The sequence below is a fragment of the Mixophyes fleayi genome, chromosome 8, assembly GCF_038048845.1.
Source record: "Mixophyes fleayi isolate aMixFle1 chromosome 8, aMixFle1.hap1, whole genome shotgun sequence".
Taxonomy (NCBI): domain Eukaryota; kingdom Metazoa; phylum Chordata; class Amphibia; order Anura; family Limnodynastidae; genus Mixophyes; species Mixophyes fleayi.
Window position 1 is genome coordinate 38719584 of NC_134409.1, and position 144179 is coordinate 38863762.

At 39.3% G+C, this 144179-nt stretch overlaps 1 protein-coding gene across 3 annotated transcripts; it reads left to right on the top strand.

The window, feature by feature from the left end:
• The first annotated feature begins 303 nt into the window (after positions 1-303).
• Positions 304-56508, top strand: ZNF644 (zinc finger protein 644). Of its 3 annotated transcripts, none has more exons than XM_075182397.1 (7): positions 314-435; positions 13850-13898; positions 45566-48521; positions 50416-50994; positions 52925-53047; positions 53913-54015; positions 55289-56508. In XM_075182397.1, the coding sequence occupies exons 3-7, from the start codon at positions 45593-45595 to the stop codon at positions 55479-55481; spliced, it is 3927 nt and encodes a 1308-aa protein (XP_075038498.1). In that variant the 5' UTR covers positions 314-435; positions 13850-13898; positions 45566-45592; the 3' UTR covers positions 55482-56508. The 3 variants fall into 3 exon arrangements, with proteins under 3 accessions (XP_075038497.1, XP_075038498.1, XP_075038499.1); XM_075182398.1 differs by having other exon boundaries at positions 46922-48521; XM_075182396.1 differs by lacking the exon at positions 13850-13898 and having other exon boundaries at positions 304-435.
• The last annotated feature ends 87671 nt before the right edge of the window (positions 56509-144179 follow it).

A 144179-nucleotide genomic window follows, 5' to 3' on the forward strand; every position in this document is an offset into this window, starting at 1 on the left:
GCAACTTTGGGAATACTCATTCACAATGTTAGAATATTCAGACTGCTTGCATGTAAACTAGCTGATAAACTTCAATGTGTCCTGTTTTTAAGCTTCTTCTCTGGGATTAATTCATGCCTGAAAAGCAGTTCACACGTGAACAAGCCTGACAGGGAAAACAACTGTTCCATCTAAATGCAGTAGAAGCATTGCACTCTCTTGTGCTAGAACACTGCTCTACCTGGTTCCCCATTACTTTCAGCAGTCACACAGGAACATTGGCAGCAGCAGCCTCCTCCCCTGTGTACCATGTGACCACGGCGGTCACATGACCTGATGATGTCAGAAGGCCCTTTCGATGAAGGGGATCTAGCCATTACCGTAGAAATACCAGGCGGACGGGAAGCCAGGCGGCCGCCATTGCTAGGCATTTGGGGGACGACTGGGGGAAAAGAAGTGAGTGTTGCATGAGGATGTTTTTGTATTGTAGAGGGTTCGCGTGTTATGTCATGACAACACCGGCAGACATGGCCTCAGGTAACCTTTTCTTCCAGCCAGTGCGGCCTAGTCTGGCCTCCAGTGGCCATGTCGGCACAGAATGGTGGATGGAGACTGGAGGGTTTACATACTTTAAATAAGTATTGGGTGTCAGTAGAGTGGTTACCACCATTAAACACATGTGCTGAAAGTAGATTTAAGCCAAGGCTTGGGGACATCAACACTTTAGGCTAATATGTCATCCACAGCACCTCATTATGCAGACATTTGTGGTCTTGTCATCATTATCCAGATGTGTGTATGCAGTTATTTTGCCTTATGTATATTTCCTTTGTGTAGGTGTAAGCCCAGACTTACAGCTATGCCATCTCCACTTGTGTGATGTGTCAGTTGGTGAATGCTTGGTAACTATTTGTTGTGGGTGCTTTTGAGCATTGTGGTTCCTGTTCTGCATATCTTGCTTTAGAGTTTTAAAGGGTTCTTCCTTTTTGTCTGGTATTTTGAAATAGTTTCTGTAATGGAACCATAACCTGTGGTTGCACCTATAGTTAATTAAAATAGATGTAGTCCTAAAGCAAATTAGGGTAAGACACTAAAGAAGATGCTTTTTCTATTCTGACACTAACCACTATTTACACATGTATATCCCATTTATACTCTATAATCAATCTTACTACAATATGTACAATTTGTATAGCCAATTTTTGATTGTACTATATGGTGGTTTACAACTGCAATACTTTACACTAACATTTTCATTTTAGCTTTTAAGATATTTTTTCTTATTACCCAATTAATTATACTCTTCCATTATGCATCTACATTTTTATTTATACATTCCACATCTGCTGCACTGCGTTGCCAGTTCGTACACTGCCCTCCATAACCTCAAGAATTAATTCAAGCTAGTTGCTCTCACAATGGTATATGCTTTTTCTTGCCCTCTTGTCTGCCTCTTATCTGTATGCGCTATCCTCTCTGATAATTACCTCTCGCCTGTAAGGCTTCTCCCCACTTACGGAACTTCCACACCGCCTGACCAGACTTTCCCCAACTTTCAAACTTGTAAGTGCTCTCTCAAAACCCACCTCTTCACTGTAGTCTATCCTATACCAACTTGATACTACTGCCTCTGACTGTTGTACCAGCCACAATCCCATCTCCAATCTGAGACCTACTAGCTCATATTGTCTCAGCATTGCCCTCTCCCCTCTAGACTGTAAGCTCTCATGTGCAAGGCCTTGTTCGTTAACCTCTTATGTTCTGTTTCTGTTTTTATTTGTGGCTTTTATGAGTAAAACTTCTGTCTGGCACTGTGGAGTTTTGTGTTGCTTTACAAATTAACAATCTTGATTTCACTGATAGACATGGCATAGTTATAAAGCCTCTATGCATCCTTAAACATTGGTTAGAAACATATGTTGGAATGGCCCATTTGTACATTCAAGTTTTAATAAGGATATTTAGTAAAATGACCATATGAAAAACAGGCAAAAAATGTAGTTGGTAAGGCTGTTCTGACGTGGGCATTGAAAACTGTTTTTATGGTACAGGAAAACTACAGTTTTTCTCTAAAGAGATTATAAAATATAGACGCTCTAGCGGAACAATAATCAAGTTTACTTGAAAAACCTGTATGGGTTTGTGTTTTGGCGCATAAAACATACATAAGTGAACACTGGTGCCACATATACCAACTTTCTCATTAAGACTCCTATCGTTCACAATTGTAGATGTTGCGTTTACTCATTACGTGTTTAAAGTGTATGTGATGTATAAAATAAAATGTTAAGAACAGATATGCTTTGTGTAAATCTGTCATCTGTTACTAACCAAGTTAGAACTTGCAGTGTGTTTTTTTTTTTTTTAATAAACATAGCTATAACTGAGGCATTCTCTTTTCTTTCCTCTCTTAAATACTGTCAAAATCCGGACAGGGCAGAAGGTGCTTTAGTAATAGTTTACATTTTATTGAAAAACCATTGGCATCTAAACTCCTGTTTCATTGCATGTCTATTGTATTGTTTTGTTGTTGGTATAAATGTCCAGTTGTGTTAGGATAAATACACATGGTGATTTTGGTTGACAAACCAAATTTCACTGTGTGTTGCTAGGTATATAGTTACTGTTCAGATTGGAAAATCTGCAATAAAGAGTTAATCTGACAATTTTTCTGCGTGGGCACCTATGTGCTCCCATCATTGAAATCTGCTTTTGACATTTGAGCCAGATAAACTGCATCAATGTATGTCTGGGAACCTTTAGGGCAGTGATGGGCAAACTACGCCCGCGGGCCAGATCCGGCCCACTTAGAGGTTCTATCCGGCCCGCCAATATTTTGAAAAATTTCATTAAAATATGCATAAAATTATTAGGGCCGACCCTGTGTGTCAGAACCTTCATTTTTATGCCTTCCCAGCTATTTCCTTCATTACACTTCATCCTCCTTCCTAAAAGGACAGTTCGTATGTCAATCACTCAAACACCTGCTCGTCCCCTAATGGCTGAAAGTCATGTGAGAAGAGATGGGCTGGGCCATATATTAAGGCGGATTTCGATTGGCTGCTGTGTTGTCAGTTAGTGGCTCACCAGAAAGACGGATCTGCAACAACCTACTGAAATAAGTGCTGTGTCTGTACGATCTCTGCACTTATAGAGGTAACACTGCTATATAACACCCTCCCGTCCCATTCAAAAAAAATTGTATTATATATTTCGATATTTGATTTTTTTAATAAATTATATTGGCCCTCCTAAAGTTTTTCTTTTCTATTTGGCCCGCCCCTGAAAAAGTTTGCCCATAACTGCTTTAGGGGGAGATTCAATATGGCGCGCGGTGTCTCCAGAACATCTGTAAAACACTTGGCGCAGATGTTGTGGCTAGAATGTCCACTAATTTTTCCTCTCACCCCATAGAGGTGTGAAGAAATGAGTGGTGATTCCTACCATAATTGCCGGCAATATGCGCTGCACAATGTTCGCGTACCACATCACCGGCAATGGAATTTCCCCCTTAAAGTTGCAGTTTGTGTCTTAGAGGTCATCAAAACAGGTTGTACCGCCTTATACCTGGTAAATTCAGTGACTCAAGTGTAGCTAATTCAGTGGATAGGTCAAGCTGTATTACTAAATGGGACCTGATTAGGTATATGTTTGACATTGGTACAATGCTCCGTGTTCACTGAAAGGTAATGTGGATTGTCCTCACAATCTTGATAAATAAGTGACTGAGGACAGCAATTGTCTGTACAGATTTCAAATGCTGGATGGACCCTGGACTTGGCAGACTGCATTTGTGGTTGTCAAGTGCTTTAAGAGAGTACTGACATTGTCTTTACAGTGATCTATTGATTGTCGTCTTGGACTGTAAAGGCAGAGCAAGGCGTGCAACATACCACGGAGTGCTGTTAACACATTTCTTCATACTGAGAATTTAAAGCGTTTTAGTGTTTTATATGTCCACAGCAGTTCCCTCCAAATAGTTAAATTAAGATGGAAGCATCTATTATTTCCATGTGTTTTGTAAGGAGAAAAGTAATAAACACTACAGTAAAGGCTATGGTGACAGTCGGGAAAAGTGGAAAGTGTAGTAGACATACTTTATATTGTGTGTGTAAATTTAGGTCCCCTTTAAGAATCCAGTGGGTAATGTCTTGAATCTGAAGACTGCCATGATAAAGGGCTTTCTCAAGCCTATTCTCCTGAATAGGTGTGGCTTATTTGCACATTGTCCCTAGGAGTAGATTAACTCCCTCCTTTATTCTTTCTCTGTACAGGTTTTTTGTAGTGCTTCCTCTGCTGATTAGAAAATCCTGTTCTGTACTGATGAGCCCTAACAAAGATATAATTTTATAGGTGCAATTTCTGGATCAACACAAGCCTGTGTCATGCTTTAAATCACAGGGACTGTCATGTTTCCCAGTAGTCTTTTCTCTTAAATGGAAGTGGCTTATTTTCAGACCTTCCACAGAGGGACATGCCTCCACCTCTTCTCTGATGCCAATAGAGAAGGGGTGCCAATTTTGGCATGGTACGCCACATATTGTGTAGACACCCTCTGCTCATCACTCTGGAACCTAGATCACCTCCCTAAGACAGGACTCACTTTCTGTCGATAGCATTTAATGCTAAAACACTGCATCTCCATCGCCTTTGCAAGAGTGGGGTGCATTAAAATTAAATAGTAGAAGTTACAATTGTTACAATGAGTAAATAAAAATGCCCCCAAAAATAAATAACAAATAAAGTAATGATTACAAAAAACAAAACAAAAATCAAACACTGTCCTTTCAGTCTGCTGTCTTCCATGATTCATATTATATATTATCACATCTCACTCTCTAAAAGCAGGACTGGAAGTACTAATTAAAGAGTTTTATTTTTTTTTAGTTGTCGCCATACTAGCTGCCTCCAAGCAGATATACTATCGGTTGGCAAATTTCACCTCTTAAACAATGAAGCCCGTCGTTTAACCTTTGAGACCTGGACTAAGCAACTTATCATTTAACATATAAATGCTGGCCTATTTTGACGCAAACCTAGACATTCTTTGAAATCTTATATTTTATGGGTTTCAATTTGACACCTAGGGTTTGTCTGAGAAATTGACCTGCAACACTGCTTTCCCGTTTTATTTTTTGTGTAGCTTCATAAGATATGTGTTGGTAGCATCAGTATTGTGTTAAGATTATAATTTAGCTTTTTCTGCGATGGCTCTTTCTTGTATTAATATTTCATTTGTAAGCACTATTGGGTTTGGAGGCTGTCCCAGGCATCCATGTTGAAGCCGCTGTACAAATGTGATACCAGTTTACTCAAGGGGGTCCTTATTAAAATGTGTGGTAATTTTAACCACTTGATTTAATTTTACTATGAATCATATGAAAGTGTTTTGTTTTTTTCTTTTAACTCCCTTTGTTTATGCCATAATCACAATGATTCAAATAAGATGGCAATGTAAAGCTGGAACTGTCCTGAAAAATATATTTACCCTCTTTGTTTACAAAGGAGTACATTCACATGAATCAGTGTTTAAACTGGTGTATCAAAATTGCCTGGTACTTTTAATTTGGAGGTTTTTTTTCCAAACGTCTGTCACAGAAAGTGTTATACACCCACCAAATAAAGAGTTGGGTTTGGTTTGAGTAAATAAGAAATTTCCCATTTGCTGTCTATTCAATATCTCCTTCTACCTGTTCATATGCCTTCTGGGTCGTACAGCTAGCAGCGCTATCAGATGGCATATTCTGATAGCTGCTCTGAGTATCCTGGCAGCGGATTGAGTTACTGCTAGAACGGGGAGAAAGTCAGAGTTCAGCACAGCGGGTAAGTATATACCCACTGGCAATATTTTTTTTTTTTTTTTTTCCAAAATGCGTTTTTAATGCATGCAAGTCCAAAACTATCTATTGTAGCCATACCCATTTATGTTTTTCAGAATCCTACTGTTTTTTTCACGTTTACCATGGGTAACAAATATGAAATGCCAAAATTGTTTTTTAGTAGCGTAAAAAAAATGAATGTCAATTGCCAGTGGGCATACCTCCTGGAGGTTAGACCTAAAAAGTAAAATGAAGATAAATCAATAGCATGTTTTTGTTTTTTCACACCCTTACTGGTCTGGCATAGCAGATTTGTTGTTTTTTTAAACATAATTTTTCATTAAGGGGTTAAAAAGACTTCCACTCAAATGTCTTAATAACACAATATCCTCCCTAGCATAAAGGTAGGGTTTCAGTGCCTGGGGCTGCTGCAGTTCCCATTGTACTTACTCTTGCCATGGCCAAAAAAAAAGCTCTGTTTTCAGTGGATCAACATCCTGGAGAAGTTTAAATGCAGCGATCAGTGTAAGTGTATTGGTCGCTGACTGGTCTGACTGGCATGCCATCCAGTCGGCATTCTCGATGCACCTGTATTGCGCGCTGTACTCAAAGTTCGCAGGGGGTAAAACCCTGCAGCTCTTGTACATAACTGCAGAATGACTATTCATAGGATTACTGTTTGCAAATTTTGTTTGAGGTCAAATGAAGACATTTGCAATTAATAATCTGAGATAAGGCTAATACTTCATAGTCTACAGTTATGGCATTAAAAATATACACACTAAAGTTCTTTTGTAACATTGCTTAATTAGTTAATATTTTTGTTTGTTTGCTCTGGAAATTAACTGCACTGTGCCTTTTAGCATTAAAGTGTTTCTAGTATAATATGCAGCCCTCTGGTTTCCTATTCTAAATATATATACAAGATTGGAGCTAGTTTTAATTCTTTGGCTGTTTCATGGTTAAAGAGGTATGTTATCACTGTTTTGGTGTGCTAATGATTTTTGCATGGAAATATATTTAACTCTGTCTTGATGGATTTTGGGAAAATGAATATGTAGATTTATTCCAAAGCGGTCTTGGCTGCCTTTTGTGCCTTGACTCTCACCAGTTGTTCTATACCAAATATGGTTGGTCTGTGATCCTTTATATCAACAACCTTAGGATCCCTTGGATTTTAAGTGCACAGTTGACTTTTTTTTTTTTTTTTAAATTTACTTATGAACTATACATAGTATAACATGAAGCACAGTATAACACATGAATTGTTAGTTAGGGTCTGATTTATAGTTGAATGTAAATATTTCCTCTTTGCTATAAACAAAGAGGTGTCTGCATGCTTGCGTTTCCACGTCTGTATTTTGAGTTGCACGTACCTTAACATAAGTATAACCTTAAATCTAGAAGCAACAATAGTAAACTCCAAAAACGTTCACCTGGTTTATGTGGATGCAAAATTTCTCGTAGCTAATGTGTCACAAGATCCACGTAATGCCAAATTAGACTTCTCTCAAAGGGCCTGCTTAACTACCCCTGACTGTACTGCACCTGCAAGTTCATGCCCCTGATCCGCCACTCCCAAGTGCAAGAATGAATGCAAGTTGTAGTCCATTGGATTTGCTTCAAGACACATTGTTACGCTGCACAGATACAATTGTGTAGATATCTGCATCACACCCTTAGCATTTTGTTTCTTCATCTTTTGTCTTGCCTTTTTTTAAGCTAAAGCTTGCAATGAGGCTATTTGGATGTTTAAACTAAAACTCTGAATTATGCTTTACTTCCTTGCCCCATTTTTCAAGTGCTGAAGGCCTCATATCCAGTGGCTTCATTTGTGTGCTTTGTACAAGTAAAGTGCTTAAAAATGAAAACCATTGTTTCCAATAACTCCATACATACTTGCAATGTTATACATATTTGGGAGCTGTACTGTTTTTCAATCGAATGGCGCTCAGTGAAGAGCACGAATGTCAAACGTGCCAATTCACTGCCATTTGAGCTTGTGTTGTAAATGCAAATCACATGCCAGTGGCCCGACTCAAGGATTTGGATCTTAAAACAGCATTTTGCGCAGCCGTGTGTTTTGTTCTAATGTGTACTGACAACTTGGTTCATTCACTACACCATATAGCATTTTATGCCAACTGGACAACTCGTACAAATGCAATTCCGTGAAAGTCCATGAATCCTTTATGCTGCAAGCTCCCTAATTCTCCTTCTGGTCTGTGTTGTATGTGCTCTTTCACGAAAGCCAGTGTATGCGTTTACTGCTTTGCATATGTATACGTTTGCACTGTGTCGAGACACATAATTTGAATTCCTTTGTGATAGCCTATGGTTAAATTTAATTTAAATGTTCAAATTACAAACTAATGAATTGCCTAAGAGGTAATTCCTAGATAGTCCAGGTTTTGCTTTGGTTTTTTAGATTACAGAGGTTTTCATGGAATGACATTAATATCTGTAAAAATATAGCTAAAATGAAATGCTGTTAATGTGCTGTACAATTTGCAAAGGATTTTGCCACCATTAGGTAAAAAGTGAGATTGCAACAAAATGTCAAACGTGGCACAGATTTATCTGAGTGCTGTAAAAAGAAAATGGCTCCCAAACAGCAAGGGAAATACAGCTACAAGATCACTGGGTAAAGCTATGCTTTTATTGGTTTTTTTTTTTAAGGTGATTTTGTTCATATATGTTGCAGTATTGCAACAAAAAAACGTCACTGAACACAGATTTTTGTAATAGACAATGCCATGTGCCAGAATATGCTTTAACAGGGTAAACCTGTCTGTGTGTATTTCTATCGCATAACAAGGTGGCAACTAATATTATGGTAACGAGGTGAACAGGCAGTTTTTGATATTTGTCATTTTGCAGGAAGCAAATATTGTTTTTCCCATATACACTTTAATTTGGAAAAGATGCTTTTCAAAGGACTTGAAAGAGTTAATCGCTTAAATATTTGTATTTTATTTGCAGATTGGGAACAAGATTAAGTCTATAATTAGCTTTGTGCCCCATATTTGAACCTGACAGTTTTATTTTAATTTAAAGTAGTTGTCCACTTCTGGACATAAGCCCTCTTCCTAGTAAGGTAACCCCTCCAGTGTAGTAGTTTAGTGGTGGTCCTCGCCTACTGCTTTCTGAAATTAACTATTTGTCCTGAGATGACAGCAGGGACAAAGTCTGAGCCTCATCCTAGCTAGAACAAGTTCTGTCCAAAGCACCTGGCAACCTTCTCCTCTCCCTACTGCAGGGGACTGACTCCCTTTCATTTGTTGTTTACAAAGAATGTGTATTACTAGAGAGGAAAGGTTCTAAAAGTTCTAGAATGCTTTCTAAGGTTTCTGGACAGATTTAGAAAGGCAATTTTCCCCTAATAGCCCAGTGTTCTAGAATACGCTACATGGCAGCGGTAAATCCTGGGAACCAGATCTAATGGCTCCATCTGCTGCACTGAAGAGCAGTTTGTCGTGGACATGATTTCAGGTGAAATTCGTTATGATATGAATAAATGCATGTTATACTTGCATTTAGTGCAGGGCTATCCTTATTCACCCTGTACAGGACTCTGTACAACAGAACCCTCAGGGGTGCTATATGTAAATTTCTTCCCTTTGGTCCATTTTTTGGCAATCTCACAGCCCGAGTTGAAAACCTGGGCTGTGTGATGCTGCAGATTGGGTGCCTCAGCGGGAAGGGATCAATCGGAGACTTTTAGAAATCATTCTGCACTATGGCATATTTACCGTAAACTTACATTGGCAGACTGCAAACAATGTAGCTAGAAACTTGGTTATATGCAATGTTCTTACACCTGGCCAGATGGGGAGAGGTACTGTATATATTTTGTGTGTTTTGTAATAGCTATAGGTGCGTAGTGCGTAGCCCTACATTTATCTGCAGTAAATATAGACTTAAATTGCTGCAGCATTTTACCTTTGTCTGTTTCTGTAGAAAGTTACTATATTTCTCTAATAATCTTACATAGCTGATTGGTGTAATTGTCAAAAAAAACTTTACATTCTAGGCCGCCTTCAAAATAATTAATAAACAGATTAAATAGGACAAGGTCCAGGATTAATCTGTTGTACGGTGCTAGTAAAATTATCTAACCCTAGGTACACACTATACAAAATTTCTCCCGATGCAATATACTTAATGATTTTACCAATGAATAAAGGAAAAGTCCCAGTCAGCATGCCAATTCATGTTTACAAACTATACATGTTTTACATAATTTACCTTCAGATCTGTGCTTTTCATCTCTCATAACCATCGGCTGAAAAGATTGTGACTATGCGCACTCCATAGAGGTCTATGGATACTGCCAGTCTGGAGTGCATACATACTGCAGAATTGGAATGACATCGTTCCATCGTTGAACAAGATTTTTAGTTTGTATGGTTTCATTTGATTTTTAAAACAATGTGCTTTGGAACGATAACGCATTGTGTACACTGCAGCGATGAATGGTTATCGGACTAACCAATCCTTTATCGTTTGATTGACCTGGAAATTGGTTGAAAACCCTGTAGAGTGTACCCAGCTTTTGACTGAAAAACTTCCAGTGTGTTTCTAGGCCATAATCAGGCCAATCAGTCGATATACAACCATTTGGTCAGATATCGTGGTAGTGTGTATACTTGCACAACTAACAGCCGTACCGATTGTCGTTTCATTTGCTTGGTTGGCATGTTTGATAATCTCATTCCAATCCCCACGCGATCCTGCAGTGTGTATGCACTCATGTTCACGATCTCCATAGAGTTTACAGAGTCATGATCTTTTCAGTCGATGCCAGCAATGAACATGTCCTGGTGACTAAATGTAGAGAGTACTGTAGGTGGATTAATTTGTTCGTTTGTTTTGAAACTGAATATTTTGTTTCAGAGTCGCAGAAGATAACGAAATTTGTTAGGACATGTGAATAGATATAAGTATATATAGTGTGACAGGAATGAATGAATGAATATTGTGCTGTCATTCTCTAGGTGGCTTTAGGACCAGATGAAGAGCACAGATCTGAATGTAAATAGATAGTGTGTATGCATGAATCGCCTAACCTGTCAGACCGTCGTCGTAGGTCCGTTCGTTGTAGATAATTAGTCCGAAATTCTCCAGTGTGTACCTAGCCTATACTTGTTGTGTATAACAGGTCAGATACAGAAAACTGTGAGTAATGGGCTTATGGCATTCAGTCTTCTCGGCTATAAACACAGTTTAGTTCAGAGCAAGAAAGGTATGACTGTGGCTGTATAGTAGCCAGTACTTGGCTAACAGTGCTGTGAGGCATTATATATATATATATATATATATATATAGATATAGATATAGATATAGATATATATAGATATATATATATATATATATATAACAAAATACAATAGATAGTACAGCGCGTAACTCTGGGCAGACAAATAAGTACAAATTAAAAGTCCCTTTAGATAAACGATAGTCCTATGTTCAGGCGGCTGCCAAATCCCCACAAGGCCAGATGGTGTACTGGATAAAATCTAAAACAAAATAAGCGGGAGGGGGCGCCACATAGTATAATACTGTATGTAACAATACAGGCTGATGTGCCAAGTAGTAGAAATAAAGATCACCACGTGGGTACAGACACACAGGTTGAAGTGAATCAATAGAATAGGTGCACTCTGGAGTACCAGCACCAAGCAAATATAATATGCGTACCAGATATAAAATCTTTAAGGCTTATCTGTTAGTATCCTGTATCATCAAGAGCTCAGGTTTTCCTTCAAGTCAGTGTTGCCTCACACAGCGATGGAGGTACAGAGCTGGCACTTCATATGTTCTCAGTAGTAACCAGCAACTCCTCATGCTTATATAACCCAACAAGGCCAAATCAAATACAATATAATATAAATTGTAAAGCACTACGGAATCTGCTGACGCTATATAAATAAATATTGATGAGATATGTCTCACGTGTCGGGTGAAAGGAAGAGCGTGTCCAATATGCTTACTCCAATTGGAGAAATATCCCCTGTTGATAGCTACCACATCAGTTGATAGTTTAATATGCTGGAGAACAGTGTGTGCTTTATAGCATAGCCACTCAGACTGGTAAAAGTTTACCATATACGAAAATGAATTGCACTTCCAGAGTATTGGTGGACATGAACATATTTAAAAAAAAAAAAAATTAAAATGTGGGTAACCCAATTCGAGTGTACTCTAGCTACCCTACTTGATGGATCTTCTTCTTACAGGAAATGAGATGCAGCTTAACATTTGTATAGTATAAATCCACACAGGAAATTACATTAATGTTTGTGCTAATATAAATATAAATATATATATATATATTTTAGATTGGCTTTACACTGCAATATTAAGCAGGCTGCAGTGTTGGTCCGTCACCTGCACCCTCATAGTGGAGAGAAGGGACTGTCACAGCTGGGAGCTCTTGCAGTGGCCCTCAGGCTTAGGCCAGTAAACTTGTGGCCCAAGGGTTGTATCTTGTGCCTATATGTGTTATACAAGGTACCCCCTAGGGCTAGATTTACTAAGCAGCGGGTTTGAAAAAGTGGGGATGTTGCCTATAGCAACCAATCAGATTCTAGCTGTCATTTTGTAGAAGGTACTAAATTAATGAAAGCTAGAATCTGATTGGTTGCTATAGGCAACATCCCCACTTTTTCAAACCCGCAGCTTAGTAAATCTAGCCCCCTAATGTTTGTTAAATTGTTTTTATTACCCATATCCTATTATGTTTGTAAATTTATACAAAACCACTCTTTACTGCATTTAGATTATCTGAATTACTTTTTTTGTGTTTACGTTTATTGGTAAATAGTGATAAAAGTTGTTAGTTATATTTAACTGACTGAAGTACCCCTTGGCCATCATGAATCTTTGCCCTAGGTTCATGTACCCAAGTTTTTCTCATATGGAAATTTATTTGGCTCTAAAAGTGGGTGTGGCCTACATAAAAATGGCAAACAATGTATGTAGAAACTCTGTTGGGCAATGTTTAATTTGCTACCCAGTATTAAAACTGAAAGCTGGTGTGTATAAATCAGCCTGTCTCAATCAAGAACTGCGTTCCTATTTTGAGATAGGTTTTTAGTTGCATTTTAATACTGTAGGGCACACTAGAGATAAAAGAAACAAGTGAAAAGAAAGTGTATATGTGGAAGTTAATTGGCTGTCTCCCCACCTGCTATAATGAGATTTATTGAAGTAGTTGATGGGAGATTTAGTTAACTTAAATGTTTAAAAAAACAGTGGTATTTTCTTAGGTTTGACTTTCAATAATAAACTTATTTTTCTAGAATATAAGCGCATTAAAGATGGGCAGCAGAGCAAGGGTACCTTTAAAATGACCACATATTTCAAACTTTTTGTTCTAAGTTATTCACATCATCTTACAATTAGGCTGTTTTGATGAGATTGTGGATGAAAGGAAATTCTTGTTACAAACGCACACAATACAAGTTTATTGTGACAGTAATTTTCAATTCATGCGCAATGTAGAGTAGTTGGAGCCATTGGATCTTAAGAACACAATTACAATGCACACACTTCAAACTGTTTAGGTGTAGAATTTTCAGCAAGAATTAATAAATTATCTTGGCTATTTGCATTTGTTATATTTCATTGTATTTTTTTCCCCCTTTAGTAAATAAGATCAGCCTGTGATGCACATGTGACAACTTTAAACTAAACCATGATCACCCTAATCTTTTTCTGCAGAAAACTTTCAGTCCGCAAACGCTTTTGTACATTTATTTATGGTCACCACACAACAATATATAGGTTTTTAGTGCCTTGTTTTTCTAACTACTTAACTTTTTTAAATGCACATCTGTAATTCACCTACTTAACCATCAATGCTTCTAGCATAATACAGAATATTGTTTACAGAAAGGAAAAATAAACTGTGCACTTAATTTTACAAATGCTATATACTTGACAAGATTCCTGCTGTAGTGATTGGCAGTGTTTAGTTATGATTACATTTCTAAAAGCACGTTTATTCTATATAAGTATGTTTTAATGTAACTATTAATCTATTTTAGATTCTGGAAAGATCTCTGATTTTACTGGACTCTAGAAGAACACACAATTGTAAGTAAAAACTTGTATGGCATCACCTACACAAATAATGTTTGAAAATCCTTTCAGTGTATCTTTTAAGCATCTTCAGTATTTATCATTTTTTTTATTTTTTCCCCCCTTATTTCTACCCTGTAATAATCAGGGATGCAAGATAAATGTTCAACTCAACAATTGTGGTGCACTGGGGTAAAATGTTAAAAATTGGCAAAGTATGAAGAAATGTGCTCTGACGAGCGCTGTTGATTTACAATCATACTGCAAACTACGTTACAATATCCACAGTAGAATCAAAGTTAATCATTCAAAATGGCAAAATACTGAAACCATCAATAAATAAAATTCTAATATGTAAAGAATAATAAAAACTATGTGAAATGCTCGTTAGTGAATTTATATATTGAGCCCATTTTGTGACCCTTGCTGTAATAGCCAACAGGGCCATTCCACATCAAATCAACACAATTTTAGAAAAAAATCTACCTTACATTCTCTAATGTCAATTAAATTTGGTATAATTGCTACCATGGGTGTAAAGAAAACCCCCAAATCTTAAGCTGATATGTGCACTGATTTTGAAGTTATATCCCTTTTTAAAGCTGCGATATTTTTTTTTTTTCATTCCAATAGCATTTGTAGCTTATCTTATTGCACTAGAGGGTTGGGCAAGGTCTCATTTTAAAACACTTTTTTATGGACTTTCATATGAGTGTGTATATATATATATATAACACAACAGTATGTTTCGAATAAAAATGTAAAATATTCAAAATCAAAATTTTGATTTTCTCAAAAAGCCATATTTTTACATTTTTGAAAAACATCTAAAAAATTATTTATAATAAATTCCGAAACTTTTATTTTGGGATCATCTGCTATAAGAGCTTTCAGTTTTGAGTGATTCATAAAAATTGTATTAAGATCCTTCTGAGAAAATCGACAAAACAATAGTTTTCCACTTCATTAGAGGAACGAATGTTCTTCAAGTTTGTTTTGGGGGCAAGATTTTACAGACAGCGCCTGCTCCCACTTCTGCACAGGCGTGTAAACTTAAGTGGAAAGACACTGTACGTGGAAAGACACTTCTATTGTATTGAATAGTTCTGCCTTTTACAGATACTAGTTAGGTTTGGGAGGGCTTTAATTAGTGAAGAAAAGCCCCTTGGTCACTAATTTAAGCCCACCCAAACCATACCTGACCCTGGACCATTTGTGTCACATTTGAAAAACCGGAGTGTTTATTTACCGTGGAGTATCATATCGGGAGAATGTGTGCTGGGAGCAGGGAGGAACAGCAGCTTGGAGAAGGGGTGCTGGGAGGGAGAGACGCAGCAGACTAGGAGCTACACTGTACTCCCAAGAAGAAGTCTCAGACACCCGGCCAGGCAGAGAAGATAAGGCACAGCCCATGAGGCTGCTGCTGATCTCCACAGGTCAGAGGAGCATGTGATGGACTCCTCCAATTAGAGCTCAGCACATGCTCCTCTCACCCCTCAGCAGAGTCTCATGGGAATTATTTCCCCGACTCCCCGGTAGCCCAGACCAAGCCTGCTGTGGTGTTTAGAGAAGTAAAGAAGAATAAAGTTGGAGGAAAGTGACAGATACCTTATTGTTTCAACCCATTTAAAAAGGCTGCTCATGCTTCTAATAGGAAGGGGTTGAGAATGTTTCTGAATGGGTGACTAAATTATTTTCTGACATGCCAAAAGTTGCAAAATTTTGTGCCAGCTGCAGAAAACAACTTGGGACACTTTGAAAAGATCAAGAGGGTCATTGTTCAGTTCCTCAAGATAACGTGATATCCGCTCTCTTGCTGACATCAGAGGTTATGTAATTTGCTGTCTATGACAGCAAATGATGGCTCACGTTTATTCTGGAGAAAGATGGAAAACATCAATGAAGTGAAAGTGACATTCCTCCATCCTGCTGGTCCATCACCATCTTTATCATACCCAAGGAAGCCGGATGTTTTATGGATTACTCTGGTAGATGTTCTGTGTAAGGTGAATCCCGTTAACTCCAACATGTCTAATGTACACCCTTTCTGAAAAGGAAATGCTAAAAATAAATGAAGCCTTTCAAGTAGCACCATCCATCCAGAGCAGCAGCCCCAAATGGTAATGATCAGTAGTAAGTGTTCTTAAAATATGTGAAAGTCATAAGATGTTTTAAATATTTCAGTATTAACATAATGTCATTGCACATAATATACATTAAACACATTGTTTAAGGAGATTAATGAACAGGCCTAGATAGTTCTCATTTTCATTATTTTAACTAGCAGTACAAAGTGATAGCTCTTGTAGCAGATGATCCCATTATGATCCTGACATAAAACTTTGGGTATCAACAACAGTGTGATTAAGTTTTGAGATGTTTTCAGAAAATGTAAAAACATGGCTTTTTTTTTAAAAAAAAACAAAAAAAACTAAATTTTGACATTTTACTTTGTTTACAAAAAAATAAAAATACTGCTGTGTTATATCATATGAAAGAACAGAAAAATGGGTTTAAAACAAGACCTTGGCCAATTCTCTAGCTCAATCGGGATCTACAAATACGATTTAAAAAAATGTTGAAAGCAAATATTTTGTTAAGCGCAAATTTAAAGGCATGTAAATTCAAAACCAGTGTACATTTCGGCCTAAGATTTGGGTGTTTTCTTAACACCCACGACCGCATTTATTATCCCAAATTTCATTGCAAACTGAAACTGTCAATTTGAAACCCTGTGTTGATTTGATGTGGAATGACCCAACAGCATTTAACAGCAAACCAATTTCCATCTTGTGGTATTATCGGAATATGTTGAAATTGCTGAGCAGATCAGTTAAGTGCTTACTCTGAGTTAAAACACACCAATATGTTTAAACACAATGAAAATAAAGAAAGTAATATGATTTGAATTAGATTCATATACCTTTCTGCAATACCAAGCTAATAGCAATTTGCCCTGCTCAGGCAAAAAAATATGCAGGTAGAATTATAAAAATAATAATTACACTTACCGTATATACTCGAGTATAGGTCGACCCGAATATAAGCCGAGGCACCTAATTTTACCAGAAAAAAATGGGAAAACTTATTGACTCGAGTATAAGCCTAGGTTGGGAAATGCAGCAGCTACTGGTAAAATTTTTTTGCCTACTTTTCCTAGCTCACATAGATGGCAGAGGCAAGATGAGAGACAATGAGATCGGTTGGGCTTCACAAAGTGACATGAGCATACCGGGTTTATGCTTAACTCTTTTACTGCCCAGAGGCAGCCTCATCTATCAGCCTGATGAAATCACCTAGGAAAAAATCTTGATAAAATCAACTGTGCTTTTTTGTGAAACACACTCAGCACTGATAGGATTACAAAGGTTTAAATTAAGTACCAAATAATCACAACCTTATCACAGGGTGAATTTATAGTCACCAGTCCCGGATTGCTGTCTACTGATGCAGTCCTTGGGTCCTTCACTTCTCTGCCAGCGTTGGTATATCCCAGTTAAGTCACAATACATTACCATATGTCACCTAACAGCACTTGGGGCATAGCGATTATTACGTATTGTAAAATCATGATTTCACATATTTTGGATAATATTTAGAAATTACGGATCACTGATTCCTTACCTAACTACTGCTAGCAGTGATATGAAAAGATAAAGAGTACAATTTGCAATTCCGTTTTTAAGTATTTGCATTTCTCTCAGAACAAAATGGACAACCCCTATAGTTTAATACATTTTAGAGAAAAGCAAAACTGTTGCATCAATGTGTTGTAATAATATAAACATAGTCCTGGGAAAATATCTTGACAGAAGTTCAGACATTTTTGGAATAATAGACATGCCAACAGCATGATGCTACCTATCACAGATGATGCCAAAGAGAGCGCATCAAACGTACATAGGACAACATAGCATAATAAGTTAAACCTCTATGGTGTATATTTCTGCTGCCTTCTTGTACATGAGAGTTACTTACTTTACTTACCTTGTAGATGTGAGGATCTGCAATCGGCACACAAGGCACACAAACGTAGTAGATTCAGTTTTTTACTTACCCCCGCAGTGGAACGCATGCTGACAGGAAGTTCGGCTTTTGCATTCTAAATACACAACTTCCTGTCAGTGGAACGCACATGCGTTCCACTGCGGAAGTTAACAGCTCAGGAACAGGAGACCAGGTAACTTCACCCGTGTATAAGCCGAGAGGCCCTTTTCAGCATACAAAAATGTGCTGAAAAACTCGGCTTATACACGAGTATATACGGTATATACTTGCACAGCATGAAATAAAATGCACCATGTACTTTAAAGCATAAAATTCTAATCACTGCCTACACTATACTATGCATTATAATTGTTTTTTTATTTATTAAATGTCAAATCTGTAATGGAATTTGAAAACACCCTGTTGAAGACCAAAAGACTGTAAAAATAGTGACAATGATTACAAACGGTATTCGACATGTGGTCGCGATTGCTGGGGATTATATCGTTGTGCGTTGTCGAATCTAAGAACCACATGAAAACTGTGCCAAACTGAAAGGAGAACTCTCTTGATCAGGCCCTCTTCTATGACATCATTGCCTGGTATGCTTACTAGGCATGTGTTTCATGTCCAACTCAGATGCTTCATCATGGTTGAGACTTCAGGGATCATAAAAGCATTTTATTGGCAGCCAGAACAATGAAAACAATTTAAATTAAACATTTTAAACCCATAACACATGGTAGTTTGATTCTTTGTTTAAACCGAAGGGGTTAAGTCTTTCATATGTAGATCCATTTTTTTTTCTATTTGCAGGAGTCTTGTATTTACCTTTGCAATTCCCCATATAAACCTGCTGCATACTACTGAAGTGTATGCAGTTGGGGCTGTCATGATGACCCACAAGAGCATGATTAGCTATTGGACTCAAAATGTTTCTACAACTAAGAGCATCTTACATGTGCCAAACTCTGGCGATTTGAATTAATGTTTTAGTTTTGCCTACATATATCTTGCCACAATTGTAGAGAATCAAACTAAATCTAATGTGCCAAAATTAAAAAAATCTTTGTTCTTCTATATTTTAAAGCTCCTGATGGAAGGCTTGGGCAAGGAATAGCTAGACGCTAAATTATTTTTAAATTGGGAACATGTCACTAACAAAGAGGGGTGTAGAGCCAATAAACTGAACTGAATCAAGTGTCCGTATGAATCCAGTCTTTCCCAATGCATCTCTCTAAATGCTTATGGATGGACAATGATTGTTATTGAACAAAAGATCTTTTCTATCGGTGTTACTTTGGAAGAAAAACAGATTTCCGAAAACAAACACATGGCACAGCTATGGGGGGGGGGGTGCTTCTGCCCCCTCTTATGCAAAACTTTACTGGTGGGAGACTCAAATTAAATTTTGCATATTTGCACAATATGTACACAGATATCTTATCCAAATGAAAATTGGTCAAAGAATGTGCACATACTGTATGTATATATGCATCAGTGTCTAGCAGTTTATTAAGTACCAATCATTCTTTGTCCATTCCTATTGGTGGGTGTTTCAATTTTGGTCATTGTAAAGCCTGTAAATATATACATAAGACCAGTATCTTTTCAGACACTGATGATAAACTAACCCAATAGTGCCACCATTAACCGTCTTGATCTTATATATTTTATTACTTCTCTGTGACATGTGAATTCCGTTACCAGATTTTGGAACATGTAGGAAATGTTCCTAATACTAGAAACCTCATAATACCTATTAAAGCTCTTGTGGCTCATCATGACGGCTCAGACTGTCTACACCTCGGTAGTGTGCAGCGTGTTTCTATAGGGAATTGCAGGGGTAATTTGTCTACCAGACTCCTGCAAATAGAAACACAAGATGAAAGACTTAACCCCTTAGGTTTAAACAAAGAATTGCAGTACCATGTGTTCTTTATAGGTTTAACGTTTTTAATTGAATTTATTTTCATTGTTCTGGCTGCCTATAAAATGCTTTGTTTGTTTCCTTATGTCCTAACGTTGGCAAAGCACCTGAACTGGACATGAAACGTATGTCTGGTATGCATCACACATGGGGGTCCGTTCAAATGAGTTCTTCCTTCAGTTTGATGCTATTTGTCATGTGACTTAGTAACACTCAAATATCAGTATACTCTCTGGCAATGCTGGTCACAACTCTAATACTGTATCTAGCCATTGTTCCCATTTTTTTAAAATAATTTTTTTTTTTTTTTAGGCCTTTTTAAATAGGGTATCTTCAATTTCCATTACACATTTGACGTTGTTTTCATCTATATATTCTATCGATTTATAAGGTATATAGTATAGGCAGTGACTAGAGTGGTTGTTGAATTAAACAATACAGAGTACTTTATTTCTTGGTGTGTAAAAATATTATTTGTTTCTCTTTGTTTGCTTGTAGTCATATTTTTTTATTTTTTTTTATTTTATTCTGTCCATGTTTCTTTCCCAACAGTGCTGTAGTGACTAGTCTAGTATTGAAGGTAAGGTAAATGAAAGCAGATTCAAATCATATTGACACCAGCACTTTTTCACATAGTATTTAAACATGTCTGTGTGCATTAGCTCGGAGTACAAAACTGAAGTGATCATTACATCTCTCTTCAAATTAATACTATAACATGGAAATTAGTTTGAGGTTACTGTTTACATATTATAGCAATGGTCAAGACATTTATGTTTATTTCACTAATAAAGTATTAACATCATTGTTTTGCGTCCTTTCGTGTTTGGATGGGAATGTAATGTGTGTCAGCTACTTTAGCCGTATGCGTTTGACAGGTTGGGTACGATTTACCTATGACGAGTATTCAGACATGGAGAACCCCTCCAAAAGAACTCTGAAATTATGAAAAAAAGACTTTAAAATAAACAGACACCTTCAACCCGACGCTGGACATCTCCGATGAAAACACTATGTGGACAGCAGCCGATTCCGATTCAACAAGTGTTTGGCAGTGCAGGCTGACGTCATCACAATGTCTGTTTATTAATAATTTTGTTTTTGTTTTGATGGGATTGTGCATGTCAGAATAGTGGTAAACTATTACCACCGATTTGACAAACTTCAAAATGAACACTTCTCCTTTGGACCTTTCACGTATCACATGAGTACAGAGTGTTGTGTGTGTGTGAGAGAGAGATATATGTTTGTGTGTGTATCTATATCATTAGGTAGCAGCATTCCCCTTTGGATTTTTAACAAATCCTAATTGTCAATACAGGGTGTGTACTACTTAAAAATTAGTGGTTTGTAATTTTTATGACGTTTTTGCTTTTACACTTTATCCCTGTTTGACACTGCCTGGTCGAAACTAGGGGTGTGCACCGGCCACTTTTAGTGTTTTGGGTTCTGGGTTCTGATTAGCTTGAGGTTTTGGGTTCTGATTTATTTTTAAAAAAGCATAAAAAGTGCTAAAATCCAGTTTTTGGTTTTTTTTCCACTCCTACGCTATTATTAGCCTCAATAACATTCAATAACAATCATTTCCACTAACTTCCAGTCTATTCAGAACACCTCACACCTCACAATATTGTTTTTAGTCCAAAACGTTGCACCAAGGTGTAGCTGGATGTCTAAGCTAAGCGACACAAGTGGGCGGCACAAACACGTGGCCCATCGTAGGTGGCTGTGTAGGCTTGAATGGCCTTTTTCTGCTTCTCCATCCTCTGCAGCATATAGAGGGTGGAGTTCAAGCGTGTCACTACCTCTTGTTTTTGTTGATGGCAGGGCAGGTTCATGCTTTTTTGATGTAGTAGGAACAGTGAACGTAATTTAATTACTTTAATATCTGATACTAAGCTTTCTGGACTGCGTAGTGGAGTGGCCCCGGTACCCAATTTGGTACCGGGGCCACAATACCTCCTTCAAATTGTCTGAATTCCACTGCACAGATGGCGGACACCGGATGCACGTCTAACACCAACATAGCTGTTAAGACCGCAGTTATCTGCTTTTCTATTGGATGACTACTGTCGTACTTCGTGCTCATGGCAAACGACTGTTGGACGGTCACATAATGCCAAAAAAAGAGTTGCAAAATGGAACTGTCCTTGGGGCCTTCCCACAAACAACTGTGGCTGAAATGATTGGTTTGTTTGGGCCTCCACACCAAAAAAAACAATTCATCTCTCCCTGTACAAACTAAACAGGCTCTACTGAGGCAAGATGTCGTCCTCATCCTCATCGTCTGATTCCTCTCCCCCTTCAGTGTGTACTTCCTCATCCTCACACATTATCAATTCGTCCCCGCTGGACTCCACAACCACAGGTCCTTCTGTAGTATCTGTAGGCCAGTGCTGTACTTCATTGAGGAATTGATTATTCATTTTTATGAACATCATTTTTTCAACGTTCTGCGGAAGCAACCTCCTTCGCCGCTCACTGACCAGGTTCCCCGCTGCACTAAAAACTCTTTCCGAGTACACACTGGAGGGGGGACAACTCAGGTAAAATAGAGCCAGTTTGTACAGGGGCTTCCAAACTGCCTTTTTTTCCTGCCAGTAACAATATGGACTGTCTGACATGTCTATTTGGATGGTGTCAGCAAAGTAATCATCCACCATTTTTTCAATTGTGACAGCATCCAATGCAGCGACAGTAGACATGTCTGCAATGGTTGGCAGGTCCTTCAGTCCGGACCAGATGTTCTCCGCATCCCTGCCAGCGGGTCTTTTAGGAAAACTGAGCTTTTTCCTCGCAGCCACAGGTGTGGAAGAAAATGCAGGTGGAGCTGTTGGCATGTCACGGTCCTCTTCAGAGGACAATCTCCTGACCAGCAGGTCTTTGTTTCCGGCGGACACAAGTCTACAGCGGTGCAGAGACACAACATACGCTTTAAACCGAGGATCCAGCACGGTGGCCAGAATGTATTCCTCTGACTTTAAAAGAGTGACCACCCTCGGATCCTGGCAAAGCGTACGAAGGGCTTCATCTACAAGAGCTACATGCTTTGTTGAATTGCAATGCTTTAACAGCTCCTCCCTCACTTTCTCCAGCTGCTTCTGCAACAGCCTGATCAGGGGAATCGCCTGACTCAAGCTGGCAGTGTCGGAACTGACTTCTTGTGTGGCAAGTTCAAACGGCTGGAGAACCTTGCACAACACGGAAATCAGTCTCCACTGCTCTTGACTCAGGCGCATCCCCACTCCTTTGCTTATGTCGTAGGTGGCTGTGTAGGCTTGAATGGCCTTTGGCTGCTCCTCCATCCTCTGCAGCATATAGAGGGTGGAGTTCCAGCGCGTCACAACCTCTTGTTTGAGGTGATGGCAGGGCAGGTTCAGACTTTTTTGATGTTGCTCGAGTCTGCGGTAGGCACTGGCAGAATGCCGAAAGTGTCCACTCGGCAAGGACAGAGCACTGGACACAAGGACAGAGCACCACTACCCTACACACCCTCCCTCTTCCCTGATGTCAATACATTTTTGCACTAGGAAACCTTTTTGTTATTCATCTTTATCTCCTAAATGTCTGTGTCCCAACTTTTGTAGAGGGCAGAATAATAAAAACTTGTAGCTAATCAGATCATTAAATTATTCACAGCAGCGCAGATTATTTCAGGTGCATGCATTGATCTGCCCTACAGGATGTGACAGGGAATGATATTAAGAGGGGATTGTAGGCAAGCAGAAGGCTACAGCGCTAGATAGTGAAAGGTACATGGTCCTCCAACAGCACTGAGTTGTAACATAAGGTTAAAAAATAAATGTAACAAATCTGTCTGAAACATACAAATATAAAATCTATTTAATAAAATTCAGTGCATTTGGCCAATAACACTATCTTATCACACAGCTATATTATGTAGAATATGTAATATAATATACGTCTACAAACTGATCAAATAATGCAAACAAAATTGGCAAATAATATTCATTACTGGAAACGCCAAGAATCCAATTTACACAACATTCTAATATAAATAGAGCAACTTGTCCTTCAAAGAAGAGATGTTCACTGACTCCCGTGTTTTTGGTTTTGGATCTGGATTTTTTTTTTTTTTTTTTTTCCTAGAAAGATAGCTAAAATATGCTAAAATCACACATTTTTTTTTGTTTTCCTACATTATTATTAACCTCAGTAACACTAATTTCCAGTCATTTGTAGTCAATTTTGTCCACCTCTCAGGTCACAATATTATTTTCATCCACTTTCGGACAAAGACTGCAGTGAGCTAGCTGGATGCTAAGCCACAGATCAGCAGCACAAACACACAGCAGTTCATAGCACATCTAGGAAACATTGCCGCAGTGGCAGAAAAGTTAAGTGGTGCAAGATGGGATTGTCCTTGGGGCCCTCCCACTCACCCTTATGTAAAATATTGAAAAGGACATGTACAGTTTAATAAAGCAAGCACTCCATTGTCAAGGAGTGGTACTTTTGTGGCTGAAGTGCTTTGTTTGTTTGGGCCCCACAAAACAAGCTACCAACAGCTTAGCTGCCTTAAGCCCAACAGTGCTACCAATGAACTCTATTATTAAACCATGTCTGCTCTTGCTGCATCTTTAATCTCCCCTCTGAATACCTCCCCTTCATCCCTGAAAAACTTTCAAACTTATATAGACGCAGGAATGGATATTACAGCTGGCATTACATCTGCTTCACACAGACTGTGACACGGAACAAGTGGGCAGCATGAAATCCGTCCTGTTGGAATACGCTGCATTGAACAGAGATTTAAACTAATATATTGATGCTGTTGAAGAGACTGTACTTAAATTAAAACTTGACCCACCAGATGAGATCCTGGATTTAAGGGAGCTTGTACACGAGAGATACTCTGCACTTCAGAAGAATAATACAGAGGAGGCCCTGAGGCAGGATGATAAATATAGATGGTGGGGTTAGTTCAGCGCTCCCTATACGAGATGTTGGTGTAGCAGCCACTAGGGACGGGAATTGGGGACTGGATGGAAGGGTGGGGGGCAGGGATGAAGTAACGGGTAAAGGGTAGCTCAACCCTGTTGATCAATGCCAAAAAATATATAATCCCTGGGCGCTTGTGAGATAATGTTGCTGACAGAGTGAACATAAGTAATAATCATTTATTAAATACAAAAATGGTGAGTTGCAACTCAAATGCCATTACAGTAAACAATGTGGAAATATACATCCATATTAGATGACAAGGTATTAACATACCGCAGCTAAGCTGTAGCCCTCCAAGGGTAAGTCCGTTTACCACCCTTTTATCTGGTTGTTGCCCGTGGGATCCACCTGCCCAAGCGTCATTCAGGACTAAATCCCACATCCAGCACTTGTACTAGGACTGGCATTGATTAGCCATACAAGACTGTTATTTGGTTGTAATTTGGTTATTTCCTATGGGACTTTCTATTTTGTGGACAATTTCCCAATACTGGCATCTACAAGGATCACAGTTTATTGACCAACTGTTGGTCCGGACTGCTACCATACAAGCGGCATCATTGTGTTAACACTGTGGTTTTTCATTGCACATAATTTGCATTTGTGGTCATTACACCTTTACTCTTATCTGCTTATGTATGTTAATACCTTGTCATCTAATATGGATGTATATTTCCACATTGTTTACTGTAATGGCATTTGAGTTGCAAATCACCATTTTTGTATTTAATAAATGATTATTACTTATGTTCACTCTGTCAGCAACATTATCTCACAAGCGCCCAGGGATTATATATTTTTTGGCATAAATTTTTAGGATGATAAATGTCTTGTTTAAAGAACAGCTAAGAGACCTAAGAAAACAAATGGGTGTGTCACCGGCCCATGCAAATGAAGACGAGAAGTCGCCGTCACCCAGTGCACTTCTATAACACAGTTGAAGATGGTAAACCCAGTGAAAAACAAAGTATGTGGTCACATGTATGAGAGAGAAGCAATTGAAAGGATGATTGAAAACCAACTTCAGCACTTATTGCACATGTAGGTAACATTGGCACACAGTGGTAGCTGAAAGGAGAAGTATTGCATGATAGAATTGTCCTTGAGTACATTCCCATCCACCCTTATAATGGATCTTAAAAAGGACATTCAACTTTAACAAACCAAGCACTTCATTGACAAGGAGGGCCACTTTAGTGCTTGGTTTGTTTGGGCCCCCCACAAAACAAGCCAACAAATGGGCTTATGGTAGCTAAGGTAACAGTGCTGTCAATGAACTCTACAGTGCCAAGATGATGTCTTCATCTTCAGCCTCACCCTCACCCTCATCAGTGTGTATATCATCCTCACACAATACTAATTAATCCCTGCTTAAATCCACCATTACAGAAGTCTCTGTACTGTGATCTAAATGCCAGTAAAGGCCTTCCTCATGGAATTTGTAGTTCATTTTGATGGACATCATCTTTTCCTCACTTTTAGGAAGTAACCTCCTACGCCAATCATCAAGGTTCTCGGCTGTGCTGAACCCCCCCCCCCCCCCCCCCCAGTATGTAAAGAGACTGTCTGACATGTCTATTTCTAGGCTGTCATTAAAATAATCCTCCACCTATCTTTAAATGTTGATAGTAGGAACAGTTGGCGTTACGGCAGAGGTGCCTCGATTTTTGGCCAATTCTTTTGGAAAAGACCAGAAGTCAAAATGTTCTGCTGCATCATCCTTCGATCTCTTAGGAAAGCTTCGTTTTTTTTCCTAGCAGCAGTAGCCTGAGAAACTGAAGAAAGGGACGCCATCGTGCCAGGTACCACTTCAACTTGCTCACCAGGAGCTCATTGCATCTCTTGTGATCTGGGGCAATTGGAAATAGAGAATATATAGCTCTTAAACCTAGGGTCAAGCATAGTCGTCAAAATGTAGTTATCCGATTTCCAGAAATTGAGCACTCTTCGATCCTTGCAAAGCGATTAAAGTACTTCATCTACAAGTTCGACATACTTGGCGTAATTTCTTTGTTGCATCTCCTCCAATTTTTCAAGGTGCTTTTCCAAAAGTCTAATTAAGGGAATCGCTTTACTCAAGCTAGCAGTGTCTGAACTCGCTTCACAGGTGACTACTATGAATCATTTCAGCACCTGGCACAACACTGAAAGTATTCTCCACTGCACTAAAATACATTTCCCCTCCTTTCCCCATATATTGTGGCTTAAGCGTGGATGACTTTTTGCTGTTCCTCCATCCTCGCAAGCATATAAAGTGTGGAATTCACCCTTGCTTCAGTTGGTGGCAGGGCAAAATAAATTGTTCTTGCAGCTGCTGCAATTTTCTACATGCTGTTGCAGAATGCAGAAAATGTCCCGTAATTTTTCGGGCCACAAACAGCATCTCCTGCACATCCCTGTCATTTTTCAAAAGGCTCTGTACCACCAAGTAATTGTGTGAACAAAACAGGGAATGTGATGTAATTCACACAGCTGTAATGCTGTCAATATTGGTGGCATTATCATAAATGACACATTCTCAGGAGAGTCCAAACAGGATAAGCCATGTTGCAATGACATCCCTCAGTTTTTCAAACAGGTTGTCATTGGTTTGTCTCTTCTCTTTCTTTATAACTTTATTTATGACCTTTCTTATGGTCTTTCTTTATGACCCAGATCTCAAGAGATGCAATGAGCTTCTGGTCAGAAAGTTGACAGCTCTACATGACACAACGACATCCCCTCCTTCAGTTTCTCAGGTAACATCTGCTAGGTAACTTGGCTTTCTCAAGAGACTCAGTGGGGATGCAGATGAGTCAGTAAAACATTTGGTCTGGTGTAAAAGAATTGGCCAAAAATCAGTTCTGTCGTAAAAAGAACTACACATTTCACAATGAAAGCCATTACCGGCAATTACATCAAAGTACAGAGACTTCTGTAATGGTGGATGAATTAGTATTGTGTGAGGATGATGTACACACTGATGAGGATGATGACAGTGTAGATTGCAGGTGCTGGGATCTAGCTGAGAGAAGAGAGCTAACTGATGCTGGTATGCTTGTTAATATTTTGGGTGGAATGTCATGCTGGCAATTTTATGTTTTTCTACAATAAACTTTCACCTTTTATTAGAGGATTTTTGTTTTTTTTTTGTTTTTCTTTCTTAAAAATTTAAAATAAAGCTGTGCCTTTTTTAGTTTCATTGGCTTAAAACCACTATGCATTTGAACATAGGCTTTAGCATATGACCTAGAGGGATTAGTATCATCATGACTAAGACTGGAGAGTTACAGGGACACTGCCATCTTTCCTACTTCTGGGTGAGCTATATATCTGTAGATTGTTACTGGAGACATTGAAGAACACTGCCACCCTTCCTTTTTCTGTTTTAGCTATGACACTGCCCAACTGCACTGGAGACTGCCAACAACCCTGCTACCCCTTCTGTGTCTCTGAAATGGCGCTGGATCTTCGTGGAGGGCAGTATTTATAGAATCCAAAACTCGTGAGATCCAACGCTGTCGTTTTCACTTCTGAGAGCGTGTGAAAGTACCGAGCTGGCTCTGCTCGGTACTCGGATCGGTAAAGTTTGGATGGACTCGATTCTTTGAGAACTGAGCCCAAGCATCTACTTCAAAGTGATATAATAGGGGTAATCAATCTCGCTTTTCTAGCGTTCCAACAGATGTCTCGGCTTTAGCGAGTAACTATATACACATCCTCACAGGGTAAGCCAGCCCCCTGAGGTCTGTTATTTTTAGTTTCGGGATATGATATATGGATTTACATGCAATGCAAAGCTAACAATATTTACACTACTGTTATGTGCTAAAACTTGATGCTTGCATTATTTGAGGTGCAGCCACGCCAGACAGCGGCCCCCTGCTGGGTATGCAGGCTAAACAGGTTTTTGTCACTGCACATAAAGCCTTAGCATTTCCTGCTATTGGCAAACAGACTTCCTCTAGCAAAGTTACAAACCCAAACAATGACACATCCATATAAAACACATCCCATTGTAACACGATAAGTGCATTTCAAATTATATATTGGTGCCTGCAGCTCTGATTGAAATGGATTTCTACAATAAATTATTTCTACATGATCCAGCCACAAATAAGTTATTTATAAGTGATCCAGTCACACTCCTCCCCCTCTTGTTCATGCGGGTAACCAGTGTGCCATGTACCCACGATTTGGCTCCTGGTCCGCAGTTTCTTAGGGTTACCTGGGGTGACCTGGGGGATCCGGCTCCTTCTGCCGAGACAGTCCATCCGCATTGCTGTGAGTCTTTCCTTGCTTGTAAATTATGTCAGTCATAAATTTGAAGGGCAAGGCTACAGTGCAACCATCTGCCATTTTCCCCTGAGGTGTGTTGTAGCCACTTTAAAGGATTATGATCAGTCACCACAGTAAAATGTCATCCATACAAAGAAGGTTGTGGTTCTTTCACTGCCCACACAATGGCTAAACATTCCTTCTCAATTGTGGCATACCCCACCTCCTGGTTTAGCAGTTTTCTGCTCAAATAGGCCACAGAGTGCTCCTGCCCATCTAGCCCCACCTGGCTAAGTACTGCTCCCACTCCATGCTGTGACGCGTCAGTTTGCACAATAAAGTCCTTATAATTGGACGCCAACAGTACTGGAGTATGAACCAGGGATTCATTTAACGACTGAAATACCAGCTCGCAAGCGGGTGTCCAGTCAACTACTTTGGGGAGTTTTTTCTTTGCGAGATCTGTCAGGGGCTTTGCTGCAGTACCAAAGTCTTTGACGAAACGTCTGTAGTACGCCCAGGGTTCCTAATGAGGCCAGTACTTGTCTTTGGGTCATGGCCTGGGGCCAGTCTTGGATTGTCTCTACCTTAGCTGGTTCTTGCTTAACCCTACCTTCCCCCACACTATGACCCATTTGACACTTGTCTGCTCTGATGGGCAGATCTGCCCACTGAATTTTTTCCAACACTTGCCCTACATGTTTCTGATGATCCTCCCAGGATTTACTGAAAATGGGAATGTCATCCAAGTAAGCCTGAGCAAAGCCCTTACACCCTTCCAGCAGTTGGAAGGTGGCTTGCGCATTCTTCATGTAAAAGGATATCTAGCGTGATTATGGGGGTTTTAATCTCCTTAATAATTAGACAAATGTATGGGTGACCATTTAATACCGTTAAATCTGCAAACAACTCCTCGCAAAGGTACTTCTGATTTAACCTGAGAAATATAATTCTTATTTTCTCTTAAATCCACAGGATAAATATTCATATAATAGCTTATGCTCATATCCAAGAAAAACTACGCACAAAATAAAGTTTCCTTTAAAACGTGTTGTTGTATTAACATTCTAATTGTGAAACTTATGTATATATTATAAAACAGTAATCAGAGTAACAAAATTTTACACAAGGTATAGATTTTGGTGCAATACATTACATTTATAGCCTGTTATATAAATATATAAGTCATTGTGTCTGTGTCTGTGTATGTGTGAGTCAAGCTTTACCTATTCCAGGTGTATGTGTGAGGAGGCGAGGAGAGAGAGACATACACTCAAGCATACCTTTTTAACCTTCCAAATATTCTCACATATTCTACCACATTTATCCCTCTATCATTTCATTTCACTTATCTCAACAGCCATTATTCACTATCCACAGTCCCTTCACATGTACGTTTGTAGGTGGCAGCCATTTTGCATGCATGGAGCTTCTATATCCATTTTCTCTATTGTCTGAACTCGGCATGCTGTAAACACATGGTATTTCACCTTGCTGCCATATGAACTACATCAACATTTCCAGCAATAAACCACATTATTTCAGAGATTCAGGGCTAGATTTAATAAGCTGCGGGTTTGAAAAAGTGGGGATGTTGCCTATAGCAACCAATCAGATTCTAGCTGTCATTTTGTAGAAAGCACTAAATAAATGAAAGCTAGAATCTGATTGGTTGCTATAGGCAACATCCCCACTTTTTCAAACCCGCAGCTTAGTAAATCTAGCCCTCAGAGTTAAACTACCCTTTAAACCAACAGTATAACGGAACGTTATATTAAACAATTTGACCGCTTCCTGACCAGTCCAATCACTTGCTATACATCTAAATCCTAATTTCGGCCACATTTTTTTTTCAACCGCAGCATAGCAGACTTTCCAATATCATCTACACTGTTCCATCACTTTTCCTATAAAATACTTTTCCAACACCACCATTCTATCGAACATGCAAACTATGCACAACCATTTCCATATATTTACTATACATTTACACTAACCTACATTAAACAAACTATTACCATGCACTTCTATTACACAACATTTGCAATTTTCATTAGCCTTTTCTAAGAACTGAAATAGCTCACAATATTTAAAATGCCCGACTTGCTTTTTGTTAGAAGTTACAAGCATGTGTTTCACATGTGCTTGTAATGGCCTAATTGACTACCAATGAACAGGGTCCAATTCTTGAAACCTCTAGTAATATGATTGTAAGTCCACCACAAATATCTATTTTACACAAGACATCTATTCCAAATGGCCTTTGCTAACTCCATCTGAACTCAGACAATTCCTTTTAAATAACCTAACAAAACTCCATTACAACATTAATCAGCCATCTTCCATTCAAAAACACATTAAACTATGTTTCCAGATTCACTCGCCTTTCATTCAAAACTCCATTATAACATTTATCCTGCTAGCCAAGTTCTAATATAAATGGCCTCTCCAGGCCCCTTATACAAACTGCCTTTCTATTCCAGCAATTTGGCCATGTGTGTCCTCCCAGGTAGAAAAACAGCCAGCAAACTCCTGTGGGCGGAGTTTACCTTTCCACAGGAAACAGATCAAAGCCTTTCACACGTTAATTTGACCAACTGCTCAAACCTTGTTTCTCGGGTATTCAAGTTCCATAGTAACAGGTGGGGGAAGGGATTGTATGTGCTGTCAGTGTACTCTTTCAACTAGAGCTGAATTCTCATATATATTAAAAAATGAGATATAAAATAATTATTTTTATACCCCATCACTTCATCCCAAATGGCATGCACTTAAACTCGAACAGTTGGGATGTGGTGATGGGGAGTGGTGAATGCCGACTGTTCCTGAGCCTCGGGTGTCAGCGGTACCTGCCAATACCCCTTGCTCAAATCAAAGGTGGAAATATACTTTGCTCCAGCTAACTAGTCTAACAGAGCGTCAATTTGTGGCAGGGGATAGGCATCAGACACAGTCACCTCATTCAACCAGTGATAGTCTACGCAAAACCGCATCGTCTTGTCCTTCTTGGGAATCAATACAACAGAGGATGCCCACGGACTATGCGAAGGCTGGATCAGCCCTAGCTCAAGCATCTCTTCTACCCCCTTGTATATTCCTTGGCCTCTAGTGAAATCCAATAAGTGGGTTGCCTAACTGGCCTATGCTCACCAGTGTCCACATGGTGGTGATGGTCACCAAGGAAGTCCGACCAGGCTTCCTACTGAACTGAGTCGCAAAGGGCCACGGCACTGCCTCAAGCTGCTCCCTTTTCTGGGCACTCAACTGCTCATCCCAGCCCACTTCATATCGATGATGACGACGGCTGTGGAAAGCGACTGCAACCACGAGGAATGAAGAATCCGGAGCGACTTACTAATGTCACTTACATCTGCAACGCAGTTAACGCTGCTGTTAAGGAGGTAATGTAAGTATGCGGGCATGGACCATCTACAACGCTTTCTAAAGTCGTTTATCCATGAGCACATACTTACATTACCCCCTTAACAGCAGTAGATAACTGCGTCGCGGATGTAAGTGACGTCAGTAAGTCACTCTGGATTCTTCATTCCTCGTGATTGGTAGCAGTTGTCATCGATCCTTGTCCGAAAGGAGCCCTTCGGAGTCATTCTGTTGGGGTAGGTTTTTTCAGGATTAGTCAGTGTCCTTTTATAACGTATCCCACCCATTGAGGTGTTGATCAGTCAAGTTGCCACTTTTCCTTCAAGGTATGCTCAGAGAAGTTCCGCTGAGAGGCATGCCTTAAGGAGAAATATTCAATTGTCACTTGATTTCATTTAATAAACATTTATTAGTGTATGTCTACACTAAATCTCTAGTTGTGATGTACACCTGCTTAGGTGTGGGGTGTTGTATTCCTCAAAAGAAACAATATATACGTGAATGGCACCCAGTGCTTAAGAATCACCCACAGTAGATGTGAATTAAGGGTTGATAGGGAGAATTGATAATGTCGTTTTTTCTTTTTGTTTGGAAATCTGGTCATATGCAATGTGTCTTAACACCTTTTACCCCACTTGCAAGTGTTGGATTATGGGGGTTGTCAGCAGTTAGTAAAGAACGAATAGTGTTGACTAGTGCTATGTAACCAATGTGAAGGCTACTCTGAGCCATACATTAAGTACTGTACCCACTGTCAATGATCGCTATTGATCTTTTCCGTGCGTGCAAGGACTTTTATATAGTGTACATTCTAGCAGTGTCATGCACTTGAAGAAAATTCAGTATTTAATGAGTTATTGCAAAAATCCTATGCCTGACCCAGACTTGTGCCTAATATATTATATTGTGTTCTTTCCATTATCATTAATATCACTACCTGCAAAAGAAAACTCAGTTAAAACTAGAGAATGAATAAAGTTGCGTTAAAACATCATTATTTTTCTTATGAAATTGTGCATCTGTTTGATGTCACATGATTACCATTCCATTTTAAACAAAACAAAAAAAAAAACCGAGTTGCATCCAAGATGGCTGCCATACCTTCCATAAGCTTTAAAAAGTTTCCCACACACCCAGATCATATATGTAGGCAGTGGATTAATTTTTCTTTACTCATTTCTGTTTTAAAAGGGTGTTTCCACAATTATGGACCAACCTGTGTGTGTGTGTGTGTGTCTGTCTATATACACACTATATGGACAAAAGTATTTGAACGCTTCCACTTTTTAATATCACTTACAGTTGACTGTGGAATATCCAGCAGGGATGAAATTTCACGAACAGTCTTATTGCAGAGGTGGCATCCTATCACAGTACCACGCTTGAAGTCCCTGAGCTCTTCAGAACGGCCCATTTTGTTTGCAAATGGAGACTGCATGTCTAGGTGCTTGATTTTATACACATCTGGCAACAGGTCTGATTTGAAACACCTCAATTCAATAATTAACAGGTGTGGCCAAATACTTTTGTCCATATAGTGTGTGTGTATCTATATATCTCTATTTTAGGACACGCGTTTTAAACTGGAACTGTTATCAGCGGAACATTTTGTTTTTATAAAGAAAGTTTAAGCTATAATTCGCCCATTCAGTTAATTGCACTATAGTATGCCAAACGGCTTACCTGGCAACGCTGTTGCTCGACTTCTGGACCTCATGTCCAGTTTCCCATTTGTGTTTAAAATGTGCTGATGGAGATGGAACCTATCAGTTCTTCATACCCACATCTGCATGTGGTTAAGAGTTGTGATAACATGCTTACTCGCTTGAAGTGAACACAAGGATGTTAGTGTCGTGTTCTCCATTGACGCTCCAGTCGAGAACCGACTGATACCCGTCTGAATGAAGTGCTGGTTACGCACCCTATGTCAAGACAATATTTGGCAACCAGCCTTAATCTTTATTTTTGGGTTGCTGATTGATGATTTATCTGTAGAAACATGGTATTCAAACCATCAGACATTTGCGCTATAGTGACCTCCAGTGGTCTACACATGTAGGTGTTCAGCTTTGTCACTTTTCTTTTATGTGAAAATATAATTGTTTCAGTTACTAACAAAATTAAATCTGTTCTCCAGACCCCCACCCTCAAATCAAAGCACCATTTGCACATTTCTTTAACTTTAAAGAAATAGTTTGTTTTAGTCATATGAAATAGAATTCATAAGACAGTGTTTACCAATTTTGTTTATTGGAGTCTATGACATTGTATTACTAATATGGTCAGAATAGCTTTCAATCTTTTACAATCTGTAAATTTTTCCCATTCTGGACACTATGGGGAAGTCAAACCCGACTACTATGTCTGTTTTATGAGACAAAAAAATAAATTTGCTAAATACCCACCCCCATCTCTTAGTGTAATAAAAAAAAGGACCATTTGTGCTGGATTCCACATATGTGCAGGTATATGCACATGAATAGTACTTGGTAAAATTGCTAAAACAGCATACAGGAATAAGGTGTTTCACTTAGTACTACTACTGAGGTCTTAAACCTATTTTCTGAAACTAAACGCACTAGAGAATACAAATCTAGTTACCATAAAACGTAGGATCCTAATGGAATTTATTTGCTTACTGTTATGGATTGTTTACTATAAAAGTATACGAAGTTACACAAGGCATCACTGGTATTTTATAGTAGTAAAGAGCTGTATATAATGGTACACAATATAAAGCAAATGATAGTAACACAGAACGGTATAAAGCAAAGAACAGCATGAGTTGGCTTCACATGAACATGGCCCTATTTGTATAGCACCTACAAATTACAAAGGTTAATAAAGCACTTTACAGTGAATATTTAATCATTCACATCCCGTTACTTCATTCAGAAGCCAATTGACCTACCAGCATGTTTTTGAACTGTAGGAGGGAACCAGAGGAAACCCACGTAAACTGCCCCCAGATATGACCCTGGTCAGAATCGAATACATGACCCCATTGCTGTGAGGCAGCAGTGCTAACCATTGTGCAATATAATGGCTCTCTGCCTAGTGCAGGCCTAATCTTGGGTTAGTGTGTGCTTGGGATACTCTTTTTGGTCTCGCATTAGTTGCAGGTACAATTAAAATAGCTTGATGTCTACAACTGGGGGTAGTGAAGTAGCACTGAAACCAAAAGGGCCTTTGGGATAAGCTGGCCTAGTGCTGAATCTCTGCTAAACTATATGCATCCTAGGAGTGAGTCCTCAATCAAATTGCTACATGGATGAAATGCTAAGCAAAGGGTTGATGATCAAAAGTGTTTTCCATTTTTAGCAATAATATACTTTTCTGTGCTTGAATATAAAGGTATAGCACATGCAGAAGGGAATTGCAAATAATTGCAACAAGCTACTTGTTACTCCTATTTTTTAAATTTTCTCTTAGCTCTAAACATAGCAACTATAAACATATGTTTTCAGTGATTTGCATGTCCAGTTCATTAATATCAATGTAGCACCATTGTACATGTATCTGAACAGTTTCTTATTTGTATTTGTGTGCACAAGCTTTGTATAGTTGGCAATAAAAAATTGTCGCTTGTTTCTGCTCTGATAAATGGTTTATAGTTCTACTTTTATATTGCCCACATGGTGGCAGTATAGTCCATGTCTTGTGAAAGGTCTATTCTATTGCTGGCCAAGTGTTGACATTGAAGAGGGCCACATTTATGTTAAAAAAGCGGCGCTATTTGTTGATCTATTTAAAAAACAAAACAAAACATGTTTATAGAGATTGTGAGGGATAACCCCGGTCTAGTAAAGAAATCTGAAACTGATGAATATATTTTGTTGTAAATACATGTTGTGTCACAGATTATGAAGTTGTGCCTCTTGTCGGCTCATTTTGTTTGGAATGATGAACACGGAGGAAAAGTCAACATGACTTTTCACGAAGATAACCTTGTTGTATAAACACATAGCAGCCTTGTAACTTTATAGTAGCGTTCTGAAAAAAAATAACTTATGTACATGTAATAATGTTGTTTGCAGTGTTTACCTAATTACAGAAAATGTCTCTTAATGAGCATTAACCTGAAAACATGGCTGTCGGAGCACAGTGGTTAAAGCGGAATAAATTTGAGATCCATCAGCAGCTCTTCTAGGAGCCAGTAGATGAAACATCCTCTCTATTATTCCTTTCATATGTCCTGACACATCGGGTTGCTGATGTGGGTCTTTTTCCATGGAGATCTTTTGAGCTCTCCTCAGCCTTTACTTGTAATGGGTATACAGCTAACATAAGCTTGTGAGATCAATATGTATTGCCAGCACTATCCCACATACTCTTTTGCAGTGGGGGCCTTTCACACTTCAGTTTATAATGTTCAACATCAGTTTTTCCTATAAAAATAACTTTCTCACATTACTTACAATCTACTCATTAAAAATGTAATATACATTTTAAAATAAGCTAACTATAGTAAAATAACACAGCAGTTTTAACTCTCATGTAGAATTGATTATTCTATTTGGAAAGCATATGGTAAATTAATTTACCATGTTGGTATTATAAATAGAAATAAACTTATGCACTAATATAGGATACATTTCTGTGTGTTTTATTCATTTGGGCATGAATAACACTAAACCCATGGTCTAATAATAAATGAGTCTGGGGGGGGGGGTAATATTACATAAACAAAAACTAAACAAGGTACCATGTTGGAACTCTTAAGTGATTTAAAAACACTTGATTCTGTGGCGTGCACTTATTTGTCAAATAATCTTGAATTGTGCAAGCTTTTGCCTGGAGTTTGAGGAAAAGCCTGTGCTCAAATGGATGGTTAAATGAATGGAATGGATGCTTAGAGGTGTTGTATCCTCCACCTCACCCCTTATTAGGAGCACTCAATACCTGCTGCAACTATGGAAATTATGTTACTGACAGGCAAGTCATTTAAATGTACAACTACATCTAAAGAGGACCTCTCAAGCTTTGCAATGAAATGTTATGCTGGTGCAAGTTGTAAAAAGTGTTCACATGTACTTTAATGTTTTTTGGGTCTTCTTGGCTATGGCCGCTCTCAATCTGTAAAAGCTGGCTGGACATTGGTTAAGTATTCCTCCCCACCCAGTTCTTCCATGCCTCCTTTGTGGTCAGGCAGGCTGTCAAAAGCAAGACCTGCTGCACTTTTGCTAGTTGTTATGATGCTGCTAGATGAGAGCAGAGCTATCACGGGCATGATTGTAGATACCACATGTTGCATTTCTCATGCATCTCTTATTTGTACTTATTTCTCCAGTGATTCCAACACTGGAATGAGTGTGCAGTGTCTATAGTGCTTCCAACCTGCTTGGAAACTCTTTAACTTTTTCATAGCACATCATGACACAGTCTAGCACTTATAATGTCCTATTAAATACAGCATAGTGCATTGTATTAGTTAAGCAGGTGCTGAAAGGAAACACGGGTCTACTGGTCTATCCCATGGTTTCTATTCCTAGCAGTGTGCTAGGTATGCATACTGATATTACTACTTCCCTAACCTAGTAGTGATTAAAATAAATGTCCGTTATGCAGGGAGGAGCAGCAAATATATTTTATTTTAATACTGGATAAAATGTAAAGAATGTTCTTGCTTTCCTGTCTCCATTTTATTTTTTGTGGCTCATTGTTCCTAGTTGAACCCTACCCGGACCCCTAGTAGGTGTGCCGTTTCTCTGTTATAAAGCGCATTCTAGATTAACAGGGCACACCCGAGTGGCTTTAAAGAGGAAGTTACAATGGCCTTCTGATGTAGGTACACTAATTTTAATAAACATTGAATACTATTTTAAATGTAAGAGGTGTGTGACCAGCTATTTAAGTTTGTTCACAAATGGATAAAAATGAAATCAAATTGTAATATTGAGCCATAATCCTAATTGTAAGCATTTGTCAGCTTGATTTGTGGGCTCCAATTCCAGTGTCATTTGCTGTTGTTGCCAAATTCATAGTGCTAATAGTCAAATAACCCACTTTAGGGTTATTTCTGCAGTGAACTATAGCGTCATTGTTCCAGCGCGTGTGTGTGTGTGTTATCTAGTTTTGTTTTTGTGCCCTGACTCTCCCTCCCTACCACACTCCATTATATAACTGCGTGTGGTAGGGCAGTGATAAAAAATCCCACACACATTCTACATATTCTCAATATCTGTGTCATTAAATTCTTGTCCATGCAAAAATCTGGCTGAAGTGACTTGTGTTTGCATTATCAAACTGCATATACAGATGCATAAACAAACTTCCTTAGACATCCCCTTGTGCTCCATGGTGGAGCATGTAAACAACAAAGTAAAGCTAGAACAGAAAAGATAGAAGTTTATTATCTAGATCCATCCGTATATATACCTTGATCTCTAATTTATAACTCTTGTAAAAGGAACCCTGAAAGCAGCAGTTCAGTTTGAGCAGCTTGCTTTATCCAATCTACCACACCCATAATTCTCCAACCCTGTACATTAACATGCCCATATAAACAAACCCTGTCTGGGAGAAAATATGTAAATCCCTCCACACAGACCCTCATAATGACGAACCAGAGAGTTTCTTTTTCAGTTCCTTGGTGTGCAAGGTATTGGGGTAGAACATCCATTAAGCCTGAAGTTGGAGCAGTTTGATGGCCAGGTCCCACCCTGTGTTAAGTGACACATTATCGATTGTAATGGACCTCGGAGGGTAGCAGGTCAGCTGAAAATAGAAATGTGTTACATGGTGTGTGGATTTTGGACTTGAAATTTAGTACAATAGTCGGTATGCAGAAGTAAATTGAGGTGACCTGCATGTAGCGCTTTAGTTGTACAGGTCGTATTACAGTGGTACAAAGCATCAGACTGCTGAACAGTCTTTCAGTATAATGGAGAGGACCAGATGGGGGATTCAAACTTGCTGTGTAGTGAATGCACTCATAAAGGAATACAAGTGTTTGTTGGTTCTGCTTATGAGTTCAAAATAACAGTTCGGTCTATCTGAACCCCCCCTCCCCCATCTCCAAAAATCTATATGTTTCTGTGCTCTGTTAACTGCAGAAGTTGGGTTTGTGGGAAGTGTGACTAAATTCATATTGTATAAATGTGTGATTTGGTAATTATTGAAGTGTATACTAAACGGATGTCTCTGCATTGATAAATGTAACTTTAAAATTGAGCAGTAATAAGCAAAAACTTGTTAGCAGCTTTAATGAGTGTTGAATCACAGCTAGAGGAAACCGCTGGTTATTTGCAGCTGCAAAAATGTATTCATTTGGTAATGTGATTTAAATAAAATAAAGTATGCTAATGTTTCAGTTCCAGTGTAAATGTTCTTTTTTTGAAAACTTTTAAGGGTATAAAACACACATGTAAAATGTTTTGTAATCCTATTGCTTACTTTGTAATACATTATGTTCAAGATTTTCATTCAGCCGTTTTGCTTATTAATATAGAACACCAGGCAGTAATCTTCAGATTTACTAAAATATAGCATGTTGTGTTTGAGGTTGTTGTTTGGCCGTTTGCATAGAGTAGTGCAAGAAGCTCTTCACCTTACTCTGTTCATACCTGACTTCAGGGTTGTGATTCGTTGGGGGATGTAGACTGAGCATATGCAGCAAAGGCAATACAGTGGATCTAAAAAGTCTACACACCCTTCTTGGAATTGCAGGTGTTTGTGATGTAAAGCCTGAAATCAAGATAAATAATGTCATACCTTTGGTGTGACCTCTAAACCTACAAAATTGAAGTGAAAATAAACCTAAAAGACCCTTGTTAAAGAAGTGTGCACACCCCTAAACTAATAATCTTGTGGAAGCACCTTCTGCTTTTAGTATAGCAGTGGGTCTTTTATGAAGTCTGTCAACATTGCATACCTTAACTTTGCAATTTTATCCTACTCTTCTCAGCAGAAAAACCAAAAGTGAAACCATTTGCGAGGGGGTTCTCTTGTTCGCAGCTCTCTTTAGGTTAGTCCACAGATTTTCCATGGGATTGAGGTCTGTTCTGACTGGGCCATTTCCAGGCTGTGATCTTTCTTTTTTGAAGCCAGTCCTTGGTTGCCTTGTATGTGTGCTTTAGATCATTATCAAAAACCCTGCAATTTCAAAAAAGTTGTGTACACTTTTTATATCCAAACAATTCGCCCTAGAATAGTACTTTGTTGCATTTAAACCCTAAGAAAAAAATCCACATAGGTAGGCAACCTTTAAAACCTAGGGAATCCAGGCCAGGTAAATGTGTTGCATAAGCTGTCATCATCTATTTATATAGCGCCACTGATTCTGCAGTGCTATACAGAGACCTCATTCACATCAGTCCCTGCCCCATTGGAGCTTACAGTTTAAATTCCCTAACATAGACAGACAGAGCGAGAGACACTGGTCAATTTTGATAGCAGCCAATTAACCTACTAGTATGTTTTTGATGTTTGGGAGGAAACCGGAGCACGCAGAGGAAACTCGCATAAACTCAGAGAGAACATGCAAACTCCAGACAGATAAGGCCATGGTTGGTAATCAAACTCATGACCCCAGCGCTGTGAGGCAAAGTGCTAACCACTTAGCCACCGTGATGCCTTAATATAAGTTACTTGCATACCACACTGTATACTACGTCATTATATTAAATATTGTGCCAGAAAATGCTCCTCGTACCCCTCCCAGTTCTGCCACTGTCTGAACAATCCCCTGGTGCTTTGCCCTTAAGTATATTGGTTGAGTGAGCTGGTCCTCCAACTGGCAAAATTTAATACCAGTGGCGCTGGCATAGGTAAATACACGATTAACAGCTGCGGTTTCTGGCGCTTGTCCCTGGTTTTTCTGCTGGTCCAAAGAATGGGGGGGAACTGTGTATATTTAAAAAATAAATAATCAATTTAACTGGAATTCTCCATTTTAGTGTTTGTTATATTAGTGGTGAAAAAGTTATTCCTTTGTTGTGAAAATAATTACTTGATAAGAAAATCTTTATTCAATATGATAAACGTTTTGCATAATGTACAAAGAACTGATGGTGGACAGCATATGTTGGCTGACAGGTTACATTGAAGCTGAATTTGAGTGACCTGATCTGCATCCTTTAAGGAATTATAGAATAATTATGTTAATCAGCAATTATCACCTCATTTCTTCAGTAGTAACCTCACGGTTTAGTGTACAGGAGTGTTATAGCAAGTGCTGATAGTTTGCAATAATACTGATGTTGAAAATTTTGTGGCTAAGAATAGCTTGAGGCCTTTCAGTGATCTGTCATTTATTTATTTCATAGAAAGGTTTGACCTTTTGTTGCCTTCTTTCAAAATACTTAGTGTTTCAGCTTATGCTGTATGTTGAACAGCCATACAAAGTTATATTGGTTGTGACCAGCAATTTTTTTGTTTCAATTTTTGGTTTTGTCAGTGATCCTTTGGTAATGGAAAGTATGAATGAAATCCGTCAACAAGCAAAGACTTTGTGCAGAGAATGTTGATAGACTAGAGTACAATGTAGTCCAGACTGGTCAAATCCCACAGGCCATGAATTGTATATTTTCCATACCAATCAAGGTATATACCCCTTCCACTAAAGGTCATGCTTTATGTGACCGACAACTGTATTATGATATCCAGTTCCTTTCTTATTGAGGCGCTTCACTATTAGTGTATCTAATTGTCGTTACTGTCTTATGGCAGGGGAAACAATTTAAAACTCTGAAGAAATTCATGTAGGAAGATGTGTCCCACTGTTACAGGACACTTATGAATTCCCAATTTAAAAGCTATTTGCATTGGGGATTTAAAAGCCAGGGACGTCTGGTAAATGTGACATTGGTGTGATTTCCTCTACAATATTCCCTGGAGCTTAAAATGTTTCCCCTCTGTTTCCATCCAGCACCAGCCTTTTGACACACTCCATAGAAGCAATGGATGATTTTAGTTAGTCATGTGAAAATGAAAGTACGGCCTCTTTCATATCTGCGTTTTTACATGTGAGAGCATAATTAACAATCATCTAGTCCTCGTCAAGTCTTAAAATTTGATTAATCTAAGCTAATAACCAATAATAGATTTGGCATGATTTAGGATGAGCATAACTACTCCTAGGCTAGATTTAAACTTTAAACTTTATTACATTAGCTCTTCCGTACAATATTTGATTTTGTGAAGTTCTGAAAAACATTGTATATAAGCTGTGGTCAGGTGTGGTTTTAGCCCCAATGTGAACCTAACCTACAGGGAGGGGGTGGCGGGCAGGAACTTTATGCTGCTTTAACCAGCAAAAACAGTTGTACATTGACATTGCTGTGAGATATTGAAAATGTGTGTGCTAGTAGTTTAAATGTTACATTGGATGACTGGCCACAGTTATACCAGACTAGAAGAGAAGTGCATGTCATGAACTAAAAAGATTTAAAAGGTTTGCCTACTTGTGGACACTTCCCCACCCTCTTCTGTACCAGAGGCCTCCCTTCCTCAAATATCCAGAGCCCAATCAAACTTAAACTAAAGCTCTTCATGCCATACACTTTACTGCCCACTTAACATTCCATTGAGTCAAATTGTCATGCAGATGAGCAGGCTGAGAATGTACTGCTTATTTACTAAAAAATTTATATTTTCTTTTTTTTTTCCTGGTTGTTTATGAATAGAACAGTGTAAACTGACAAAAACCAATCACAAATGTCTTAGATTGTTTATCTAAAATCTTAGTGCATTTAAAGCTTTCTTCTACATGTACAACACTGTTGTTTTCATTGTCTATATAATATATGGTTTTCATTTGCTGATGCAAGTTTAATAGAAGTGTATTTTCAAAGAACCTGATATTCCTGTAGCTTGTCACCCTGCTGTTCAGGGGCACCAGTAAACTTGTTTTAAATGGGAAGCGTCTGTTCTTTCTTGAAACCTCTAACACTATAACAGATGGATGGAGCATGTAAGGTTTTACCTCTGAGGTGGTAAGTGAAGCCACTCATTAACACTGAATTTACCACTTCGTTAGCAACATTACTTCCTGTTGAGAAACGCTAATATATCATCTAAAATGGAGTGAGCATATATTTACCTCTGGTTCATAATAAGTTGCAACATAGACTTTATAGTTTCCACTTTACAGACTTTCCTTTCATGCAGTTTTTCTCTCCATCCTTTTGTACAAAGACATAAAATGAGTTTAAAGTTAGGAGAGTTTCTGCTCGTTCTTGAACACTATTCTACTTGTGGTCCATTTCTAGCTTGTGCCAGTCCTAATGGGTGCTTCTTTAGCACTATTTTGGAGTGATAAAATTGAGTAAAACTTTTTTCATTTTTCTGTCACTGAAAAGATGGCTCCGATAGACTGCAGGGAGTCCTGATGTCTTCAAGAGAAGTCACACACCAGAAATGAATTCATTTGCGCAGTTAGCACATTTAATTAGGGCTGGATTGTAAATATATTTAGTGAATCACCCATGATTAAGTATTTTTAATAAGTAAAATCAAATGGCATATATTACTCCAGAAAGTGTTTAATTTTTATAGCACGCTTAAAAAGTAAAACATGTTTCTTGTGTATGGCTTCCTTCAGGGTATAAAAGGTTTTTGTTTATTGTTCATATGATGAGTGACGTGAAAATATTTTGCCCCCTAATGCCTGTATAATTTACTGGAATACAGTTTTTAACTTGCTTTTCAGACCCGCAATTAAGACCTAAGCAGTCCCAGTTTCAAAATCGTTTTTTAGTTTTTTTTTGTTTTTTTTTTTTGAAGGGGGTTTGCTACTTTTACTTTACATTAGCCTATAAATAAATACAACAATATAAATTGTACAAAGAGCTGAGCAGTGCCATATGTACCCAGAAAAACTCCTGGATATCTAGTTGTGATGGGACCCTACTAAATATAGTGTGGTGAGGGTGCGGGGAAGGGTTAATATTTACTAGAAATTAAAGTAGGAAAAACACTTCCAACACATGCTGCATTATGTGCTGGGTAGGAGGGCGAATGTTTTCTTCCTTTAGTATAGAGTGGTCCGTAAGTATGGAAACCCCCTTTCAAAATGGAGAGTGAGGTCCCCCAGCACTGCCACACTCTATTCTCAGATTTCTGGACAGGAGGAGAAGCCGTACAACTTTGCTGGACCAGCGGCACCCTAGACCAGTGTTTCCCAAACCCAATCTCCAGGGACCCCTAACAGTGCAGGTTTTCCAGGTCACAAGTGAGACAATTAGTACCACCTGTGGATCTGTCAATCAATAATGACTACACCTGTGCTCCAGCAGAGATATGGAAAACATGCACTGTTAGGGGTAATTGAGGACTGGGTTTGGGAAACACTTCCCTAGACCACCAGGGCCAGTTATTCTTCATGTCTAAATGTGTTTTACATGTTAACATTAATATGTTCATTAATACAGAAAAAACATTTCCTTCAGCTTACGTGTGTGGGTGGGGGGTGTAAGGAGGACCCAGGTACAATATTGTTAGAGCAATACATTATATCAGAAGACTCTGATATGTGCAAAAGAAAGTAGCGGTAGCTCGCAAACTGTGATGCAAGATTATGCAGATTTCTATATGGCAGGATTATATAGGTATACATTAAGTAATGTCCCCTAATTAGATGTAACAAGTGCAGAATCGCTTAACAAAAAAAGTAGTAGGCCACAATGAATCTGCACGGCCGCACTCTGCAACATATTGTGTGGAAGAAAATAATGGTCACCATAAATTTTTAAGTTATCTAAAAGCACAAATATTTTGCTTTTATAAAACAATATTCTGGCTAGTTAACAATTGGTGTTGCAGTTTGCATTAAAGCAGAAGTACAAAATGCATATAAACGCTCTGAGTTTGCATGCGTTTCATATATTGCATACTGGCATGTTACGTGCTAGATGCATATGCGTGCATACAGAACGCCAGCAACGCAAACAGGTTTTTTTTTTTTGGTGTTTTTTCTTTTTGTGTTTTTTGGTTTTTTACATTTATTTCCGTAGCCAGCTGAGTTTTTTCCAGTGTGTGCATTACTACCTGAATGTTAGATTTGCTTTTACAAAAACAAATTGTTTACATTTTTGCATTGCAAAATACATTTTAGCACTACATCAATAGAATGCCTTGAGAAGCCTGTTTGAAATCACTGCACTATATTGTCTTGAATACTTAGATATTTGCGTGTGATTTAGCCTTTTTTTTTTCTTTCTAGAAATTGTTTAATGGGAAAAATAACAATATGGAGGAGTCCCAGATAAGTGCTGAAAGTCCTGATGTTCATGAACGCCTCAAAGAGGAAACCAATTTCAACTCTGTTGAGGAAAATGATGTAGTATTTAAGAAAATACAAGCAAGTCAATCATCTATTCAGAAAAGTAGTTCATTGACTGTGCCAGAACTATCAAGGGACAGCTCTGAAAAAGCCTTAAGCAAAGTCCAGGGTTCTCGCTTATCACATGATGGTGCTCCCACTGTCTCTAGTGAAAACTGTACCTTGCCTAAAGGATTTAATAATGGACCAGTTTCACACTCCTCAAATAAGACTTCCATCCTGAATGCAGACAGTATTTCATTAACCACAGACCAACCTATGGGGTCACAAACCAATTTGTGTTCAACTTTGAAGGTGGTTTATGATCTCCAGCAACCTGCAAAGAACACTGTACATATGTCAAGTCAGCAAGTTTTATTCTTGTTACCTGATGTAGCACATGCCAAGAAAGAAACCCATTCCATTCTTAAACCTCCTACCTCCTCTTCTGTTGGGTGTGAAACATCTAATGGGAATAGTTTCAGATTGGATAGCACTTTAGTAGGGTCAGTAGACGACGTGTGTAACGATAGGAAAATGTTACCTGGTAAAGAGGTATATGATGAGACACAAGGTTGCCCTGGTGCCAATGAATCTGTAGCTGGAAAACAAGTTAATTTGAGTACCGAGAGAGGCTTGGTAAATAATGACAAAACAGAAGAGCCTGAAAAGAATTGTGTTGTAAGGGTAGAAAAAAAGCGAAAGCGAAAAATGGATGGTAGTAAGATAACTCGTTGCTATTCAGAAGATGCTTATAATGATATAAATTATATTTCCAAGAAATCAAAGCTATTAAATATAGGTGTCATGGAACAGAGTGATGAAGAGCAAGTGATAGCTCCACACAAATATGAATTAATGAACATAAAATCTGAATCTTGTCTTGATGACTCGGAAGAACATCTTCCAAAAGAAGCTATAGAAGCTATCAATCATTATATCTATAGCCCAGTTTGTGACTACTCTGGGGAAACCTCACCCATTCATGTTGACTCATTCTTTCCCAGTGATGTCCAAAGTTGTGATTCTCAGTCTCCTCCAACATGCACTAGTGATCAAGAGCCATCTTTTTATCCCTGCACAAAATGCAATGTGAATTTTAGGGAGAAGAAACACCTTCATAGGCACATGATGTATCATTTGGATGGCAATAATCACTTTCGGCACCTTAATGTTCCAAGACCATATGCTTGTAGGGAATGTGGGCGAACATTTAGAGACCGTAACTCACTTCTTAAACATATGATTATTCACCAGGAACGACGACAGAAACTGATGGAGGAAATCCGGGAATTGAAAGAGCTCCAAGATGAAGGTAGAAGCGCTCGGTTGCAATGTCCGCAGTGTGTATTTGGAACCAACTGTCCAAAGACTTTTGTGCAGCATGCCAAAACCCACGAGAAAGACAAAAGATACTACTGTTGTGAAGAGTGCAACTTTATGGCCGTTACAGAAAATGAATTGGAGTGTCATAAGGGCATTGCTCATGGAGCAGTGGTAAAATGTTCTGTTTTGACTTCAGATCTCTCCCAGAGGAAATATCAGAAAAAATCCTTGAAAACTTCATTTTTCCTTTCATCTAAAAAACCTGCAACCTTTATTTGTAAGATGTGTCCGTTTACCACATCTACCCGTAATATTTTACGAAAACACATTGAATATGTACATCCATCATCTTCCATGAACCAGTTTAATGGTCCTCTTATACTTAAACAAGAACATTTCTCAGATAGTGAACTCCTAGATAGTGATACTGAGACTAAACCGTTTGTTAAACAACCCTCTTCTTTTCCAAAGAATTCTGTCTTAAAGCAGGATATGAAAAGACCATATAGCTCCATTGGTCAAAGCAACACATTTACAAAGTTGTACAGAAAACACAAAATACAAAAAGCTAGAAAAAGTGCTGCCCAATCTGTTGTATGTGGTCCTTCAATTTCACCAAATAAAGCTCTACTTTTCACTAGCAATGACCAAAAACACAGGTATTTTCAGATGAAGCAAAAGCATGCGAGGGTGAACCATGCCTACAGACACAGTCAAAAGTGGGATAGCTACAAATCTTTAAAGAAATCAAATGATGTATACCCACTGAGTTTAAAAAAGGAAGATGACAATTCTGGCAATTCTTTACATTTGCTTTCAAAATCACCAAACCTTCAAGAAGAATGCTTAATTATGGATCCTCATAACCGCCATCCGGGCAGACTTGTTGGTTTTAAAGATCGGGTAGCAGTCAAAAGGGTGCGTAAATCAGATCTTGAACAGTCGGTCACAGAAGAAGACATGGATAGTTACCCTGATTGCCTTAAAAAAATGACTTATGTCGTACTTAAGAAACTTGACTCATCTGAAAAAAAGGATGACTATGATGAATGGGAGAATAATGACCTTTGCGATTATAGCACAGAATCACCAGATGATACATATAACAGTCCAGTAAAAAAAGCGGTTTACCCAATGTTCAAAGACAAAATGAAAGATCAACATAGTGAAGACAAGAGCTTGCACTATAATAATGATGGCTTTTACTTTGAGTACTATGAAGACGGTGAGGAGGAGGATTATTTGCATGATATGTCTGGTGCTGATAATACAGAAAATGCAGACTCTGTGTTGCCGAGCCACAGTTCTATATTCCACTGGAGTGATTTGACTCTTGAAAAGAAGTCCTGTCCATACTGTCCTGCAACTTTTGAAACAGGAGTTGGGTTATCAAATCATGTTCGTGGACATTTACATCGAGCAGGCTTAACTTACGAAGCTCGCCACGTGGTATCTCCAGAACAAATAGCAACAAGCGATAAAATGCAGCACTTCAAGAGAAATGGAACACCAACCAAACGTGTAAGAAAAGGTATGTGATTCAAACACTTGTCTTTTTATTCATTTCTCTTTAATTGTGTGTTTACACACACCCTCGAAAATTCTATTGGGTTGCACATATGGGGTGATGAAGTAAAATATTGAGTATTGTGGTATGCATGTATAAATATGAGAGAAAATAGTCTCCTTATAATCTAAACAGACCCATAGCTAATACTAATTATAATAGCTATGCTTTGTCCCAATAGAGATCACTTGTTACCACTGCCACTTCTTTTATTTTTAATTGGACATACCACCAACACAAACAACTTTAACAGCCAGTACATTTAAAAACAATTAACATTTGATTGATGTATTTCCCTTCTCTATTCTGCAGCATATTGGCTTTCCGCTAAGGAACACCACGATTTGAGGTTAACAGGCGCTTGTGTCATAAAACTGCAACTAAAATTAAATCTGGCTACATGCCGCGCTATCACAGCCGAGATTAGGCAATTGGCCTGAAATTGCAGTGTTTTTCCCAAAGGATCACTATGGTAGATAATGTAACTATCAAAGTCGATAGGCTCATTATCGGGCATCACAGAAGATAACCTCTATTGGCATGTGTGCTTGGTCATCTTTTGACTGCACGAATAACCCAAACACAAACCTAGGGACGATTGGCTGGACCTCATTTGGTTTGGAAACTTGTGATTGTTACTCATCCCTGAGCGTCAAAGATCTGTACCATTTATGGCCACTGTTAGACTTCCGAGAGTATTGTGGTGTATCTTGGTGTGCAGAAATCTCAAACAGTCCCCCTGACCAGAATAAAGCACCAGCCTCCTAACGATAACCAAACTGAGCTGAGTAAAACAATTTGTAATTTTTCTCTAGGTTATTCATTATATTGGCTCTTGAGAAGGTGGACAATAAGGCAAGTGATCTATGGTGTGGGACAAAGCAACAATCTGGAATTCATTCTTCATTCAATAGTGAAATTTTCTTATGTTTTTATAAGTATTTTCAAATTACAATTTATACCAGTAGTTCTTAAAAAGTGTTCATTAATAAGCTGCATTTGAGTTGGGAACTCAGTACACACAATTATATAGTGTGTTTTCCCTGTTATACTCGCAAAATAAATGTTACACTGCAAACTACCATTTTACTATGTGTGGTTCTGTGTGAGGTTAGATTGGCCAGACCTGATCGAATATCTGTGGGAATGTAAGGACAACATAATATCAGTCAAGTGACATCTGCAGCTGTCCCTCAATCACTGTCCTTAAAAGGCCTACTCATTACAATGCAAGATCTAATTACTTGGCGTATACAAAATGAAAGAGGACATCAAATAAAGGCATTCGTATATATCATTCCTTAACATTTGGGGTGTTAGGGCTGAGATTTTTCTCCTATAACGAGTTTTTTTAGTTTTTCCCATTTATAGCTGGTAATTTCACTGCTCTGCCTATGCAGAGGTATAGCTCCCAATTTTGGTATATAATCCCTACACCATATATTTAGAGAGAATAGATTATGGTATGATAGACGTGTGAAACCCTACATGTCTGTATGAAAATAAGATCTGGGTAATGGATAGAAATAGCAATGTAGATGTGTTCACAGGGGAATCTGTTTCAGCACATTTGTGCCTAGTACTGAGATTGAACTTATTTTGAGTTCGTTCATTCAAATCCATTTTCAGATTTTGGATTTTGCAGTTTCACAATTACTAATTTTTATGTGGATTTTATATACTTCTGACAAACACATCAGAAGTTTACCTGTTTGCAGATTTGGTACAGTATCTGGGTAAACCCTAATATTTTATATGTTCAGTATCTCTTAAGAGGCTTCAAATTGATCAATGCTTAAGTTTAGATTTTGTTTCTTAATAGCTTTAGGAGCTAACCTTTCTTATTTTATGCCATTAGTTGTGGAGAAATCGGAGAGTCCTTCTGAGCACACCTGCACACTCTGTGGAGGCTGGTTTGACACAAAAATTGGGTTGTCAAATCATGTTCGAGGTCACCTAAAAAGACTTGGCAAAACAAAGTGGGATGCGCACAAATCGCCAATCTGTGTTCTGAATGAAATGCTGCAAAATGAAGAAAAATATGAGCAACTCCTGAAAGTTCTGAATAATAGGCGCACTGTTTCCAGGCCTTTCTCGGCACACAAAACTTCCAATAATAACTTTTCAAAAACCAATGCTGTACCTCCTGAAGCACACCGTAATGGCCTAAAAACTAATGCTATATCTGCGCAAATGTTGCAGGAAGGGGTGCACTTAAATGAATGTGAAGAGACAAGTGGACATGGTGATAAACCTCTTTCATTAATTGAACTTCTAAAAATGAGGAAATCAGGCGAAGAAAAGAACACAGAAACTTCTCAAAAGGTCAGTCAAACTGCAAGAAAGAGGTTCACACAGAAATGCCTTCATCCACTAAACGAAGACTGTTCATTGATGTGCAATTCCCAAAAAAACATGGACTTTGCTTTGCAGTCAGGTAAGACAATACTTTGTGTTTTGTTTGTGTTAATCCTGCATTTAAATGGAAACTAGCCTTTTTCTTTTAGTGTCTTCTCTAAAAACTTAGGCTCAATTGTGTATTTTTACATTACCCTCAAGAGTTTTCCAGAAAATGCATTCAAAATTGACTGTATACTAACACCCTTTACATGTAATGCATAGCCTTTTACCTGCATAATGGTTGTAAATGTGATTCAATCCATGCAATTAATTGTTGCCTACTTTACTGTTCCCCTACACTGGTAATATCATTTTTCTGGATATATCATTTATCTGCGAATTGCTGCTGGCCATCAGCATTTTGCAGATTAGGCAATGGCCAGGATTAGGAAGTGACCAGGACTTGTTGAAGCAAAATAATTAAACCGGTTGGGGTTGTGTGAGGGGACAACATTACACGTGTTGGACAGGTCGTTGGCCTTACAATCAGGGACCACATTCCCATTCCTAGCTGTTTTCAATGTTGTGGCTGCTCAGTTCCAGAAATGTTTTTAATCCCAAGTGTTCACTTGTAGACGTTTGGCAATTAAAGTAGCATTATTTCAGTACATTGTTGAGGGCTTTATCGCCATTTAAGGCATTGTTTGCATTTTTCAACCAAAATCCTTTTTCTTCCCAAAGATCTCGTATCGGACTTATTGACATTGTGAGAATCCTCTTACAGTACACTTCAGGGCTATGGTATGATGATATTTGAGTTTGACCAAAACTATAACAGAAACTAGACAAAGTAGTAGCATACATAACCCACTGAATTTGTTTATAGCCTATCATAAACATTACACCGTGTTAGGCACAAGTGGGGATTGGGTGTTTTCCTTTATTAGAAATCAGATTCAGAACAAAATAATTGAATATAGTCAAATTAAAGATCTTTTGTTATGAAACACATTGCTATGTTTTTACATCTAATTGTACTAAACTTATTAAATTATATATAGTCATAAAGGAAATTCTTTGCTTTCTATTTGATTCCCTGCCCAAGACTAGCAGATGAGTGCGGAGTCCCACCTATGAGGCTCCCACAGCTCTGCTGTGTGTTCTAGAACTCTCATTATTATGACCGGCACATGATGTAACATTGGTCATTATTAAGCGTCAGGGATCTGAAAGAGATTAAGTAAAAGGTGTCTTTACTGGTTAGGTTAGTGGTGAATTATTCCTGACTTTAAAGTCTGATGGCAAACCCTGTGAAGGCCCGAGGCCGTTCATCATATGCAGCTAAACGTAAATCCAAACGTCAAGGTAATGGCAAGCCCTGAAGTTGTGTTTCCAACATATGTTAGTGTTATGTTGTAGATATTGAAATGGTCATGTACAATTGTCTAGCTACCTGTATTGTTCTCAGATGTAATTGGTATACAGTGCTTGTACAAGATATAAACTTTTAATGCTAAGCCAGTTCCGTAGAGTAGCAATGCTTTCTTCTGTGGTAAGCAAAATCTGTAGTTTGTTGATCATTTGCTTAGCACAAAGATTTTTGCAAGAAACTTCAAATCATTAACTTTCATTATTGGTTGCGCATCCAGAGTAATGAACATAAAAGGCACTGAATAAAATGTTTTGTATAACAGCTGTTTGGTGGTGTGTTTTACCACCTTTTCTCCCAGCCTTCATCAGCAACCTTAATTTAGTACTGTGCCTTTTTACAGTCTTGTGGGTAAAACACTTTAATTACCACTTTGTTAACTAGACTTTTAATTCTTTTCATGAACATTGAAAGCTTGTATACTACTCACTGAAGAGATAGTATTGCTTAAGATATGCGAATATAAGGGGGTTGTAAAATCATACATTCAATGTAAAGGTCGCTTGTGAAAATACCTACATAGAATTCTATTTTGTGATCATGTGTTAATGTGTGTTTTTGGGAGAAACCTGGATTTTAGATTTCTTTTGTCTGTTAGGTATGTCTGCGAAGCTTAAGACCTGTGCGAATTGCAATACAACGTTTTCAAGTGCTGTTAGCCTGTCTAACCATATGCGAGCTTATTCGCGGAAGAAGAGTGCTGGACTTTTGACTGGAACAGGTATGCATTTTCATAGCAAGACATTTTATCATTTTTTTTTTTAACTAAGACGCAGCACTTAAATTGCATCTCTACACTCAGCCACCGTTAAAGCACAATTACTGTCTGGCAACACTATCCCATTACCAAACATACCAGCTGTACGCTATAAAAAAATAAATAAATAAAATACCAGCTGATTCACAGTGTACTTACAATTGTATCATGTGCAGTGATGTGCTGTGCTTGTCAGTTTGGAAAATGTACTTAAGAAGCCATGCTGGAAATACTTTTTTTTTATACATATGTAATATCATATCGCAATTGATTGCAAGATTAGGTTATATAACTTCCATGTGCTGCCATGTTTTGAAATCCTAAATGTTCTCAGTGGAAGATAATGCTTGCTGTGACCTTAGAACAGATACATGCATTTTCATGTTTTGATATATATACTAAATATATCCTCATATTAACAATAATTCCTTAATGGTTTCTGTCAATTTTGTTTTGCTTAGTATCATTTGCTTACTAGCCTTCATAGCTCATTCAGCCATTGAACTTTAGTTTTCCCTGCAAACCTCTGTTACTTTCATGTATAAAATGCCCATTTTAACACGTTACTTTGTTCTGTCTGCCACAATAATACTGTGTTCATCTACAGTACAATATATTGTGCAATAAATGCCCGGGGGTGGGATCAAATCTAGTGAATATCTAAAGGTATTTACAGCCCGTCTTCCTTTTATCATCTCTTACATTGAGTAATGTGTCACTTTGTACATTGTAACATATATGTGGACAGAGTTGACAATTTATAGACATTAGATTATTTTATTTACGGAGTTGGTATCTCCATTCTAATGCACGTAACTTTATGTACTAGTATTAGATTGCAAGCAAAAGAAATCAAGATCGAGGTCTGGAAGTAAGAAGAAGGTATTGCCGTTACCACACAGTGCTGATGAAGTTTACATTTTGAGATGCAGGTATAGTATAATATCCCAACGTGAAATCGGTTGTTCCTCCTGATAGAACTCATCAGCAGCATGATTGGTACTCGTGTTCCAAGTGAGTTGTAGGGGAGTAAAAGGAGTCACTCTAAGCACTCTCTTTAGGAAGTTAAAACTTTGCCTCTGTCACTACACTGCCATTGCACTCTCATGCTTCTGCTGTTACCTGCTAATGATAGCCCACAAAATATAAAGCGTTATGAAGGCATTTGTAATCTCATATGATGAATTTATCAGTTTTCTACTTTTGCAGAGCTCTAGTAGCACTTTGTCAGATGACTGATTGTATTGGAGTAATTGTAATCTCAAGTATCTGTTCACTGACAGCTGTCCATTTAGTAGTCAAGTTCATTATGCTTCTTAAATACACACAATTTTCTGAATGCAGAAAGTGGACATAAAATAGTTTGTTCAGAAAAGAAAATTCAAACAACCCAATAATTTGAGTGTAATTATTGATTTTGCAACTGAGTACCATTTCCAGGTGCGATGAGCATTGTGGGTCCCAGAATTGAATTCCTCCCTTTGAGTGCTGTATATTGCATTTTATTTTTTCCCACACACATTTTTAACTAGGTGCTGTATCCTGTTTTTCGTGTATTAAAAATAAAAAAAAAAATTAAAAAAAGTTTAATTTTAGCTTCAATATGTTGATGCCTAAAGTGACAATTTTCAATCTTTGGATGTTGCCTTTTTTTCTCTCCCTGATTCCTAATATATGTTTGTAATGTTTACAGTAGACTGTAATTTAGGCATACTGAAGCAGAGTCTTGGGCTTGGGCTGCATGTTGGCACAGTGGTTAGCATTGCTGCCTCGAGCGCTGGACTCATGTGTTTGAGTCCTACCATGAACCCTTACTTTGGGCAGTTTGTATGTTCTCCGTGTGTGTGTGTGTGTGTGTGTTTCCTCCCACATAATCCAAAACACATACTGGTAAGTTAATTGAATTTCAACAAAGATTAATCAGTGCGTGTGTGTTAGGGAATGTAGACTGTAAGCTCCAATGTGGCAGGGACAGATGTAAATGATCCCATAGAATAGCAGCTAAGCTTGCCCAGGATGGCTGTCTCGCCTTCTGCAACAATGTAAAGTACTTTTGAGTCCTGGAATCTAGATCTACAAGAATTTATGGTTCAGCCATAGTTGAGATAACGTTGTGAAGCTTGCAACTTAGTGTTAACGTTTTTGCACTTGAAGAACATGATTAAATTACATTATTATTACATTATTACATTATTATTCAAACAGGTTTTGTGGACTTGCCTTTCGTGGACCTCTGTCTGTACAAGAGGATTGGATAAAGCACTTGCAGCGTCACATTGTCAATGCAAATCTTCCACGGACTGGAGCAGGCATGGTGGAAGTGGAACCCCCACTAAAGAAGCCACCCTCAATCACTGAATCAAATTTCTCTTTTGTAATGGCAGAAGCGGCAACATAAGAGCAATTACCTTATTAAATAACATGGTTATATTGGATGTACATTGGGACTTTTTTTGTTCTTCTTTTTTTTTCCTATGACCACATTGCTACACTTGTTTATAATACAAAGGACAAAATAAATACTGATGTGCCGTAACTTTAAAATGAGCTCTTGCAGACACAGCTACCTTTACACTTTGCTTCCAACATGATCGAAGCATAACATGACCCTAGACTATATGCCTTTTCCAAATGTTAGACCATATTCTAAACATAATTCCCCTGTGATCATGAAAACCCACCCCCTATCAAAAATAAATGTGCTTATGCAAAGTATTTTATAGAAAATCAAGGAAAATTACCGAAACTCCTATTGGTTAATTTAGGGCATTAAGTATTACAGTAAACTGCAGAGTTTTAAAGACTGTTCCATTTAAATAGGGCAATCAGTACTATTCTGTACATATGATATGTATGTGCTTTTTGTTTGTTTTTTAAATTACAGACTCTTTTGTACTAAAAAGTGGAGGGTGGATTGTTTAACAGATATTTCTGAAAATTGTAAATAGTACTGGAAATTATTTGTTGTAAGGAAATATTCTTTTTTTCAGTTGCATTTCTCACTAACTGGTGCATCCATGCTACCTCCTACTTCGTCAACAAAGATGTATTTACCCAATGATTCTTTTTTGTAGCTTTTGAGCAAACATTTTTTTTCTTAAGTTTTTTTTTTTTTTTTGTTTATAGCAAAAATGTACCTGTTATATTCATTTATTTTTAATGTTCTTAGTCCTTTCTCCTTAGTATTTTATTAAAACCATTTCTGTACAAGTAGCTTTCTCATCACACTGTTTTTAAAATTCGGTTTAGCTCCACATTTGAGCATTTTAGAAAATGTTTAATATTTCAACATGAGAATGTTTGTTTACAATTGAAATTTTAGAACTCGTTTTGGATGTGATTGTGTATGAAAATTGTGTAACACTATGCTCATGCTAAGGGCCTACTTGCAGAAATATTGAAATAAATGTGTTGTGAGGATGGAATTTTGTCATTGAAATGCATTTGTAAATAAGAACTAACCCTCATTTTAAGCTGTGGTGTCCTATTCTAGCAGCTACTCAGTTTATTGGAAACTATATACACCGTGTAGAGGGTTTTCTTTCACTTTGTATATTCGATGTGTATTAAAGTACAAGTGTGGTATAATGCACAGAGAAAACTCCTATTCCTTTACATATTGATTTTAGCAGTATGCAAATTCCCTTGAATGCCAGCTACCATGAGGTAAGGTTATGTATCGTCCATATTACAGTAGAGAACACTGTCTAAATTTATGGAAACTACAGCCTGCTCTGTAACACTTTTACCAAGGAGTACCGTTTCCAGAAATACAGATGGAGTCAAGTTAAAAGAAGATGGCAGCTTTTGACAGACAGACCCTTGTTTTTGCTAATTGTACAAGTCTGATCTACATCAAGAATACATAAATCAAACAATTTAAGTTAATTTAAAAACAAACTGTATATTGTATTTTTGTATTATGGAAATTTTTAACTCACCTTTCCTATGGAGACTGATATAGCCTACTGCACAATGCTCCGTGTAAGATGTAACGTCCGGACACAGCTTTACATAATGTGTTGTAGCTGGGTCCCAAGAAAAAGGATGCTTGTAATTGCCTGATTCCTTCATCGTGGACATCGATAACAATCAAAAACCTAGTGATGACTGTTACTAAATCCTATTTAAATCTCCACCTTCACAGTAGAATCTTTAATTATTCCTCTGTTATTTGGGATAACAGTATTTTTAAACCACCTGAAACTTTGCAAACATCACTTGTCTGTTACCACACACATTTATAAATTTACTACTAAAATATATATAATGGGAACAATAAAAACTAATTACTGTATGATAGATCTGTAGATGGGTGTTGTTAAAATATGGAGGATCGCAAGTGTTGTAATCACATAAACACAAATTCATTATATTGTAACATACTACAAAGTATTTTATAATCCGTGTACCTAGTGTTGAAGAGAAGTTTTACCTTTATGATTAAAGGTGGACCAGCTTTTAGCTATAACGTTTTGTAACACCAAATGAAGAAATTAAATTATTATTTATGCAGGAACAAGTATAAACATTTTGTCTATTTTAATAGTCTTACAAATTATAAAGTGTTAAAAACAGAATAGATCTTTTAAAATAGAAACTCCATAATATCACTTTCCCTAATGTATCCATTAAACCAATAATACTCTTCTTTCCTGTTTTTGACTTCCACACAGTGATCATTCTTGCAAACACCCATAAAGATGTGTAGCCACATGATATTAAATTATATATTTTATGTACACTGATCAGCCACAACATTAAAACCACCTGCCTAATATTGTGTAGGTCCCCCTCACGTCACTTAAATAGCTCTGACCCGTCTGACCTCTGCAGGTGTCCTGTGTTATCTGGCACCTAGAAGTTAGCAGCAGATCTTGAAGTCCTGTAAGTTGCAAGGTGGGGCCTCCATCGCTCGGACTTCTTTTTCCAGCACATCCCACAGATGCTTTATTGGATTAAGATATGGGGAATTTTTAGGCAAGTCGACAACTTGAACATTTTGTCATGTTCCTGAAAGCATTCCTGAACAATTTTTGCAGTTTGACAGGGTGCATTATCCTGCTGAAAGTTTCTACTGTCATCAAGGGAATACTAAGGTGTGTATTAGGTCTGCAACAATGTTTAGGTATGTGTCAAAGTAATCGACATGAATGCCAGGACCCAAGGTTTCCCAGGAGAACATTGGCCAGATCATCACACTGTCTCTGCTAGCTTGCCTTTTTCCCCCCATAGTGCATCCTGGTGTCAACTATTTCACAGGTAAATGATGCACAAGCACCTGTCCATTCACATGATATACAAGAAAATAAGAATTATCAGACCAGGCCTCTTTCTTCCATGGTTCTATTCTGATGTTCATGTACCATTGTGGGTGCTTTCTGTGGTGGACAGGGGTCATATAGGCACTGGCTACACAGCCCCATATGCAGCAAACTGCAATGCAGTGTGTGTTCTGACAGCTTTCTATCATAGCCAGTATAAGCTTTTTCAGCAAATTGTTCTACTGTAGCTCTTCTGTGGGATTGGGCCAGATGGACTAGCCTTCACTTCCCACATGCATTAATGAGCATTGTCTGCCTATGACCCTGTCACCAGTTCATTGGTTGTCCTTCCTTGGACAACTTTTGGTAGGTACTAACCACTGCACACCGGGAACACCCCTTAAGACCTGCTGTTTCGGAGATGCTCTGACCCAATCGTCTAGCCATCACAATTTGGCCCTTGTCAAAGTCGCTCAGTTCCTTAAGCTTGTTCATTTATCCTGCTTTAAACACATCAACTTCAAGAACTGACTGTTCACTTGCTGCTTAATATATCCCACCCCTTGGCAGGTACCATTGTAACGGGAAAATTCAATGTTATTCGCTTCACTTGTCAGTGATTTTAATGTCTGATCAGTGTATATAAATAGTAAATAATTAAATCTAATGGTCACGATCTTAATTTAATTGATCATTCGTTCTGGGCTGACTTCTTAAAAAAAAAAAAAAATTGGCCAATTTTTACATTTGTAATCAACCTATAGTGTCTTACATTGTGTACTCTAACCATTCCCTATCTGTGATTATAAATCATTTTAGGGTGTGGGTGTCAATATCCTAAATATAAATTTCTCCTGAAATTTTGTTGATTGTGGCTTAAGAAATTAACTTTTTAGAGGTGGATTTGTGCATTATTATGACTATACATTTACTATTGTTGAGACCTTCTAGATATTGAGTCCTAAGACAATATATCCAAAAGTTCTACAACCAGTTGAAAGTGGTGATCAACCACCTCTTTGTGTTGTAAGAGTATACTCAATCCCAATGATTGATGGGGTCAGTATAGTGTTATTGAGTGAAAGGTTTAGGTACACTACAAGTGGATATTGGTTGAAATGTTTTCCAAATATTATATTCTAAGAAGCAAACTTCAAGGGTCATGTGGTTCTCCTCGCATATTCTAAATCACAAGTTCATTCTAAGGGGGGGGGGTGCAGTTGGCAGCAATGTTCTAAGGAATATTGCGGCTGCGTATCTATGTAGTGCAATCAAGAATTAGGAATATCCTGTGGGGGGGATCCGTGCAAGGTGTCTCGCACCTGCTCTGGAGACACCCCATGTGAATTTTTTTTTAGAATTGAATCTCCCTCCCCCTCTACAAAGGTATATTACATACATTGTCTAATCATTGATAAAGATTAAATCTTGTGGTACTACTTTGTTGTTTTGGCTATACATTTTTGTAGTCCTAATAGAAGAAAAATGCACAAGTTAAACAGGAGGCCGCATTTATTACCTGTAATTTTTCTTTTCAACCAAGAGTGTAAACAACCAAAAATGTTGTTTGTTTGCTTTGTAATGAGGAGCTGTTAGATTTAGTGGCAAATGATTATTGAAAGTTTTTCTTCACAGGTATTTATTTTTTGGGACTTCAAAACTTCCCTCTTTAATATTAAAGATTCCAGATAACCCTGAATTTTATTTTTTTTTATTTTGTTTTTCTGTTAGTATTTTTTCTGCTTAACCCTGTTTCTCAAATGCCTCCAAAAGATCTTTTAGGCTGATTTTTTTTAAATGTTATTTTCTCAGAACAATTCTTCCTTAGTTTACTCAACTCTCCATGAGGTATGTTTTTAATCCATGGCTGTAATGATTACTCTACAGCGGAGAAAACCACAGGAGTCAACCTCTTGCAAAATGTTTCCGTGACTCTGTCCATTTTCAATCTTAAGGGTGATATCCAAATAGAAAATCTAAGATTTGTGGATTTTGCATTTGAATTTTATTTTTTATTTTTTTTAAAGTGAGTAACTGTGTTCAAGAGTGTCACCATCCCAAATAAAAAAATGATCTGTATGATGGCCAAAGAACACCAGACTCACCCCAAACTTGGCTTCCAGGCATGCTGTTTATACAAACATTCCTGTGTAAAAATTGGTGAGGCTTAGGGCAAACCAAGTGCCCATGGCCATCCCAAGTGGTTGTAAGAAGTGTAATTAAAAATAAAGAATTATGTGACAAAATAAGAGTTCAGAATAAAAATATGCAGTCTTTGAGATACTTAATATTTTAATAAAGAATTTTCTACTGCTTGAATACCTTACTTATGAGTAATGTTGGTGAGATGAAAGAGTTTATTTCATGGGTACATTGTGACTCAATCCATCTGTGTTTTTGTTTTTCCAGTGAAGTAATTTTTCTGTATAATTCCTTACTAATATCTAAGGTAACCAGGAAGCAGAAATTGTTTTAATGATCTGATTTACAACTATTGTGTACTACTCTGAATTTTTTTTTTTCGTCCGGTCATCCTTACTTCGAAGAATATTTTAAATAAACCTTTGCTTAGAAGGGCCAACCGTTTAAGAAGGCCGTCATTTTAATGCACTGAACTGCTCCTCTATGGACAATGTCTAGTTTTTTATTTTTTGTTTTTTAAATATTGAACTTTCTGAAAATATTTGGGGGAGAGGAGGAACAGAAAACAAAAAGTGATGGGGCATAAGAAAGTGGGAGCTGTAGAGTGCGATTAATGGTCATCATAACACAATAGTATAGTAGCTATCCTTTTAAGAACAGTCAAATATTATAGTGTGCAGCCTATTACAATGTCAGAAAACATTCTAAAATTGTGTTCTGCTAAGAAAAGATCAAGGACATGTGGAGGAATGCTGTGGGTGACTCAAGTGACCTGGCTTCCAGGCCAATGCTCGCCAATATATAGACCATAAGTTAGTGGAAGGGGAGCCATATCATATTCCAAGAGAGGGTGACTAGATGGTTGAGAATTTGAGACTTTAGAGCAGGGGTAGGCAACCTGCGGCTCTCCAGGTGTTGTGAAACTACAAGTCCCAGCATGCTTTGCCAGTAGATAACCAGCAGATAGGTGGCAAGGCATGCTGGGATTTGTAGTTTCACAACACCTGGAGAGCCGCAGGTTGCCTACCCCTGCTTTAGAGTGTTAGAGAGAGCGTAGGGTATGTATGTGTGTGTATATATATATATATATATATATATATATATATATATATATCTCTATCTATCTATCACACACACATATTTATTTATGGCTAACACTGCTTCTCACCCCTTTATGTGTGTGTTAAAATCCAAGCAGTATAGAGCTGTAACACAACAGATAACTGAATGCATTTGAATTATCTATATGTTACTATCTATATATTAAAAGCTAACTCTGCTCCTCACCTTTTTAATACACCTCCGCACATCATCCTCACATCATCCCCACGCACATCTAGACCACACATCTACGTACATCACCTCTACATATTTGGTAAAATGTTTGCAAATTACTCTTGTGTACTTGACTATTTCTATTGACTAGATTTTCCTCATTTCTTTGGCTTCTTTTGTTTGGTTTATTTACATTTTTTGTTTGCCAATTACCATTTATAACCAGCTTTGCTATTCCAAATTGACCTGATTTTCTATCCATTTCTTTGGACCAACATGATGTTACTCTTGTTTTTTTTCTGTCATTTTGATGGGCTTTTAACTTGTTTAAAGATAATACATAATGTATATATTCTATAAGAGTTTCAGCGGGCTTGAAGAGTGGAGGGGCAGGTTTATTTCACAGGAGGCTATTTGACATGTGACAGCGTTTAGTTGTGGTATGTTGGTCTTTGTAAGTACTTTGGTGTGTCAGAAATAGATCTTGGCAGCAAGGAATATGAAAGGGACTTAAGCATGTATATATTTGTAATATTACATATCGGGCAGTGGACCTCCTGCCACGTTAGAGTTGATCTCTGACCCGCGCACAAGGTGTGGAGCATGGTACCCTCCTGCCCGTCTCCAACAGGTTCTTTGGGTCTGGAAACAATTTGTGCATCTGCGAGGGGACCAGACATCATTGCAAGTACACTTTTAATGGCTTTTTCTCTGAATCCAAAGGACAATGCAATGTTGAATCTGATTGCTTCCATATCTCTGGGATTCATTGTTTGGCATTTTATAGGACACTCACTATCCATTGTTAATATTGGATTTAAAATCTGTGTAGTTTTTTTTTTACTTTTTGTGATAGCAATGCATTTATTTAAAGCGCACTATATAGATAGACCATGGCATTGATGAACTGGTTAAAAACTATTATGTATGTAGCAACATTTCTTGTAGCGATGTTCAAGCAGGAGTCACTAAGGGACTGCACCTTCCAATTTCTCTATCCAACACACTCCCCAGGGCCATTTTTACTTGATGCATAGTTTACTTGGGTCCTATGCCTCAGGAATATAAGGATTACGCCTCAGAAAACCACATGTATAGAAAACAAAAATGTCATGCAGATAGCACACATGTTTAAATCCTGCCTAAGGTAGGTTGCAAGGCAGCCATGCACACATCTGACTGAATAAAGTACTGATGTCATATATTTACAGAGTCAGAACCTTTAATTTTTGAAAAGTTTGAATAATGTGTACAATATATTTACTCCTTTCTAAATGTAAATGTGATTTTTCCCTGGAATTGTCTTTTATTTTTAAAATAAATATCATCAATAGAAATACTGTACTCTGTTCCGTAATGGACAAGACAGATGTTTGCATTGGAATTCAAATATAATCCTACGCTCTTAACAAGAGGTGACATTTAAGCATACAATTTTAAATGCAGATGTGTCTTATTTCAGAAACAATTACTACGCTTTCCATGTATCAGACAGTCGTACATTTATGTTGCAGCTATTTCTATTTAGTGTGCCACCTTTATTTGCTTTAGTAATTCATTTGAGTTAACAAGGTAAATGGCTTAAATATTTAAATTTGTTAGACATGTATATATTTGCTTTCTTAACCAAACCCATTGCAGACAATATATACGAAACAGAAATTATGGATTTAGAATCTATGGATTTAAAAGCAGGTCTTTTATCCTGATAGCCCCCCTAAAAAACAGTAATGAGGGGGAGGGGTGTAAATCACCACTGCTTGGTCATGTACACACAGAAAGGATCAGAGTGCTATGTTCAACAGTCTAGGCAAAGTAACAAGAATGCAAATGTCAGGATGTTTTACAGTGCAGTTTATAGCATTCTGTTGTGTACACTGCAGTGTTTAAAAAAAAAAAATATATTATTTTTTTTTACTATGATGTGCTAACTTGGCATATGGCAAACTGTTTAAGCGGCAGGAATATATCTCAATCTACAGTTTCAACCTTCCTGAATTCTTACAACTGAGAAATAGAAATATAATTTGTCAATTAAAAAAAAGTTTATTTTTTAATCACCTGCGTCTAATATTAAGTCATATCCTAGGTCACACTTCCTCTCCCTGTTGGTATTAGAGGAGGTTCGAGACTGCATCAATATTTAAGAATACATTAACATTTTAAAAATAAACATTTCTAGACCCTATTAATTATTGGTGTCTCTATTGTTGGTCTCCATGCTCGTAAAGGACAAAAAGTTTGTTCCCAGCCTGTGACTCGTGTTAAATGATGAAACAGACGAAGTACGTTCAGGGATTGAAGAGGTTCATGACTATTTGCCAGAAGCATTTTTCTGGCAGGCTGGAACTGCTTTCAGTAAAGCTGAAGACTGATGAAATGGATCTGCTGCGCATGTGTCTTCAGTCACAAAACTGAAGACACGTGTGCGACAAGAGGTGAGTCGCACATACAGCTGGCTACATCTATTTGAAATTGAACTGGGGCAACAACTATTTGGCATTATATGAATTGTGTGCACTTATGCGTGGCATAATATGAATTGGGGGCACTACTGTGTGGCATAATGACTACTGATCAAATTGTTTTCACAGTTTAAGGTTCAGCCTTTTACTAGTACTCGAAATCTATATTTTGTGATTGTAATTCTCATGGTATTTGAGCATTAAAGGGAACACATTTTGTAAGAGCTAAGTTTCAGGCCTTTGGGCCCAGACAGAACTGTAATATTAACATGTTTTTTTTTTCCCTATTGAGCAATGTACCTTTGTAATTACCACAAATAATTTGAGAATACTATAGGGGATGGTGTGAGGAATGACAAATACCCAGTGAATTCCTATTCCTATTTTATTAATGCAGGCCCCAAACGCATGTGGTGAGATTCATTGTTTTGTGTTCTACGTTTTCTTGTTTGTATCAGGGCTGTTGATCTAGCAGCAGCCCATGTATCTCGACAATCGTGGGGTTTAGTTTGGGAAGGATGACTTGTACCTTGGAAAAGAAAAAAATTTGCTGACAACTTTTATTTGAAGCCAAGAAAGTATTGCAGTTCAAGCCCAGGAAATAAATCCCCCTCTCTGGTTCTTGTTCTCTCATTCTCTTGTACTCTCGCTCATGCTCTCTCTCTAGTTGTCACTCTCTCGTTTTGTCGCTCTCTCATCTCTTGTTCTCGTTCTGTCCTCTCATTTCTTTCTCCTTTCTCTCTCGGATCTGGTCTACATCAAATGTTCTTTACTCTTGACACAACTGCACAAAATCTCTACACACTTGCATAGCTGCTGTCCTAACATAAAAAAGAGAAAAAATCTTTGAGCTCTACTCTGATAACCTGTCCGCCCATTCTGTTTAATGAAGATTTTTAATCCAAACACAACTTGTTATGAAAGATTCAACAGTTTTCTAAAGTGAATTTATTAAATGTATTGTCAAGACTTGATTTGTCTTTACTTTGAATTATGATTTGTTTTACACTATTTTAGGGTGAATATTTCTTTGCCGGTTTGAGAAAAGTACCTCCAGATGAATGACCATTCTGTCTCGCTTTACCATAGGTTAACATAATTATTTGGTAAAGGGGGTCTTTGAAAGTTACTCTGGTTAAAAGTCTTATATAATCACAATTTGTATGTAAAAATTTGATCTGCCAAAAGAGCAACTGTAGAAGCAATGCTTGTACTCTTTAAATTTCAAGAATTTTTTAATGACCAATGTTTGGTGTCAAGTTCTAAAAAAAAGAAAGTTTAAATATTTACAGAAAGTGTGACTTTGTAAATGAAAACATCCCCTCTCAGACCTTGTAGGTTTGCCAGTTGTATTATATATGAGTGTTTGACTTCTTGTATATATAACTGTGTGTGGGCAGCATGGGAGCTTAGTGGTTAGCACTTCTGCCTCAATTCCCGACCATGGCCTTCTCTGTGTGGAGTTTGTATGTTCTCCCCATGTTTGCGTGGGTTTCCTCTGGGTGCTCTGGTTTCCTCCCACACGCCAAAAACATACTAGTAGGTTAATTGGCTGCTATCAAATTGACCTTAGTGTGTGCCTGTGTGTGTATGTTAGGTAACTTAGACTTTAAGCTCCAATGGGACAGGGACTGATGTGAGTGCGTTCTCTGTACAGCGCTGCGGAATTAGTGGCGCTAAATAAATAGCTGATGACATCCTTATCTTTGTCACTCTCATCACTAGCCATCAAATATGGAGCATTCCTCACCCATGCCTAAGTGTGACAAATCTGAAAATATATTTCTCACTTGTTTATACACTTTAAATAATACTGCTCTTCTGTGACTTTTTTCTTTACTCCAGCATAGATTACACTGCCCACAATGCACCCAAGTGTTGTTTTAAACAATCATAATCTCTACCCAACCACACCTTATGCTGTACCTGATGCAAACACAGCATATTGCTTAATTTAAAGATGCCTTACACACATGGCTCTTTATGTAATGAACTGCAAAGGCAGAGAAGTGGAGGTATGAACTGTATATTAGAAGCTCTTTAGTTTTATTTCTTATGATCAATCAGAGATTCCAGATATATAGTTTTCTGCAGTAGACCCCAATGTTCTAATTTACATTTAGAATCTCCCAGCCAGGTTTTGCTGAGGTAGAGGGATGGAAAGTTCCCTCGAAGTCTCCCAATCTGCTATTTCTGGGGCTGTGAGTAGCTTCATTTCCTCTCCACTGATCTCTGTGCAGGACAGAAAGCTGAACTACTGTTTCATTATTGGCTCATAGCAATCAGTTTACTGTTGGAGATGCTAAGTCAATGTAACAAGCTGGTAGCTGCTCATACTGACACGGGTGGAGGTAACTGAGCTACCCCTAGTAATGGGGCTGTGCATTGTTCACTGGGTTGTTTGAGGCACATACAGGAACTGGACTACATATTGTACACTGGGCCATCTGACTCTTGGTTCTGTAATGTAAACCGACTCTTGAAATGACTTCTGCTGGACACACATTCTCTGTATAAGTCTCACAACCCAAACCAATGAAGTCATGCCCATTTTATGCTGCATAATGAAACGGTAAGAAAATATTACAATACTTAATTTCTTTGCCGAAATCGCACATATTTTAATAAAACATATATATATATATATACTACCTACTCAAAGTCACTGAGGAGTTTCTGTGACTTAATATAATTTGCAGTAGGGAGTGCGCTATCACATATATTTGTCGGTAACATAATCTCCCTTTGAAAAGATAGCCAGCTTTATTTTTATGGAAAATGTTTATGGCATCCACAAGCTAATAAAAAGTTATTCCAGGGAGGCATGTTGCCAACTGCTCAATCTCTGCTAAACCTTTCTCTCCCTTGCTTATTTGGTCAATGTAGGTTCTCAAGTAGTAACATTGATGTGTTATGAGCAAGAATGCTAGAGGTAAATAGTGTGCTCAGTTACTGTCCAGAATGTCCCTAAATTACCTTTTTCAACCCATTCTTTAAGATGAAATTTAACAGTGAACCAACTAGTTTGTGAATTGGTTCATGGTGTCTGAATCAGCTGAAAGAATACAATCCAAACCACTGCCAATTCTGTTTTCTAACCCCTAATGCTTAGAAGAGATGATATGAATGTAGTGTTTCATTGGTGGCAAAAACCGTGGATTGCAATGTACCTGTGCTAAGCCTAATATCAAAATGTAGCAAATGTGGGATTAAAATCCTCTGTGGATGATAAACAGAAAATAGTGAAGTGCTACGGAATTTTCTGGCGCCATATAAATAAATGTTGATTATATTATGCAGATAGATGATAAACACAAAACAATTAAAAATTGCTTGGAGCTACTAAAGGTGCAATCTCCTCTAAATGTGAAGTGTTTGTATTTTGTAATTTATAAATCGCATTAATTATCTGTGAAATTTGTTCATGTTTCCTTAGGGTTTAATTCACATTTCTGTTAATGAATTACTGTTTGCTAAGTGTCATGTGACTGTAACCACAGTCACATGACATGATGTAGTGAGCAGAGAGGCTTTGGGTTGTTCATAGGAAACCCCTCCCCCTTGATCTCTGCCATCACGTGACCACTGATTATTTGCTCAGGAGAGAGTTATTGGACAACTAGCATTTTAATGTACAATTAAAAAAATTATACAACACACCCCCACCACAAAGTGAATCAAATATTAGGACTCATAGACAGGGTGCCGCTAATGTAGGGAACAAACAATGTGGGCTGGAAAAAGCTATAGCCAGCATCTGCCTACGACCGGCTCGGCTTTTTACACAACAGCGGAAACTCTCAGTGTGGGGTCCAGGCTGAATTCCCTAGGGAAAAAGGCCCACAAAAAAATCCCTAAAAATACTGAAGCTTGTCCAACATCACTTGACTGTCATGTGATGCGGCCGCCTGTGCGCTGACACGGATGCGGCCGCGGGGGGAAAACTATGTTTTTTGCATCCGGGGGGCAGCCGGCCTACCCCCCCGGCCCTAATAGCCGTCTGACCCAGCTGCCCGGGACAAGAGACTCCAAACACACCATAATCCATTTTTTATACTAGCCAGCATCTAACATAAATGGTCTACCAGGCAACATTTCACATGTACAGACTTCCATTCCATTCTACTTAGTTTCCTTCATATTCAGCTGAGAGCTATGTCTTACCAGGGTGAGAGCTGGCAGCACAAGAGAGCTTCTTTTATTCCTGCAACATGAGTTAATACTTTTCTTCGGGGTGGAGCCAACCTTCCACAGGAAGTTGTTCACAGCATTTGATGTGCAAATCGGGCCAACCACTCAGGTATTCACAAAGTTTTACCAGCCTCATGATGGGAGTGGGGGGGGAGCTAACATTTGTTCACTAATCTAATTCAATCATAGTTGAAAGTGAATAATATATTTAAAAAATGGAATATACAAAATAGATTTTATATATATATATATATATATATATATATATATATATATATATATATATAATCCTCTTCAATGACATTATCAAGCCAGATCTCTACACTCTCATAGGGTGTTAGTATACACCCTTATTTGCTTGGCGTATGCTTGGTGCAAATGCTTATATTTTAGAGCTTGAGATGTTTCCGACTGATCTTGTGCATGTAAATACCATATTTTTACATGCGTCTATTCCTACGTTAATTCAGGGCACACATTTGGTCAAATGAGCCCCACAATCTGTACCTGCCCACATGCTTTAACTGGCTGTGTCTGTATATCATGCTGTCACTAAATGATCAGTCTCACCATTGTTCCTATTGTTACAATAATGCTTTGAGTGTGAAATCATTGCAAAACACCATACTCTATTCCATCAAATCCCTGTTTAGATTGTTGTATCACAAACGCTGCTAATGCTTTTGAAAAAACTAACATGAATTCCTTTTTATTTATAGTAAAAAATAAATAAAAATTCTCTAATGCGTTTGTTGGCTTGGGACAAGTGTCGCCAACAGTCCTGAATTGTAGCTTTTTAGTTACCTTATGTCGTTTTGATGATAGTGAAGGAAATAGGATGGGATTCTCTGCAAACTGCAGGGCACTGCATAACACTGTAAATTACCTTTGGCAGCCTGCATGGCTTTAATACCTCTGTTCTTGTCAGCGTTGTCCTCATGAATCCATGTCCTTGCAAAAGACTGGTTAAGGCTTTGTTTTTATGAATTGAAGTATAACTGTTTCAGCAGTGATGAAAATAAAGGACTTTTACCCATTCTTTTCCTGTGAACATTCTGTTTCTTTTTTGTATCATGTGTAATAATAATGATTGATCAATTTACAATAATCACTGACATCAATGGGTTTACTGGAGGTGATTTGTACCTTAATGACCAGACACATTTTCACATTTGTGTGCTGAGTTGGTATCATTGGGATTCACAGTAACATTCATCTACCCGAGTGAAATTTATATTGGGTTTTTTTTCAGAGCTTTCTTTAATTTGTTTATTGGAATAGGAAATTTACTTGCAGAACACAAACAAACAGGCAAAAATCACAAAAAAATATATTTCTTATTTTTCCCATACATAATTTTGAACAATTAGCAAAACGCTACAAAAATTACTTTAGAATGTAATACTTCAGTTCTCGAATGTATAGGTAAACTTGATATTTGTGCATTATGTATAAGGAAACTTGATATTTGTGCATTATTACTTTAAACAATTGCCAAAATCCTACAAAACATACTCTAAAATGTAATAGATATGTTCTCCTATGTATATGGAAACATAATATTTGTGTATTATTATTCAAAAACAGCAGACTAAAATAAATATATAACTGTTTCTCCATGGGATTGGTAGCCCTAGCAATGGGTAGGTACTTTCCCTGGTAAGGTTGAGACAGGTAACAAAAATACATCACGGCTGGCACATAAGGTTGCTCCTTCTTTTCCATGTGTCTTTTCCTGTCTTTTGCATAGGTAGTGTTTGTTATTTTTCTGTAGGTATGGGCTTAACTTCCCTGGTGATCCTGGCAACACAACATTAATGCTGCAAGACACTGAGTGACTGGCATCAGGTCACTACCTTAGGATCAGTGCTTATGCAGTAATTTTGAATTTGGCTCTGGATATTGATTGCCAGCTGCCAGTACACACCTGGCAATCATGTCAGAGGCCATAGGTCGCAAAGATTTAGCAACATACGGTGTATTTGCACAGAGCTACTCTGAGCTGTCCCTGTGAAAGGAAAATGTTTAAGTTGCATCATCTACATGTGGTTCATGGATGGAACTTGAATCGAATTCCAAATTGATTGTTGGGATGTTCTCAACTACCATAGGAATAATCTTGTGAGCAAGATGGCATACCTAAGATATCCAGTTGGATCCCAAAAGGAAATGGAAAGACAAGTGGCCACGAAAATAGAATTCTTCATGTAAATATCTCTGAAAATGAGAGCAGTATGGAAAACGGTTCAACACTTTAATTTCCAGCTGAACAGAAAATATCTCAGAATTTTCTCAGACAGCAAAACAGTGGTAGTCTTCATAAATTGACAAGGGGATACCAAAAGTCAAACCTCGATGGTGGAAGTGACAAAGATCATCTCAAGGGTAGACAAGAATGTGATGGCACGCTCAGCATTATATATAGCAGGAGAATAAAATATAGTAGCAGATTACCTCAGCTGAAAGCAGATTCACTTTGGTGGTTTCTCCATTTGGAAGTTTTCGAGCTACTAGTTTTGCCTTCCTCAAGTGTATGTCATACCGGCAAGAAGAAATGCAAAGGTTCCCAGGTTTTTCCCTCCAAATAGGAATCCAAAAGCAGAAGGGGCAGATGCTATGATGATTCCATGGTCATTCCAGAAAGGGTATGTCTTCCCTCTGTTTCCACTGATCACTCACATGCTAAGAAAGGACAAGGCATAAGTAATAGCCACTGTTCTATTCTGGCTTCCCCATCTGTGGTTTCCAGTAGCCTGGAAAATACTCAGAGAACTGCTGTGGCCTCTAACTTATTGTCCAGATCTATTGTGCCAGGGTCCAATTCTGTGTCCAGATCCCCAGAATATTGCTTTAATAGCATTAAGATTGAGCGCTACCAGCTCAGAACAAAAGAGGTGTTAGAACAGGTGATAAATAAATTATTATAAACAAGAAATCGGAAGAATTCTATTACACGACTCGCAAGAAGTTTGTTTCCTTGTCCAGTACCCGATTCAATCCAGTAGCAGCCACCATTCCACAGATCCTGAACTTCCTTTAGGATGGGCTCAGCATCCACTCTTAAGGTGCAGGTGTTCGCTTTCAGCTTATTCTTGGACACCATATTGGCCTCACAAAGATTTCACTATGAGATTCCTCCAGGCAGTAAAGAGAATTTGTCCATCTTTAAGACCCTTTGTGGCCCCATGGGACTTAAATTTAGTTCTAAATGCAATGCTGTCTGATACTTTTGAACCTCTGCAGATTTCTCCCTGATTATGGATGATTTTGAAAGTTGTTTTCTTGATCGTAATTGCATCTGTTCACAGAGTGGCACAGTTACAAGAATGTGGTGCAAGTACCCTTTTCTCAATACCTACTTGAATAAAGTGGTACTCGGAGCCAATCCAGAATTTCTGCCGAATGTGTTATCTAGGTTTCACATTAATCAGGAAGTAGTGCTGCAATCATTTTATCCACATCTAAAAGAAGAAAACGAAAGAAAACTGCATTCTCTGGACCTAGTGAGAGCAATTTACATATTCATGACTAGAACACAAGGAATCAGGAAATAGAACAGCTCCTGGTGCTTACGACTGGGCCGGAAGAGGGCGTGCAAACTATCTAATTGGATCAGAGAAGCTATTTAACAGGCCTACAAGAGTACTGGTTGCAAGGTGCCAGAGCTCTTCAGGGCTCTCTTAACTCAAGCAAAGGCAGCATCTTTGGCAAGCAAGGCTCAGGTCTCAATGGAGCAGCTCTTATCATCATCTGGGTATCCGATCCATCTCAAAATAGATGTTCTTAGTTCAGCTTCCAGATAAATCTTAATGTGCACCAATCTGGCTGAGTTAGTCTATTATGTGGCTCTCCCTACTGTATAGCTTTGATATATTATATAATTATAGGTGCTATGGACTGCAAAAGGTGAAAAGAATGGATTATTTTGAGTTGATTCCATTTTTTAGAGAGCGTCCGTGGTAGCTGAATTAGTTGCCATACTAGTACTGTGTTTATATTTTTCATAAGTAAGCTTTGGAATGTCACTCAGACACAGAGGAAGAGGTTACCTTTTATATACCAACCGAGGAAAGGAAGCTACCCATTATTATTGCTGCCATGGATTCTCTCTCTCAAAGAAATGGAATTAACGAAAAACAATCTGTTCTTTTCTGCCCTTATAAATGAGACTTAACATTCGCATCTCCTGACCTGAGCAACAGATTAAAGCGCTATCGTTTTGCATAACTGTGTACTTGATGTTTGACTTTTCCTGTACTCGTATTACCCAGACTTTGGCTTTATCTTTGGTTCCTTATGTCAATAGCACAATTACATACCTGCCTTTCATAGACGTCCATTTTATATTTGTGATTGTATCATTTCGTTTTTGATGTTTGTATGCAATAAATCAATTTTGTCTTTTATAAGTGATCTTATCCCTGGGGTTAAAATTAATGTTGGATAACATCTGACGTTTTCTAGAGCATATTTGTAACATTCTAGATTTTTGGTGTTCGGGTTTGATCCTTAGCCTGATACAAATTTAATATATATTTTATATTCATTATATGTTTTTTTCCACTTATACTTACTTATTGACTTTACTTCTTAGTTCATAGTTTCTGTACTTATTCATTTATGATAAAAAATTATACATTTGTATATCTTTTATTCTTTCTTAATGGAATACACTATTTGGTCTAATAGGTGTTAGTGCTTTCCAACTTATTTCCAGTTATGGAATTTTCATGTTTGATATTTTACTGATCTTTTTAGGAAATGAACACATGAGCACATCACACAAGGCTCAAATAGGACTTTCACTGAACTGAATCTCACCCTGGATGTACTAGTCAACCAACTCCTTTCTCCATGTGTAATTAAGTTTGAAGTGAAAGGGGCTTGGCCAACATGTTGCCATTGATGGTGCCTAATGCACCTCTACATGAAATAAAGTACACACACATCCAAATTGTTTGACTATAAATGTTCCATATAACACATATGTCTTTGTGGGTGGGATCATTACCTATTACTGATGTTTATGTGTGTCTGTCGTGTACCTAGTTGTTTAAGCCCTTCTCTAGAGAACTATTTCTCAATAAAATCAAATAAATCATGCAGTTAAAGAACAACTTACAGCCCCAAATTAAATTTACATATAAGGAATCAAAAGTGCTGTCAAAAGTATAGATAGGTGGCCCCCAGTTCCACATGTGAGTCCTGTTCCATTCACCCTTCGGTAAGTCGAGCAGTAATGGAACTTAAGGGAAAAAGCTAGAAATGAGGATCAGTTATCTCTATAAAGAACAGAGGATTAAAAGAGAATGCAAGAAAGTGACTGCTGTGACCATTGATGGATGGACTCCACAAGGCCTCTGAAGGTGTCCTGTGGTACCTGGCACCATGACGTTAGCAGCAGATCCTTTAAGTTCTGCAAGTTGCAAAGTGCGGCCTCCATTACTTGAACTTGTTTTTCCAACACATCTCACAGATGCTCAATCGGATTGAGATCTGGAGAATGTAGAGGCCAAGTCAACATCTTGAACGCATTGTTAGTCAAGTCCATAAATATTGGGACATCGACACAATGCTCATATTTTGGGCTCTATACACCACCACAATGGATTTTTAATGAAACAAACAAGATGTACTTTAACTGCAGACTTTCAGCTTTAATTTGAGGGAATTTACATCCAATTCAGGTGAACACTGTAGGAATTACAACGGTTTCTATATGTGCCTCCCACTTTTTAAGGGACCAAAAGTAATGGGACAAACTAAACAATCCTACATCAAACTTTCACTTTTTAATACTGTGTTGCAAATCATTTTTAGGCAATTACAGCCTGAAGTCTGGAACGTATAGACATCACTAGATGCTGGGTTTCATCCCTGGTGATGCTCTGCCAGGTCTCTACTGCAAATGTCTTCAGTTCCTGCTTGTTCTTGGGGCATTTTACCTTCGGTTTTGTCTTCATCAAGTGCAATGCATGCTCAATCGGATTCAGGTCAGGTGATTGACTTGGCCATTGCATAACATTCCACTTGTTAGCCTTAAAAAACTCTTTGGTTGCTTATGCAGTATGCTTTGGGTCATTGTACATCTGCACTATAAAGCGCCGTCCAATGAGTTCTGAAGCATTTGACTGAATATGAGCAGATAATATTGCCCGAAACACATTCATCCTGCTGCTTTTGTCAGCAGTCACATAATCAATAAATACAAGGGAACCAGTTCCATTGGCAGCCATACATGCCCATGCCATGACACTACCACCACCATGCTTCACTGATGAGGTGGTATGTTTTGGATCATGAGCAGTTCCTTTCCTTCTCCATACTATTCTCTACCCATCACTCTGGTACAAGTTGATCTTTGTCTCATCTGTCCATAGGATGTTGTTCCAGAACTGTAATGGCTTTTTTAGATGTTGTTTGCCAAACTCTAATCTGGACTTCCTGTTTTTGTGGCTCACAAATGGTTTACATCTTGTGGTGAAACCTCTATATTCACTCTTGTGAAGTCTTCTCTTGATTGTTGACTTTGACACATATACACCTACCTCCTGGAGAGTGTTCTTGATTTGGCCAACTGTTGTGAAGGGGTTTTTCTTCACCAGGGAAGAAATTCTTCTGTCATCCACAGTTGTTTTCCGTGGTCTTCCGGGTCTTTTAGTGTTGCTGAGCTTTCCGGTGCGTTCTTTCTTTTTAAGAATGTTCCAAACAGTTGATTTGGCCACACCTAATGTTTTTGCTATCTCTCTGATGGGTTTGTTTTCAACCTATTGATGGCTTGCTTCATTGATAGTGACAGCTCTTTGGATCTCATATTGAGAGTCGACAGCAACAGATTCCAAATGCAAATGTCACACCTAAAATCAACTCCAGACCTTAATTGATGGTGAAATAATGAGGGAATAGCCCACACATGTCCATGAAATAGCTTATGAGTCGATTGTCCCATTATAATTCCTACACCGTTCACCTGATTTGGATGTAAATACCCTCAAATTAAAATCTGAAAGTTAAAGCACATCTTGTTAGTTTCATTTCAAATCCATTGTGGTGGTGTATAGAGACCAAAATATGAGAATTGTGTCGATGTCCCAATATTTATGGACTTGACTGTATGTTCCTTAAACATTCCTTTTCAATTTTTGTAGTGTGACAGGGCACAGAGTTGAAGAAGGCCACTTCCATCAGAGAATACCGTTGCAAGATTTCACAGCAGAGTATCTTCCAAAGCATCACACCGCCTCCACCGGCTTGCCTTCTTCCCATAGTGCACCCTTGTGCTATATCTTCCCAGCTAAACAACGCACATGCACTTAGTTGTTCATATGATGTAAAAGAAAACATAATTCATCAGACCATAGTCTTTTTGAAAAGAATCTGTGTATTCGAAACGCGTTGGATTAACAGGGAGACATTGATCTAGGACTACCCGAGGAGAACTGCAGCCATTTGGGAGTTTACTACCATCGGGTAAACCCACTCCAATTTTCTCTCGATATGCTGTGTTTTTTCTTCATTGGGGTACGCTCCTAGAAGCAGACTAATCTCTGTGTATTTTATATTTTTTATACATTTAATAAATGTTGTTATGCTATGATCTTTATCTCTGTGCATATGTCCTCATCGCTGGAGATTTCAGTGGAGGAAGATAGCAGATGTTCCATCAGAAGTGTTTTTTGACGTGCTGTGGTTCAAGAATTCAACTTGTAAGCGCATGTCCTACGGGGACTCCCTCACATGGTGATCCATTAGCTGGCTACTTAGAACACACCTGAATAGGGATTCATCTCCAGGGCCCTTATATAGATCCTACACCACTCTGTTGGGACTTTACTGCTCTATGTATATTTTCTTTTGTGTTACAGTTATCCATTATGATGCTGGCATTTTTGGATATGTGACCCTTTCAGCGCTGTGAGTTACATGTTTACTATTTTGACCTTTCTATCATAGCCAGCATTAACCTTTCAGCATTAGTAGCTCCTCCTTGTGATTGGACCAGATGGGCTAGCCTTCGCTCCCCATGTGCATCAGCCTTGGGCACCCATGACCCTGTCATCGGTTCACTGGTTGTCCTTCCTTGGACCACTTTTGGTAGGTACTAACCACTGCATACAGGGAACACCACACAAGACCTGCAGTTTTTGGATACTCTGCCCAGTCGTCTAGCCATCACAACTTGGCCCTTGTCAAAGTCACTCAGAATCTTATGCTTGCCCATTTTTCCTGCTTCCAACACATCAACTTCAACTGTTGACTTACTGCCTAATACATCACCCCTTGACATTGTAATGAGATTATCAATGTTATTCACTTCATTTGTCAGTCGTTTTAATATTGTGGCTGATTGGTGTGATGTGATGTGATGTAGTCGAAATGTCTACAATGAACATGTCAACACAGTTAAATGATTGATATGTTCAATAGGTTGACGGGGTTAAAATGTTGACATTGTGAATGTCGACAGTCACAATGTTGACATAAAGGGTTAGATTTAAATAGGCAATACCGCTGACACGACATATTATAAAATAAAAATAAATAAAACAGTGCTCCTCCCCCAGACAGCTTAACCAATCCTAGTGCAGCCAGCTTAGGATGGTACTTGCAGAATCGGGGGGAGAAAAGCATAGGGTCCCCCCATTTTACTATTACTAGCACTAGGCATTGCCACCTGAGGCTGAAGCAGAGAACCTGCAGCATGGGGTCCCCCAGCCATAGTAACAAATCAACCACAGGCTTGGCAGCACAGGGCTGGATTCCTTAGGGATACTGGGTCCTCAAAAAAACAAAGCATCCCTCCCCAGGTGTACCCAGGCCTGTGCTGAAAGCACTATTGGGTATGGAGCAATAAGAAAAATTATATAGTAAAAACCATTTTGTCCCTGGTGCTCTACAGGCAGAGCCGGATTTAGACCTCAATGGGCCCTAGGCAAGATACTGGTTTGGGACCCCTGCCCTGAAATAATCCATAACACTATATTTTTTTTAGCATAACATATACCCCTATTCTGGGGCTGGCTGGCAGACTTAAGCCCGGGGGAGGGGCAAGCATATAGCACTGGCCCATAAGTAGCGGCCCATTTTTAAAGGGTGGTCTCACCGCCGGCCCTGGGAGGGCCCTCTGGGGACTGCTGGGCTCTAGGCAATTGCCTAGGTTGCTGTCACTCACCGGACTGTGAGTGCTACTTCTCGTGTGTTTAGGAACCGTGGCCGTCCACCATCCTGAGGGTCTGCGCATGTGCAGCCCTTTCAATCCTTCAGTACATGTTCCTTTTAGTTAATTGGCTGATCAGGCAACACTCCCTATTTAAAGCACCTGTGTTCAATACCTCGTTGCCTGATCTTGGAGTCTCATTCCCCTTGAGCCTCTGAAGGTGTTCCTGTGTTTCCTCGTGTATTCAGCTCCTGCTGATTCCTGTTGTTCGTTTGTGGTTTCCAGACCACTTCAACTCTCCTGTGTTTCATCATGACTGCACCAGCTGATTCCTATCCGCTGCCTCTGTGCTACTACAGTTTCCAGTCCACTTCAACTCTCCCGTGTTTCATCGTGACTGCACCAGCTGATTCCTATCCGCTGCCTCCGTGTATCTACAATATCCTGCTCACCTCTACTCTCCCGTGTTTCATCGTGACTGCACCAGCTGATTCCTATCCGCTGCCTCCGTGTATCTGCAGTGTCCTGCTCATCGCAACCCTCCAGTACTCCTCGTGTCTGCAGCCAGCCGATCCGCTGTCCCTGTGCTTCTACAGTGTTCACGCTTGTGTCAACTTGCCTGTCTACATCGGATCAATGCTCCGCTGCTTTCATCTCGGCTAGACCGCCTCTACTCTCCTGTGTTCTCCGGGTGTCCAGTTCTATATACTACTGCTTCCTGAGTATTGTTTATATCCTTGCTGGTCTACCTACTGTGCGCTGCACCTACTTGGTTACCGCTTCCACCCTCCTGGGACTTCGTATCCTGCCGGCCTCCAGCCGTTCAGGTATCCCTGCACTTCTTTCTGACAGCCTGCTCTCCTGAACCACGGTATGCATACTTCTCATTGACTGTGCTGGTGTATTGCATATCTTGCTGGACTGAGTTGTTCTCCTCTGTAGTTTCCTATCCACTGAGACTATTGCCATCATTTGACTGTTACCTTTTAGCCTGGATAGTTCTTGTGACTTTGTATATTTGTGCAGTGCTGCTCAGTTATTACTATTTTGTGCATGTCATCGTGGGATCAAGTTCAGTGTGCCCGTGTATACTCTGCATTGCATTTATCTCCCTGTGCTCCTCCTCACTTATATATTTCAGTGGTACAACTTGCTAGAGGCAGACCACTGTTCCCTGTTTCCTGAGTCACCAGTTTCCATTATCCTTTCACATAGCAGTGGTACAACTTGCTAACGCAGACCACTGACTACCCTCACGTTTCCTTGTCCATCCAGTTCCTCGTGTACAGTTATCTATATATTACCAGTGCTGCTAGTCATAGACTTTCCACGAGCATTCTCTTACCATCTGCTGTCTCCTGTTCCGTGATCACCCCGCTACCAGAGTACCATATTACCACCTATACTGTTCTGGTAAGTCCATCATCTGGTGATACCTGGGTAAAGACTCCTAGTGCCCATGACAGTTGCTTAGTGGTAAATCCGGCCCTGTCTACAGGTACCAGCATGGCCAGGCTGACATTAAGTGTCTGGGTAGTACTACAAGCACCAGCATACCCGGGGTCCACTGGGACCTGTAGTGCACTAAAGAAAACTGTAAATAGAACACACACAGGAGTGAAAACACTTTTAATTGAAATGAAAACACACCAAAATATCCTTCATTCACCCTATTTATTGTTCACCTACATCCAGGGGTTCACCTGTGATAGATCCAAACGATACTTGCTTGGCAAAACAAAAAACCCAAATACATCAAGGGGTCTTAATCTGTTATAGATCCAAAAGGGCTAGCCCGTCTGGTCCTATTTATAACATGAGTATTTCCTACGACTTGAGCTCAAGCGTCCGTGGAAAAATACCCATATTATAAATAAGACCAGTGAGGCTAAGAGCAGCGGGAGAACTTTAGAGCTAATTTAGTGGCGATAATAAGGGTTATTTTGTTTGACAGATCAAGACCCCTGTGTATGTGTTTCCCAAAGTGAAATCATCCCCTGGCAGCCATTGGTATGCTAGTGTAGTATCACAAGCGCCAACATGGACAAATGCTTAATGGCAACCTGGGCATTTTTACTATTACTCTACTTATTATCCCACACCCACCAGCCAGTAGTGGGTTCTTTCAGCACAGTGCTGGGTACCCCTAGGGAAAGGGGGTCTGCATAATTTTTTTTTCCAATTTTCATTATGGAACGAGGGACACCATGCTGTGGATTCCCCTGCTATAGTGCCACCAGCCCCGACTGCCAAGCCTAGTGCTGGTATTAGTAAAATCATAGTGACATCACTCTTTTTGTCCCCCTGTTTTTGCTTGTACCAGCAAGTCCGGCTGCACTGGGATTGGTTAAGCTGTATGGGAGGGAGCACAGCAGTTTTTGGCGGCAGCTGCTCCAGCTCAATCACCCCAACCAGGGAGAAATAAAAACAAAAAAGAAACAAATAGAGTCAGAGACCGCTCATAGTGTAATAAAGCCTTGTACCATTTAATATAAAATTCTAAAATATAAACTGTTTACAACTGATAAAGTAAACAGGGCTAATCTGTATAAAAACCTTGCTTATCACTCTTCATTCTACTTGAGTGATATCACTTAAACTCAAATCCAATGTGGAAAGGAGAATAAACCACAACAAGTGGTCACACACGTGTGTAATAGTCTAAAAGACGTTTATTACACCAATTGTTAAAAACCCTTATAATAAAATGAAGGTAATATTGCTTATCTGGTCCATACATGGATGCTGGAGACGGGTCCTGACCAGAAGTGACGTCACCTGAAGATCCACATGTAGACAGTGTATACAATAAATGGATAGAGTGTGCGAGAGACCATTCTACGCGTTTCATTACACAACTTCATCAGGGTTGCGTGGTCTTTCACACTGTACACACTTTTAAAGGGTGAACTAATTCATAAAAAATCAAATAGGACAATCACTCAAAAAATTGGCACTATAAATAATATATATAAATATAATGTAAAAAATCATTGGTCTGTTTGTCTGTCTGGTTATGCATTTGGACACCCCTGCACCGATTGGGATGAAACCAATGCGAGATCCCATTGGATCCTGGCCAGGTTATAGGGTGGGACCTCCTGTTCATGTACACTGGGCAGAACTTTGAACCAAGTAGCCTGTTCTGAGCCTGCATTCAGATACCCCTGCACGGATTGGGATGAAACCAATGTGAGGTGATCCAGCTTTGAGTGGCGTTAGGGTATGGGTCGGATCTAACATTGGCGTATGTTAGGCAGAGCTTTGACCTGGGGAGCCTGTTCTGAGCCTTTCACTAGATGGATTTGGATGACATTAAATATAAAAATAAAAATGACACTGGGCAGCGCCATCATGTGTGTGTTGGAAGAACTGCTATGCTGCTATTTACTTTTAAGAGGTTGACAGTTACTGTGAAATCAATGATAACTTGATAACCTGAAGATTTAAACCCAGGGCAACAGCTAATGTGTGTGTGTGTGTGTGTGTGTGTGTGTATGTGTGTATATATATATATATATATATATATATATATATATATATATATATACACACACACACACACAGTATATTAGTCTGGTTATAAGTTAACTTGCTTTTTACGTTCTATTTACTATATATCTGTGTATTTGTATATATGAACAAAGGTGGTATCTGTTATACTGATTGCTTAGCCAACATGAAGTGATATATCTTTTTTAAGCTCTAATGGAACAGTGCCCCCCAGTGTCCAAGTTATAATAGAAAGTTAATTCCTGCTTTTCTTTGTCACAAAAAGAGCTTCCACAAAGCATCTAACAGATATGAAAAATCATTTGTCTTGTTACTTAAATAGAGCTCTACATATACATTTATAACATTTACTATAAGTAGAGTTTTAATAAATTGCCCTTTCTAAAACAATTTCTATGAGCACTGTTCTTCTCTCATTTATTTAGAGCATATACTGCAAATACATGCTTGTTATAACAAGGTTATGACATTTGTTTTATCATGCACAGTGGGTCTAATTATTCATTATTTAGTTTTAAAAAGATGGTGTTTCCTCATTTAAATAAGACTACATATTCACTAGTTCTCAACCATGACCAATGAAGAATGCACGTCTTGCTAACACTGTACAAGTAAAGGAATATAAATTGAATTTAGCAATCAGAAAGATTACTTATGTGATCAATCACAGGACATAAAACAGAATTTTGGACATTATATGCATGAGTTGGAGCTATGGTCCCCAAAGGGATTAAAATCACCTACTAATTCTAGCACATCCACCAGTGGTCGTAAGCAAGCACATCCATTGTATCTAGACAAAATCACATGGGGGTACATGAATAAAAGAAAGCTTAATGTGATTTAAATACCATGGCGGAGATATATTGACAGCCTGGATAGAAAATAGAGTGCAACATCATCTTGAATAGAGATGTATTTCGGCAGAAGATTCTGCATCAACCATCTGCCTTACATGCTTCGAGCACTATTCACATAGCCCAGTGGGAAATACCTCTTTCTTATATCACCACCTCCTCTTATAAGTAGAACATCAATGCAGACATAATTAAACCAAAAGGAAACAACCATAAAAACACAGAAAATGCATTTCTACTGTATAAATGTACAACACAACAAGTATCCCTGCTACATTATTTTGCTATTTGTATAATCACTTGTCTTGATTGTATGCTTCATTGGAATAATGGTCATTTTCTTTGACAATAAGTATTCTATGAGGCATGAATGTTTAAATAATAATTCCACCGAAAACTGAATATCACAAGGGAAACTCATTCCCTGCAGGTTACTTACCTGGGGTCCAGTGTGAAAGCACTTTAGTTGGTGGAACAAGAGCCGGATTTCACTCGAAGATTCTAACCTCACCAAAAGCATATACATTCTCCTCAAATGCTGCATAAAGTATATATTGATCAGCCACAACATTAAAACCACTGATAAGTGAAGTGAATAACATTGATTATCTCATTACAGTGGCACCTGTCAAGGAGTGGGATATAGTAGTCAGCAAGTGAACAGCCAGTTCTTGAAGATGATTTGTTGGAAGCAGGAAAAATGGGCGAACGTAAGGATCTGAGCAACTTTGACAAGCGCCGAATTGTGATGGCTAGACGACTGGGCATGGGGTGTTCCTGGTATTCATTTGTTAGTACCTACCAAAAGTGGTCCAAGGAAGGACAACAGGTGAACCGACGACAGTGTCATGGGCGCCCAAGGCTCATTGATGCGTGTGGGGAGTGAAGGCTTGCCCGTCTGATCCAATCCCACGTAAGAGCTACTGTAGCGCAAATTGCTGAAAGGTTAATGCTGGCTATGATACAAAGGTGTCAGAACACACAATGCATTGCAACTTGCTACATAGGCGTAGACCGGTCAGAGTACTCCTGCTGACCCCTATCCATCACTGAAAGCACTTACAATGGGCACGTGAGCAACAGAACTGGACCATGGAGCAATGGAAGAGGGTGGCCTGGTCTTATGAATCACATGTTCTTTTACATCATGTGGATGGCTGGGTGTGTATGTGTTGTTTATCTGGGAAAGTAATGGCACCAGGATGCACTATGGGAAGAAAGCAAGCCAGTGGCGGCAGTGTAATGTTCTTGGAAATGTTCTGCTGGGAATCCTTGGGTCCTGGCATTTATGTGGATGTTACGTTGACTTGTACCACCTACGTAAATATTGTTGCAGACCAAGTACACCCTTTCATGGAACGGTTTCCCCCGATGGTAGTGGCCTTTTTCAGCAGGATAATGCACCCTGCCATACTGCAAAAATCGTTCAAGAGAGTTTGAGGAACATGACAAAGAATTCAAGGCTTTGATTTGGCCTCCACATTCCCCAGGTCTCAATCCACCTTGCAACTTACAGGACTTAAAGGTTCTGCTGCTAATGCCTTGATGCCAGATACCACAGGACACCTTCAGAGGTCTTGTGGAGCCAATGCTTCAATGGATCAGACCTGTTCTGGCAGCACAAGGAGGACCTACACAATATTAGGCAGCTAGTTTTAATATTGTGGCTGATTGGCGTATGTATTCAATATTATTCATTCTGCTCTTTGCAAGCCTTGATTGAAATCAAACTGCCCTGGAAAGACGAGCTAATGCGAGTGCTTGTGCAATGTTAGGAAAGGCCAAGCAAATGTTTTTCTTCATAATTTAAACTATAAGTCTGGTCCAGACGGAGATTGCAGACACACACACCACTTATTATAATATTTATATATGCACCAGCTTATCTATTCATATACGTTTTCGTTTTTCTATTTGTTTTTGCTGAAGACTATGGAGTAGGTAAAGATAATATACTGCATTAACGTTAGCTTTGGCAACTAGTTCAGATTCAGAAATCATGTCAGGTCAAGAGCCAGAGGCCAGAGCTAGATGTAAAATGTTCCCTTAAGCTGCAACAGAAAGAACTCGTTTCTTCTTCTTGTCTCTGGGGAAAGGCCAATTTTCTTTCTTAGAAAGGAAGACACGGTAATGACCCATCCGTTTACCAATATGAACTCCTTGTATGGAACAGTCCTCGAAGGACATGGCATAGTCACCTCATGCTTTATAATTACAATATTGTACAATATAATACATGATGCAACTATATATTACATTTTTGTAAGAGTTGTCATTCAACAAATGTTATTTGTAAAATACAAAAATCTGAATGTCATGCAAGTAAAATATTAAAGAATATGATTTGATGGCTTAATAAAATAGTATATTTTTACTAGACTATTGTACAAATGGAGAATATTGGATGCTATCTGCTTAGTTTTTTTTTTGTTCTTTTAGGAGTTATCCATTATCACATAACCTGGTATTGTACATAGGTTTGTGTTTCTAGAAGGTCATATGTAACATTTCTGTTTTATATTCTACAGCTAGATAAATAACACATTCTGAAATGGCCACAGCAATTGTTATCATCTTCAAATATTCTGTATCCTATAGCTTGGGGCCTTAGGACTGCAGTCAAGCAGATGTGATTGCATTATTTAAAAAGGGAAATATATCACAACCTGGGAATAACAGACCAGTAAGTTTTACATTAGTAGTAGGGAAGCGTTTTGAAGATTTGGTAAGAATTGCATATGCACGCATATGTTACCGTCAACAAGATCAGTAGGAATCAGCTTGGTTTATGCAGAATAAAACATAACCTCTTGGCTCCCAGTAACCTTGAGGTGGATACTGAAAGCAATTTGAAAGCAACAAGAAATCTAAAGAAAATAAAGGCATAAGCGTCTGCAGAGCGGGTAAGTGTATTTGGAAAGATTAATATAATGTGGGGTCTGGTAAAAGGGCTATTATTAATACATGGGGGCTGGTGACAGGTATTAATGTAAAGTGGGGGCTCTTTTTTAAATGTTTCGCTAATAATATACTGCATGGGGCTATTAATGCAATGTGGGGCCTCTGTAGTCATTTCCAGGCTAATAATTTAATGTGTAAGATCATTAAAGGAAATAAGCCTATTTATTAAACTATTAATTTGATATTGGGGCTGGTTGGGGGAAACAGGCCTGTTTATTAAATATGAATGCTATTAATTTGAATCTGGGTATGGTTGGGGATGGGAGGCCTGTTTAAACATAAACTGGTTGAGAGGGATGATATTTAATTGTGGGTTTTATTTATTTTACTTCGGGGCTGGTTGGTGAGAGGTAGGCCTAGAGTATACACTCATTGTATAGTTTTCAGCAGCTAAATAGTACCAATTCCTTTTTCAAACAGAGCTCCAACATCCCTGGATTCAGCAAAGGTGCAATTTAGCTTAAGACACTAACAGCAGCAGGTAGTCAAAGCTGCAAGAACATGTAGGAGAGCAGCATAGTCTGCCATCTGTCTGGATTCTGTGACTGTCATGATTTTGAAAGACTGTTCCATGCTGTCAGGACTTTTTTCTGACTGCAGAGATTGTGCGAAGCTATTTCCTGCTTCACACTGCTCTGTTTCTGAAAGAAGAGTTGTGGGCCTCCGAACAGTGGTGCATGCAGCATTCCCAGTGTATATGAAGGGGAAAGAGAGGGGTTTTGAGCGGTCTAGTGCTTTCTAAAGAGATAGCCATGCCTCTTGCATGCTGCCCAAGCCCACTATTGTGTTGCCGACACTACTTGCATGGCCCTTGCCTCTTGCCAATTTGATCCTGCATACCAACAATTTGGCTCTGGTCTGTAGGGGACTAGAGTCTCAATTGCAGAGCAAGGCGTAAGAGGGGTGATATTGTGAGTTTAGAGATAGTTTGTTATCAGGGTTCAGAGAATCTATGTAGGTGGTTTGAATAGGCTGTTGAGGTAGTTAGCATGCAGGTGGCATGCAGCAATAATACTGTGAGTGGGGAGAAGTGGTAAATCTAATATTCAGTAACGCAATGAATCAGGAAAGGTGACGGTAGGACATTGGAAGAATAGGGGGGTAGGTCACATAAGTAGGACGAAATTGGTGGAAGGATAATGGGGTATAGAGGAAGAGTAAGTGGGCAATGTTAAATATAGAGGAAGAGTTAAACGGAATAGGTGGTTATGTAGAAAACAATATAAGAAATAATACATGAAATATTTGAAAAAGTCTTTTCAAACCACCTACCTCGGTTCTCTGAACCCTGATAACAAACTATCTCTAAACTCACAGTATCACCCCTCTTACACCTAGCTCTGCAAACAAGGAAAAAAACAGATGTGGGAACCTTGTTTCCACCACCATACCTATCCCCTATGGATCAGAGCCCTGATAAAACACAACAGCAACCCACTACGAGGATCACTCCACGACTAAGGACTGATAAGTATAACTTTTTCTAGATCAATTAGCTGCAGGAACCCATGTCTGCAGTGCACACACATCACCACCCGCACCAGCCAAGTACTATAATGCACTCTCATACTCTACCAACAACACTTTGTTTCCAATCCCTGCCTGAATATCTATAAAGTGCCTTAAACAGATCATAATAGGGCAGGATCATAGGAAGGCCCAAGCACCTGAGAGAAGGGAACATCTCCAGAGAGGAATTTTGCTGGCCCCTGCACTGTGGCCATGGACTAATACTTTCTCACTTTATGCCAATGTGTGGCCGAGGTGCTTGAAGTCAGGAGGCGAAGGGGTAGGAAAGTCTGATAGGCTTATATGGTGAGATGTATGGTTAAATATATGGATATATAAAAGGATGCTGCAATATCTTGTGGAACTGTATTTTTCTCTTTGCACTATAAAAGCAGCATTGTGTTTGACTCCTGTGGCACCTTTATGTGATTCTTCAGAGGGTGGGTTTTTTGGACCATAGTGTGGTAAATGGCAGGGAAGCCTAATCAATCTGGATTTCTGCAATTTATGTGTGTTGTCATTTGCATAGTGTTTCAACAAATGTTGTGAAGGTTAGGCTTCCTGTTTTTGTGCGCTAACGATAATAGCACCCATCCAGCAGGAGCCAGGACCACCTCCCTCAGTGCATCAGATGTCGGGTCATGAAGATGGAATTTTTAATCCCCCTGATGAAGATCCCTTGAGATGAAATGCGCTGGGTTGTGGCCTGGCATTCTGAATTTCACTCGGTTTTGATTGAATGGATATATTACGGAACATTTCACTGTAGCGTGTAAAGTTTTGAATAAACAAGTTTAATCTGTACTATGGCGTGCCCCTTTCTTGTCTGTTTTTTAAGATGCTTCTGCCCGAGGATAGGAGCGGGCATCTGGAAGGGAAAGTTGTGCATCCTTGGAGATTTCTATTGCTAATGGACATACTCCTGTGCTTGGTTTAATTTTCAGTTTATGGGATTTAATTTGAGCATTTATTTGTATTTGTCAAGTAAATTTATGTTTATATCCACTGGTAGTAAATGAAGTACATTACTTCACTCTTTATAAGTGTTATATTGCATTTAAATTTAATTTATCAGATACTACCTACAACTTAAACGTATCCTTTCAAAGCTGGTTATATTTATTATTCTAAAATAAAATGTATAAAAATAAATATTTACTAGGATAAATAATAGCACACACACTATGGTGTAAAATAAACTAAAATTATAAACAAAATAAAAAAATCTTTGTTGAAATAAAATCAGCAGATAGATTCAAGCTAATAACCACTGTAGTATAGTTAATAAAAACGAAGTAAAGGTTTCTAACAAATTAAAATTAAAATTTGATACCTGCAGGGGGAGAAATGGAAGAAGGGACTGCAGGAAGGAGAAAGGGTGTTGGAGGGGGAAAGTAGAGGAGGTGTGGTAGAAAAGGAGTGCTGGTGGTGGTTGGGGGAACAGATAATCTTCAAACTAACATGTATGTCCTATTGGCCATACTTCTATGCTTGGATTAATTTTCACAGTTTCTGGGATTTAATTTGAGCACTGATTTGTATATCCACTGAGTATTCAAGCGCAACTGATGTCAGTGACACACAAAAACCCTATGGCTGGATACCAGAGGAGAGACCAAACACTGAAGCTCTTGGCGGAGAACTTTATCTGGCCTGGAATGTCCGAACCTACTGTAAGCCCTGTGATGTGTGTCAGCAGCTTGGTCGAGCCAGACACTTTTCCAGCGGGTGGCTGTGGACATTGCAGGTCCCAGGCCTGTGCCCGGGTAGATCGGGGAAGAGATACATACTCACTGTGGTAGATAGGTTCTAGCTCTGTCCTCCATAGCTGCGGAAAAGTTAGCAGACATGCTGCTAGGAATATTTGGTAAAGTATGGTTTCCTAGTGAGAGCCTAACCGATCAAGCGACACAGTTCATTAGTGAACTAGTCTAGTGTATATGGGCAAAGTGCGGTGTAAGGAAACTCCGTACCACCCCCTACCATCCCCAAACTAACGGATTATGCGAGTGGTTCAATTGCACTCAGAAGCATATGCTACAGGCATTTGTAACCTCAGAGGGTGGGAGATTGGGAACGCAGCCTGCCACACTTCCTGCTTACTTATCGAGAGGTGCCAGAGGATTCTACCTTTTTCAATATGGCTGCAGAGCCCAAGGACCCATTGACCTGTTCCAGAGTCTTGGGAAGGGGAGCTACCCGCCCAGCATGTCTCTGTGGTAGAGTATGTGTTAAAGTTCAGAAATTGGTTAGAGAATCTCATGGGGCTCATGAAAGCAAAGACCAAGTAGATAACGTGGTATGATCAGAGTGTGCGTGCCAGAGTTTTTGAGGTTGTTCTGATGCTCACACATCAGTGACATTGACATCACCTTTGTGGTGTCATTTGATATCAATGGTAGGCAGCTGCGGACCTACCACATAAACATGATAAAGGCATACCACAAGCGTGTGGAGTAAGTAGCTACAGTTTGCTGCTTACCAACTGAAGAACCTACCTGACCTCCTCGCAGATGCCAGAGTTGAAGGTGGTGTAGAGGAAGTGGGCTGGGATGAGCAGTTGAGTCACCAGAAGAGGGGAGCAGCTTGAGTCAGTGTTGCGGCCCATTGCGACTCAGTTTAAAAGGAAGCCCGGCCGGACTTCATTGGTGATGCCCCATGTGGACACGGGTGAGCATACGCCAATTAGGCAACACACTTGTTTGGTATCACCAGAGGCTAAGGAGTATATACAAGGAGATGCAGGAGATGTTTGAGCTAGGTGTGATCCAGACATTATGCAGTCCCTTGGTATCCTCCATTGTATTGGCTCCCAAGAAGGACGAGACATCGCAATTTTGCATAGATTACCGTTGGTTGAACGAGGTGAGCGTATCTGATGCCTAGCCCCTGTCTAGCATTAACACCCAGTTAGACGAGTTAGCTGGACCAAAGTATATTTCAACATTTGACTTGAGAAGGGGGTATTGACAGCTACCACTCACATCAGGGGCTCAAGAACAGTCTGCGTTCATTACCCCATGTGACCTGTTCAAGTTTAAATCCATGCCGTTTGGGATGAAGAGCTCACCAGCCACCTTTTGAGACCAGCAAGTGGTTGCTTACCTGCTTGAAGGGTGTAAAGGCTGTGCTCAAGCTTACTGGAATGACATTGTCATTTTCAGTAAGCCCTGGGCTTGCTGAAAATGTAGGGAGGGTGTTGCGGATATTTCAGTTTGCTGGTCTGACCTGGCTCCGGCCCACAACCCAAAAGACAAGTACTGTCCTTTTTAGGGACTGCAGGGTACTACAGATGTTTTGTCCCAGACTTTAGTACTGTAGCGAATCCCCTGACAGATATTCACTAAGAAGAAACTCCCCAAAGTAGTGGACTGGACACCTGCTTATGAGCTGGCATTTCAGTCATTAATGGGAGCCCTGGTTCATGTTCCATTACTGTTGGCGCCCAATTATGACAAGGACTTTATTGTGCAAACTGACGCGTCACAGTACAGACCTGGAGCAGTACTCAGCCAGGTGGGACCAGATGGGCAGGAGCACCCTGTGGCCTATTTGAACAGGAAACTGCTAACCTGGGATGTGGGTTATGCCACAGTTGAGAAAGAATGTTTGGCAATTGTTTGGGCAGAGAAGGCACTTCAACCTTATTTGCATGGATGACATTTTATTGTGGTGACTGACCATAACCCATTAAAGTGGTTACAACACACCTCAGGGGAGAATGGCAGAATGTTGTAGTGGAGCTATGCACTTCAAATTTATGACTTTCATATTGTTCACAAGCAAGGAATGACTCACAGCAATGCTGACGGACTGTCTTGGCAGGAAGAGCCGATAACCCCAAGAAACTGTGGGACCAGAAGCCAAATCATGGGTACATGGTCCACTGGTAGACTGTATGGACAAGGGTGGGGGGGGGGGGGTGGTGACCGGAGTGTGGCTGGATCAATTATAAACAACTTATTGTATAAGTTTATTTCAATTGGTGAAGCAGTGGACTGATGTACAGCACAACATTGCAAATGTACTGATGGTTGTATTAGAAATGTATTGATTTTGGAGGAAATGTGTTTTTGTAAGAAAGAAAGAAAGGAAATCCCATGTAAGAAAGGAATACAGAAAATACCATGCTAATTAGGCCTTTTCATTTCTGAGTGACCAAGGCACATTTTAGCCTGAATGCATAGGAGTTAGACTTTCATCATGTGTCTTAGAAAGAAATAGGAAACCTAAAAACAAATAATTTAGGAAACCACAGATTGATATAAATTTTGTTAAATTTAAATTGCATTTAAATCCAATTTTAGAGAACATATTACATTCTGATGCTATTGAATGTAATATCTCAGATTTTTTGGTGCCAGGTAGGGAAGGGGGCTGATTTATCCCCAGCCAACATGTGTATCAGTAAGAGTATATAAAGAGCTCTGTTTGACCATATAATCTATTATAACATCTGTACTTCTGGATAATAACTATTACCTCCAACTATTGCTTAATGGTCCTTGTAAGGACTCCTTGAGCATCACTGCTTGAAAATTCTTACTGACGCCTATTGCCTGTTGTATCTTGTGTCCAACAAATAACCGCTTACACTCTAATCTGTTCCCTGGCTGAACCCAACATCTCTGTGTCAACACTCTACCCTCTACCCAGCAGTCCTTAACAATAGTAGCGGTCAGGAGGTACCAGCGAAACCACAGCAAAGAGGCGCTGTAGCAGCTATACCAGTTCTAGGTGCCACGAAGGAGCCTTGTGGTTGCAGCAAGATTCTCCTACAACTATTGCACAGTTGGTACTCGCAGCTGCTGAGTGTCTGATGGCAAAATGACACCAGTAGGAGTGGTCAGTACCAGTCGGTTACTGACGGTGAGAAAGAAACCCAGATAAACTGTGCAGAAAGAATATCCCTTCATCCTTCCAACAGACAGGTGGACTAAGTAAGCACAGATAGTAAATCTCACAATTAGGGTGTTCTCACCTATTCTCCAAAACAGTGCCTCCAAACAAGTTGTGTTCTCTTTTCAGGGTTGCAGATCTTAGCAAGGTCTACCAGGGGTTACCTCAGGATGCTCAAATCACTTGGCTTGGGCATGGTCTTGAAATGAGAAACACTCACATATAAATCTACAAGCACACAGTGTTATATAACTAATGTATCATATAAGAGACATGGAAGAAATGGAAACGTAGAACATGGAGAATGAGTCAGTACTCACACTTACTGTGGTCACTGTCTAGTACTTGAAACCTGGTGGGCTCTTTCAACATGAATCCAAGGCCTGCATAGATCACTAATTACTCTCCTCTATAGACTGTAATGTAGAAGTAGTAGCAACAGCAGGCACCTGAAACAATGGGAGTGAAACAGGATGTTTTGAAAACAACTGGAATGATTCTAGTCTATCTCTAAACTTCTGGACTGGACCTGGACTTTCTCTGGACTGAACCTAGAAATGCTCTGGAAGCTTGTGATGGATCTCTGACAGCTTACTCTCTGGCAATTGCACTTAATTGCACAGGATGAAATGTGCACAAGTTTGATAAAAGAGTTGCAAATGTCTTGCTAAAGCAGCTGGAAAAGCACAAAGTAATCCCAAACCTTGTAAGTATAAGTCAGTAGTAAAAAAAAAAAAAGTATTCCAGCACTAGAATAGCGATGACGGTTAACTTGACTGGTACTGTTTTGCCCCCTAACAATTTTGGCTGTATCAAATGCAGTTGATGGAGCCAGATGTGTGTTAATAGCAATAGGTATGTCACAATAATGATTATGCAATTGGGTCTAATATCAAAAATGAGTGAGAAGTATCAATAGCACAATGATTTTTATGTAGTTAAAACAAACATTCAACATAAATCAATCAATGTTAGCATATGTCCACAAATAAAGTGAAATAAATTATGTTGCTCAGCAGTGAATCCGATTATTATAGTTCATGAGGTCCATGTTTCTTAAATGGTACAGCAGTACTTGCACCAGAAATAGAGTGGGCCATTCACCAAATACTTATGATGATCCAGTAGCATGCAAATGAGGAGTCCTGTTCTCAAAGCATGGTATCCAATAAAAGGATAAGTCATTTGAAAACAAGAAGTTGGCTACTCACAGAGAGGTCTTCAGCAAAATTACATCAGCGCGAAGTTATTGAAGGTGTGACTGGTTTTGTCACAGAGTGACTTTTTCAAGGGGGAAAGTAGAAATCGTCTATTAGTTTCTTGTGTTATATACTGGTTGTATGCAAAGCCAATGGGCGTGAATAGTTGCAATAGGTTGTAGTCCTAAATGTTGAAATTCCTTGCGGCTTCTATACATTTCAAACACGCGCTGTTCCACTTCTCTAACCATATAGTGATTTATAATGCAAATAGGGTATACAGATCATTAGAGAGCAGGATAACATAGAAGGGGTGATACCAATGCTATACGCCTAATCATAAGGTCGGCATGAACAACTAGCTTATCAGATCTCTATAACAGGCATACCAGAATCTGAATTAGAACGTAACCTACCAAGTGGTTAAGTTAGCAGAGATAGAACTCGGCTAGCAGCGGGACCGCTGATTAGATTAATTCAGCGGTAACAAGAAACATATTAATGTTCAACACTATACAGGGACTCACAATAAGAGTTAGGGAATCTTCAGCCATCTAGATTTTTATTCATATGTGGTACTTACGTAAAGAATCTGCAGTGTACAGATACGACCAATAACTGGCAGGAGATATTTAACATAGTCAGACGAGATACAGTCTGATGATTCATAGCAGACTAGCCAGCTGGTTGAGCCTGACATATTAGAAAAAACACTTGTAGCCGACACTGTTAGCAATATAAGATTGAGGTGTATTATTACAATGTTTGAACTCCCGCAATATAAGGAAGGGAGAGTATCATATACTTGATCATAGTATCACCCATAGGTATCTAACCTGAACTTAAGATTTACATCAGACATGCTCCTAGACATAGAATACAAGCAGCTATACCCCTGATTACATAAATATAGAGTGGACAGCGCGTGCTAGCAAGCATTGCTAGTCTTAACAGTTATTAATACCTTGTGTTTGGTTCATATCTCTATTTTCAACTTTTTATATTTCACTGCTCAATGTGTTATAATGATCAACATTTTTTAATGTATACTAATAAACTTTAATAATGTTTTATATTTACTACATCCTTTGAGTGCCCCAATTAATACACATTGGCTCTTTGTTCAATGGAATTCTGATATTATGTGTGGGAGCACCACCTTTAGGATAATTGATTACTATAAAGCATAAACCGAATCAATATAAAGATCTAAAATCAATCACCTAGAGGTTCTAGGATATTCCTGGTGCGTTTTACAGTGTTTAGTAAATGCCCAGGCAAGAACTATCACAATTTATTTTGGAGAAAATCAATTTCATATTAATTCATAACTACTTTTGGTTTCAGAATATATTTTACCTAGAAATCAGGGGCACAGCCATGGGGACCGGATTGCCACCCTTTTTATGAGCATGTGGGAAATCGAGAACATCTGGTCTCACCCTACAGTGGGAGTGAATCTGGTCCTCTGGCGACGCTATATAGATGACATCATCTATATATGGAAAGGCAACAAATCTTCTTTATTAAAATTCATTAACTAACTGAATAACAACCCATACCAGTTGCCGTTTATCATAAAACACAGTAAATCTTCTATTGAATTTTAGATTTAAACATTTATATTGAAAATAATCAGTTAGAAACAAAATACTTTAGCAAACCCGTACTGGCTGTCCAATATTCTCTTTGGACAGTTCAGGAGGATAAGGAGGAACTGTTCTGATTTTAACAATTTTGTAACACAGGGAGAGCATCGAAAACAACAGTTCTTGGAGAAAAAGTATAGCCAGAGAATCGTAGACAGGGCTTTCACACAAACAGCCAGCTAAAACAGAGAGGAAATCCTCACATATAAGGAACAAGAGAAAAGTCAACCAAACACAACACTGATAAAGTTTTTTTCATCACTGACTACCATGACTCTGCTTTCAAAGTTAAAAACATTCTTCAAAAACATTGGGATATCTTGCTACAGGACCAAAATTTAAAAACAATATTACCCAGAAAACCAAAAGTTATATTTAGAAAAGCCCTAGATTTAAAAAGAAAAAGTGTGAAAACCATTTAGCCCATAAAAAACAAGAACAATCACTGGTTGCACCCACAATTAAACCAAAAAGGGTCTATTATTGTGGCAGATGCATTGCGTGCAAAAACACAAACAAAGGAGTACTAAATCAATAAAAGAGTTTAAATCAACCAAGACAGATTTGCAATTTTCCATAAAAGATTTTCTAACATGTGACTACAAAGAGGTGATTTATCTTTTAGAGTACCCTTGTCACCAACAATACATAGGGTGAACCTTCAGACCCCATGTATGGTTAGGAGAACACATACACAACATTAAGAAGGGTTTAGAATCCCATAACCTGTCACAATACTTCAAAATAAAACACAATCGGGATCCAACATACCTTTCATTTTTAGCAAGGAGAGGCAGAGAATTTACAAAGAGAATTAATAAGGAAGAGATGAAGTGGATTTACGAGTTATAAACCCTAGCCCCAAACGGACTAAACATTGATTTTGAAGTGCTGAGCTATGTTTAATTCCCAAGGAGGAGCCTGAAGGTACCACTGGTATCTACAGTCATACCTCGTAATCAGACCAAACCCTTCCGAACTTGGAAGCTAAATCAGGAGGGCTAGGTAAGTACGCTGCTCGCCAGAACAGGAGAATACCCAGTACTGTAGAAAACCAGTGGCAATAGACCTTTGTCTCACTTTTCATCGGAGCAACCAGCCAGGCACCCATCAATGTGTGTGTCCCTAGAGGCTCTACCCACTTCAAAGTCCCGTATAATTATGGGTACAGATAGAGACTATCATATGGACCTACAGCAAGTACCATCTTCCACCAGTTATTAAGCTAAAGCAGCATCATACACCCCTTTGAACAGTCCAGCCACACTCTAGTACAATATTCCTATATTCCACTAGGACTAGGTCCAAACAACGACATCTCTAGTCCTAGAATAGAGATGCATCACTGACCTAGGAATTATATTTCAATGATATTGAGAGATTTGATAGTATATAGATTAATTACAGCAAGGTACATTTGAGTTGATTGCCATTATGTTTGACAACTAATTGTGACATTGCAGAATGCAATTTATATGATAAAAAAAAATAATCATGAATTCTTATATATCTTATACTATGTATTGTTGTAAGATATCAATAATGCAGATTGCAATCATTGCAAATGAACACCTTTGAATTATATTTTTTGGCATTTATTTAATTTTTGTGAGTGGGATTCTGTTTATCATATTGTCAATATTGACTGTAGGTCACTGTAGATTCTTCCATGGATTGTCAATTCCACCATGGAGGACTAGTAATAGATAGCTCATGAATTGTGTCATCTATCAATATATTTAGTTTACATTAACTAATGATTATTTCAATCACCTTATCACATATTTATTCTCATGTAGATTAGCATTAATTATGTATCGTAAATTGCATACTAATTGATATGTATAGAAGCCACAAGGAATTTCAACATTTAGGACAACAACCTATCGCAACTATTCATGTCCATTGGATTTGCATGCAACCAGTATATAACACAAGAGACTAATAGACAATTTCTACTTCCCCCCTTGAAAAAGTCACACTGACGAAACCGGTTTGGCACGCCTTCAATAACTTCACGCTGATACAGGAAGTGGACAGGTGCGCTGCGAGGAGCTGGCTTCTCATCTTTAACTGACCTATTCTTTCATCGGACACCACGTTTTGAGAACAGGATTCCTCATTTGCATGTCACTGGATCAACGCAAGTATTTGGACAATAGCCCATTCTATTTCAGGAGCAAGTACTGCTGTACCATTTAAGAAACATGGACCACATGAACTAAATGAACTTAACAATCGGATTCGCTGCTGCACAAGCATCATTTATTTCACTTTGTTTGTGGGCATATTCTAACATTGATTGATTTATGTTGAATATTTGTTTTAACTACATATAAATCATTGTGCTATTAATACTTCTCCCTCCTTTTTGATATTAGACCCAATCGCAGAATCATTATTGTGATATACCAATTGCTATAAACACACATCTGGCTTCATCTACTGCAGTCATTTGATATAGCCAAAATTGTTAGCGGCACTACAGTACCAGGAAAGTTAACAACCGTCATCGCTATTCTAGTGCTAGAATATTATCTTTTTACTCTCTGGCAATGACAGATTCCCTATGAGATTCGCAGTCTCCTATGTGATTCTGTCAGCCCTCTCTAGCACACTAACAGCTTTCCCTGTTAGATTGGCAACTTTTTCAGAAAGACTTGCAGCTTTCTCTGTAAGGTGTAGCAGCTACCTCTGTCAAACATTCAGCTTCTATGTAAGACTTGCAGCTCTCTCTAATAGATTTGTAGCCCTTTTCATCGCCTCTATTCTAACTATAATAGTGTTGCCTATTCTGCCTTTGCTTTCTCTTGCAGCACTTTTTTTTCATTGTACTCAAACTCCCAGTGACTTTCCGTCTTACAAGCAGACTCTCCTCCTCCTGGTGAGACAGAAGTCCCACCAATGGCCGTGATTACCACTTTTCTGTCCACACTTCTGCGCTTGACTTTTTTCTTCCTCTTCTGTGGTGTAAATGTTCCCGCATTTAGCAGGCTCTAATGTAATTTCCTCCTTCTCTGCTCCTCGAACATGCTTGGAAGTGTTGTCTCCATTGTCTGAGGCAGCATTTGATGGCTCCCTGCCAGTGGCTCCTCGTCCCCTGTGACTTACAGTTTAAAACAAATTGTATGACAATAGTTTAATTTCTGAACTAAAACTGAGCATCTGGCTCTTCATATAATTGACACTACTTAGCAATTAAAATCTCTCAGTTCCAAAAATTGCCCAGGTCAAGTAAAGATAGGAAAAGTTCTATTTTTATATGCTGTGGCAAAATTAGTGGCAAAGCTGTCGTTGTGATATCCGAATCAATAAAAAATATTCACCTTCAGTTAACAACATCCAATTTTGATTTTATTAGAACTGAATCTGATGCAGTGACTCTAATGAATATTGGGGACAGGTCAGTGCTAACTCTTGTGGAGTTTAAGAATTTCTGCTGTGTTCTTTTTTGTTTAATTTAATAGAAGTGCAATTAAAATGTAACATAATTTTCATATATGTAGATATAGAGCAGAGCAAGCAAAATTTAATAAATGTTGTGCTGCAAATCGAGCCGGTTTTATGCGAAATATATTATTGTTGTAATCTTCTTACTAATTGCTTTATCACAAGCATTTTTGTTATTTTATTTGAATTTCCAGAACAATATGTGTAAAATATATCATAACATAATTGTAACTAAACACTAAAAGGTATAGTAATTCTATTTGCAACTATAGTAATAATAAGTAAAGTAATGATTAACATTTGAAAAGCACAGAAAATCACTATTATATCTATTCTGTCTCTACTAAAAAAAACAAAAAAACAGATAATCCTTCTGTATGCCAAATCCAGGAGTTATTGTCCAGTCCAAATACTCTTTGAGTTCCAATCAGCATTTCACTAAGGAATACACAAACAGCCATCTCTGGAGACCAGAATGCAACTGCAAACGGAAAAAACTCTAGCATCATCTGTGTATAAAAGAAGGTCAACCTTTCTGTTAATAATTGAGATAACGCTGCATTCCTGTCCCTTGAGTATCTATGTAAGTGGATTAATGTAGAGTTTGAATTAAAATGAAATATAAAAAACAACCTTGTTGAACCATGTGGGTCTACATATCGGACCTGTCAATTAACTGATCTCAGCTATAACACCTGCTGTTGTGCCTTTACATATATCTAACAGTCAAATTCTGATGTTTTTTTTCTAAGGGCCAATAAAGACTTTGAACCATATACATGGTGATTAAAATATGCTTTTTTCTTTATTGTATACACAGTTTTTAAAAGTTGAGAATAGGGAGCTATTCACATTTCAAACACATTTTTCTTGCGTTCCACTTAGTGTATTGGCCATGTGGCTAACACATGATATGTGTTCATCGATTTGTAGAATGTTTTTTTGATTGCAGATTTTTCTTTATTTTTTAAACAGCTATCACAGTGACCAGAAGCCTGGAGCTCTAGGAATTTGTAGTTAGTTCAATGACCTAGGAGAGCCTGACGTCACCTGTCTATTATGTGCTGTGTTGTAAACAATAAGGAGTAGCAAGCTATCTGAGGCTAGAACTCATCACTGGACATTGATAAATAATTTAGGGAGAACTGGGGCCACAGTTATAAAACCACTCTCCAGAAAAAAATGATTGAGAATATGATGAATCTTTTCTAATGACTGCATTTTAGATGGTTCCAATGAAGCTATTTTTATAAAATATAAAGCAGTGTTAGAAGTAGGATTATGCATGGCGCAGACAGCTACTAAGCTTCTACTTGCAAACATTGCTCATTAGATCAAGACACAATGGTAGGCATGATTTATTTTATTTTCATTTTCTGATAATAAGCCCTGTTAGAGAGAGAGTAAGAGACACCAGTAATAGTACAGCAGTTATGGCCAAACATTAGATTCCTCCACATTTTGTTAAACAAGTTAGAATTCATATGTCTAGAGACATGGTCAGTATAAATCATGCAATAAATGCATTTCAATGTTTGCATCCCCACTTCTGTGGCATGAGCATGAACTATGTGTGTAAGCAGGGCCGGTGCTAGGGTCCTCGGTGCCATAGGCACAATTTTGAAATCCGCCCCCCCCAGGCACAATTTAAAAATCTGCCCCCCCGGTCTTTCCTTACCTTAAACTTGGCTCCATAACGCTGCTCCTCTCTGCCGGGTCCCGTCCCTCACTGACACTGTCGGGCCGTGATGATGATGTCACGCCTGACAATCAGTGAGGGGAGGGGGAGTGGAGGAGACGGAGGGACGGTGCGACAGTGCGCCCCATCAGCTGTTGGAGGGGAGGGTGGCGGTGGTGATCCATAGCTATGCGGCGGTCATGGAAGGTATGCTCAGCGGTCGCCGCACAGTATTAAAGTATAATACTATCTGCATTTTACTTCTGTGGCACCCACCATAGCCCGGCGCCCTAGGCAACTGCCTAATGTTGCCTAATGGGAGCGCCGGGCCTGTGTGTAAGCAAATTTCCAATAGTCAACTTGACAGCACATGCAATATATATATTTTTGCTTTACTGATGTACAGTGAGCAGTTTCTATGCAGTCATTCAATTCAGACTTTAAATCAACTCTAACATGCAAAATATCTCTCTTCTAAATAATGTTTCTTGGGATAGATTTAGTGCATAATACATAATGATTTTATTGTTAGGCTCTTCACCACAAGCAGTGGTTAGAATCTCATCTTAGGCTCCATCTTAGGGGTGGCAGCAATGAGGTTCACACCTTGCCACCTGGCCCCTGTCTGCTCCTGATCTCCAGCCTCACTTGACTGAGGAGAAACAGGCGATTGGTATCACAGTGCACTTTATTCTACAATCAATGATTTAGAATACCAGAGAGGATGGTGAGAGATGCAGTAGTTTATTTTTATTTCGTTGTGAGCAAGGAATGGGGGTGGTGTTTTAAGATTGCAAATAAAACCTTAGACAGGTTAAGGGGCTGGAATGCCGTTGGGCTTGCGGAGATAATGAAAAAGTATTTGCGAGAGTCTTAACCCATTGAATGCTAAGGATGAGTGGGATTTGTCCTCTATATAACCCCTTAAAAAGTTATGGACGAGTCCCTCTGCATTGAAGGATTTCAGAGAACCCACAGATTACTTCTGTGAGAACTTGGGATTTTTTATCTACATGGGAACACACCAGAAGATGTATGGATGTGATACAAAAGACATGTTGTCCCACCAGAATACACTGAGTTGTTTCACACTGTAGGGTACAGCTGTACACATAAAGTGGGAGTTTGGTAACGTGCAAAGGAGTAAACAGAATTTGTAGGCACTGCCTGGTCAGCACATCGCATATACTGGGGTACACTAATGTGTTGGCACTGTGAACAATGTGTAGTGTTCAATAAGGTACACAGAGGTTTTGGCACTTGTTGAACAGTGTATAGCATGTAATGAGATACACGGATGTGTTGGCACTGTTTGAACAGCGCGGAGCCTGCAAAAAGGTACATGCATGTAGAGGCACTGTTCGAACCACGAGTAGCATGAAATAAAGTACATGGATGTGTTGGCACTGATTAAACAGCACTTAGTGTGCAACAATGTACAAGATTTTGTGCACAGTTTCATCAGCACGTACAGTGCAAAAAGGGAAACTGATGTGCTGACACTGTTTGAATAGCCCATAGCATGCAGTAAGCAAATGGATACAACAAAGTATTTTGCAGTGACCCTGTAGAATAGAGATAGACTGCAAGTGTAGTGCAGTACACACACACACACACACACACACACACACAGATGACAATAACTAGCATTCGGGATTGGCACAACCAAATATAGTTGCACTGAGTTTAAGACCGCCACTGGGCTTCACCAGGGATCCTAGCAACAGTTACATGGACTTCACTCAGTGAGGACCCAGGTCGCAGCTCAGTGAAGTTGGTTCCCTCCGTGAAAGCAGCAGAGTCCTTAGCTGGTATGAGGAATCTGCCAATGTGCGGGTAGGGTTGTGCTGCTGTTGGGGCGAATGGACACAGTAGTTGAAGAAACACAAATATATGCTATACTTTCTAGTATACTCCTGGAGTGAAAGCTTCAATGTTGGATGCAATTGATACTCAGGCACTTGAGGAGTGCACTGAGCAGGTTCTTATAGTAGCTGAATGATTGATAATTCCCTGCATGTGTCATCAATATATGCAATGAGTCCAAAGTGTTCAGCACAGGGGTGAGAAAAACATAAGTGGTGAAGGGGTTAAGCTATTCCAGAAGGAAAATAATCAAGTAAGGTACTCCTATTCAGAAGAACATAATTCTGGGAAATATAATTTAAATGGCAGCCCTTTGATTCAAAGATTTGTCCACAGGATATACCGAGCATGACACAGGCCCAGGTTTAGACACAAAACACATTTCCAGGAAGACTGTTTTATACTCATTGAGGTTCATCAGTGCAGGATAATGTTTTCTGCTCTGCATATGAAGTTATTGAGTCATGAGTTTTCATCTAAGGAGGTTATGTAGCTAAGCCACTCATATTCAGAAGCCTATATTTATTGTACAATGTTAATTACATGCACATATATGCTTTCTCTACCAGATTTTACTGGATTTGAATTCTGAAATTGAAGCTCACCAATGTTGTTGAGATAATGAGGCAGCATGTAACGATATACATGTCCTCTATCAGAAGAAGTATGCTTATTACCTTACAGTAACGTCAGATAAACTATGCTAGAGAGTGTAGGGTTCATCTGCTAAAGTTCAATTTGTATAAATTGAGTTACAACTACAACTTGAGGCTTTTCTTAATTTAGGAGTCAGATGGCTTATATCCGTTATATTTTGCACCGCAGCTATAACTGAAAACTGTACTGTCATTAACCAAACAACGTTTGTTCTCCTTGATTCAGATATTATAGCGATTATACTGTCTCAAATCTTACAGATATCACAATGGACAATCGGTACTGTTATAAAAATTGCATAAGGAGAAAGGATGACAACTTAGGGAAGGATGAGAGAAAAGTTTTGAAATAAATAGAGGCATGGGAATAGGCATATTTTGAAAATGTTGGCTGTAATTATGCTTGATCCTATGGTATGATTGATAACATGTGATGTAGAATCATTGTACACCAATATTAGGCATGAAGTGAGTATCCAAGCCACAAAAAAAATCTACAAGCAGATAGTGACCTGGCTTTCAATGATTTCCTAATGGAGCTTTGAGCTTCATTGTGAATTTTTTTTTTTTTTAGTATTTGAGGATAATTTTTTATCTGCATATTTGGGACACGGTGATGGGAGCGGCATATGCCTGACCTTTGCAAATTTGTATCACAGAAAACAGAAAAGAGAAATAATTTTTAATGATTCAATTTAATTTAGTGAGATATACAGATCAAACGATAATTTGAGCACGGTATATCGATGATATTCTGATCTTTTGGAAGGGTGCTCAAAAATCTTTCAGGAATTTCATTGGTATTTTGAATGCCAACGACAATAATGTAAAGTTGACATATGAAATGGATAAAGAAAGCATTGATTTCCTTGATATAACTATAAGGAAGGGACTGAAGGGAAAAGTGGAGACTAATTTATTTAGGAAGAAGACAGTGACCAATAGTATACTACTGTCAGGTACCATCCCTGCACTTCCTCTAGGTGCAGGGAACAGCCGCTTGTCTCTTCTCGATGTCAGTGCTCCCTTGCCTAGCAACGGGGCTGTCTTCCGGTTTTCAATCCATGCTGCATGCGCAATGGTAATGCGTCCTGTTGCGTGGCAAGGGGACGCTCTCATTCTTCAGCCTGTTGGCTGTCAACTGTGTTCTGACTGCCGAAACTTGCATCCTCCAATCAGGAGGCACTTCTTTCTATATAAAGCACCATTAGGGTGCTAGAGTATTGATTCACACCAGCTCAAGTGCTCATTGTGAATTTACCTTGTGACTCCTATTGATTGCTGACTCCTGGCTTGTTCCTCCGCTTGTTCTCCTGGATTCCAATTTGGTTCTGCACAGCCTGTTTGGTTTGACCTTCTGCCTGTTCCTGACTCACCCACTGATTATCCATGTGTACTCCACTACTGTTTGGTTTTGACCCAGGTTGTTTGACTATTCCTGTGCATCACACCACCGCGCTGGTGACTAACTGTGAGAACCGTGACCTGCGCATCTCTTGCAATGAAGTCCATACCTCCTTGCGGGGTCCCTGGTGAGCACCAGAGGTGTGTTAGACTCCGCGCCTCCCTGTTTAGTTGCGCTAATACCAGCCAGCGGCTCCTTCAGTGTTATTACCGTGACAACTACATAATAGCAGCTCTTACTTTCCACCAGTCATTAAGAACATATCAAAAGGTGAGTTCTTGAGGATGATGTGAAACTGTTAGGACTCAAGTGACTTTCAGTCAGAGTACAAGTTTATATGAAAGTAAAAGATCAATAAGAAAGCATTCAATCGGGTCAAGAAGAAAGATTGGAATGACTTTATATATTCAAAGAAAAATAAAATATTGACTATGACAAGATTAGTTTCATAGGCAATTTCTGTCATGAATGGAAGGATGTAAAATCTATTTTGCAAAAATTTTAGTTAGAAACAACCAACTAATCTGAATGACAGAGTATCAAAAGCCATTTTGACAAAAAGAAAAAATATCAGAACATACTAAAGGATCCTATAGTTATGGAAGCTGTAACGCGTGTCTTCAAGTGGATAAAGTTGTGTAATATAAGGATATGTACTGAGAAAAACATAAGATTGACCATTTTATAAATTGTAGCACCAGAAGGGTAATGTATGCTTCTTATGGCAAAACTTACATTGGAATGATGAGTAGAGTTTTGAAACAACGAATTTTGGAACATACAGTCATGGCCAAAAGTTTTGAGAATGACACAAGTATTGGTTTTCACAAAGTTTGCTGCTTCAGTGTTTTTAGACCTATATGTCAGATGTTGCTATGGTATACTGAAGTAAAATTACAAACATTTCATAAGCGTCAAAGGCTTTTATTGACAATTACATTAAGTTTATGCAAAGAGTCAATATTTGCAGTGTTGACCTTTGTTTTTGAAGACCTCTGCAATTCGCCCTGGCATGCTGTCAATCACTACATACTGACTGATGGCCACCCATTTTTGCCTAATTAATGCTTGGAGTTTGTCAGAATTTGTTGGTTTTTGTTTGTCCACCCACCTCTTGAGCATTGACCACAAGTTCTCAATGGGATTAAGGTCTTGGGAGTTTCCTGACCATTGACCCAAAATTTCAATGTTTTTATCCCTGAGCCACTTAGTTATCACTTTTGTCTTTTGGCAAGGTGCTCCATCATGCTGGAAAAGGCATTGTACATCACCAAACTGTTCTTGGATGGTTGGGAGAAGTTGCTCTTGAAGGATGTTTTGGTACCATTCTTTATTCATGGCTGTGTTCTTAGGCAAAATTGTGAGTAACTCACTCCCTTGGCTGAGAAGCAACGCCACACATGAATGGTCTCAGGGTGCTTTACTGCTGGCATGACACATGACTGATGGTAGCGCTCACCTTTCTTCTCCAGACAAGCATTTTTCCAGATGCCCCAAACAATCTGAAAGGGGATTCATCAGCGAAAATGACTTTACCCCAGTCCTCAGCAGTTCAATCCCTTTATCTTTTGCAGAATATCATTCTGTTCCTGATGTTTTTTTCCTGGAGAGAAGGTTCTTTGCTGGCCTTTTTGACACCAGGGCATCCTCCAAAAATCTTCACTTGACTGTGCGTGCAGATGCACTCACACCTGCCTGCTGCCATTCCTGAGCAAGCTCTGCACTGTGATGCCCTGATCCCACAGCTAAATCAACTTTAGGAAACAGTCCTGGCGCTTGCTGGACGTTCTTGGGCGCACTGAAGCCTTATTCACAACTATTAAACCTCTCTCCTTGAAGGTCTTGATGATCCAATAAATTATTTATTTAGGTGCAATCTTACTAGCAGCAATATCCTTGCCTGTGAAGCCCTTTTTGTGCAAAGCAATGATGACTGCACATGTTTCCTTGCAGATAACCATGGTTAACAGAGGAAGAAAAATTATTTCAAGCACTACCCTCCTTTTAAAGCTTCCAGTCTGTTATTCTAACTCAATCAGCATGACATAGTGATCTTCAGCCTTGTCCTCGTCAACACGTTCACGTTTATTAACGAGAGAATCATTGACCTGATGTCAGCTGGTCCTTTTGTGGCAGGGCTGAAATGCAGTGGAAATGTTGTTTTTGGGATAAAGTTCATTGTCATGGCAAAGAGGGACTATGAAATTAATTGCAATTCATCTGATCACTCTTCATGACATTCTGGAGTATATGCAAATTGGCATCATAAAAACTGAGGCAGCAGACTTTGTAAAAAATAATATTTCTTTCAATCTCAAAACTTTTGGCCATGACTGTATAGGAACAATCAGAAATGCACAATCAGATACGAATACATTCAAACAACTTACCTCAGTAGCAAGACACTTTGAGAGCATGGGGGCAATAAAATTTAACAAACAAATGGCATTGCATTTTGGAGAACATAGTGATATTAAACAAGGTAGTATTAATATTTATTAAGTAAGAAATCTTAAGTTTGGATCCGTACTGTTGAAACAATAGCAGTTGAATACTTTCAGACCCCAACTTTCCAGTCATTGTTTGCCGGCCCCACCAGAGGGTTTGATAAAGAATATTTTATTAGCACTTAATTTCTAGCTTTATCGCTTTTCTATTTGTTATCGTAATATTTTGCCGCATATAGGCCTGGTGAAAGTGCTAAATGCGAATAACTCAATTTTAGTTACTAATAAAAGTGATTTTAACCTTTCAGAATAAATGTAGCATGATTTTTTCGACTGGAGTGCCTCCTTTTTAAACTCTAGTCTTGACAAGAAAAAGTTTATTTATCTGCGTTCTCTTATGATAATGTATATATAAGAGCTGCCATCTGGAGTTTAGGACAGGTGACCCCTATTGCTTTGAAAATTTAAACCAATTGCAAATATAAACTCCTGGGCGCTTGGGTAAATGATGATACTAGGGAAGTGTAACTGGTGATCACTTTGTGGGTGTATGGGTAATAATGGGCTATAGAAATGTAGTATTAAAATGTCAAAGATTGTAATTTGTTTATTAAACATATAAGCAAAAAAGTTCTGTCCAGTACTGCAACAAGCTCTCCTTTTGTTTTTCTTATTTCACTTATATACCTAAAAAAAAGTTTTGCCCCCTTTGCGAGAGTACGAGATTTGTTCAATCTCATATTACTCCCCTGAATCAGTTTTAATAGGGGGAGGTTTCAATAATGAGATATGAAAAGAATTGTGAATCCTGAGAGAAGGTGGCAGCTGGAGTCTATAGGAGACGGAGTTGTTAACATGAGAAATGCGAAAAGGGACCAATGAAATGTGGTGCCAGGTTCATCAAAGGAACTTGAAGCCTTAGGTTGCAAGTGGACAGCCACATTCATTCTCCAACTTGGGAGTACATGAAGGTTCCTACATCAATGGTTTGCATAGTGTTTATACCGCTTGGCGGTGACCGTGAGACTGGTTTGAACTTGCGTCCAGATCCGAGAAAAGTCACAAACCAAATCATAAACTACAGGAACAGAGGAGTCAGGAAGGTTAGAAAGGGTAGGTAGAACAGGATGTCTACCAGAAACAGGAAAAAATGGAGAAGCCCCAGTGAACTTGTGTTGGCAAATATTATGTGAAAATTTGGCCCAGGGAATATGGTCACTGCAAGAAGATTGATGCTCAGAGGAATAGCAGTGGAGGAAGGACTCCAGATCTTGATTGACCCGTTCGGTTTGTCCATTAGTCTGGGGGTGATAGCCTGAGTGTTACTCTGCCTGTATTTTGTATGTGGTTGCAGTACCTCAATTCCACCAGTGGTACTGCTGTTTGCCCCTGAACTTTGCACATCTCCTGTAGGAGTTAATCTCCTTACCTGATTAGTACCAGCACCTGTCTCACAGCATCATATACCTGCCTCAATCTGTGTTCTGTGCAGTTCATCGTTTATGCCTGCCCACTGCTTGTGTGTTCCAGTTCTGCTTTACTGCTGTCTGATCTCCCATTGTGACCCTCTGCCTGATTACCGGACCCTGCTTGTTTGCCTGTTGTCCTGACCTCTGTCTGATTACCAGATTATGCTTGTTCGCTTGTGACCCTGACCTCTGCCTGGTCACTGGACTCAGCTAGTCTGTCTGCTTGCCTGGACTGTCTCTTGCCTCTGGCTAAGTCAAATCCTGATCTTGGCCTCCCTAATATGGTGTCTCCTGGCAATTGGGTAACTTAATCTACTTGTTCCTGCAGAGGTGAGGGTTCAGAAAAGAGCAGCCAATTGGAGGAGTTTTAGCCGTAGACTTAGTCAGGGCCAAGACTGACTGGACTGATGATGGGTCTAGTCTCTGTAGGAGAGAGGGTATCAGTATTATCAAAGGATATTGAAAGGCCATCTGCTCTGGATTTCTTGTACAAGTATGAAAGTTCAGGTTTAATTGAAACTGTGAAAGAATAAAAACTAACGGGCCTGTTGAGGATTGAGACATTGTGCAGGATGTAATTGAAATAGATTCTTGTGGTCCATGAAGAAAGTAACCAGATATTGAGCCCCTTCTAGGAGATGTCTCCATTATTCCAGAGCGATTTTAATTACCATAAATTACTTGTCCCCAGTGCCATAATTAACCTTGCGGGATGAAAATTTCTTGAAGCGGAACAAAGGCTCCAACGAAAGTCTTTTGCGAAAGCACTGCCAATATCCCTACGGTATAAGCGTCATTCTTAAGGAAAAAAAGGTTTATGCTGGTCAGGTTGCTTGAGAACTGGGGTGGCAGAGAAAGCTCTTTTTGACATATTAAAGGCATAAACTGCCTCTTGAGGCCAGGTCTTAGACTATCCCCCCATACGAGTGAGGGGGGGGGGTTTAATCTGATGGGTTTAGGCCAGTTGAGGATTGCTTCCAGTTTCTTAGGGTCCATTTGGAGACCGGAACCAGAAACCAAATACCTTAGGAAGGGTACTTGGGGAAGCTCAAAAAGAAATTTCTCCAGCTTACAAAAAAGGTGATTTTGTCATAGTCGGGAGAGTACCTTCTTCACATGGTCTCGGTGACTAGAGAGATTCTGAGAAAAAATTAGAATATTGTCAAGATAGACTACAACAAATAGGTAAAGAAGATCCCGGAAAATCTCATTAATAAACTCTTAGAAGACCGCTAGGGCATTGCAGAGGCCGAAGGGCATCACAAGCTTCTCTTAGTGCCCGTCACGAGTGTTGAATGCAGTCTTCCAATCATTGACTTGTTGGATACAAATTAAATTCTAAGCGCCTCTAAGATCCAGTTTGGAAAAAATTTGGGCCCCATGGACTCGGTCAAACAGTTCAGAGATGAGAAGAAGAGGATAACGATTTTTGCTTGTGATGGCGTTCAATTTATGGTAGTCTATGCAGGGTCCTAGAATGCCATCATTCTTTTTGACAGAGAAGCCTGCACCTCGGGGACGAGGGTTTTCAAATAAAACCCCCTACGGAGATTCTCTGAGATGTATTCAGACATGGCTTGTGTGTCAGGTAAAGACAACGGATACACTCTGCCTCTGGGAAGATTCTTTCCTGGTATTAGATCAATGGGACAGTCCCAAGGTCAATGTGGAGGTAGACTCTCGGAGATGGTCTTGCTGAAGGCATCAAGGAATTTGGAATAGGGTTTGGGAAGAGCTATTTGAGAAGAGAGGGCAAAACAGGGTACCAGACGTACATCAGGGAAGCAGTGTTTACCACTGTAGGATCTCCAGAAAATGACTGAGGGGAATGGGTCCCGAGCCAGGGTAACCCCAGGATGATCGGATTGACAGATTGTGGAAGGATTAGGAACTTGATACACTTAGTGTGAAGAGCTCCTACCTGCAACCAAACTGGATCACAGACATGGGTAATGGAACCGTTAGAGAGCCGATTATCATCGACTGCGGTCAGCGCCAGGGGTTGCGGCAAAGGTTGAGAGGTTGATTGGCCAGGGTTATTTGGGGTGGTCAGCACGTCAATAACCACAGACATGAGAGCCTCAGAGCGTCCCATTGCCTAGCAACAGGATACTCCTGGCAGAATTAAGCAGATATCCATCCTTGCACAATTGAGGAAGTGCGGGGACGGCGCCTGACAATTGCTAAGCAATATGCCCAAATCAAAGGGTGGAGGGTGTGTAGATCATAGATCCAGTGGACTTCCTCTCTGGATATATTTTTAATATCGTCTCCTCCTCTCCAGTCTTTATGAACTTTTCTAATGCCAAGGTATTTCAAAGTGGTGTGATCATGATTATGATTCTTAGAAAAATAATCTGAGACACAATGCATTTTCAATTGTATTTTGTGAATCTAAGACGTAGGCTGCGTTTGGTGTGACCTACATATTGAAGACCACAGGGGCATTTTATGGACCTTGTAAATACAACGTTTACAGTAGAGAATAACGTTTGTTTTTTCACCTAGCCATGTTTCTGACTTATTTTTGGACTCTTGTGGTTGAAAACTTGAGACCATTTTGTGCCTCAACCTTGCTGCTTTTTTGCTTATGAATCTGGGTCTGTCTGATAATATTAGTTATTTATCCTTAAGGAGGATTGGACAGAGTTTTTTAATTGTTTTTTCGAATTGTTTGGAGTTATTGTTGTATTGTGCAATGACAGGAAACATTATTAGGTTCTGATAGTTGTCTTAACAAGTTGTAAGAGCACCCCTTTAACTAAATATAAGATAGCAATGATTTGCTTTACATGGTATTTGAGGTTAGTCTTGACCTAGTTCGGAACTCCTTTTTGTTGTTTGGCGTGATTGCTCAGCTTAACATGTATTGCAAATTATGAAACATACCCTGTTTTTAATAGAGACTACAGATTGAAGTAACTAGAACAGCATTAATAATGTGTTTGGGGAGTGCAGAGGAGCCAATGCTGTTTTTTTGTTTACACAATGTGCTAGTACCACTCTTGCACCCCAGTTTTCAGTTCACTCCAAAAAACATTATAATGTGATGAAATTTGTAATTTATTATAGGCTAAACCAATAACAAAATTGTTAGGGCTCACGACCACCAAAATGAGCTTGTCACAGGCAAACAGGCAAAGTCCAGAATACAGACCAAAGGGTCAGGGTCACAGGCGAACGGGCAAAGTCCAGGGTACAAGCAAAGGTCACAATGGGAGATCAGGCAGACACGAATCCAATAGCAGGTCCGCAACAGCACAGGACTGGAAACGCTATAACCGGCAGGGAGTTCCAGTCCTCCCTGCCTTAAATACCTAGAGCAGCCAATGAGAACCAAGCAGCTCAGCCTAACTTAATGAGCCACAGGAGGCTGCTAAGAAATTATTCAGTAACACGCACGCGCCCGGCTAATCTTCCCACTGGGACACGGCGTTTGACAGCACGGCGTCGGTAACGGTCGGAACGGATACCGGAAGTGACGTCCCGGTCATCAAGGAAACGGCCGGGGCACCGAGCTCAGAGGAGAGTGAGCCGCGGCGGCTATTGACACCGCCACGGCTCATAACAGAAATACCAGACAATGCCATGCCTGCTAAGTCTCTATCACCTGTGACTCTACATACAAGCATCAAGACATAAAGCTATAAGATATAAAGCAGTACATTAATTAAAAGGTCAGCTGCTATTGCTAGCTTACAATTGTAGAATTGTAAATTCTGAAATGGATAACATGGCAATGATCAAGTGTCTAGAATGTGCCCAAAGAGTAAGTTGATATCGTCAGAGAACAAAATTTTGAACATTATCCCAGAAAGACATCATAGACATATTTTAGGAGAAACATGTTAGACCTAACAAGCCAGAATGCAGTTCCAAAATTAAGTTATGAGGGTGGTAATAATGTCATGTTAATCATTCTGGGACTAAAGCTGCACTGGATGACTATTGTGACGTGCAAACTTTAAGTATTCAGTCATCATCACTTAATGTTTTAATAAATCCATGGGAACCTTGGAAACCAGCCACAGCAACTGCCACAAAAAAGTACAGCAGTACACAAAAAAGTAGTAGTACACAAAAAAGTACAGCAGAACACATCCTAAAGTATTCTCCCTAAACATGCATTTAGCAAAAAAGATAGCTTTACAAATGATGCCTTTCGAGTTTGTTGAATCTGCGTAGTTTCAGGAATTGATAGCCTGCACAGAACGGAGATGGCAAGCACCTAGTAGCTATTATTTTTCAAGCAAAGCTGTACTCCCTTTATATGCCAATCGTAAAAAAAGTTGTTTTTTATGTTTTAAGTACCCTCTCTAGTATTGTGCTGCCTGCTCTTCCAACTGTAGACTGTAGATGGATCATAACAAATGGGTCAGATGAATGAATTGAAGTGAATGAGAGTGAATCGCACATTTTGAGCTGATTCAGGCGAATTGCAGTGAACAGAATTTCTGGGCATTCATACTGTGCAGCCCTACAGTATTTATATTCCTCTTGCATTTGTATAGACCTGGCAAATGCAATCATTACAGCACTGTTGCTAGGTAAACTGGGGGAAAGAAGAAAAGGGGCCACTTTAAGACCATGTTACCAACACACAACAGAGAAGGCCATTGTGATTGACGAGAAACCAGCCTATCAATTCACTAGTAAACAGTACCTTATAATTATTGGTCAAGACGTTCTTCAATGATGTCTCTGTTCCCTAGTTAATTGAAAAATATAAACACTTTGGATATCATAGGAAGGTAACTCCAAAAACATACTAGTAGGTTAATTGGCTGCTATCAAATTGACCCTAGTCTCTGTGTGTGTGTGTGTGTGTGTGTGTGTGTGTGTGTGTGTGTGTGTGTGTGTGTGAACTTAGACTGTAAGCTCCAATGGGGCAGGGACTGATGTGAGTGAGTTCTCTGTACAGCGCTGCGACATTAGTGACGCTATATAAGTAACTGCTGCTGATGGTATAGTGTGGGATACAAAAACCAAAATTGGAAAACTCAGGCACAAATAATCAATTCATATATAGGAAAAATATTGTTTGGCCAGTTTTATTTGATCCATTTCTGCAAACAATTCTCTCGAAATTGTCTAGTTTTGCTTTTATATATATATATGATTGAAGGTTTTCCTTGTCAAATCACTTCCTAAACAGAAAGTGTATATAGTATGCAACAAATTGTGTTGATTCCCTCATTTGAATGCACTACAACTACAGGACAAATGGTTTTCTGAAAAAGGCATTTGTCAGCATGGTTGCAGCATTAGATTACAGTACTTCAAAGGGAGTTAAGTATTGTTATCATGATGTAATGTTGTAGCCATTGTTGCAGTGTGCATTGATATCTCTTTTGTTCAGTGATTACTGAAATTCTACAGAGCTTATTGAGAAAAAATTCAAATGAACGGGTGTGTAATCAGATGAACTCATCACACTTCTCTGCATAAAAGGATCAAACAGAGTTGAATAATGCCATTGTTATGTATATATCTTTGTCGTTTTTGTTTGGTTCACAGTTGTGGAATTGCCATGTATGGAGCATTTAAGGGTAAGATGGGATTTGTCTCTTGAGCTGTTTCTGTGAGCTGTTTTGTCAGTGGTAATAACAGATCATTTAAAAGTGATTTCATTGTCACATGCCTCATATTTTTAGCCCATCTACTAAACACTGGGGCTCTATAGCCAGCTTTTGGGATTTGCGTACTTAAGAACTGTGAAATTGTACCACTATTGCTGATATCCTCGTCAGTTGTTACTTTAACTCCTTTTCTTGTAAAATGAATTGCAAGGGGAATAATCCTCAAAGTGTCTGTGGAATTGGTATTGATGGGGTTAAACAAGAATCAAGGGACCATATATACAGTACTGCAAATATTATTTTTAAAATAGAAGCCTGCTGTTCAAGTGGATCTAAGCTTGAAAAAATGTTTAGATGTTCTAGTGGAGAGTGAATGGTGTTTGTTGTGTCTCTCCTTGAAGGTCAATGCAACTGAGTCTACTCAGAATATAACTCAGTAGTTGGTCATTTAATTCTGCAATTTTTTTGTAACGTCTGACCCAAGTCACTGGCTTGGACCATTAATGAATCCATTCTGTTTTAACAGTATTCTATGTTACGTCAACTAGTTTTATCTTATTAGTTGACATAGCATACTAATGAACATTTCTATTAATAAACATTGTTTTATTTTAATGTAGCTGCTATTCTGATTGAAATGCCCCCATGTGACGTTTATTGTAATAGAGATCAGATCTAGATCTAATTAGATATTATATTAAGATATTTTTCACCTGATCTTCATTTGTTTTCAGGTGCTCATATACACACACACATACAGAGGTATATATGGCCAAAGATCTGATTTTTTGCGTTTTGTCCAAATGGTCGCATCATGGAAAACAATATTAGTGTGGTCAGATATGGTCACTGTCTATTCACATTTCCAAGCTGTCCTGGATTACATCCTTCAGTTGTTAATCGGGATCTGCAGTACTTCTTGGCTCATAAATGCTGCAATTTGTGTCCAATTTGATCTAAAGTAACCTAATTACCTGGTAAAATTGCAGCATGTGTGGGTCTTTTTACTTCCTTAAGTTCATACTTGCCAACTCTCCCGGAATGTCCGGGAGACTCGCGCATTTTGCGAGAGTCTCCCGGACTCCCGGGCGAGTGTGGCAATCTCCTGAATTCTGGCCACTTCACTGGGAAGTGCCCCACTTCCTAGTGAAGTGGGCAGAATTAGATCCCAAACGCCACGATTCCCGGTGAATCGCGGCGTTTAGCCCCGCCCCCCGCTGTCAAATGACGCGATTTGCGTCATTACGTCGCGGGGGCGGGGGCAAAATGACCCAATTTCGGCGCCCCGCCCCCCACACGCCCACCTGCTGCAGAGAGTCTCCCGGACACCAACTTAAAAAAGTTGGTAAGTATGCTTAAGTTTTGAAATAATTTCAGCCACATTACCTGTAATTTTAGAAATAGCAGAATGCAAGTTATTTTACTTTAGTTGTTAAGGTGCCTGGGGATCAGCTAGGGCAATGACCAGAATAAATAGTGTTTGTAAATGCTCCAGGGATGTAAACAGTCTTACACTAAAACATACAAATAATACAGGTATGTTTACGATATATGTCATATTATTATAATTACTTTTGAATTATTAAATCTGCTTCCTACCAATTGCACCTGTTATACACATTGGACATAAGTAAATCTAAAAGAGCCAATTCATTAGGCTTCAGTTGAAAATGTTTTTTTAAATGCACGAATTCACTAACTGGATCTTGGACAGTCAGTAGCCTTTCTCTTCTTGAATTGGCAAGAAATCTGTTGCTTTTCAGTAACCCTACATGCAAACAGCCCAGCAAAATATCATATTAGCCAGCGGATTATATAAAATATTGCAGGTGTTCCAATACCGACCATGAAGCCTAGAATGTTAGAAACAGCAGAGCTGTCTGTCTGACAAATCCATAACTCACTTTGATTGAGTTCATCCATCCTGCCTTGGGTTATCTCCTGGATAACTGTTAGTTGTGAAAGTACATTTCAGTACTGCAGTAAATTGCTCTATCACAGTTTCATGCATATTGGTAATCAAGGAAGAAGGTATGCTTGGAATATCCAAATTGGTAAATCTAAGATACACTACTACATCCTTAAATGTTGAGGGGGTGCAATTTGCAAAATAATAATAAATGAACCCCCATTGCTGCCAATAATACCTTAGAATTATAAGTTGCATTTTTCTCTTGGTGAAGATCTTCGTCAACAAATTCTAAATTACTTAGATCAACATTTTGGTCAATGGCTAATACTATTCCATGCAGTAGCAATCAAGGCTTTTAAAGTTTTCCCTGTGGAGGTTTGGATTTTTTTTCTGACAATATGCCTATTTTTAAGTTTGACATACTGCACAGTATCACTTCTATGTGAAATTCTTATTGTCTGTGTGTATACTCTAGTCCAGTGGTTCCCAAACTTTTTCAGTTCTCGGCACCCTTAAAGTCTCCATAATTTTTTCAAGGCACCCCTCCAAAATAATTACAGAGCAGTCCCGTTTTTTAAGTATTTGAGTCAAAATAAAGTAATAAGTATTTAGGTCAGGACTGAAATACTTAGTAAGTTGTTTGCAAAAATAATATACATAAATACAAGGGAATAGAATATTTTTATATATTTTTTTCAATTATATTTCTGTCAACGAATAATTTACAGCTAATATTAAGAGGAATAAGATCAAACAAAAAAAACAACAACATGTACAAAAATCATCACATTGTGCCCCTTCATCCACACCCTCTGTGCCCCTCTTCATCTACACACCCACACTGTCTGCCTCTCTTCATCCTCACTGTCTGCCTCTCTTCATCCTCACTGTCTGCCCCTCTTCATCCTCACACTGTCTGCCCCTCTTCATCCTCACTGTCTGCCCCTCTTCATCCTCACTGTCTGCCCCTCTTCATCCTCACTGTCTGCCCCTCTTCATCATCTAACTGTCTGCACCACTTCATCCTCACACTGTCTGCACCTCTTCATCCTCACACTGTCTGCCCCTCATCATCCTCACTGCCTGCCCCTCTTCATCCTAACACTATCTACCCTTTTTCATCCACACACTGTCTGCCCCTCTTCATCCTCACACTGTCTGCCCCTCTTCATCCACACACTGTCTGCCCCTCTTCATCCACACACTGTCTGCCCCTCTTCATCCACACACTGTCTGCCTCTCTTCAACCTCACTGTCTGCCCCACTTCTCACTGGATAGTAACAGCAATCACAATTGAGCTCAGTGGGCAGCTGAACAGATGTTAAAACAGCAATGACAGTTTAGCTCTGTGGGTCCCACAGCTGAAAAGAGATGGTATAGTTCAGTAGATCCTAAAACAGCCTTGTTTTCAGTATGAATTTGCCGTAACGTTTGCCAACAATTTTCAGAAATATCAAATGCTTTATATTAGTGAGAATAAGGAAGAGTGGGAAATTGGGCAAAATGCTGAGCCAGTGTACAGCTTACTCCATCTGCTGTACAAATGCCACATTATTATCACCTCACATTATGGAGGCCTTTTCAGTGGGGCTGTACTTGAAAAGGCCCTCTCACAATATATGTGGGTCCCTGCAGGGTCCAACATGGGTTGACACAGGAAACACCTATCTGACATCTCACTAAACTTACACACACACACACACATACACGCTCACAGAAATAAGCCAATCGGCATCTTTATTGAATTGGCCAGACAATTTTATAGCCTGGTGGATGGTGTTTAACAAATGGTTTGTTCTTTAAGCAATAAAGTAGGAAAAGTTGTGGATTAATGTAACCACAATGTACTAACGATTTTGTAGAAAATAAACAAAAACACTTGAATGCTAATAATAACTGAACAAAGGCAGTATATTGATAATGGCACATGACAAGGCAATATTTGAATGCAAGTGAAAATAATTATGACATGAAATGATTTATCAATATCATGTTACTTTAGAATACTGTGCTTGAATTAGGGATGCATAGTGGTGAAGAAATATTACACTCTATAAATTCATCTACGGATATGTACCCTGAATATCATTTGGATGTAGGGAAGCAATTCTGTAGAAAACTTAGTAAAAGTCTTTACTTTACGAAATGCACAAAACAATGGATGTGATAGTTCCTATTTTACAGTTAGTATCTCATCCATGGCAATCAGTATGCTCAGGTGTTGGATATCTGGAGATTCAGCACACACCAAGAAATAGATTATACTACTAATATATTCCTGGGACTGACACTTGCCTCTGATAATCGTGCAGATACTCTAGCAATCTTGCAGTATTCCCTGATAGATTGGCAACTTTGGTGACTGTGAAGATACTGGGTTTTCTGGCCCAATTCTATCCCTTCACACTGGCTGGCCGCCCATGGGTGCCTTACTATGCTAGGAAATCCCACCCAGTACCTTCTATGGTTTTTATAGTTACTCAGGCAAATGCAGTTAGAAAAGTACAACAGTACATTTATTGTAATAAAAACAACACTAGAATATTATATACACACAGTAAATAAATGCCAGGCAGGTTTACCACATCATCTGTCCTTTACCCCACTAGCTTAAGGAGTTACAGTCTCCAGGCTCTCCTGACTTGATGACCCATGGATCTGCCGATGTATTCCACTGGTAGAGAACAGCAACTCAACACCAGATCTTGCACCTTCCAGGAATCAAATCACAGCATGAACATCATCCCCCTTTCCTCTCTGGAGTGGCTCCTTATATTTAGGGTCAAATTTCCACTGTGTTTTCCCCTCCCTGGGCAACCCCTGGCTCTCTCCCTCTTTAAACATTGGTGGGTGCTGGGTCAGGGGGTTGGAGAGAGGAGTGGAGATGAGCTGTGCTTCTACAGAAGCCCCCTGGTGGGTTGCAGACAAAATGTCTGGACCAGTCCTATGGAGAACAATGGATACTAATTAGCCTCCCCCACCTCCAAAGATAGGGTAGCAGTCAGCCTCTCTTAAAATTAACCCCTTACACTACTTTGTGATGTCACAGGGTCCCCAGCTGTTCCTTGCTTCCTGTAGAGAATGGAGGGGGAGAATGAATGTAGCTATAGCCCCCTTACCTGTGTCCTGGAATATCATCCTTACCCATTACCCACCTGGCTTCAGTTTAAGATCAATGAATAACAACTTCACTGCAATATCAACAATATACAATAAACAATATACATATTTACAATGAGCTACAATGTCCCCTTATCCACATGTAATTAGACACTACAGTTGTACTCTATTGAGCTGGAACAGAAGCATGGGCTATAAAAGTACATGCTATAATCCACATTTTGTGAGAAACAAGGGTTGGCAGGTTCTCTGTTTCTGGAGATCACGCTCTCCTTCCCCACATATCCAATTGAAAACTGCCCAGTGGCAGGAGAACTTTGTGGTTTCTTGTCTGGTTCCTTCTCCCAAAGAACCAATCCCCCTCCCCAAACATTCAAGGGACAACTGTCCAGACAGGCAAACATGAGGGCTTCATTAAATCTTTGCTGCTGTGAAATCCTCTGTCTTCTTCCCAAACCACATGTGGGTGGCCCTGTATGTATGTTTGGGTGCATCTCATTTCCCACGCTACCACCTGTTGCACTACTTCCCTCGCCTCTGGCATATTGGGGTAGTGTAAAACCTCATTGAACCCAGACATGTTCTCCTGGCAGCAAATCAGAGTGGATAGTCGAGTGCAAGCCTCTTGTATGGGGTCCTGGGCCCCCAGATTTGGAGCTGGAGTGCTATGCTTCAAGTTTATATTTCTCTTCTGTCACAATTGGGTACAGCTGTATATCATTTGCACCAGAGAGCACACATGCGGTATCCTGCATTACTTCATTGGATAAAACATTTTTAGACACAACAGAGGTGGATAACTTGTCTTTTCTGCAATTCTGATCTGACTCAGACACAGTCTCAGGTGCCAATAACGCTGGCAGATTATCAGAAGATGCTACTACATGGTACTGGTACTGGTACTTGCATGGTAGATCTTTTCCAGCCAAGTCACCAAATGGTAGGATTTCTCCTAATCCTTTCTGAGTAGTCAGAGGTACAACATGCTCACCAAGCAGTTCTTTTCCAGCCTCTCCCTAATAGCTTGGGCAGCGGTGTATAATCCACTGGAATGGACCTTGATTAACAGACTGAGAAACCCTTGTTTTAGAATGTGACAAAACATATTGTAATTGACATTTTTCTGTATTCATTCGATAACACTGATCCAGCCACATTTCCATGTCAATAAGTCCTTATCGCCATACCTCGTCCTCTGCTTCTTCAAAACTCTGTTGCAGACATTGCATTTATTCTCAGAGAAGTATGTGGGGACCTAAAGTGAGTATCCATTTCCTATAGACACTAAAGGCATTGATGGGATCCCCCTGATGTTTTAAAAGATGTTGAGGATATCCTTATGCGTGCAGTACAGGTATGGTATACCCCGGATCTGGCATTCCACTATCAACTCCTCCATACTAATTGTCTCTAGTGGATATGTAGAATCTGCTAATTGGACAGTTTCTATTAGTACATTTGCAGGGGATTCATCAGGCATGTCTCTGTGCTGTAACAGTCCATTTTTGTCCTTGCTTTCCTCTATCTTGGTTGTCAATGACATTTCATATGGGTATGCTGATTATTGCTGTAACTAGATTTTCCCTTGGCCAGATTCTGCATAGTTGTCAGGGTTCCCAAGTAAGACCACAGAGAGAGGATAAGTGAATGAAGTGGTTTATTAGAAAACACAGATAACACTGGTTCAAAATGCAAGACAGGTAAGGCAGTAATGAACTACAGTTCATAACAATGGAATAAGCAACAATAGTCATTAATGCAGGCACAGATAGTGGAACGGATAACAGTAATCGATGATGCGCGTTGATTGGATGGCAGGTGTAGCGTTTACCACGAGTAGTGGAACAGACCTGCAGAGATGAAGGAAATCCAATACCCAGCAGTAATGAACACACAGCAGAAATGAATAACAGTTCACCACGGATTATGGAACAGGTATGCAGAGCTGAGGGATATACAGCAGTGATGAATACACAGCAGAGATGAATAGCAGTTTACCACAGATTGTGGTACAGGTATGCAGAGATGAGAGGAATCCAATAAACAGCAGTGATAAACACACAGCTGAGATGAGGAAATCCCACATACAGCAGTGATGAACACACAGCAGAGATGAATAGCAATTTACCACGGATTGTGGCACAGGTATGCAGAGATGAGAGGAATCCTGCAAACATCTTCCTTTCACGTCGCTCCTCCTCTGCCTCCCCTCTCTGTCTTGCCTTACACTGGCTCCCCTTCCCCTACAGAATCCTTTTCAAACTCTTCACCACCACTTACAATGCTCTCTCCAACTCTACTGCCCCTTATATCTCTAACCTCCTCTCCATTCACACTCCTGCCCGCTCCCTGCGCTCGGCCAACGACCGCCGCCTCTCCTCTACCCTTATCACCTCTTCCCACTCCAGAATCCAAGACTTTTCCATTGCAGTCCCCCTTCTCTGGAACGACCTCCCTCGTTCCATCCGTCTCTCTCCTACTCTGTGCTCCTTCAAACGTGCACTCAAAACTCACCTCTTCCTCAAAGCCTACCAACCATCTACTTAACCCCCATTTCCTCCCTTTGCTCGTCCTCCCTTCTCTCCTCTTGCCTCAACTGGCTCCTCTTGTGCCTGGTCTGTTTACCCTCCCTTAGGATGTAAGCTCGTATGAGCAGGGCCCCCTCCGCTCATGTCTCCATACCTGTTCTTCCGCTCCGTCTTTACTGCATATGACTAGCCGGAGTTTCTGAAGTATTGGTACTTTTTGTTCATTGTTCTGTATGGTTTCAACCTGTATAGTCTACTGTTTGTACTGTGTGCGGCGCTGCAGATACCTTGTGGCGCCTAACAAATAAATGATGATAATAATAATAATAATAAAAACAGCAGCGATGAACACAGAGCTGAGATGAATAGCAGTTTACCACGGATTGTGGCACAGGTATGCAGAGATGGATAACCTGGAATCAATAATTGCTTCTCATCACCTAGAGTGACCTGATGATCTGGCAATGGTTGCTTGAAACAGACAGGCTTATATAGGCCAGAAGCAGGTGTAAAGCTCCCAGCAATAATGAGGCAGGTAAGAGCAGTCCAAGTAGCACAGTGGCCACTTTGGTGGGCAGTGGTATTACAGGCAGGACAAATATATGTAAAAGATCCAACAAGGTACCCACAGACAGGAGCTGCAGAATGTAAATCGTGACAATAGTAGAAATAACTTCATCTGTTAACTCAGCCCATTCTGGTTCATCCGGACAATTCCAGGCACTTGCTTCCCCTTTCATCATTAGCAACACATCCAACAGGTTCTAGAATTTCTCCTGTAGACTGGCTCCTTTCCATATAATAATTTTTGGATACTCCTCATCCCAATAATCCAAAATGTTCTGCATTGTGGTAGGGTGGTGCAACACATCCATATCCCCATCCTGCAGACACTGCTTTTCAGTCCTTCATCCCAGAAATCCTCTCCCTTGGGTACACTGAACTATTTTATCCCTTCCTTTGGGACCATTTTCAACACTGTGCTTCTTCCCAGAGCTCACACCCATTTTACTTCCAGGGATCACCTCACTGTGATTTTCTCACCTTGAGACGCCTTTAGGAGTAAATTCAGGATAATTGGGTAACTGGCTTCTAGTGCTAACTGCTTTGCAGAGCCCTGGAATGTATCACAATACAGTTCCCCTGCAGCTCTATCCAGAGAGGACCTGGGAATGAGTGACCCCACTGCTTGCCACCAAAAAATGTGAAGATACTGTTAGGTCTCATGACCACCAAGATGAGCTTTTAGAACAAATAGTAATGAGGTCTTCACCTTTAGCAGCCGCCTTTCCCATAGAGCTTAATGTGCTCACAGGTACTTGGATGCCCCCAGGTCTTAAGATCAGTGTAGTAAAAGCTCATCTATGATAGCCATAGCGCAGATGGAACTGAAGGTGCTAGCCCAGATTGGAGTGGCTATTCAGTGATGCCCAGGGTCAGGGGTCCGTAGCAAGCAAAGTAGTCAGGGTGTAGCCAAGGGGTCAGGACGAGAAGCGAACAGGCAATACGGTATTCAAGCAGAGGTAAGGGCCACAAGTGAAATAGCGCAGTCCAGTATCCAAGCAAAAGTCAGGTCAACAGGCAAACAGGCAAGGTCCAAGGTACAGGCAATGGTCACAACAGAAGGCAAGGCAAGCAATGGAACGTGTTTGGAATCTTCAGAGAGCGAGGAAGCTTTAACCACAGGATTAACTTGCTTAATGATGGAAAAGGGGCCAATTAATCTAGGTCTGAGTTTTTTTACAGGGTTGTCTGAGGCTAATATTATGAGTGGAGAGCCAGACCTTCTAACCTACTTTGAAAGAGCAGACTACGGTGTTGATCCGCAAACATTTTGGACTGAAACGAGGCTCACCTTAAGGCAGACTGAACTTTTTTCCAGATAATCTTAAGACTAGAAGCCATAGTGCGTATGCCTGGGAGAACAGAAGGGTTAAGAGAAGCCAAAGAATTACACCTAGGGTGAAAACCAAGATTGCAACAGAATGGAGTGGTACATGCGGAAGAATGACAGGAGTTGTTGTATGCGAACTCTGCCCACGCTAACAGACCAGTTGTCGTGGAATTCAGAAGTGTACAAGCATATAAATTGCTCCAGGGACAGATAACGGCATAAGTTAACCCAAAGGGCGGTTCCTAGGGGTTTTGTTTTTAGAACAAGTTTCACAGGACATAACAAAGTCTCGAACAACTGAAGACATGGTGGGCCACAAAACAGAGTGTGAGAGACTTTCCGTGGTGTTAAAGATAACGGGATGTCTGGTGGTCTTATTTTAGTGAGGACAGCCTTCCTAAGGTGAGCTGTCACAAATAAGTGGTTTGTGTCTCTGAGGGAGCCAACTTTTGAAATCTGCGAAGGGTTATACCCAAGTCCTGGGCTAAGCCTGTGTGAATAACAGAAGGTGATATAATAGGCAGCGATTCCAGAGAAGGTACATTGTGAGAAGCAAAGCTTCTGGATAATATATCCCCCTTGACATTCTTGGATCCTGGTCTATAAGTTATGATGAAAGGCGCTTGCCTAGGATTCAACTGTTTTGCAGACTTAATGTACTGGAGGTTTTCATGGTCAGTGATGACCAAGATGACATTAATGGCCTCTTCCAGCAAGTGACGCCATTCTTCAAAGGCCCATTTGACCAATGATATTTCTTCTGGCCCATAACCCTTTAAGATCACTAGATTTTAGAGCCCAGAATTTTCTCTATAATAAACTCTTGCTGACCAATTACCAGCACAATAGACAGACAATATATCTCTTGATAGAAACATTTTTAGATTGATAAGATGGATTTTGGACAGAACTGTGAAATGCCCTGAGAATCCATGGAGATAGAGATAATAGGAGCTGAAACAAAACTAAATTTAACTTTGTAATGAGTTAGTAAGGCCCAATGAATCTGGGATCCAGTATGAGGATTCACAACACTAGCTTGACATAACAACTGTCAGGAAGCAATTACTGTGAGGATTCACAACACCAGCTCCAGATGACAGCTATCTGAAAACAGTTCACAATGACAAACACCTTCTCTCAATTCCTGTAATCAGGTCTCTGCTAAAAACAGCAATCTAGATAGTCACCTTACCTGGACTACTGCACAGCTTTCTTTATTTTGCAATCAGCCCTTCAGTGAAAAGGTCAAGTCAATCTGAACAATTTATCTCACTTGTTTGTAGCACTTATAAAATCCCTCAGTTCGACCAGATTTTTGCAGGAGCAAAGATTTGTTTTGGATTTATCTGCTTGTGCTTTGAAGAACACTTGTTTTGCTTACTGTACATCACTAGACTACCTTCTCCAATCCTTCAATTCCAGCTTTGTGTCCCGATATTTGACCTTCTACATTCCTTTGATTTTGGCTTCATCCATCACTATTCTACCTTCTACAAGCTGCCAGCACCATGACACCCAGTTTAACAGATGGTTGTTAGGATCTGATATTACGGGTAGACAATCACACCATGTTGCCCAACTTGAAATTGCAGCCTTTATGATGCTTATTTAAAAGTGTTTTAGAGCATCTAGAAGCTTTATTCAAAGCTGACTGAACCTCTTTCCAGATTCTTCTAAGTGATTATTGGCTCTATGTGCTTCAGTTAAATAGGAATCTGTTGTTTCTAAATATGAACAGTCCTTCAAGTGGAAGCCGAAGTTGGAGAAGAAAGGGGAAGTATCCAGCGCAGCATGTGGAATGTTATTGTTAGCAAATTCTGCCTGTGGAAGAGCTTCTGCCCAATTATTGTGGTGATGGGACACATAACACCTCAAATATTGCTCCATGATCTGATTGACCTGTTCCACCAAGCCTTTCGTCTGGGAGTAATAGGCAGAAGAATACTGAGGCTACCCCTAACAGGCCACAAAAAGATCTCCAGAATCTGGCATTAAATTGAGAACCACAAACAGATACAATATTGCTAGATACTTCATGCAGATGGAACCCAGTTTCAACAGACAACAAGTCTAATTGCTTAGCCGATGGAAGAGCTGTCAGAGGAACAAAATGAGCCATCTTACTGAATCTATCCACAATGGGTTCAGGGTTTTTTAGGGATGAGCAGAGTCCCCATTGGCTGACTTCTCACTGTCTTACAGCTAGCACAAGTAGGAAATATCTTAATGTTTTCAACTGTGTAATTTTGCCTGGTATGCCAAAACTAGGACCTGCAGAACCAGCTTGCAGAGGTCTTTACCTATAGCAGCCACCATTCTTATAGAGCTGCTCACCAATACTTGGATGCCCCCAGGTCTTAATCTCTAAGCTTAGTTCAACAAGTAATGTGGAGATTAGAATGTGGCAAGGGAAGGCCCAAGGAGATCAAGCACCAATCTCCAGCAAAAGCCCGGAATGAATGGGGTACAATAGAAGTCAAATCCAAAATCAAAGTTAGGGGAGGCCGAGCTGTAACAAAGTCCAAAATACAGTCCAAAGATCGAGGCAGGCAAAGTTTGAGCAAGGTATAAATACAATCCAAAGGTCAAGGCAGACAGAGTATGAGCAAAAACTAAAAATCCAAGCCAGGTCAAAATACAAAATATCCAAACAGATAATTATAGAGACAGTCACACACTAGCAGAGATAAACTATAACCAGCACAATAAGCACGAAAAGGAAAACTTTTAATGAACAGGTAATTGATAGCAGCAGCCTAAATCAATGATTAACAGCTGTGTCTAAGATGCCATGGTTAAACACTTTAAACAGCTGATTCCAACATGGCTGCACCCAGTTCTTAAATTACCTGATCACTAAGGAAACAGTCTGAAGTCACGTTACTGATGTGACTGAGATGCATCACAGGAGTACAGTCTAATGACGCAGCCCCATGTCTCTGCCGGATCCTAATACTCAGTCTCTAAGAATGGGTTAATCTCTATTCTTGTGCCTGACTATAAGATTTTCATAAAAAAAAGTACTCACAATGGCGTTGTGTTCTGTGTTCAGGACTCTTAACCACGGAGCAGTCACACTTGCTGTGTGTTTCTCGCCCTTTGCTCTGCAGCTTGGCAGACACTTGTTTTTCTGCAGATATGGCTCCTACGTTAGCCAACCCAACAATGGCCAAGCCTACCAGTCCTCTGCCACTCTCCTTTATATCTCTTTTTTTCTAGATTTTAGCCTGCTCTAATGTTATTTTCTGCCTCCTTAAAGTTTGGTCATTCTTTGAATCTTAGTTTCTAGAACCCAAGGCTGTATTACATTACACCCTACTGCTGATAACACTGCCTATCCTGTCAATCAACTAAATGGACTCTCCCATCACCCTCATGGGAGCATTGAGTCCAGGGATTACATGTTGATTGAGAATTTTGTTCAGGAATGGGAGAGCAAGTTCTAACTTTTAGCTATACACCATACCATTTCCACATAAATATGAATAACCAATATGTAGACTGTTATTTCCATGTTTTCCAGTTTAGGTTATAGAAGCCATTGACCTGGATGATTCTGCTGCCAAAAATAGTACATGGCATAGAGCACCCCCTTCCTTCCTGAGATTTCGCATCAATAGATATATCCATCACGGGACTGATACAGAGTTGGATGCAAAATGGGAGTAACGTACTCTTAAAATAAGAACATTATGGCTCCAGAGCCATAAACATCTCAAGATGCATCTGTCGCTTCTGCAACAGCAGCATATGCACCTGGTTTATAATAACTCATCATCATCAGAGAGTATTTGCACCTTTTCTGGAGGTGCAAAAGATGCGCCTACTATCAAGCATATATGTGTGTTTTCGCAGGTCTACATGAGTTGCATTTGCCTTTATACGCCTTTACTGTACTCAGCCAAAATTAGAATAACCCTTTTTCCCTTTCCCACCTCTCCAGGTGTGGGCAGGTATAAGTGCCAGAAGTCTGCATAGGCGCACATGTGGATGTCCACTACAGGAAATCCATCTAAGGTGAAAACCATCCCTCTCTGCCCTCAGGGAGATTTCTGACTGCTCTTTATTCGAACCACAATACCAAGCGCAATGCTGTGTCCTATAGGGATCCGAGGCTCTGTTCCGATAGTAGTCTTGTAGACTATTCGCGACTCTGATGGGCACTTCCTCATAATTGCAGGAAATGTAGGATGTGCATCTCTACTCTCTTCATTAAAGTCAGTCTCTATTCATAACAATCCGAGATCTGATCACTCAGCTATAGAAGATTGCCTGGATCTATATACTTCTAGATACAGTACCTTTTGGAGACTCATTGAGACCATCCTGAAGATTCCTCAATTTAAATGAATATTTATTTCCAAAATCTCAGAACAAGATCCCCGCAGAAGACTCAGAAAAAGTATTCAACCGCATATTCTGGCTATTTATGTTTTCCACTTTAGAATCATTTGGATTCCGGGGAGCCTTTCTATGAGCTATGCAAGCTTTATACCATACACTCATCTCAGTCATCTCGATGAATGGGCAGGACTCTGATTTGTTTGAGCTCCACAATGGTACAAGGCAAGGGTGTCCCATATGTCTGCTAATCTTTGCTATCTGTATAGAGCCCCTGGCTGCTCAAATTAGAACTGACCACAGCATTACTGGACTTTACCTTGGGGGTTGTCAGTACAAATTTTCGCTTATTCATCCTCCTTACACTGTCCAATCCACTTAGCTCTGTATCCCACCTTTTGCTAGCACTTAAACAATATGGCTTTCTTTCTGGATATAAAGTTAACAACTCTAAATCTGAAGCTTTGGCAATCTTTTTCCCTGTAGAGACAGGAAGGATCTGGAATCCTCATTTCAATTTCAGTGGTGCCCTCGGGGACTTTGAAATCTAGGGGTTTCAATTACTTATAGCTACTACCGATTGTATCTGGATAATTACTTTCCTTTGATTCATAAAATCACTTAGGACATTGATAAATGGAAAATTTTGTATATCTTGTGGGTCAGAAGGATAAATGCCTTCAAAATGAACATCCTGCGATGGGTACTCTATCTTTTCCAGACACTTCCTGTACAGGGCCCCTTCTCTATACTATGGACACTCCAAACATCCTGTAATGAATTCATATGGGGAGGCAAAAATCATTAGAGTATACTGCTTAAATCTACGTTAGCAAGAGGTCTCGGACTACCCTTGCTTTTGAATGACTACTTTGATGCTCAAGTTAATCATCTTATGTCCTGGCATATTAATTTGGGACTTAAAACAATGGATGAACATTGAGGATGCCACTGTCTTCAATTTTTTCGTGAGTAACCTTCCATGTTTGTCTAGAATCATAAGGCCTGCCTCGGCTTATGCTTGCCCTGCAATTGCTTTTAATCTCTCTATGTGGGATAAAGTGAATGCTCAATTGGCTACCTATCCTTCCCCTTTATAGCCAATCTGGAATCACCCAATTTTCCCCACTGGACACTTTGATAGGATAGCTGAACCTTGGAAATCTAGGAACTTTGATAGATTCACACACGTCATGGGAGAATTCACCCCTGCCTTCTTTTCAGATATAGAGTAGAAATACCATCTTCCTTAGGTGCTTCACTTTCAATATTTACAAATGCATGGCTTTATCTAATCACAGACATGCTCAAGCACCCTAGGTAAACTTTTCTCTTTTGAAAGAAATTGCATTTATTTGGTTGGATGCAGAGGTATGTTCTCAATGATATACCAGTTGATACTCGTCAAAGACACTCCTCTGTTGGAACCTCATGAGGAGGCTTGGGAGAGGGACCTGGGATTATCCTTGGATGATGAGAGATGGGCCACCATCAGAGAGAGATTGGCTAAGGCTTCTATAAAATGTGAGCATCAAATAAAATTCATATACGATATACACATGGTGGTACATGGTCCCAGAATGGATTGGTCATATCAATTCCCTTGCTTTCAACAGTTGCTAGAGAGAGAGTGGAGTTATTGGCATGTTTCTACACATCTGGTGGGAGTGTCGCATCAATCAGCAGCTCTGGACTATTACTATAGATCTGATTGAGTTAATTATAGAGTTTCGGTTACTGAGAGACCTTTGATATTGTTACTAAATATCCCCATCCAATCCTTGAGCAAACTCACACGCACGGTGGCTAAGTGGTTAGCACTTCTGCCTCACAGCACTGGGGTCATGAGCTCAATTCCCGATCATGGCCTTATCTGTGTGGAGTTTGTATGTTCTCCCCGTGTTTGCGTGGGTTTCCTCCGGGTGCTCCGGTTTCCTCCCACGCTCCAAAAACATACTAGTAGGTTAATTGGCTGCTATCAAAATTGACCCTAGTCTCTCTGTCTGTGTATGTTAGGGAATTTAGACTGTAAGCCCCAATGGGGCAGGGACTGATGTGAGTGAGTTCTCTGTACAGCGCTGCGGAATCAGTGGCGCTATATAAATAAATGGTGATGATGATAGATTGACACTAGACATCTGTCAAGCCACCAAACTCCTAATAACCACACATTGGAAGCAACCTCTCCCTCCCATGAGGGTTGCACTGTTGAACACGATAGGACATATATCCACTATGGAATATATGTTGGGTTTACTCAATAATACATTACCTTAATTCCGCAAGACCTTAGAGTCATGGCTTTGTTTCTCTAATTCCCGTACCCCAGGTTTGGAGTGAACTGGGAGTGAGATATCAGACTTTTCTAACTTTCTTCTTCCCCTTTACCTTCTTACCGTCCCCATTGCTTCCCTAGAGTATTTTCCCAAAGCTATTCCCGCAAAAATACAAAGAAAACCCTATATCACAACTTAATGTTTTTCTCTATTCTGCTTCACGTGGCATAATGTGACATGTTCTTTTTTTTCTGTCATTTAGTTTGAATACCATATGTGTTTACAGGAATGTATTGCCATGTGCTGTTTTATGGACATTTCTCAGATGTTACCTGTTACTTTATATTTATGATGCAGTTCAAAATAAACAGTTAAAATCACATATAATACATGTTATACTGACAATTGTTATTTGAGTTGATTAAGATGGAATCGTTTTACATTTTAAATGCTCCTCTTCAACAAATAACAATGAAAAATAATAAATATATATATATATATATATATATATATATATATATATTGCGATGAAATATATTTGCAATATTTGTGTTTCCATTAAATGGATCAGGATTGGAAGTGTTACAGAGTTATTTGTCGAACAGGAAAGTGAATTTGTTTCCTATTCAAAACACCCTTCAGATGATACCTATGGCATGTGTGTACATGTATGTACTTTAACACTTTAAAACAAGATAAGATATAAAAAATATGATTTTCTACAGGTTGCAGTTTGAGGGCATCCTGGCTCATAAAGCTGGAGGCACTCCACATTTTGGAAATAAATTTGCTTCTGTTGGGAGACCGTTGAACTTTTGATGTGCACTGGGTGTCAAAAATCTAAACAATTGATAATAATACATATGGTTTGTTGTAGAACATCCAAGCCCAGAGAAAAATCAATAGATTTCTATTATCAGGTCCAGCTGGGTCACTATTCTGTCAATGAGCTGTGGTAATTGCTGTACAAGGGTGAATATGACCAGTCAATCGCTGCTGACAAGAGAGAGGCATGCTGTCAGACATGAGAACAAGTCAGAGCACAGACTAGCTTATAGTATCCCATTCTGAGTGATCCCAAGCAAGGCGATTTACAAGAAGTAGAGGCTCACTGCAGGAGGGTACCAAAGGCCTTCCTTCATTTACTTGGTGAGATTGACACACAACGGTTACCACGGAGATACCTACAAACTGAAAAACTTGTCCGTTTCAACGTGCCCACAATAATACCACATATCGATAGCAAGATTTCTTTTACTAGTCAAAATATATTAACTACACTAGTAATATACACACTATAACATCTGCTTATCTTTACAATATTATTTGCATAACCTATACATAACTGCAGTGTCATTTTTATATTATTTTTTAAACTTGAACTAAAAAGAAAACATTTGTGTCATTTTCTGTTTAACGTCTAGGAGAATATCAGTCTCTTCAGCATTAACTGGTTTGCAACGGCAAATAAGTGAACAAATAAAAGTACACAGTCACCAGAAGTCAAAAAGAAAACTGAAAGCTCCTTTTGCAGACAAAGGCAAATACTTATAGGCTCCTAATTAGATGAAATAGTCTTGGGACTCCAAGCACTTGATGTGTCAATTCTTTTATAGCATTAATTAAAAGCCTTGTATTTTTTTTTTAAATAAATTACTTCATGCTTTAGCCTCTGTAGCTCCACCAAACGTGATTATATGCGCTGATGGGAATTCAGGTTAATATGTTGACACACTTACAATGTAGGGTCATGTTGCACCGTACGCTCGACTGGTTTGGTTGAGTACACCCCCTGACAGGTCCTAATCATCCACTGCCCTGAAGGCAGAAGCAAAGACAGCATTTTAATTACAGAACTAGACAAGAGTTTGCCAGCATTAAATTGAGACATAATTAGGCTTCCAAATTTTAATAATTGTCTTAACTAATTGGGTAGACATGTACATTATATGGTATGTCATGATTAGGTAATTAGTGCGGCAAAATGACAAAATTATGCTCTTGATTAGAAATTATGGATGGGAGGGGGGGGGGGGCAGGGAGCATTTTTCTACAAGCCTGTAATAGTTTAGCAATGTTGATAGTTTGAAGCCCATTAGGAACTGAGGTTCAGCCTGATGAGCTAGAGATTACTGTTTTGTGCCTATAGCTTTTGTTTTTGTGCATTAGTGTTATTTTTCGTTAGCGCTTTTTACTTTAATTGTTTACAATTGCCCTTTGAAATTATATTTTATATACATTAACGCATCACCTTTGGAGTAACATCTTCATTGTATGGTTTTTTATGTGTGTTTCTGAAGCTTAGATTTTTACAACGATCATTACGCAATTACAGGGTGCTAAATGGTACACAGAGTGATACAGAAGTAATTGGTATTGTGTTGCGACTCAGGAGAAGTGAATCTCTTTTCACTTGTGAAATTTAACTAGTTTATGTTATGGTAAGTAGGGGGTTTAATACGTATTGGCTATAATCTGCTCCTTCCTGTTCATAGAAGCGCTAAAACTGAGACCTAGAAATAGAAAAGAAGGACTCGCTCTTTTTCTCACACACCTCATTGGAGTCTTTCTGTTCTTTTATGTCTGGAATGGCCTTATGTTTGCTCCAACCATCTCTAAACAGAACAGATGGACAGGGCTTGAGGCAAAACTATATAGAATGTATATAAAATCAGACTCATTCATTTCTCAGTCTTCGTACACAAAATTACAGGAAAACCATTTCTCAAATATATGTTGCCTTAGCATGAACGTACATTTTGTATTATCCAATAAAATAAGTGCAAACATTTCCATGCATTGACATATATTCATGTATCCCTCCCTAAGTGTGGCCTCCTGCTTATAAATGGCACAGGAAGTAAGACTAATAAATGATTGAGTATGTGAATGAAACTATTATATGAGGAAAAAAACCCTAATATGAATATCTGAAACCTGGGTAGTATATATATATATATTAAGATACTATTCTCCACAGTGTTGTCATTTTGGACTTTTCATTGTTCCTGGTAGTGGCACATAACATTTTATTGCTCTATATTATAACAATTTCTTTAAAACAAGTTTTATATATCCCAAATTAAAAATGGATATTTCCATTTATTTCATTATTGCCCAAATATTGTACAACAGATTTACATTGCAAACATTCAATGGATTAACTTCTGTATTGCAGCTATGTGTAAATCAGTCTCGATTGTTTATTTAAATCTGTACAAGTAGTAGTCAGCTTTCACCATTCATATGTTTACTGTCAATACGGTGTAGCGACAGCATTCTTTTGCCTTATATGACAGACTGTGGGACAGAGTTGGTGTCAAGTGTAAGGTGCTGTGTTGAAGTGCTATTTGAAATCATCAAAATGCTAATTATGTGTAGAGTCCTGGTCGGCTTGTAATGTGCTGGAGACTGGTGTTGCTCCTCTAGCAATGCCATTATTTCATAATAATTACTCACTTAAGAATGCCAGGAAAAAAACCCACAAGGTGTGACAGAGAGCTGGTCAGCAAACAGCTGCCCCATCTTGCCTTTCCACCCCCAGGGCACTGTCTGACCTCCTTTTTTATCCTCTTCGTTCTCCTTTTGTTCTGCACTCTATGTGATTCCGTATTTTACTGTCTCATCACCTCCTTTCTTCCAATTCAAATGTCATTTCAATTTTCTCCCCATCTCCGCTGTCTTTCGGGTCTGATACTTTATCTACGCATGTGGATTTTAGGGGTCTGTGTAACACGTCTAATCCCAGACGGGACGTCATGACATAATGTGGATGGCGTAAAATGTGTTTGTGAAACACCGGCTCAGAGAGTCTCCTCTATAATCATGTTAATGTTTGGCAGTTACATTGGATTTTAATGACACTCGGTGTTGGGGCCTTAAAAATAACCTTCAAACCTGGTAATCCCTGCTGTACAAAGACGTCTCTTCAATGCGCACTTACCTGTTTATGTATCAGATTGTCATCTGCACAAAACTACAGTGACTGTGTAGTATCTAAGTATTTAAAATAATGATTGCAATAATATTAAAATATTAAGCAAATTAAATTAAAAAGGGACGCCAGGTAACTAAATTTTGTGGATACAGTGTATGTAGATCTTCCTGGGGCCTGTATAAACGTTGCCATTACTGTGTGACACAGTGGCTCAGTGGTTAGGATTTGATTCCAACCAGGGAAGTATCTGTGTGGAGTTTGTATATTCTTCCTATATATGTATAGGTTTCCACGAAACACTCCAAAAACAGTAGGTTAATTGACTTCTGATGAATAACCCTAGAAGGTGTTTATGTGTTCATGGGGTAGGGAACATAGATTGTAAGTTCCACTGTGGCAGGGAGTGATGTGGATGATTACATTTTCTCTGTAAAGTGCTGCTTTATAGGTAAGTGTTATATAAATAAAGGTTAATAATAATAATAATAATAATACTTCCCCTAGACATAACAGAACAAAACAGTATTCAAAATCATAGTAAGTATGCAATATTATAGAGCTTTTTTTATATGCCCGGCCAAGACGCTGGGAACTTAATTGGCAATATTTATTTACTGAACACTAGTACCACACTATATATTTTTTGTACCTTTCTTCATTGTTTCTGCGTGGCATGTTTTGTTTTCTGAGGCTTGAGTATAGACCCTTATGTGCAACCCTCTCCCTTAGTCATCAGAGGCTCTCTCCTTCTGAGGGGAGCTGACAAACTAGTTCCCTAGGAAAAGCTTAAGCCTAACTCAGGGAAAAATGTGCCTTCACTTTGGTGAAGGGGGGCCTGAAGACCCAGGTCCCTCTCTTGGGCTTTTTTGCTCTTGGGGTATCGGGAGGAATGGGGCCCTTTCTCTATAAAGAAGGGTCCAAAGTCTTATGTCCCCAGCACAGTACTGGATGATTGTAAGTACAGCACCTCAGGCTTTAATTTTTTTTAAAAAGTATTATAGAGCTATGCAGAGATTATAGCTTTACTCCAATAAGCAATGGTTAGGGCCTGCAATTAGTTATCATAATTAAGTCACTGCAGAACAAATATGTGAATAATTGAATAACTTTGGAGTAGAAAACAGTTGAGGGACACACTGGTCTCTGGCATCTATAATCAGTGCTTTCATAATAAGTACAATTTGAGAGATGTTTTTGCATTGCATTAATACAGTTGAGGCAGGACCAGAGTAGCCACGAGGAAATGTGAGTTCCTGCCCTTAGGGGACATTTTAAGAAAGGGACCATATAGCGCCTCATATGAAGTGCACCACTGCCCTTAGGACTACATGTGCCACCTGTTTTTATCAGTGAATATTGATAAAACTTTCTTTGGCAGAGGTCAAGTGGGCTGTCTATATGTGGGAAAGTTCACATTGGAGGGTAGGGGTAGCACTCAAGCACTCAAACACCCCACAAGACCGCCCCACAGTTAGTTACAGTGGTACAGTCTTCCTAGCATAATGGAGAACAGAAAAAGTAACCAATTATACATTTTCTTTCATTTTCTATTAAACTAGAAAATTACTGTAAAGTAGAAAATGACTGTAAGAATCTGTTTGGATTTATGTATTATAGCACATTTTCCCCATAAAATAGTTTTCATATCCTGTATAAAGTGTCCTCTACAGGGGCGCACGCAGGATTGTTAGGGGGGTTTCCCCCCCACCCCAAAAAAAAAAAACACGCCAGAAAGCTGCTGCGCATGCGCAGCAGCTCAGTTTCGGCAGCACTGTACTATACAGCAGCCGCGGCGCTGTCAAAGAAGCGTCCGCGGCGGTGCTGTATACACAGACACTTCTTTGACAGCACCGCGGCTGCTGTATAGTACAGTGCCGCTATGTGGGGCACTTCGTTAGCATATGGGAGGGGTTTCTGAAGACCAAGGACCCCCCATTGCGTGCGCCCCTGCTCTATAAAGTTTTTATACAGGCAGTATGCAAAAAGAGACTGTCCAAAGCTAAGTGCTAGGGTCATTTTCATTTTTGTAACATAAGATTGCAATTGAATATGTTGCCCTTCCATTATTTGCATACTACACCACAGGCACATCTCATTAGCATGAAAGGTAATGCACAAAAAAAGTAAAGATTTTTAATAATAAGTTTTTATGAAACAAATAAGCATGATAAGCAAGGTGTTTTTAAATACTGAAAAAATGTTTAGTCATAGCCACAGGTGCAATTTAAAGTGTCATCAGCATTTATTTAGGGCTTTATAAATATGTACAGAGCTTCGTAATCTGTTTAACATAATAACAACATTAATAATAATAATAATAATAATAATAATAAGAATAAGAATAATAATAATAATAATAATAATAATAATAATAATAATAATAATAATAATATAATTGTGGTAACAATTTTACTACACAAGACATATCATGAAATGAATTATTTTGTAGATAATGACACAATGTTTACACTGAGCCTTCTATCCATTTCCATCGTTTGACACATCTAGGCACTTTCTTTCTGTCCCCTTAACAAAAACCCACCATTCTTGACAAAAGGTGTGAAATCTGTCTCAGTGAATTCCTTTCTGTATCTTAAAATGTGACTGTTTTTTTCTTTTTTTTTTATGCCCTTAAAGAATTTTGCTTACAACTGATAGCTCAACACCTTGTTGGTTCTGATTGCCAGAAATGCACTTTATAAATATATGATAACCATCCTGTAATACAGAGTGCGACAATTTATTTCACAGCATGTTTCAAACTGCTAATTGATTATTTCAGTCCAGGAACTGTGTGGAATAAATTAAAGTAATCAAAAGGATCATTTTAGGATAATGCTTTACAAGTCGCCTTTTAAGTTTGTGTACATTAACCCTGTAGATTTGTAGCTGGTGTTTTCATTGTGTTTCCTGGATTTTTGTCCATTAGACAAAATGCAAAACTCAAACTGAACACCAGAGGACGCTCTATTTGCATATACCAGAGTTAAAATGTAGCATGGATCTTAATGTTTGACAATATCAGAGCATGAAAAATATACCAGTCTTAATTTCTGATCTCTTAAGACTGGAGTAGTTTGAGAACCACTTTAAAAAATGAAGAATGTGTTGTCCTATAATTATTGTAAATGATCGGGTCTTGCTTGATTTATTGTCACATAATCTCATTCTAATTAAACAAGGGATGAAACAAATTAAAATTATTCTGTGAACCTTCTCATCAATGACCAGCAAAATGATATGAAATACTTTTCATGTGTTCAGTTTTACATGGTAAGAAATAAAAATAATTATACAATTTTATATATATATATATATATATATATATATATATTTATGTATCATCATCATCATCATCATCATCATCATCAACAACATTTATTTATATAGCGCCAGCAAATTCCGTAGCGCTTTACAATTGGGAACAAACATTGATAAGACAATGCTGGGTAATACATACAGACAGAGAGGTAAGAGAACCCTGCTCGAAAGCTTACAATCTATGGGACAATGGGAGTTAGAAACACAAGGGCATGTGCTACATCATATTGCACAATGTACCAGCTAGACTGCAAAGGTAAAAGTATTGAGTGTGCTGTGTGTGTGTGGCAATGTTGGTTAGAGGGTTGTTGTCTTGCGTTAGCAGTGTAGAGGATGGTAATAGGGTAATCTAGGGAAATTAAGATGATGGTTGAGGAATATCATAACCTTGTCTGAAGAAGTGGGTTTTCAGTGAATGCTTGAAGGTTTGAAGACTAGAGGACAGTCTTACTGTGCGTGGGAGGGAATTCCACAGAGTGGGTGCAGCCCAGAAAAAATCCTGTAACTGAGAATGGGAGGATGTGATGAGAGTGGAGGAGAGACGTAGATCATGTGCAGAACGGAGGTGTCGGGTAGGGAGATATTTCGAGACAAGTGAGGAAATGTATGTCGGTGCAATTTTGTTGATGGCCTTGTATGTTAGTAGAAGAATTTTATATTGGATTCGTTGAAATACAGGCAGCCAATGTAGAGACTGACAGAGTGGCTCAGCAGAGGAATAACGGTTTTTAAGGAAAATCAATCTAGCCACTGCGTGCAAAATAGATTGTAGGGATTCAAGTCTGACCTTGGGAAGACCAGTAAGGAGGGAAGTGCAATAGTCGATGCGGGAGATGATGAGTGCATGAATTAATGTTTTTGCTGTGTCTTGTGTCAGATATGTGCGTATTCTGGAAATGTTCTTTTGGTGTATGTAACATGATTTAGATATAGAGTTGATGTGGGGAATAAACGACAGTTGTGAATCAAGGATTACACCTAGGCAACGAGCTTGCGGGGTGGGATTTATGGTCATGTTATCAACAGAAATAGAAATGTCAGGCAGGAAGCTTCTGTTTTTGGGTGGGAATATTATTAATTCAGTTTTTGAGAGATTGAGTTTGAGTTGGCGAGAAGACATCCAAGATGAAATGGCAGAAAGACAGTCAGTAACGCGAGACAACACAGATGGTGAAAGATCAGGAGAGGATAGATAAATTTGTGTATCATCTGCATAGAGATGATACTGAAATCCAAAGGAGCTTATTAGTTTTCCAAGAGAAGTGGTGTAGATAGATAATAGCAGAGGACCTAGGACTGAGCCTTGTGGTACTCCAACTGATAAAGGAAGCGGAGCAGAGGTGGATCCAGAGAAATTAACAGTGAAAGAGCGATTAGATAGGTAAGATGAGAACCAGGATAGGACAGTGCCTTCAAGACCTAGGGATTGTAGCGTTTGTATGAGGAGAGAGTGGTCAACAGTGTCAAATGCAGCAGAGAGATCCAGGAGAATTAGAAGAGAGTAATGGTTATTATTTTTTGCTGTGATCAAATCATTGACAACTTTGGTCAGCGCAGTCTCTGTGGAGTGTTGAGAGCGAAAGCCTGACTGAAGAGGATCCAATAGGTTGTTTGCTGTAAGAAAGTGTGTGAGGCGAGTGTAGGCAATTCTCTCTAGAAGCTTGGATGGGCATGGGCGCTGGGAGATGGGGCGGTGATTTACAAGAGCGTTAGGGTCAGAATTCTGTTTTTTTAAAATGGGAATAATCACTGCATGCTTGAATAGTGATGGAAAAATACCAGTAGAAAGAGATAGATTACAGATTTTAATTAGAGGGGGAATGAGCACAGGAGACAGGGACATACCAATTTGTGAGGGAATGGGATCAAGAGGACAGGTGGTAGAGTAGGAAGATGAGAAGAGAGTAGAAACTTCCTCTTCATTTGTGGGATCAAATGAAGAGAGAGTGTCAGAGGGTGCTACATAGGAATTGAGCCGATTGCTTGTCAAGGGAGATGATACCATTTTAAGCCTGATCTTATCAATTTTGTCCTTGAAATAGGAAGCAAGATCCTGTGCACTGATGTTAGTTATATATATATATATATATATATATATATATATATATATTGATATATATAGAAATAGATATATATATAGATATAGATATATATATATATATATATATATATATATATATATATATATATATATGCATAAATACACGCGTAGGGCCTGATTCTTCAAGGTATGTATTCCAAGCGCAGGATTATATGCATGTATTTAGGCTTTGCGTACTTGCGAATTCATCATGGCACTGATCTCAACATATGTGCGCTGTTAAATTTAGGTTTCGGTCTGCTGTGCTCCACTACACAAGACGCTTTTTTAATTTCGTTGTCCATGAAATAAATTTATTACAATGCTGTTAACAACTACTGAACATAAAATACGTTTTTACAGTTGCTCGTGATTGCAAACACATGTTATAGGCATGCATACGAGACTGTCAACACTAGTGATCTGGACTAAGACTAGCCTCTTAGCTGGAGCAGGAGATACAGCAGTAAAACAAGTAAATTTGAGATGCTGAGAGCTGGATTCGATTCGAACGTGGCTGCGTGAGCTTGAGTTTGGCACTCTCCTACTGTACACAGACTACAGCAAAATGCCCCTTTCCCGTAAAGTTCACTCCCCGAACTCATAGGCTGCAGTAATTGTCATTTGCATTCGTGGATGCAGAGGGCAGGGATACGTTCACAGACGTATCTCTCGGTTCTGGGCATGCGTAGAGTGATCTTGCAGATGATATGCACAAAATCGGCATATACGTGCCTTGATGAATCAGGTCTTTATTAGGTACACCTCTCTAGTACTGAGTAGTATCCCTTTTGCCTCAGAAACAGCCTGAATTCTTTGAACATGGATTCAACAAGGTGCTGATAGCATTCCTTCGAAATCCTGCTCCATATTGACATTATAGCATCATGCAGTTGTGGCAGATTTGTTGGCTGCACAGTCATGCTGCCAATCTCCCATTCCACCACATTGAAAAAGGCTCTACTGGATTGAAATTTAGTGTCTGTGGAGGTCATTGGAGTACACTGAACTCATTGTCATGTTGATGGAACTAACTTGAGCTTTGTGACATGGCACGTTATCCTGCTGGAAATTGCCATTAGAAGATGGGTAGACTGGGGCCAAGAAGGAATGCACATGGCCAGCAACAATAATCAGGTAGGAGGTGGCATTTAAATGATGCTCAATTTGTATTAAGTGGCCTAATGTGTGCCAAGAAAACACTCCCCACGTCATTACACCACCACCACCCATCTGCACCATTGACAAAAGGAATGAAGGATACATGTTGTAAGCCAACTTCTGACCTCACCATCTGCATGTTGCAGTAGAAATCAAGATTTGTTGTGCCAAGCAATGTTTCTCCAATCTTCAGTTGTCCAGCTTTGGTGAGACTGTGCCCACTTATCTAACAGGAGTGGACCACGGTGTGGTCTTCTACTGCTGTATCACACCTCACTTCAAGTTCCAACATACTGTACATTCAGAGATGCTCTTCTGCATATCACTGTTATAACGCATAGTTATTTGAAGTACTGTCACCTTCCTTTGTCAGCTTGAACCAGTCTGCCCATTCTCCTCGGACTTCTCTCAAGGCATTTTCTCACACTGGATATTTTTTGTTTTGTGTACCATTCTCTGTAAACTCTAGAGACTGCTGAGCATGAAAATCTCAAGTCATCAGCAGTTTATCAGATACTCAAACTACCCAATCTGGCACCAACAATCATTCCACAGTCAAAGTCTTGTTTCTTCCCCATTCTGGTGTTTGGTTTGAACAACAACTGAACCTCTTGACCATGTATTTCAGTCAGTTATACACATCAGTCAGTTATATATCAGTCAGTTACATATCAGTCAATTAATTATTGGTCAGTTAAATTTTAGTCAGTTATACACATCAGTCAGTTAATATCAGTCAATTGCATAATAGTCAGTTATACACATCAGTTAGTTATATATCAGGCAGTTACACATCCGTCAGTTATATATCAGTCAGTTATACACATTAGCCTTTTACATATCAGTCAGTTTCCTATATATCATTATGCTTTACATTCATTCATCTTCAGCTTCCTACCTATCAAATAATTTTGTGTTCCATTCATTATTTTTCTGTTTCCTACCTAACTACCATCTAACTCTGTACTCACAGTTACTCATATAAGTGGTCTGTCCTCTAATTTCCCTCCCCCCTACTCCAGACATTATCTGCTTGTGCCTTCCAACTACTTCTTTTTTTTCCCTCCCAAAATGTCTTACTCTCCATCATCCCTGGTATCCAATTGTACTACGTTCTCTCTACCATCACCATTTGCCCACCTTGGGTACTCTCTCTCCTACCCATTCTATACCATTCCAGTTTATCTATTGTTCTATCTCCCCCCCACCCCCTCCTCCCTAAGGACTTCACTATTTCCCCTTTCAGTTTCCACAATCTCCCCAATCCTAAACTCTTTAGCCCCACCATTCCTTCCTCCCCTCCACTCAGCCACATACTCTCTTCCCTGGTTCCAGCCTCTACCCCCTTCACTCCCCCACCTACCACTATTGAGTCCTCCATTTTCCCCTCCCAATCATTGCCCTTGCCCACTATTTCCTCTTCCATCCCAACTGTAGGATCTGCCTCCCCCATCCCTGGGCCCTGGCTGCTCTCCTTGTAGGGGCCGTGCAGCTTATTACTATAGCACACGGCCCCTAACTCCTTTCTGGTGGCCTCTAAATCCTTCCTGTTTTCCTCTCCTCACATGCTGTGGCAGGATCATCTTACACACGCCTGTTGTGTGTGTGTGAGAAGCATCACAGAAGATGAATCAGATCATCAACAGTTAAGTGGTTGTGAAGTGAAGTGAGCAATACATCAGCAACAGGAAGGGGGAGAGGAATGAGTGAAATTGAGGAAAATAACTATTGTGATGATTGGGTTTGATTATGAGGGTGTTAATGGACCTCTAATGGTGGTAATTATGGTGAGGTAATATGAATTAACTTGATGATGTAGGGGTTAATTAATAATGGGGATGAGGGAGTTTATTATTATAATTGGGTTACTGATGTTGAATGGGGTTGCTGAAATAGTTAATGATTTTCAGAAGGGGTTAGTTAATGACTATGGGGATGATATTGTACGGCACTCACTAGCATGCTGTCTGTATTTTATGGTGCTCACTAGCATGCTGTCTGTATTGTATGACGTTTACTAGCATGCTGTCTGTCTTGTATGGCGGTCATTACCATGCATTCTGCATTGTATTTCTGTCATTAATACTGGGCAAATTATCATTCAAAGCAGTATAGTACCTGATTTGTCTCGCAATACATTTTGCATGGCGTATATTTGTTTAAGTCAAACAGAAAAAGCATTTGGTGAATTACTGATGCTAGTGTTTACAAGTATTTACAGTTATCCATACAGGAATGCAGAGGCAATGTAATTTTCCCTTTTCTTTTGTGTTATTATACCGCTAGGTAGAGTTTAGCATCAGTGGGAGATTTACACGGATGAAACCCCAGTTAGAATAATCCATATGATAGTGGTTAGGCTTCATGCAGTAGGAAGGACTTTCCAGACACAGCTACTATCACGTTAATGCAAACCCTGGGAACCTCCGGCTGCTGGATTAAACTGCACTGCTAAATGTAACCGATGCGCGTGTACTCCACCCACTGGTGTGCTGACTCTGCCCACTATGTGTTGCATTTGCTTCACCTACCATCGATGTGACAAGGGCTAACAATGTACTAACCCCGCCTACTTTTGTTTTGACCCCCACCTACAATTGACTTGGCCCCGCCTACATGAGGATACTTTAAGGTTTTTTTCCAGTGCCAATTCAAGTTCCCAATCTGCCCCTGCCCCCAATGGTAATTCTATATCCAAACTTCTCTCCATCACCTCTGTCCATGGTCTCATCCAATGGACCTCTTCTCCCACACACTGCGATGGGGATTTCCTTGAGCTCTTATTCTCTCACCTCCTTGACATCTCTGACATCTCTTTTTCCTACTTCCAACTTTCAGACCACAAACTCCTCTCCTTCCACCTCTCCAACCCTCCCTCTCCCCCCTCCTGCACCCAAATCCATGCAGACATTAAGCAACCTGTATGATTTTGACTCCTCCTGCTTCTCTTCCACCCTTGAACCACTCCTCTCTCCCATCGCCTCTTTTTCTTGCCCTAATGCAGCAGTCTCCTTTTACAGCTCCACCATCTCAGTAGCCCTAGATGAAGACACTCCTGCCACCATACTTTACCTCCACCATTCTAAGACCCTACCTTGGCACTCCAAGCTCACTAGCTACCTTCAGAGATTGTGCAGTTCCAATGCAGTTGCTTTGGAGAAAGTCCCACTCCGACGTAGACTTTATCCATTTCAGATTTATCCTGTCATACTATAACGCAGCTCCCACTCTGGGCAAAAATCCCTTCTTCAAGATCCTTATATCCTCACAGTACAAAACCCTTGTTGCCTCTTTTCCACCTTCAATTCCATTCTCTGCCCACCTGCCTCAACTCCCTCCATCCATCCTCAGCCCCAATTACTTTTGCTCATACTTCAAGGGGAAAATTGACTCCATTTGCCATGCTATTGTTAAGGGCAGAGTAACGTGAGATCCTCATCTGCTAGAATTGCTTCGCGAGATGTTCACCTTTAGCAGCCCCTTTTGCGAGGAACTTGTTACGTTCCACAGTACTCGGTTGCTCCCAGGATTTAGGCTCGGGTAATAGAAGTTGTTGATCTAGCACCTGCTCTGTTGAGAGGACAGAACACAGTAGAGGTAATGTGTAGCCAGGATATATTAGCAGAACTCTGAGCCAGACAGGCAAGGAATAATGTGGAGTAGCCTGGCACTTGTCTGATGGAGTGGACAGCACACAGCAATGGGTAGTGAGCAACCAGACTGTAAATAACAGAACTCTGAGTCAGTAAAGCAGCCATCAGGAATAGAGAAGACAACGGAATCCATTTAACAAGCCAGGAGTCATGACAGATAGAGATATGAGTGCATATCCATTTAACAAGAGTCAGGAGTGGAGAAGACAGCAAGTTCTATAAATAATCCGGGTCAAACTCTGATAGCAGAACAGGTCAGGATACAAGGCACACTAGATCAAGCAGGAACTATCAACAACATTGTTATGCTGCCAGGAAGAGGTTTAAAAAGGCAGCAGCACCAATCAGAACTGCAGGATGATTAGCTGCATGAGTATGGTAGGTGATTGCACACCTGAGGCTGCCAGACTAAGAGTTGAATGAAGCTTGTAACTATTTGTCTAGCAACCAGCTGAATTAGTGAACTGCAGGAATGATCCTACACATAGTATTAGCAGTAATTGCACAGATGATAGATCAAACAAACAGGAGAGCTCCTATTTTTTAACAGATATCTCCTCCTTACAGTTCTCCCTTCCATCATCACAGGCCCCCTGTCCAACTTCCCTGCTGTCATGGACTCTGATGTCATTTCACTCCTCCCCTCCTTTTCCTCCTCAACTTATTTCCTTGACCCTGCTCTGTCCTGCCATTCTCTCTACTCTAACACTTGCTGTCACCTAGCTCACCTTTTTAACCTACATTGTCCATCCTCTCCTCCTTCACATCCTTCACTCCCTTTGCCTTCACAGTATTTTTTATCTTAACCTTCTACCTCTCTGATCACTCATTCAGTGTCTCTTCCTCTGCTGCCCACTCCCCTCCTGTCCCTCTGTCTTTTGGAGTTTTCCAAGTCTCTATTCTTGGGCCATTACTTTCCTCTCTTTACACCTCCACTCTTGGTCAACTCACCCACTCCTTTGACCTCCAATGCCACCTGTATGCTGATGACACCCTACTCTACCTTTCCTTTCCTGACCTCTCTCCCTCCTCTCCCATGTGACTGACTGATTATCTGCCATCTCCACCTGGATAGCTAGACCGTGCCTCAAGCTCAAAGTATCAAAAACTAAGCATATTATCTTTCCCCCACATAGCATCCATTCCTGTCACCTCCACCTTTGCAACATTGCCAAGATTCGCCCTATCCCTGGATACCACCAAGACCATTATCAATGCACTAGTCATCTACCACCTTG

Coding starts and splice junctions, on each gene's coding strand:
- ZNF644 (XM_075182396.1), top strand. CDS start 316: ATGATGTCAGAAGGCCCTTTCGATGAAGGGGATCTAGCCATTACCGTA. Junction 50,995..52,924: donor GGACTTTGCTTTGCAGTCAG/GTAAGACAATAC, acceptor TTTGTCTGTTAG/GTATGTCTGCGAAGCTTAAG. Junction 54,016..55,288: donor GTTTACATTTTGAGATGCAG/GTATAGTATAAT, acceptor TTATTCAAACAG/GTTTTGTGGACTTGCCTTTC.